Genomic DNA, 135,715 nt, shown 5'->3' with positions numbered 1-135,715 from the left:
TTGTGAAGCTGACGGGAACCATTAGCTTTTTCTGGATCATTGCGGTTTCAGTTTTGGCGTTTTCCTGGAATGCATTTACATATTTCTCTTTCTTCGGCTATTTCTGTCTTCTCTTGCTCTCTCCATTCCCTCCCAGCTCTCCCTTTAAAGAAAAGTAAGTCTCCACTTAGGGCTGAGTGCAGCTGTCAAGCCCAGGCTGGAAGGGGCATCTCAGGTGGACTGGGGGAGGGGCCTTTGTGCAGCTGCTTGCTCGGCACTGGCTGGAAGGGACGTGTGTGGGACGTGGTGGCCTCTTCTCCGTGTGCAGATGCCGGTCTGTAAACCAGCTCCCCTCGCCCCGCCACAGGAACCTCCACATCTTCGCACTGCATTCTCATGGATAGGCGCCACCGAGGCCTCGCTCTGTCTCTGCCACGTCTCTCTCCTGACTCTTTCCCACTAGGTCTGCTTTCTGCATCCCTGCATGACTAACACCGGGCCTGTGCCCAGTGATGCTGCCAGAGCCGTGGTCCTCCTCCATAGGGAGAAGAAGGGAGTAGAACAGCTTCACTCCCCTGTCTTGACTTCGTGGTAAGCGGCAGTCCTAGCCTTGGGCTCCTCGGGGAAGTTCAGAGGTGGCATTGCCAGAGCTGCAACACTGGGCAGCACACTTTGGTGGCCTTACAGGGGAGTTGGCCTGTGGGCACAGCCCTATTTCCTGGACCGGCCCGTCCCTTGCAGCCCCTGCCTTCTTTCTGATGTGTCCCCCAGGTGGGGGGTGAGAGCCGCAGAGTTCCCCATGGCGCCCTTGATGAAGTGCCACTGCACACAGAGCTGTTAAGTGAGATCAAAGGTTTTGAAAGCCCGTGTCCCAGCTTCCCTAAGGTCAGCCTTTTCTTTTCCCTAAGCACCCACTTTTTTAAGTGGCCCCTGGTCTCCCCCCAGGTGCATGGGTATGAAAGGAGCACACGTTTAAATGTCACATTTACTGAGCTCAGCTGGTGCCGTACGCTGTCAGAGCCATTTGATCCTGACGCTGAGTATCACGTACCCTCTCCTGCAAGGGGCTCATGAGGGAGTGTGTGTGCATGTAGGCACACTTAGTGGACACTTGGAGTATTTCTGGAGGAACATATTTGTGCCTCCAAACACGTTGCTGTTTTTTAACTGCATCTTTAATACCTGACAAAATCCACTTCCTGGCAGAGGACCATGGGCTCTCACATTCAAGGCACAGGGCTTTCTTTCCATCTGTTCCATAGCCTGGGTTGGCTTCTCTGTGAGGACTTGAAAGCATCAGGAAATGGCATCCTTTTCACTGTTTATATGCAGAATTTGTTAATTATGGGACCTTTGTCGGAAGGGCTAGTGTTTACCATGACTTTGGGCATGACCTGAGCAAGTTCTTCCCAGCTCTGGGCAGCTGCCTCTGCAGACAGAGCTCCCCTCCTCCACTCCCCCCGACCCCCACCCCTCAATCCTGTGCCCCAATTCTGGAGCTCTGCAGATTGGTTAGATCATGGCCCTTGGTTAGTTCCATTCCCAGTGACCTCGCTTGGTTCATTTGGGGTTCACTGATCTTCAGTGCAGACCCCGCCCTAGCCCTCACTCGAGGACCTGCCATTATCCCCTCGGTTCCCCTAGATCTTACCTCTGCAGGCTGATTTCTCTGCAAGAAGCAAGTGTAGAGTTAGGAGAGAACTGATTCCCAGTCTTCGTTCTGGTGGCTTTGGCATAACCTCAGTTTCCCCGCTTTGGGTCGTTGCTTCTGTTTCCATTCCCCATGGGTCTCCCTTACTCTGCGTCCCGCATGCCTCTCGCCCACCAGTGATTCCCCATCACCACTAACCAGAGCTCCCACAGCTGGCCCCCCAACCCTTCTCCTCTTCCCCACATGGTGCCCTCCCTTTCTAGAGACGTTTGGTTCCAGAAGCTGCTCTGTGCCAGGCACAGAAAGGTGGTGCTCTGGGTTCAGGAACTGATTTGCTCCACCAGTGTAAAAAGATGTGGAATCGCATCTGGAAAGCACTGGGCCCTCTTATGTATCAGAGGTGAAGCTTGTGGCTCACGTGACTTGCCCAAATCACACAGAATGGAGGAGGGGCCAGTCCTGTTCCCAGTTAGAGTGACTGGGCATTGCTGGTCACAACTGAGCTCCCTGCCGGTATGCTCTTACTGTTTACCATTACTGTATTATGTTAAGCCTGGAAAGATGAAACTGATATCCTTGGGCTACATGTGAAGATCAAATTACTGTTAAGAGCCCACCAAATATACGCCTCCCCCCAAATCCTTTATCTTAGGCCTAGAATATCCAGCACAGTGGCCATTAGCCACAGGTGGTTATTAAGTATTTGAAATGTAGCTGCTGCCACTGAGGAGTGTGTGTGTGTGTGTGTGTGCGTGTGTGTGTGTGCGCGCGTGTGTGTGCCTTTTTGTGTTGTAAAACACACATAACATAAAATGTACCATTTTCAAGTGTATACAGTTCAGTGGCACTAAGTACGTTCATATTATTATACAACCATCATTAATATCCACCTCCAGGACTTTTTCGTCATCCCAAATTGAAACTCTGTATGCATTAAACAACAACTCCCCATACCCCCGTCCTCCCTGCCTCTGGTAACCACCATTCTACTTGCTGTCTCTATAAATTTGCCTATCCTAGGTGCCTCATATAAGTGAAAGCATGTATTTACCCTTTTGTGTCTGGTTTATTTCACTTAGCATGATGAACAAGGTTCACGTTATAGCATGTGTCAGAATTTCCTTCCTTTTAAGACTGAATAATATTCCATTCGGATACACCACATTTTGTTTATCCTTTCATCCGTCAGTGGACATTTGGGCTGTTTTTGCCTTTTGGCTATTGTGAATAATGCAGCTGTGAACAAAATTGTGCAAATCATCTGTTCGAGTCCCTGCTTTCAATTCTTTTGAAAGTGGAATTGCTGGATCATATGATAATTCTATGTCTAGTTTTTTGAGGAATCATAATACTGGCTGCACCATTTTACATTCCTACCAGTAATGCACATGGGTTCTGATTTCTCTACATCCTTGCCAAAAGTTGTTTTCTGGGTGTGTGTGTGTGTTTTAATAATAGCCATCCTAATGGATGTGAAGTGGTATCTCATTGTGGTTTTGATTTGCATTTCCTTAATGATTAATGATGAGCATATTTTCATGTGCTTTTTAGCCATATGTATATCTCCTTTGGAGAAATGTGTATTCAAGTCCTTTGTCCATTTTTGAAATGGATTGTGTGGTTCTTTTGTTGTTGTTATTGGTCCCATGTAGGAGTTCTTTATGCGTTCTGGATATCAATCCCTTATCAGATATATGATATGCAAATATTTCCTTCCATTCTGTGGGTTGTCTTTTCACTTCCTTGATAGTGTCTTTTGACGCACAAAAGTTTTTAATTTTGATGAACTCTGATATTTCTATTTTTTTCTTTTGTCTCCCGTGCTTTGGGTGTGATTTCTAACAAATCATTGCTAAATCCAATGTTGGAAGTTTTTCTCCTATGTTTTCTTCTAAGAGTTTTATAGTTTTAGGTCTTACATTTAGGGCTGTGATCCAGTTTGAGTTAAGTATAAGGTAAGGGTTCAGCTTCATTGTTTTGCATGTGGATATCCAGTTTCCCCAACACCAATTGTAGAAAAGACTGTCTTTTCTTCATTGAACAGTCTTGGCACGCTAGTCAAAAATCATCAAGCTCAGTTCCCAAAGATTTTCTTCTGTTTTTTTCCTAAAGTTTTACATTTAAATATATCCGTTTTGAATTAATTTTTATATAAGATGTGAGACTCAAGTCAGGGTTCATATTTTGACCTGTCAATGTCCAATAGCTCCAGACCATTTGTTGAAGACTGTCTTTCCTCCACTGCATTGCTTTTATATTTTTGTCAAAAATCAGTTGGCTGTACTTACAGAGGTCTATTTTGGGGTTCTCTGTTCTATTCCATTGATCTATATCTATCCCTCCACCAACACCATACAATCTTAATTACTTGTATCTATATAGTAAGCCTTGAAATCAAGTAGACTGATTTCTCCCACTACCTTTCTTTTTCAGAATTGTTTTAGCTATTGGAGTTCCTTTGCCTTTCCACATAAATTTTAGAATACTCTTATCTATATATGAATTTTTCCTGGGATTTTAATATCCTTTCAAATGATTCAGAAAAAAATATATATGTGCAAACACACACATAGATAAGGCTAAAGAGACAAAATGTAAATAACTGGTGAATCTAGGTAAAGGGCATATGTGACTTTTTACATGGGAAATTACATCAAAATAAAAAGTGCTTCTCCCCAAACCCCCACACCCCCCCAAAAATTACACATGCCCTAAAAAGAGCATGCCCTAAATATATAAACTAAGTGACCCAATTTAGCAAGGTGGGCCTGACTTTTAACTCTCTAGGCAACCCTGCTTCCTGTCTGGCCAGGACCCAGAGTTCCTCTGTGCCCACACAGAGGGGTGCAGAAATGGGCTGATAATCTAGGTAATGTGCTTACCAGAAGCTGTCACCTCAGTGAGATCACAGGCTGACCTCGGGGGTCCACAGCACCAGCGGGAATGAGGTGGTGCCCCAGCCAGGTCTAGAGAAGGAAGGAAGTGCATGAGCTCAGGCTTTAGGAACAGACAGCAACAGAATACCCCAGAAGCAGGAGGACCCTGTGACCCTCAGCAGCCACCACGCCAGGTGCAGCCTTGAGCAGCAGGGGGCGCTAGGATCTGCAGGGCCTGGTGTGAATCTAGGTCCCTCTCTCTTGTCAGTTTCACTTTGTCCACACCTCGTGGAGAAGAGGGGCTTTGAAAGACTGGACCTTTACCTAGGGAGCCATCCTAGAGTTACCTAAAGAGAACTTTCAGTTTATTGGATCAGACTGAGGTAACCACTTCTACTAAATCAATTAATAGGAAAATACACACACACACTTTTCTCTGTGTAAATAGGCAGAGTGTAAATATACATCTTCTACATTCCTGATAAAATGTGATGGCCAGTCCTGAACATAAGAGTCCAGGTGAGACCTGGCCAGCACAAGGGGGAGAGGACCATGAATCACTCATTCCAGATCTTATAGGCTATATCTCCATTAATGTAGTCTAAGATTACAGGCTCACTGTCAGCAAAAACCATCAAAACTTTTTCACGCTGCTCACAGAAAAGACCAATCCTTGATAATTAATTTTCATTGAATATTTTTCTTTACTTATTTTCAAGGTAATATATGTTATAAGAAACTTTGAAAAATGCAGAAAAGCAAAAGAAATTTTAAATCATTCTTAGCCCTGCTCCTCATCAGTTACTATTGATTAGCGTATCATCTTCCAATTTTTAAAAATCACACACAAGTAAAATCTCTTAGTATTTTATAACTTAAAAAATTTACAAAATGTATAAACACTCTCCCGTATCATTTCCTGTCATTATCCTTTCTCCACATAATTTTTAAGACCATACAGCAGAGTTTCTCAACTATTTCTGGGCCCTGTTGACATTTTGGAACAGATAATTCTTTGTTGTGGGGAACTTTTCTACACACTATAGAATTTTTGGCAGTATCTCTGGTCTCTACCCGCTAAATGCCAGCAGCATCTCCCCTTCCCCACAGGTTGTGACAACCAAAAATATCTCCAGACTTTGCCAAATGTCCCATGGGAGCAAAATTATCCCCAGCTGAGAATCACTGCTTTATAGTACTTTATCCTATGTAAATACTATCCTTTACTTATAAATTCATACCATTAGATATATATGTTATATATAGTTATTCTCTATCATAAATAATGCTGGGATGGCCAGCTCTGGTTTTGTTATTTTATGCATCTTACACATTTTCAAAAGTGGCTTTCTGGGTCAAAGAATATACTTGTTTTTAAGGCCTGTTTTTTTAAGGCCAATGATATATATTGTCAATTTTCCTTCATCAGTGTACCTATTTATACTCTTACCAAGAGTTTATGAAGTAACCTGTTTTCCTAACCCTTGCTAGCTCTGGGATGTATATTTTTGTAAAGATCTTGGCACATTTTATTTTTGATATACAGTTGACCCTTTGACAACACGGATTTGAACTTTGCACGTCCACTTATATCTGGATTTTTTTCAGTAGTAAATACTATAATACTACACAATTGATCCACGGTTCCTTGAATCCATGGCTACAGAACCATGGATACAGAGGATTGGAGAATGTGGGGGGCCAATTCTACGTTACACGCTCTTTTCAACCATGCAAAAGATCGGTGCCCCTAACCCCCAAGTAATTATAAAACAGTTATTCTAGTTACCTTTTATCTTGAAAATTCTTTGTTTTAGCCTGCCAGGATGTTTTAGATTGGGTTTCTGTCTCTGACAAGTTTTCCGTCTTTAACTTCATGTCCCTTGCAAATTTAATGAGAATTAAAACATTGCAAAAGATAAGAGTGTAACCTAGCCTCCTGTATCAGGCCAATAGAAATTTCCTGTCAGTCTACTAGTTCAGCTTCCCTAGGCACAGTCATTCCACAAGTTCCTCACTTGTCCCAGCATCTAACTCATATTTTCCAGCCTTTCCTAAAAGATACAGTGGAAGATATTGTCAGATGTTTTGTTGAGGTCTGGATATACTGTGTCTACCACATTCCTCTGATGAACCAATCTAATAACCCTGTGAAAAAATAATAATCCTTTACCTGTGCACAGCCCCTTACAGTTGGGAATCATTTCTAGGACCCTTTCATACAATGCTCACACAACTCCATGATGTTGCGATGAGGAGGCCAAGGCTCTGGGAGTTTAGGTAACTCATGAAAGTTGACAGAGGTGGTAAGTAGCGGAGCTCAGATGCAATGCAGTTTTCCTTCCTTACTTCCAAGACCAACAAAACTTTCTGTTGGGGCTTCCCTGGTGGCGCAGTGGTTGAGAATCCGCCTGCCAATGCAGGGGACACGGGTTCGAGCCCTGGTCTGGGAAGATCCCACATGCCGCGGAGCAACTAAGCCCGTGTGCCACAACTACTGAGCCTGTGCGTCTGGAGCCTGTGCTCCGCAACGGGAGAGGCTGCGACAATGAGAGGCCCGCAAACCGTGATGAAGAGTGGCCCCCGCTCGCCGCAACTAGAGAAAGCCCTCGCACAGAAACGAAGACCCAACACAGCCAAATAAATAAATAAATAAAATAAATGTATAAAAAAAAAACACAAAAAACATCAGTTAATGATTTGGAAACCAATAAAAATTAAAAAAAAAAAAAAAAAACAAAAAAACTTTCTGTTGGTGATGCTTGCTTCTAGTAATTATTGCTTCCTTTCCAAGCCCCACTAGTCAGTATTGAGCTACCCAGCATAATGCCAGCTCAGTAAGTCTTCCCTTTCCTGGCCTATGACTTAGACATGTCTCACATTCTTTCAGGACCCTGAGGGGAGATTTGTCTGGGTCAAAAAAATCTGAAATTATTGAGAGCATGCAAGTGCTTTTCTTCAAACTGTTAACCAGTGTTGATTTTTTACAGTTTTTAAAATTCTATGTATCTTCTCTATAAAACTAAATAAACTAATACCTAAATACATATTAAATATATATTATATATTTCTATTATATATAAAATATGTATTTAGTTATTAACTTAGTGTATATATATCTACATCTACATGTGTATCTTTCTCTATATATATATAGAGAGAGAATATAAATGGAGAGAGAGGAGAGAGAAACTGTCTCACCTTATTGCCCTCCAGTTTCATGCCCCAGAAATAACTTCTGTTAAGTGTCGTGTGTATCCTGCCAAGCATTTTGTCTGGGGCTTTTTTTTTTTTTTTTGGTTCATAAACAAACATGTAGTGTGCTTTTTTTTTTAATATATATTTATTTGGCTGTGCCGGGTCTTTGTTGCGGCACGTGGGATTTTTGGTGCCGAATACAGGATTTTTAGTTGCGGCATGCAGGACCTTTAGTTGCAGCATGAAGGATCTAGTTCCCTGACCAAGGATGGAATCCGGGTCCCCTGCCTTGGGAGCGTGGAGTCTTAACCACTGGGCCACTGGGAAAGTCCCTGTAGTGTGCTTTTTATGTGTGTGTATGTATGTGTGTACATGTATATTTGTATGTGTATATAGATATATAGATTCAGAAAATTCTTTTCTACTCCAAGATCATATATATATATATATATATTTACTGGTGCTTTTCTGGTATCTAAAAATATACCTCTAATTTATTTTGTTATAAGGAGTGAGGTAGGAATCCAGCGTTTTGTTTTTCAAAATAGCTAACCACTTGCCCCATCATCATTTTGATTAATTTACCTTTTCCCCACTGAAATGCCACTTTTATCATATGGTAAATTTCAAAATGTGTTCAGATGCCTTACTTTTCTGCCCTGTTCCACTAATCTATCTATTCCTATTTTATTTTATTTTTAAACCCCATTTTAATTACTTACTTTTTAAATAGAATTTTCTTAGCTGTTTTGGCTTTTTTTTTTCTTTTCAGTTAAAATTTCTATCTTGGATCTCAGTTCTTTCTAACCAAAGAGCATCCTATTTTATTCAGTGATCATGTTCTTTGACAGAGTAAACAGAAATAAAAAGTTGTGGAGTTTTACTTTCTTCTCTCATCCATCAAAATTATGCAGTTGGCTCCAAACAGTGAGCCCAGATGTCCCTCCCTGAACCTCTTACTCTAGACTTAATTAAAACAGCCCTTTCTGTTGTCATAGCTTTTTTTTTTTTTAACATCTTTATTGGAGTATAATTGCTTTACAATGGTGTGTTAGTTTCTGCTTTATAACAAAGTGAATCAGCTGTACATACACGTATATCCCCATATCTCCTCCATGTTGCGTCTCCCTCCCTCCCACCCTCCCTATCCCACCCCTCTAGGTGGTCACAAAGCACGGAGCTGATCTCCCTGTGCCATGCGGCTGCTTCCCACTAGCTATCTAACTTACGTTTGGTAGTGTATATACGTCCATGCCTCTCTCTCGCTTTGTCATAGCTTTTTGTTGCGAGCCTCAGTAGCTAGGCTTTCCAGGAACTCTCCTCAAGGCCTCTTACTGGTGCCCTCCTTGCTCCCTACGCTTTGTGATCTGTGCTCCTCCGCCACTGGATTCTTTTATGTAGATCCTCCTTTTCACTGAACCACTTCCAGCAATAAAGTCGCAGTCCCTGTGAGAATGTCCTCATCCTCTTGGCCCACATCTCTGACTCTGAGTATTTAGCTGAGAGGGAGGGCATCCTTTCTATGACAGTTAGCTTCACAGCCTGAGCTGAGAGTGGTGCCCCACAGACCCCAGATACCCTCCTATGTCAAGCCCTAAGTACCTCATGATGAGGAAGAGGAAGGAACAGGTGACATCAGCATGTTGTCACTGGAAACTGGTAACCCCAGGGGCTGAGTTCCCTGCAGTCACCAGTATTGTCTGCTACTTTGCTCCTTGGGAGCAGGAGAGATCACATTCCTTCCCCTCTTTTTCCAGGTGCAACGGTTCTCAATCCTGGCTCCGTGATTAACCACCTGGGGAACTTGACAAGCTATCAGAGCCAGCGGCCCGCCCCCAAAACAACTGAACCTGAGTGTCTGGGGATGGGGTCCTGGCACTGATATGTTTCAAAAGATCTCCAGGTTGTTCTGAACTGCAGCCGGAGTTCAGAAACGGTGGGCTGAGTACGGCAGGCTTCACCAGAGTGCGGTGCTTACTTGTATATATGGAACCAAGGCTGGGAAAATGGAAAAATGAAGGGAAAGACGTTTTTCCAACAACATTATCCTCCGAAAGGTTGGTAATTTTGCATTATGATTAAGTAATTAAGTTGCTTTTCATCTATTGCTACCTTTAACTCTCCTGAAAATTGTTTCTAAAAATCATTCGCTAGGGAGCTGTATATGTAAATCCATCCACATTATCGTTGCAATACAGGATCTATGCAGCTGAAATAATCTTGGCTCTAATACTCAAAAGGCAGCAAAGTAAGTGACAGTAATAATACCCCCCTCTACTTTTCCAGACCACAGAATAAGCAGCACGTGTGGAATATGGCGTTTCAAACGCTGCCACATCACTGAGTGTTCTGCGTGGCATCCGGGGTGGGAGCGTGCCGAGTAAATGTCTCCTCTTACAGGACGTTAGAACCTCAGCAGACACAGACTTTAATTCCTTCATCATCTGACTGCTTTAAAACCTTCCACTTTCTGCAGCGTGGAAACAAATTGGTCTGGGTTTCAAAATTCTTCTGTCAAGAAATAAACGAACCCGTGAAGGCATAGAGGGGCTTATCTGAGTGCAAGCAGACCCTGGGTTTTCAGAAGACTTTGACATGTTAAAAAAAAAAAAAAAAAAGAGGTGTCTGAAGAAGGTAAATTGCTGATAGCAATAGCTCAGAGAATGAACTGGAGTAAACCAAGCTCCATCAGCCAGGGTGATACATGAGGTGGCGGTAGAATCTGGGCACATAACTTTTGCTATATGTGTATTCAACCCATCCTCTTGTTTCCAGCATCACTTTCAGATGTACTTGGGGCTCCAAATCCTTTTTGCCACGCCCCTGCAGCTAGTGGGATCTTTGTTCCCTAACCAGGGATCGAACCCGGGCCATGGCAGTGAAAGTGCCATGTCCTAACCACTGGACTTCCAGGGAATTCCTGACCCAAATCTTAAACCTGCCCAGAATTATGTAACGTGAATCTGCTTCTGGGCTTTTCCACTGTCAGATTGGGCTTCTGATCTGCTGAACCAGTGACCACCCATCAGTATGGTGGAGTCTAAGGACTGACACTCAACATCATTCTCCCTTTAAGAGTTATGTCTGCCAGCCCCCATCGCAGAGAGCACTGTCAGCCACAGATTTGCGATTTGTGAGCACTGATGCCTATTCTATTTAGGGGCCCTCTTTAAGAAAAAGAATACAAAATTTGGGATAAAGGCAGACATTTATTTAGAATGGAAAGGAGAGGGACTTCCCTGGCGTTCCAGTGGTTGAGACTTCGCCTTCCAATGCAGGGGGTGCATGTTCGATCCTTGGTTGGGGAGCTAAGATCCCACATGCCTCATGGGCAAAAAACCAAAACACAAAGCAGAAGCAATATTATAACACATTCAATAAAGACTTTAAAAATGGTCCACGTCAAAAAATCTTTTTAAAAAAAAGGAGAAATTTCAAGTTAAACACTTAAGCGGAAATCCACTACAAACAACACAAAATCCAGAAAAAATATATTGTATTTTTAATATTTTTAAAATTTGTTTCTTTAGATGTCTGCTCAGTTATCATCTCCTTGGGCGCCCCTCCTTCTCTCACCAGCCCATACAAAGGAGCCAACACCCTTTACATTGTTCTCCATCCCCTCGCTCTGCTTTCTTTTTCTCTAGCACCTGTCCCTCAGGATGTCATATCTCTTCTTATTTGTTTGCTTATTGTCTTTCTTCCTCACTAGAAAGTAAGCTGTATGAAAGTGAAGGCATTTTCCGTCTCCTTCTCTATATTTCCCAACACCCAGAACTTACTAAGTGCTCGATAAATGTTTGTTGAAAATTTTTACACAAAATTCAATATTTTATAAAATATATGTAGAGTATGATCCAGCTTTTGTAACAATATGCATAGGAATAAAGACCAGAAATAAACAGATCAAAATGTTAAAAGTGATTATCTCTGGGTGATTTTCATTTTCTTCATCTTGCTTTTATAGATATTCCAATTTCTTTTCAATGAGGTATTACACATCTTAGATAAATTAGAGGTGAAATGCTTGTGATGAAATATGAAGTGAGAAAAGTTAGATACAAAATGTATCTAATAAGATCCTGATTTAAGTTTTTATTTTTGCGGTACACGGGCCTCTCACTGTTGTGGCCTCTCCCGTTGCGGAGCACAGGCTCCGAACACGCAGGCCCAGCGGCCGTGGCTCACCGGCCCAGCTGCTCCGCGGCATGTGGGATCTTCCCGGACCAGGGCACGAACCCGTGTCCCCTGCATCGGCAGGAGGACTCTCAACCACTGCGCCACCAGGGAAGCCCTGTTTTGTTTTTTTTTAATGAAAAGAAGACAAAAGACATACCAGAATGAGTTAATAGTAGTTACCTCTTGGAATAACTGGTGGTTTTCAATTCTTCCTACAGTTTCTGTTTTTGCAGTCTTTGTAATGGGCATGAATTACTGTGATACTCTATGAAAATTAGGACAACAAATATTAATATAAAAAAGAATAGGAGTTATGAAAAATGAGATAACTAGAGACACAGCTAGATATTTGGTGGTGTTCAAAGAAAGGGCAGGGCAAGACAAAAGGAGGGGCACCCAGAAGGAGGGAATAAAGTGGGAATACGGACCTGGATTAGATAAAGTTAAAAGAGTAATAGGGAAAGAAAGAAGGAACCAACCACAGGGAGGGATGAAAATAACAATGGAGGAGGAGAAGTGGAACAGAAAAATGCCCTCGTTTTGATTCAAATAAGTGCCCACCCTCAGAGCTTCCTAAATTTCTAAAAAATCCAAAGTTAAGTGGTAAGTAAATGGATATCATTTTGTAAAAATTTTTTTTTAATTTCTTTTTGGCTGCATTGGGTCTTTGTTGCTGCCCACAGGCTTTCTCTAGTTGCTATGAGTGGGGGCTTCTCGTTGCTGTGGCTTCTCGTTGCGGAGCACAGGTTCTAGGCACGCAGGCTTCAGTAGTTGTGGCACAAGGGCTCAGTAGTTGTGGCTCGCAGGCTCTAGAGCACAGGCTCAGCAGTTGTGGCACGAGGGCTCAGTAGTTGTGGCTCTCAGGCTCTAGAGCGCAGGCTCAGTTGTGGCACACGGGTTTAGTTGCTCTGCCGCATGTGGGATCTTTCTGGACCAGGGCTCGAACCCGCGTCCCCTGCATTGGCAGGCGGATTCTTAACCACTGTGCCACGATGGAAGCCCCATTTTGTAAACTTTTGATAGGCTCTTTTAAAAAGCAGTGAAGAAAAAATGTGTTCTGAAATTGCCAAAATGCCTTCTTAACTTCGTTTTTTCAAGATAGACATCTGAATCCGGATATTCATGACTTGACTTAATTGTGCATTAATTTCAGGTGGCAATGATTGACCGTAACTGCAAGTAACTGGACAAATTCTTGTGGTCTCCAAGGACTACCTGAGTAATGGAATCATAATGATAATTAGGATGTGGTGAATCCACCTTCTCGCTAAGAAATAGAATGCCAAATAGAAGTAGTTAGTATACATTGAAAGCAGTGTGTGAATAATCAGATAAAAGTACTTAGTGAAGGCACAAAAACACTTAGTGAAAATCCTTTAACATTTATTCTGTAGCACAATACACAATAAAATAAAATGTGGGTTAATTTTTAAATTCATAGCTCATCTAAAGGAACTCCTTGGGACTTATTGGCTATATTTAAAATTACTTTAAAGAGAGAAATAGAGGCCATATTACAAAATGGAAAGAATCCAAAGCTCCTTTTTACTAGAATACACATTGATATGTAAAAGTGCTTTTAATTGGAGATAATTAAAATAATAAGCTATATTTAAAATAATACATACTAAAAGATGTCTACAAAATGATGGGAACTTGGCTATAAAATTTTAACATGAGCAATATCAAGATATATTAATACCTTATCTAAATGAATATTTTTTTTTACTAATTTATCTTTTCACCCCACTTGCCCTTCTGCTTAGGGGAAAAAAAAAGTCTCACTAATATATAACCCTGATTCAACAAGTACAGAAGAAATTTACTAGAATTATATCTCTTTGGCAAAGTTATAAACATAAATTTACCATTGAAATAAAACTTGAAAGTAGTGCATCCCCTGAAATATATATTCGTATTCATATATCTATAAATATAGATAGCTACATATTTAATATATTACAGGCTTAACTGTGTTCCTCGCATTAAAAATTAACTTAAAAGGAAATGAAACCAGAACATCCCATCTATGTGGGCTGTTTAAGGAGTAATAAAATGAAATGCAAATTAAAACAAGAAGCTTTTTTAAAAGCTTAAATTAACAAAGTATTTTAAAAATGATAGTACCCAAAGCATCATCATCAATCATCATCAATAGCATTTCAGAGTGATTCAAATCTTTTGGAAAGTAATCAAGCAATATAATATTGAGAGACATAAAAAAAATTATAACTTTCAATTTAGCAATTCCAGTTCTAGGAATGTATCTTAAGGAAATAATCCCAAGCATGGAAACAGTTATAAGCAATAAAACATTAATCTATGCATTACTCATAATAGGAAAAAAGAAAAAAAGGAAGAGGGAGAGGTTCCAGAAAAAATGCCAAATATCTAATAAAAGAATAGTTATGTAAATTATAGTACATTCATTTGATATATTCTACAGCTGGTAAAAATGATAGTTATGAAAACTAGGGAGAAACATGGAAGAAATCTTACGGTGTGTTAAATTTTAACAGCAGAATGCAAATTTGTATATACTGTATGATTGCAATTCTTCAAAGATATGCTTTAAAAAAAAAGTCCCAGAAGAAAATACATTAAAATGACAATGATGGGGCTGTTATGGTGATGAGATTATGGGTATTTTTGTTTTCTCTTCTTTCTACATTTTTGTAATGTAATTATATTACTTTAAAAATGAATGTTATTAAATTTTTGGATTGGAGATTTGATTTGCTAGTTTGGGATTTTTTTTTTTTGCAATGTTTTCCAGCATCTTCTCCAATCCCACTATATCTCTGAAGCCTTGATAAAACGAAATAGCATAACCTTAAAGTAAAATTGGGGGGAAATTTTTTAGGTAAATTACAGGTGAAAATGCATATGATGAAATATGAGGCGAAAAAATCTAGATACAAAATGTTTCATCTAATATGATTCTGGTTTGTTTAAAAATATTTTTATTAAAAATAAGGCATGACCTTCTTATATATGCATCAAAAGCACAAGCAACCAAAGAAAAAAAATTAATTGGACTTAATGGAAATTTAAAACTTCTGTTCTTCAAAGGATACCATTATGAAAGTGAAAAAACAACCACAGAATGGGAGAAAAATATTTACAAATCAGATATCTGATAAGAGATTTGTATCCAGAATATTCGAGGAACTCTTATAACTCAACAATAAAAGAAAGAATCCAATTTTAAAAATAGACAAGGGATTTAAATAGACTTCTTCTCCAAAGAAGATATGAAAAGGTGCTCAACCTTACTAATTATTAGGGAAATGCAAATCAAAACCACAGTGAGCTACAACGTCACTCTCAGTAGGTTGGCTATAATCAAAAGACAGACAACAACTAGCATTGGAGAGGATGTGGAGCGATTAGAACTCTCATTCATTGTGGTGGGAGTGTAAAATGGTGCACCTGCTTTGAAACATAGTTTGGAAGTTCCTCAAAAGATTAAACATAGAGTTACCTTATAAGCCAAAAATTCCATTCCTAGGAGAAATGAAAATGTATGCCCACACAAAACACCTATACATGGATGTTCAAAGCAGCATTGCTAATAATAGCCAAAAAGTACAAACAACCCAAATGTCCACAACAGATGACTAGAGAAACAAAATGTGGTATATGCATACCGTGGAATATTATCCAATGAAATGAGGTTCTGATACATGCTATCCAATGAAATGAGGCTCTGATACATGTTCAGAAACATCATGCTAAGTGAAAGAAGCCAGTCACAAAGGACCACATATTGTGTGATTCCATTTATATAAAATGTCCAGAATAGGCAAATCAATAGGGACAGAAAGTAGATTAGTGGTTGCCAGAGCTGGGAGGTAGGAGGGTGGGGGAATGGATGCCGAGCATTTTTTGGAGACAAAAATAATCTAAAATTAGATGGTGGTAATGATTGTACAACTCTGTGCAGGTACTAAACCCACTGAATCTATAGGCTTTAAATGGGTGAATTATGTGGTATGTGAATTATATTTCAACAAAGCAGTTAAACAGAAAAAAGAATGACACCTTTATTTTGACCCAAAGCTGTTTTAAAAATGGTTGAAGGAAATAGAGCAATAAATTAGTAGCCATTACCTCTTGATAGTAGGATGACAGGTTGATTTTCATTTGCTTCCTATTTTTTGGTGTTAACCAGTATTCATAATGAGCATTGTCTTATAAAGTATATCAGTAATAACTGTTATGTAATATGAGAGGTCCAGCGAGGCAGTGCTGTTAAGAGCTTAAGGAAGCTCTGGAGCAGACAGACCTGGGTCACAGTCCTTGCTCCAGGCTGCTGATGACTAGTTACGCAACCTTGGGCAAGTCACCTGGACCTCTCTGTGCCTTAGTTTCTTCTTCTGCACAAAGGACATCATGATGATTTCTCCATACTGGGTTGTGCTGAGCATTAACATAGAAGAGTTTGTGTAAGTGCAGAACAGAGCGCGTGGCATGTGGCAATCTCAATAAATGCAAGTTAGGGATAGGAGTCGTAATAGTAGTGGTATTAGTACTAGTGGTGGTAGTACTAAGGGATCCACAATGCCGAAAAGGGTTAAGAACCACCACCCTCAGTGGCAAGGCCCTCTGTCTGCCAGTTGGTCATTCGTTGTTAAGTGAGGAGGACAAGGAGGGTACCTCCCTGACTCACAGAGCTTTTGCAGATTATGTTGAGAAAAGCATTCTTTTGGTGTCCTGGACATTTTGAATTCCTAATAATGGTTATTTTTTTCTGTGAGCTTTGTGGAATCCAAAGGGAGGCCAGGCAATGGTATTTTTTTCAGTTTTGCTGCTATGCACAATTAATTTGCTCCTTTTCTTTCTTTTTAAAATTCACATCCAAATAAATGGTTGAATTTTGAATTTTTTCAACTAAATAAAATTACCTTGTTGGGTTCAAGACTACACTTCAAGAGATACAGAGTAATGAACCTTAATGAAATACAGGTTTATTTACTTCTATCAGATCTGTCTCAACAGGAGCACCATAAATTCTACCATTTTACTGAGCTTCTGCACAACTAGGGGAAAATTGGGCTGGATTTTTGCTCTTTTTATTCTGAGACTTGCTGTCCAGATCAACCTGAAAAATTGGGATTAGTGTTTTTAATGACTAGCATTTTGTGTCTATAAATAAGTGGTCACATATTGTGTATTGTCACAAGCATCAGAAAGTAGCAATTTCTGGTTCCTTCAATAATTTTCCTGATACCAATTGTCTGGTAGAGGCAACACAGGGCGTTCCTCATTCTGTTTGTTCTTGGATGCTGGGGAGCAGGGGGTTCTGCATTTCCCAGCTTTCCTTATAATTATGCTGTGGGGTCTATGACTGGCTTCTCTGCAGTGAAATGCAGGGGGTGCAGTGGAAACAACCTTCAGTCTGACTCTTAAAACATCCTGTAATGATCCTCCAGCTCTCTCTTCCCTTGGATGCCATGTGTTCTAGATGAAGGAACCAAGATCCCTGGGTCCCCCTTTGGAGAAGAGCTGCTAAGGGAGCAGCCCAAGACACTGGACCATGACATGAGTGATACGTAAAACTTTATTGTGTTGAGCCTACCCTGTCTTATCTAAAACAAACCTGCATTTTAACACAGAAACTCCCGAATTCTCCCATTAGACGGTTGGTGTCATATCACAGTAACTGTGAATAATTTTGGTTTATATATTCTGCTTTAGTAATGTAACTAGGATCAGATGTTCACACAGTCTGCATCCTTACATGTTATGTGTAGCATCACTTGGATATTTGCCTTTACATTCTTTTCACTCCAAAACAAAAGAGGGGCTCCTGTTTACCCATGCCAGGGCTGTAACATCTTTCACCAGGCTCACTGTTCTCCCTATGGCTTCTCTCTAACCTGTGTGCCTTAGTTCTTCACTTGTAGCCAAATGTGACAGTTCAAAAGAGATGAATGCATGAAGAATGGTATAAACTATGAGATATCTTCCACTGAACGCATTATGATAGCCTTTCCCCCTTTTTGGAAAAAAAGTTTTGGTAACCAAATTACTAATGCATTAGGGTAACTCATTAAGTGAAAGATTACTGTACTATTTCTTTTCTTTTCTTTTTTTTTTTTTTTGCGGTACGCGGGCCTCTCACTGTTGTGGCCTCTCCCGTAGCGGAGCACAGGCTCCGGACGCGCAGGCTCAGCGGCCATGGCTCACGGGCCCAGCCGCTCCGCAGCATGTGGGATCTTCCCGGACCGGGGCACGAACCCGTGTCCCCTGCATCAGCAGGCGGACTCTCAACCACTGCGCCACCAGGGAAGCCCTACTGTACTATTTCTTTGGCTAAGAATCCAGAAGTTCTTAGCACCTTACAAGCTATCACATTTATATTACAAAATCATTTTTCCTCTAATTTATAAGCACCTTAAGATCAAGGGACGGTCCAGGTTGTTTTGTTTTTTTGTATTTTGAATTTTTTTGTAATCTCAAGTGCTGAGAGCTGGATTAATCTTATTCTTCAATTCATAGCAAATTATTGTCAGTCCATATAAGGTCCCTTTCTAGTTTTATATAATTTTATTTTTACCTATTCATCTCTACTCTCCCCCAGATAGTCATCCACCAATGCACCTGATATATGTTTTTTAAATATGCATGTATCCTTATGAAGTATGTGTTGTATTGTGTTGTGTGTGTGTGTGTGTGTGTGTGTGTGTGTGTGTGTGTGTGTAAAATCTTTGTTTCTTCTCCATGGGTATTAAATGACATTGTACAAAGTCTGATGCAAAAGTCTAGGCTAGTTTCTAGAATGTCAAATAGGCCACTTTCTCCACAGACTCTCAGATAATATGCTGATAATTAGACTGGGCAACTTTATTACATTTATATGCTTTTCATTGCCCTTTGAAATGTGATTAGTTCTTTTAAGGATCAGGGACCCATATGACATTTAGCTTATAAATAATTAAATCCAATTAATATTCCAGACTGAACCAAACCTAATTTATTTCAAGTTCTGGTTCTTAGCTAAGGAGACCTTGGTTCACTACTTTTGAAATAATTTCATCTTCCCTTCAATTCATATGAGTAGAAAAATACAGGTGACAAGAAAGGGGAAGTTATGCATGTACAATTTATATTAAAATATGGTATTTTCTAATATGTCTTAAAATAATGGTACATTTCCTTGGATTAAAAAAAGTGTGGGGCTTCCCTGGTGGGGCAGTGGTTGTGAGTCCACCTGCCGATGCAGGGGACATGGGTTCTTGCCCTGGCTGGGAAGATCCCACATGCCATGGAGTGGCTGGGCCCGTGAGCCATGGCCACTGAGCCTGTGCGTCCGGAGCCTGTGCTCCGCAACGGGAGAGGCCACAACAGTGAGAAGCCTGCGTACTGCAAAAAATAATAATAATAATAATAATTAAAAAAAAGAAAACAGAGGGACATTTTACAAAGTAACTTTCTGTTATTTTTCAAAAGTATCAAGGTCATGAAAAACAAGAAAAGATTGAGGAAATGTCACAGATGGAGGAGACTGAGATATGGTTACTAAATGTAATGTGGGATGCTAGGTTGAATCCCAAGACAAAAAGACATTTTTGGGAAAACTTGTAAAATTCTCCGTAAGTCTATAGTTTTTTAGTTATTGCATCAATGTTAAATTCTGTGTTTTGATAATTATACTGTAGTGATGTAATTTGTTACCAGTAGAGGAAGCTGAGTGAGGGTTATGCAGGAACTCTCTGTACTATTTTTACAACTTTTCTGTAGTCCATGATTATTTCAAAATAAAAAGTTAAAAAAGTCTAGGCCCCATGCCTTGTGGGGGGTCAATTTTTGATTATTGACACAATTTTTGAAATTAGTTATTGGTCTATCTAGGATTTATATTCCTTCTCTAGACAATCTTGGTATTTTTTTCTGAAAAATTTTCCATTTCAAGGGTGTTTTCAGGATTATTGATAGGATATTAATTTGTTTTATTCCCCAATGTGTTTTGAAATCTCTATTGGGTTTATATTTATGTCACCCTTTCCATTAATTCATTATGACAATATTCATTTGTGATTTTTCTTATCCTGTTTTCCTCTTTGAACAGGATGGCAAGAGTTCTGTCTTTTATTCACCTTTCAAAGAATCTGTTTTGGTTTTGTCGATCATTCTATTGTATGTTTACTATTTTCATTAATTTCTGGTTTTATCTTAATTTTTTTCTTCCTTCCATTTTTTTGGTGTTCATTCTATTACCCTTTTTCTCACTTCTTGAATTGAACGCTTTGCTCATTAACTTACCACCCCTCTTTTTTTCCCAGCATAAACCATCAGACAGTATAGTATTTCTTCTAGTTCTATTTGACTGCCTCACTCAAGTTTTCATAAGGAGTGTTTTCATTGTTGTACAATTTTAATGGTCATAACTGAGGTTATAATTTTTCCTTTAACCTATGGATTATTTATAAGTTGCCTTTTAGCTTGAAATATATGAAATAATAATTATTACTAATACTAAGTTTATCTTATTAAAACATAGGCATTCTTGTAGTCTAATATCACTGTCATTTGCCACAAGGCTCACAATTTTAATAAATACTGTCCATCTGCTGTTCGTCTTCCCTTCAAAACATTAATTGGTTGATTGAAATTAGGAAATAATGTTTCAAAATAACAAAACCAATAATGTTTCAAAATAGAGTATATATAACTGACTGACCTAAAAGTTCCAATGGGCTCACCCTCCCCACACCTTTCCGACAATTTTGTATACTCACAAAGAGCAAAACACACCTTTAGCTTGATTTGTGATTCAGTTCATCATCCTCAAACAAATGATAGCCAATAAAAGTTTTCAAATTAGCATCTCCTCTCTGGCACTTGCAGGTATCAATGACATTTGTGTGTGGTTAGAGGTGATGGAGATTTGTGATGGTGCCAAAGAATATACGTCCAGAATCAGTACTTCTTACTGCTGGTGTTAAAGTATGACAAGCAATATCCTGGTGAATTTATATATTCCCACTGTTAGAAACACTGAGCTAAGCTGGAATCTGAAGGCAAGGTCAGTAAGTCACTCTCTAATATGGAACCTAATGAGGTTTAATATATAAGAGAAGGGAGTTTTTGTAACATATCCTATTTTGTGGTTTCGAGTGCTCTTTTCTATGAGCCCAAGATGTTAGAAGTAATGCCCCTAACTCATACAGACTAAAAAGGGAATCTAGCAGTGGTATCCATCACTGCCTGTGTTACTCAGGGTTGTCCAGAGATACAGAACCAATAGGAGAGATAGATGGGTGGATGGATGGATAGATAGATATATAGATAGATAAAGATAAGTCTGTAGGGTGGGCTGGCAGGCTGGAGACCCAAGAAAGAGCCAATTCTGTATGTAGTTCAAGTCTGAAGGCTGTCTGCTGGCAGAATTCCTTTTTGCTCAGAGAAGGTCAGTCTTTGTTCTATTTAAACCTTCCAGTAACTTGATGAGGCCCACCCACATCATGGAGGACAACCTGCTTTTCTCAGAGCCCATAGATTTCAAAGTAAATCTCATGCAAAAAACACCATCACAGAATAATGTTTGACCAACCACCAAACACTGTGGCCTAGCTAAGTTGACACATAACATTAGCCATCATACTGCCCCAAGAGGACAGGGCTGTCATGGGTGGCTGCTAGTATTTTGGTCCCTGGGAGATAGGGTGCCCAAAAGGAAAATTGCCTTGACGGAGACTTAATTGCAAGAAATAACTTATCCTCATTGGGAACCTTAAAATGAGTTACCTGCCCCATCTCTCTGAGGAGATATAGTCTTGTTCACTTCTCTTGGGCTTCCTTTGCTATGTTCTAAATGTCTGCTCCCCTGTGGCACTTCATAGACTCTCTGGCCCACCCTCTAAAAGACCTTGCAGCTAGCTCGATGCACGTGGCATCTGACCAACCCATTCTTTGTGTTTATTAGGTCAACTTCAGAGAGTCTGATTGATTGCTAGGTAGCCCCTTTGGCCACATGGTCCAATCAGCTGTGGCTAAGTGGGAATGAATCATGTAATTGACAGACTAATCCTTCCAGGAATATGAGTCCAAAACTTAAGCTGAAAGGGAAAGTTGAGAGTAACTACAACTTAGTCTCTAGTATGGTTTCCTAGCTGGGTCAATCAACGCACCTCAAATTGCTGTGCCTGCCTTCTGTTTCTGTATCCTCAGCTCAGTTTGCCTTCAACTCACAGCAGGCCTCCAGACTTGCACAGGCTGCCTTCTGCCCAAGTGAGAGAAGCCAAGGCTCCCATAGGCCTTTCTGCCCCTGGCTGCCATTTGTCTGGCCACTGGAAAAGCTTATCCACTACATTATGTGTCTCCCGATAGACTGCTATGATCTCTGGCATGGACTGGACATCTCTTGTCCTGCTTTTGTATCCCTGTCTCCAGTCTCAGTGGCTTCCCTGGTCATTGCCTCCTCTTCCCTCTACAGACCTGCAGATTTTGAGTGTATTCACACTCCCCTTGCGTGATCTTAGATTTCTTCCCTCGGGATGCTCGTGGCTCAGTGGTTTACTCCACTCCAGGGTGAACCGACACATAGATAACATTGGCTTTCTGAACTTGCAGAGCTGAGAGGCAAACCCTGACATGGCTGGATCCCTAAGACATGTGAAGTGTCCTAAGATGACAGGCCTAGCACAGCTCGTCTGTCTTCCCTGTTACAGAACTACCAGCTGCAAGTGGCAGCAAAGCATCACAGTGAAAAGAACCAGCATGGGAGTCAGCAAGCCTGGATTTGAATCCTGGCTCTTACATTCACTAACTGTGGGACCTTGGCCAAGTTTTCTGAGACTTACTCCTGTAAAATAATAATAATTATAATATTCAACGCACAGGTTTGCTAGAAAAACTAAATGAGATGGGTGCAAAGTAATTAGCACACAATAAAGGAATGGTGATAGTTATTTTTAATCATATTATCAGTGTTAATAGAACATTTCCTAGTCCCCAGGAGATGGTTAAAGGGGAGGGATTACTATAGCGCACAGGCAACTCCTCATTTCTGAAATAGGTTTTTCCCTCCACTCCGTCTATCCTACAAGGTCACTGCCCTACGGGGGCGGTGAAGAAATGACAGATGTATTTATAGCAGTTAGGGAAACGGTATTTTGGATTTTGAGAACTTCCCCCACCTAAAACCCTCTCCTGTAATAAAAGTTCAAAGTCCTTTCCTTGCAGCTTATTTTTTTTCTTAAACCTCAGCAGCAATGTCACATTGAGGTCTCTCTCTCTGAGCAATTACCGCTGTACTAAAACATATTTCGTACTGAATTTTGGCTGGAGTGAAAATTATTTCTAATTTCTATTATTTCATTTTCCCCTTTAGCCAAGAAGTATACATTAATTAAAACACTATACATAAACAAGAACAAGAAATAATTTATAACTTATGTGCAATCGTTTCATTCTCTCATGAACTTACATATTTATATATTTGAATAAAACCTATGAATACTAACTGCCTCTTTATTCCTGCAAACGAGACTGATGGGGAGTGAACTGAAGAAGGAAAATGTGGGGCATGTAATTGAAAAATAAGATGGAATGATGAACTTGAGATGCATGTCTGCCACTGAATCATTTTGTGACTCTAAATACTACACTTCGTGCTCTGAGTCTCCACCTGGAAGATTATGGTAATATACCTATCTGGAAAGTATGAGGTAAGAGTCTATTTTTTATAAACATAGAACATCAAAAAGATTTTTGGACTTTTGGATCCAAACAGGCAAACATTCAAAACAAGAGTCTGGGAAATTAGAATCCTTGTTTAACCTGAAACATTTTATCCTTGGTTAACAGAGTTTGTAATATTTGAAGATGCTGCTTTAAATCTAGGGTTTCAACAGATTAATAGTACTCACACTTTGTTCAGCCAAAGAAACAGATGAATGGGCAACTTACAAAAGACGAAACACATTTGGCCAAGAAACACATAAAACAATTACCATCTCCACTAATAATATAAAAACTGCGAGCTAAACAACGATGTAGCTTTTTTTCACTTTCAAATAGGAAAAAAATTAAACAGTCTGATGATACAAATCCAGCTTTGGTGAGTATTGGGGAAATGCACACAGTACTGGTGAGAGTATAAGTTAGTATAGGATTTTTGACAGCAATCTGGTAGTAATTTTAAATCCACATGTCCTTTGACCAGGAAATTCCACTTCAAGGAATCTGTCCTACCTAAATACATATGACAGTCTTTACGATATCAATGTTTGTAATGGCCTGAAAAGGGAACCTAAACATCCATTAGTAGAAAGTGATTCAATCATTTACAGTAATCCATATTACCATCTGCCACTGTGAAAAAGAATGAAGTAAGTCCACAGATACTGACCCGGGTAGAAAGAGGGACTGTGCATGAAATATTGTCATAAAAACAAGTTATAGAACAATATGTAGAATATCTCATTTTTTGAAAAAGCTTTGTATGGAAGACACTAAAACAGTAAGAAGAAGACTGTAAAAGAAGTTAAAAGTAAAGGATGACTTCTTTTTTTACTTTATATACACTATAATTTTTTAAACAAGTATAAATTACATTTTTTGTTAAAATAGTTTAAAATAGCATGTAATTTTACATGGATAGGCTCTTACAGCTATTTCTTCCTCCATCTCCCGCATTGCACTGGGCCAATCTCTTTACTGGATTTTCTCTTCTTGTTTTGGGAGGCATTTTTTTAAAAATAAATTAATTTATTTATTTTTTGCTGCATTGGGTCTTCGCTGCTGCACATGGGCTTTCTCTAGTTGCAGCGAGCAGGTTTCTCATTGCGGTGGCTTCTCTTCTTGTGGAGCATGGGCTCTAGGCGCACGGGCTTCAGTAGTTGTGGCACGCGGGCTTCAGTAGTTGCGGCTCATTGGCTCTAGAGTGCAGCCTCAGTAGTTGTAGTGCATGGGCTTTCTTGCTCCGCGGCATGTGGGATCTTCCCAGACCAGGGCTCGAACTCGTGTCCCCTGCATTGGCAGGTCGATTCTTAACCACTGCGCTACCAGGGAAGCCCTGGAAGGCATTTTTAATATACACAAGTTTTCCCTCTAATTATAATAAAAGAATGTCTATTTATTGGAGAAAATTTGCAAAATTCAGAAGTCTGTCAAATAAAATAAAACAACACTAATCTCACTGTCTAGAAATAAACTGTGCCTATTTTTCTGTATTGTCTTCCAGTCTTTTTAAAATAAATCCTTAATAATTAGAATTATAGATACGATATCATACAGTGATTTCTTTCTTTCTTTCTTTCTTTTTTTTGCGTTACGCGGGCCTCTCACTGTTGTGGCCTCTCCTGTTGCAGAGCACAGGCTCCTGACGCGCAGGCTCAGCGGCCACGGCTCACGGGCCCAGCCGCTCCGCAGCATGTGAGATCTTCCCGGACCGGGGCACGAACCCGTGTCCCCTGCATTGGCAGGCAGACTCTCAACCACTGCACCACCAAGGAAGCCCTTATTAACCACTTTTGACATAAGTTTAATAGTTACATAATATACCATGTTGTAGATATACCATCAGTTATTTCATAGTGAACATTTGATAGTTTCTAATTTTTTACCATGCTAAATAATATGTATATATATGTATATAAAGTATATATTCCATTATATCTCTTGATTGTTTCTTCAAGATAAATTTCTTAAAAAAGGAGGAGGAGTGCAATATTGGCATGAGTATTTTAAAGACTCAATACATATTGCCAAATTCACTCCCAGAAAGGCTGAATTAATTTGCTCTTTTACCAGAAGGGGATCAAAGTGAATGAAACTTCAACCATCCTACTCTGACCAGTGGCTTAATTTCTAATTTAAATAAAATATAAAAAGAAACCAAAATAATAAGAAGAAATCTATTTAACAGGTAAAAATGTTTTTCCTTTTTAAAATTTGTATTTACTTATTGGTGTAGCTGAAAAAATTTAAGTATACTTTTTACTTCAGTTTGTAGTTTAAAAAAGAACTTCCCTCCATAGTAAAAAATTATCATAATAATTTCTTAATATTATACGAATATTTATTTGATAGTTAAATTGCACCAGTTGTCTCAAAAATGTCTTTGCTGGTTTGTTTAAAACAAAATCCAACCCAAGACCATGCATTCAACTTGATTATTATGTCTCTTAAGATTCTTTTAATCTACAGTTCCTTTATTTCTCTTTCTTTTTCCCTCACATTTCTTCCTTCCTCCCTTCCTTCCTTCCTTCCTTCCTTCCTTCCTTGCATCCTTCTTTCTTTTCTCCTCTCTCTCTCTTTTCATGTAGTGACTCTTGAAGAGATTGGGTCAGTTGTCTGTAGAATGTTTTATTTTTCCTGATTTGTCTTGTTTCCCTGCAGTGCAGTTCACTTTGATCCTCTATTCCCTGTATTTTCCGTAAATGAGGAGCTAGCTCTAAAGGCATGAGATTCAAGCTAAACATTTTTGGAAAGAATACATCACAGGTGTTGTGTATTTCTTATTGCATCATATCAGGGGTCTAACCTGTAACATCTTGTGGTCAGTCATTAGGAATGTTAAGGTTGACCCCTGATGACAGTGGTGACAACCTTCTCCCTCCATTGCACAAGTGGGTTTTCCCCTTTGCAACTGCTCAGTAATCTGTGTGGTGCACTTTTGCACCGGAAGAATGTCCTTTGTGTATCCACCATTCACCTACAGACTTTACCACCAATTGTTAATTTCTGCTTAAATCATTGTTTTCATCTGGGTGGAAAGTGATGATTTTATAATTCTATCATTCCTTCTGTTACATTTACTTCCTATTATTCTATTAAATAGAGCTTTCTCTCATCAACTGGGACCACTTGTTTACTCTGAAATACAACTCCTACTAGAAAGGTAAGATATTTATTTTTTTCTCTTTAATTACCACTTAAATATTTGTTGGCCACTTATAGCTCTTCTGTGAATTATCTTTTTAGTCCCTTGCCTATTTGCAGTGAAAATGTTCCTAATTCTCTTGGCATATACTTCCCTCAATTTGTTGTCTGGTTCTTAATTTTTCATGTACACATTTTATATTTTTATTTTATTTATTTTTTTTGCGGTACGCGGGCCTCTCACTGCCGTGGCCTCTCCGGCCGCGGAGCACAGGCTCCGGACGCGCAGGCTCAGCGGCCATGGCCCACGGGCCCAGCCGCTCCGCGGCATACGGGATCCTCCCAGACCGGGGCACGAACCCGCATCCCCTGCACCGGCAGGCGGACTCCCAACCACTGCGCCACCAGGGAAGCCCTATATTTTTATTTAATCTCGTTCCCTAATCTTTTTCTTTGTGGTTTCTTCATTGCTTTCATGCTTAGAAATCCTTCTTTATCCAAAGCCATATCCAACTTTATCTTCCTATAGCTGTTTTAATGGTTGAATTTTTTTTAAACTATAGAATATGCTTATTTTTTAAAGCACCATTTTTTTTTTTTTTTACAATTATAGAATACACTTATTTACCATTCCTCTGCTTAAAATCCTTTGAAGTTTGCAGGATAAAAGTCAAACTTGGCAGCTTGGCATATCAGCTCTTTGGAGTCTGGCCTTTCTTTTGGCTTCATCTCCCATCTACACTCTAGCAACCAGAGGCCACTTGCAGTTCCCTGAATTGTTAATGCTGTTCCATGTGTCTATGTCTTTACAAATATGGAGTCCCTTCTCCATGACTCACCACAGCTTGCCTGATTGACTTTCCTTCTTCCTCTTTATCACCTCTTTTTGTAAAAAGTTTTCTGTTTCTCTGCAGCTTAGTTACCCCTTTGTGATCCCCCTAGAGCCTTCTGGTCATATTTTTATTGACATTTATCTTATTGGATTATCATTGTCTTTATACATGTTTCTCTCCGCATCTCTCCATTTAATGCCTTAAAGGGGAGGACCATATCATGTTTACCATTGCCACTGCCAGCACACATAGAGCACACAATTTGTTGAATTTGTGAAAGGTTAATGAAAATATAGTTTTGGACAAAAAACCAAGATAACAATTTGCAAAAGCCTTTGCAGAGTGGTGGAAATGTCATTTCAGAATTTTCAAGATACAAATAAGAAGCTTTTCCCCTCCATTTCTAAGGTATATGGCTGTCAAAAACAGCGCTAACCTGAAAGAAAAATAACATCATGTAAATATGACACCTATGTGTTAAGGATGGCTTTTTTTTTTTTTTGTGGTACACTGGCCTCTCACTGTTGTGGCCTCTCCCATTGCGGAGCACAGGCTCCAGATGCACAGGCTCAGTGGCCATGGCTGACAGGCTCAGCCACTCCACAGCATGCGGGATCCTCCCAGACCGGGGCACGAACCCACGTCCCCTGCACCGGCAGGCGGACTCTCAACCACTGCGCCACCAGGGAAGCCCAAAACACTCATGATTCTTGATCACGAGTATCATGATGCCTTGTATCCCTAGTAGGAAAAATACATGAGTCTCGGTACCAAGGGGTAGAAGCAGATTGGTATCTCTTATTATGACTCTTAAAGACTAATAGAGGGACTTCATATTTCTTGTCTCCACAACCCTGGGCTCTGAGGGGTTTGAATTCCTGGTCACCAAAAGTGCCACACATTTGGCAGGTGATACAAGAATCCCATTGGATTATGAGCTATGGCTGCTGCCTGAGCACTTTGGGCTCCTGTGTCCAGGGACCAGGCAAGAAGAGTGTCACTGTCTTGCCAGGGGTTATGGAGCATCAGGAAGAGGTTGGGCTGCTTTTACACAATTGGGGCAGGGAGGAACACGTATGGAATGCAGATGACCCACTTGGGAGCCTCAATCCCCTGCCCAATTGTGACTGTAAAAAATCAGGAACAGTAACCATAGCTGGAGCAGGGCATGTTGACCAGGGGATGGGAGTCTGGGTCATGCCACTGATTAGGCACTGAGGCCAGCAGTGCTGGAAATTGAAGATGAGGGCAACTAGAACGGATAGGAAGGAGGGGGATGATGATTACATCAATGGTAGCCTTGAGACCAATGGCATCAGCTGTAGCTCATCTCCCTCCCTTCCTTCCTCTAAGTTTTCCCTCCGGAAGAGGTCCACCATATTCCTGGAGAAGTGGGTCTAAGCAACACAGGCATTGGCTGTGGCAGACATGGAGCTAAGCTGCCTAGACCTCCCCTCCCCTCCCCCACCCTGCCAGTGAAGAAATTGCTGCCCAGCTTCAATGCGTGAAGACCCTTCAGGGTCCGTATCAGCTGCAGAGTACTGCCTCATCTGGGGTCACACCCTTCCCAGGGCAGCCTGCATCTGGTCACTGAATGAGGTGGGACTATAAAAGACTGGTCATTTTGTCCCACATAGGACACAATACTCACTCCAGAGCGCCCACTGGATCAGGGAAAGCTTTGTCAGGTCTGAATTGCAGTTTGAACTCTTCTCAATCCTGTTTCCACCCCATTTCCCTTCATAGGTGTTAATCACTAATACGCATTTTGCACTCCGAACTCTGCCTCCAGAGAACTCAATCTGTGACAGTGTCCTTTTCAGTGCATCACATTAGGAAACACATAAAGTCAGTTTGTTCTATTTATTTATTTGTTTGTTTATTTTTGGCTGCGTTGGGTCTTCCGTTGCTTCGCGTGGACTTTCTCTAGTTGCGGCGAGCGGGGGCTACTGTTTGTTGCAGTGCACAGGCTTCTCCTTGCGGTTGTTTTTCTCGTGGAGCTTGGGCTTCAGTAGTTGTGGCTCGCAGGTTTTAGAGCGTGGGCTCAGTAGTTGTGGCGCACGGGCTTAGTTGTTCCACGGCATGTGGGATCTTCCTGGACCAGGGCTCAAACCCGTGTCCCCTGCACTGGCAGGCGGATTCTTAACCACTGCACCACCAGGGAAGTCCTAGTCAGTTTGTTCTAAAATAGCGACATTAACCCTGGTGACTTGGTGGTGTCTGCCAGGCTTCTCCACTGTAAAGTTCCTGATTTTCCCTTTGTTTAGTAGGCAATTTGGGGAGATGTTTTGAGAATATATAAATACCCTGTCCCTTATTATACTTTTGTCTAGTTATGTTGGCATTGGCATCCATTAATAATTTTCTAAGTCCATCATTCTTCCTGTATTTATTACTTGGCATTCTACGTTAAGGAAAAGCTTTTCCTCCTCATCTATCTATTTATATTTATCTATCTACCTATTTATCTATCTATCTTTTAAATTTATATCAGTATGGACTCATGAATTATTTGTTTCACTCATTTTTATTCCATTCAAGGGGGGTTATAAAAAATTACAATTATTGTTTAGTTTGATACTGTGATAATGTCACAGGTTGGATCAGTGGGAATTCCTTCAAGCTAGCTCTTATGTTCTTTGGCATGTCTTTGCTTTCTGGCATAAGATGGCCCAGGCTCCTATTGTTCTTTCTGTACCCCAGGCCTGAGGTCAACCTTTTTTCCAAAGATTTCTGGTCCCTTTTCTTGGAAGTGGCATTTTGCTCTCTTATTTTCAGATAACTCCTTATTTTTTTTTTTTTTTTTTTTTTTTTTTTGATAACTCCTTATTTTTAACTCTCTTCCCTGAATTGAGAAACCTGTCTTCCATCATTCTCAGTGTATGGGCTTCTTTGCTCAAACCTAGAAAACAGAGAAATAGTTTCAGAATTGCTAATTAGTCTTTAATATTTGCATGACACTTTTTTCTCTTGAGGTAAAATTTACATACAATGAAATATAAAAATCTTAAGTGTACCATTGAAAGAGTTCTGAAAAATTGACACACCTGTGAAACCCAAACCCCTATCAAGATGATACAACATTATCACCACCCTAAAAATGTCCCTCATGCCCCTTTCTAGTCAACCCAACCACTAGAGGCAACCATTTTTATGATTTTCTTTTTCACTACAGATTAGTTTTACTTGTTTAGACTTTCATTTAAATGGAAAAATACAGAATGTACTTTTTAGTGTCTGGTTTCTTTTACTCCACGTAATATTTTTAAAATTATTTTCATGGCCCAGGATATGGTGTAGCTTAGTGAATATCACATGTGCACTTGAAAGGAAGGTATATCTTGCTGTTGTTTGCCTTTATTTCACCTTCATACTTCAAAAGAATTTTTGCGGGATATAAAGTTCTAGATTGACAGAGCTTTTTCCTTCAGGTTTTACTTCATTGAATTCTGGCTTACTTTCTTTCTGATGTGGAGTCAGTAGTACTTCTTGTCTTTGTTCTCTGTATACAACGTGGCTTTTTCTCTGGTTGTTTCTAATATTTTCTCTAATTATTGGTTTTCAGCAGTTTTGGGGTAATGTGCCTTGGTGAGGATTCTTTGTGTTTATCCTGTTTGGGGTTGGTTTGATTTCTTGTTATCTGTAGATTTATATTTTTCCTTAAATTTAGAAAAGCTTTGGCTATTATGCCTTCAAATATTTAAAAATCATCACTCCGCTCTTTCAGGGTCTCTGTTTGTTTATACAGGTGATATGTAACTTAGTATTGTCCTTCAGGTCACTAAGGCTCTGTTCATTTTCTTTCTTTTTTTTTTTTTTTTTTTTTGCCACACTGCATGCTTGTTGGATCTTAGTTCCCCGACCAGGGATCAAATCCATGCTCCCTGCAGTGGAAGCACAGAACCCTAACCACTGGACTGCCAGGGAATTCCTCTTCATTTTCTTTTCAACTTTTCTGCTACTTGTGCTTTGGTGTAGATAATTCTTTTGTACTGTTTCCTCATTCTCAGATCTTTTCTTCTGTAGTGTCTAAGCTGCTTTTATGCCCATCCAATGAAGTTTTCATTTCAGATATTGTATTTTTCTGCTCTAGAAGTTCTGCTTGGTTGTTTTTATAGTTTTCATTTCTTTCACGTTTTCTTTTAGATTCTTGACCACACTTTTAACAGCTGCTTTAAGTCCTCTGATAATTTCATCATCACTGTCATTTCTGGGTCCATTGACTAATTTTTCTCCTGTTCATGGTTCACATTTTCCTGCTTCTTCACATATATAATAATTTTTATTGGATAATGGACATTGTGGGTGTTACATTGTTTAGTGCCTGGATTTTCTCTTTAAAAACTGTTAAGTTTCCGGCTTCCCTGGTGGTGCAGTGGTTGGGAGTCCGCCTGCTGATGCAGGGGATACAGGTTTGTGCCCTGGCCCAGGAGGATCCCACATGCCGCAGAGCGGCTGGGCCCGTGAGCCATGGCCGCTGAGCCTGCGCGTCCGGAGCCTGTGCTCCGCAACGGGAGAGGCCATGGCGGTGGGAGGCCCACGTACCGGAAAAAAAAAAAAAGATTGTTAAGTTTCATTCAAGGAAGCAGTTAATTTACTTGCAGATAAGCTTTTTTGGCTTTGTTTGAGTGAATCTAGAATAGCCTTTACTCTTGGGCTAGTTTAGCCTTATCTCTAAAGTGTGGCCTTTCTGAGGTCTTTTTACCAAATTCCCCAACTGTTTAATAGGGTTTTTCCATTCCAGTTGGTCAGAACTTGAATGTTTCCAAACTTTATTTAAGATCTAGTAGTTGTTCAGCTTACACTTCCCACAGTAGTTGTTATTTAACCAGCCTCCTGGAGTTTCATTAAACCTACACCAAAGATTCAAGGAGACTCATGCATAGTTCTGGAGCTCTTCATCTGGTTCTCTGCCCTGCAAATTTCAGTTGCCTCCATCTCTCATATTTCCAATTTCTCTCTCCTCAGTTAGTGAGAGTACTGTATTCTGCTTAGCTTTCCTCTATCCTGTGCTTTGGCAAATATCGCCAGAAAGAAATCTGGGGAAAACCTTGGGCTCATCTTAATTGTTTTTCTTCTTTCCTGGATCACAGTTCCACTGTGCCTATTGTCCAATGTCTGAAGACACTTGTTTCATAGATTTGGTTCAGTTTTCTATTGTTTGTGGTAGGAAGGTTAGTCTGGTACCAGTTATTTATTCATGGCTGGATCACCATAACATTTTTAAAATGTAAACTTTCTACTGAATAATAAAATGCATACTGAAAAATTGCATATATCTTAAATGTACAACTTGTTGAATTTTCTTTTCTTTTTTTTCCTTTTCTTTTTTTTTGTCTGCCCTGTGAGGCATGTGGGATCTTCGTTCCCTTACCAAAGGGATTGAACCTGTGCCTTCTGCAGTAGAAGCATGGAGTCTTAACCACTGGATAGCCAGGGAATTCCCAACTTGGTTAATTTTCATTAATTGAACACATGTGTAATCAACACCCAGATCAAACATTATTAGAGCTCCATAAGCCCCCTAGGTGCCCTTTCCAAACATTAATACTACCTAAGGATAACCAATAGTCTGATTTCTATTACCATATATTACTTTTGTATGTTTTTGAACATTATATAAGTGGAATCAAGTAATACACAATTTTTGTGTCTGGCTTATACCAGTCGATTTTACGATTGTGAGATTCATTCATGTTTTGCATGTAGTTGTTGATTGTTCATTCTCTTTCCTGAAAACTAGTCCACTATGTGGATAGTCTAAAATTTATTTATCCTATGAACATTCTTATATATGTCTTGTAGCAAACATACGAATACATTTCTGTTGCATATATACCTAGGAGTGGAATTGCTGGGTTAACCCACTCCAAAAAACACCAAATTTATATAGTTAGTCCAGACTTACATATCCATATCTGTTTGACACCTCCATTTATAAGCATCTCAAACTTAACATATACAAAACCATTTTCTCCTCCTTCTAGGTTGGCTTAATTCATCTAGTTACTAACGGACTCATCCTTAATGCCCGTATTTTCTTTATCCTTCTTGGCAAATCAATCCATTATTAAGTCCCTTGGATTCAACCTCTGATTTATATATGTCTCAAAATTATCCAAATCTTTCTGTCTCTACTGTCATTACCTTAGTTGAAGCCACCATCATCTCTGGCCTTGACTAATGTAACTGTCTCCAGACTGGACTTCCAGCAAGCCCTCCTGTCCTCTTCCAAACTATTCCCCACAAACAGCTTAAGTGAGCCTTTAAATATGTAAATCTGATCCTACTTAACACTCTATTAGCTACCCATTGACCTTAAGATACATTCCAAAATACAGTCCAAAATCTATAATGTGGCCAGTAAGAGCCTGCATAGTCTGGCCTCTCTGCCTCACCTCAGCTCAAGTTGCTCCCTACACCGCAACCACACTGACTTCCTTTCAGTTCCTAGAACACATCAATTTCTTTCATGCCCCAGCAACCTCAAACATAATGTTCCCTTGGCCTGCAACATTCTTTAAGGCTCTTTCATATGCCTGGAGCTTAAAAGGCACTTCTTCAAAGAGCTCTTCCCTGATAGTCCTGGTTAATCTATCATCGCATCCACTAATTTTCCTTCGTAGAACTGATTACGATTTATAATTATGTAATGATTTATGCTTTAACATCTCTTGCTCCTATCACACTTTAGATCCATCGAGTGTTATGTTCACTCCTGTAACCCATTGCCTAACACTGTGCTTGGCACATAGTATGCAGTCAGTAAGTCCTTGTTTAATAATGCGTGATCGATACAAAAGCTGGAAGCGGCTGCAGGAACAGCATCTGGCATTCCTTTGCCAAGGATAGATGCCTCCCAGTGTGTAGTGGTAGGTGGGGCCGGTCTTTTTGTTCACTCAGAGGGGGCTTTTCCCCCTGCTTGTTCGATAAGTGTTTGCTGTAGGGCCGCGTAAGAAACAAACTGCCTCCAGATACAGGCGGCAGGCGGGAGAGATCAGCCTTATGTGCGAAAGACAGCGTAATCTGTCACCCGAGGATTTTGCACTCTCTTGACGTACAAGAGGGAAAAGCTGCCAACTCCCTTGGAGGGGGCGAGTCGGTGTGTCTTTCCCCGAGAACCGGATTGGCCCGGACGAGCCGAGGGAACGGGGGCGGAGCTTGATCTCGCCGGGCGCCAGCCACGTCTCACGTCGGGCTGCCCGGCAGAACAGCCACTCCCCGGCCCCACAATGCACTGCGGGCCGCGTCACTCGTAGCGGCGGGTTCTGGCTAGACAGGTATGGCTCGGCCCCTCACAGTGCTCGTTCGTCCCTTCTCCGCGTCGTTCGAACCCCTGGCTGGCAGCTTCCCTCGCTCGCCACGGCCTCCGACTCTCGCCGTCGGGACCACAGACCTACCTACCCCGGGCGGGAACTAAGCTCGTGGCGTGGGGGCGGGAGCGGGGAGTCGTCGGAGTCGCGGAGCTTTGGAGGGGTGGGATTACGGGGACTTCGTCCCCAACGACTTGAGGGGTCTGTGGGCCGCGCGAACGGCGGTTGCCCTTCAGCTGACCTGCCCTGATATGGGGCAACTCGTAGGGCGGTTGTAGGGGGCCCGAGGAGGAGGATAGTCGCTCTGGGCTGCCAGCGGTGGGGCAGCATTTCCTGGCGCCCAGGTGTCAGAAACACGGTGATCGTCCTAGGCTGTTTAGGTGGCCCAGAGAGCTTGACGTGGCACTTCCTATTTTTTAGGTAGGGTTACTTAGCCTTTTGTGGGGTTGAATGAGCATTGAACCCAGAGTTTTGCCCCCGTTGGCTCACGGAAACCTCTTAAGGCCTTGTTAATGGCACTTTGGGAACGATGTGGTGTAAAGGAGACCTGAGCAATTAGCTCGACAGGTGGAAGAAGGTTTCGAAATAGGAGGCTGAGCCCCAGCTGGCTTAAATCTCTCTGAAAGTGAAAACAGCTTTGGCTTTTTCTCCTATTTAGTTTCCTGGATCATCCACCTGAGGCAGTGGGAGAGCTTGAGATCCAGTTCCTCCTATGCCTCTTCAGCCAAGGCAAAGCCCAGAGCTACAGTGGCAGCCACCAGGCGGGAGATGTTGGGATCTCAGCTAACAGGTGGAACAGCCACTTTTTGAAACTCTCTGAATCCCATTTTGGGTTACTGGCATTTGCTCACGTTCTAAGATAATAAGGAATTAAGCAATACCTTAAATAGTACCTACAGTTTCTGGTGTATGAAGGTTGTAGTTCAGTATTTGAATATGACATCTGTGACCATGCCCTAACTTAAGGGACATCTGGGCATTTCCTGTGTTGAGAACCATGATCAGTTTAGTGCTTGTGTGTATGAATGATTCTTAAAAATCTAAGTATATTTTATACTGGTGTGTGAACAGAGCCTAGGTCTTTTCAAAGGGGTGCCTGTGACCTTCCTGTCCAGGTAGTTGAGTAAGAAGCTTGAATATGTTGAGAGGCAATGTCTCATAGGGTGGTTAGAATTAGGCTTGACTTTAAATCTGTCACTTGATAGTTTAGGGATTGAATAAATTACTTTTCTGGGCTTGAATTTCCTCAAAGGTAAAATGGAACTGATAATACCTACCTCACAGGTTATTGGAAGGCTTAAATGAGGTAATGTGTATAAAGTGTCCGGTAAATAGAGGGCAGTCAATAAATAATAATAGCAAACGCTTAATATTGCACTTTCAGTCTGCAAGGCGATGTTTCGGGTTCCTTACATGTTCCTACAAGGTAGATACCATTAGCGTTTTAAAAATAACCCTATGAGATAGATACTGTTGGTAGCCACAATTGACAGATGAGGATATTGAGCATAAAAAGACAAAGCTTGCCCAAGTTTACCCAGTTACTACATGGTGGAGCCAGTTTTTGAACCAAGGCAATCTGGTTCCAGAGTTCATCCCGTTATCTGTAATACTATACTGCCTCTTAAAGAAAACATAAGCTGTTGTTTAAAATTGTTATTATCTCAAAATGAGTAGCTAGATAGTTTGTGTATCACTGGGTTCTTGCCCCTTGTTGGTTATAGGAGGAGCACAGTGATGTAGAGATACAAGAGACTTAGGTTTAAGCACTGTCATATATTAGCAGTGGGACATTGAGAAAGGGCGCCTCAGTTTCCTCATCTGTAAAATGGTTCACTCTTTGTGAACCATGAGGTGTTATGCAAATGATTGATGTATTTGTGTATGTGTTGGAGGCCCTCTTCGTAGATATAGGTATAATCTACTCTGGAACTCGAGGTCTTGTACGTACTGTGCAGTACAAGCACCTGTAATAGGAATATCAAAGGCTGCTGGTAAGGTGGGGAGCGCTGGCCAAGCTGCAAAATAAACTCTGGTTGTTCTTGGTACCCTTTCCCCCTCTTTTCAAGCTCTGTCTCCCTAGTGACTTCCTGCTAACCTGTGGCTCTATAAAATCCTTCCCTTTTCACTCAATCTTGCCCCAATGCTGTGCATCACAATTAGTGTAGCTTTCTCCACAAGTAACTCCCCAAGTCCCAGATCTCAGCTAGCACTTTTATAAAATAGTATGTACCAAGGTAGTGTTTCCCAAACTTTGGTAACATCAGATAGGTAATATAATTTGAATGATAAGCAGATGAACTTAAAAAAAATTCTCCAAAAATTTACACACACATTTGAATGAAACAAAAGTTCTTTATATGTTTTAATTTAAATTAGGAGAAGAACCTAACACCTCTAAACTGATTTCACAGATACTATTACTAAACATAGGGCAAAAAAATAAATCAATTGAAAGACCTGTATTAGGTAAAAAAATAGTACAGGTGAGATGCAGATATGGTAAGACTTCTGAAAGTGGTACTTGGGTGACTGAAGTTTGGGAAATAATGGACTAAAATAAAATATGAGTGATTAAGCTATTATGAAATGTTTTTTATCTTAAAAGAGGCATTTATGAAAGCATCTTGCTGGAAAGTAGATATAAAATGTACTTATATGTTGGGTTTTGTTTATTACTTTTTGAGTGATTACCTTCCTGGAACCTTGGGCCTACAGTCATCACCCCACAAGGTTCTGAAGAAGACAGGTCAGCATCTTGTTATCTTGGGTCTAAAAGGCTCGTAACCACTGCTGTAGGTGTTTGGTGTTGTGGAAGTTTATTTTCCTCAGCCTTTATGTAAATGTTTACCCAGACCTACCTAGATTCTGCTTTGGGCTTTTTCCTCTAGCAGTTGCTATTGGGCAAACAATATATTAACCAGCACTCAGATTTCCCTGTGAGTTTGCTGCTGCTGTCTAAAGGCATATGTTATATATTTTTTCTGTTAAAGGTGAGGGAAAATGGACCAGTGGCCTAAAAATGTATCTGTGGCCCCAATAAAACTACGACTGTTCTTGAATCTTCCCATGCAAGTGTTTTAACCTCTTCCTTTCCTCAATTCCTACTGGCTCTTCCTTGGTTTTTCCAGCCACCACCTTGCCTACTCTCTAAGGGTATCCTAACCCTAGCTTGGCCTTGATGTTGACAGATTCCTTTTTCTACTACCACAGTCCAGATAAGATTGGAGTGTGTGTTTGTTTTTTTAAGGAACTGTATTAAGAATTCGAGGTAAAAAGAAAAAAAGGGGGGTATATTTATTGAGTTGATAAAAGAGAGATTGCTTATCCTAAGGTGATTGAAGTAGTCAAGCCTCACATTGTTCATTGGACAGTCATCCCAGTTTCTTTTGTTAGTTCACTGGTTTGGATGCTAGGTTAAATGACTCGGGAAGGAAGAGATTTAATTTTTTCTCCTCAGAAAAATCCTGTCTACTGATAAATACAAGCAATTCTCTGAAAACCTTTCAAGAATTTAGGAAGGGAATATCACTGCTGTGTTGTGCTTTCCATGACAAGCCTAAAAGTGTGTATTAGGAATATCTGAAAGGCAAGTTTGTCTAACTATAGTTTTCCAGTTAAAGCGGTGGGCAACATAGCTTGTGTTGTATTTGCTCTTTACATCTGAATTTCTTTAATTCTGGACTGATGCTTCTCGGTGGTAGGAACTATCTATTCCTAATGTCTGAAATAGCCCCTGGCATACAGTATGTACTCAGTAAATATTTGTTAAATGAATTGAACTTAACCAGGTTGTTATTCTGTTTTCAGTATATGTTTTAGGAAGTATGAATCATATCTTTCTGTCTTTTTTTTTTTTTTTTTTTTTTTTTTTTTTTTTTTTTTTGTGGTACGCGGGCCTCTCACCGTTGTGGCCTCTCCCGTTGCGGAGCACAGGCTCCGGACGCGCAGGCCCAGCGGCCATGGCTCTCGGGCCCAGCTGCTCTGCAGCATGTGGGATCTTCCCGGACTGGGGCACGAACCCATGTCCCCTGCATCGGCAGGCGGACTCTCAACCACTGCGCCACCAGGGAAGCCCTTTCTGTCTTTTAAGTCATACAAAAGAGCAACTTTGAAGATTACATGAAAGTTGGCACCCTATAATAAAGATTATTCCTAATATTTCTGTTGGGATCCTAGAAAGATCAGGCATAAGGAATGCAGTCTGCTTTTAAATACTACTAAGAATATGGATGTTTGGAAACTACAAGACACAACCCTGCTCTCATGTTAATTCCCAGAGTGATCATTGTGTTGCAGTATACTTCTGGAAAGACAAAGTTTTATATTTAAATCATAAATTTGTAAGGGTATGAATTAAGACATTTTCCTAATTTGTTACACTTAGGCTAAATGTTCAGTTGTGGTTTAATAAATAAAGAAGTGTGATAACAATTTTTAAAAGAGATTTATAGTATAGACCTTATCCCTTGAGGGATCTCTGCTTTCTTTTGCTACTGCTTTTAGAAGAAAAAAGAAACTGGTTGAATAGGAAAAAAAATGATTTGGATATGTCATGTTGGAACTTTTGTTCGAAGGTTCCATTATGGTAAAGGCTAATTTAATTCCTGCTGGGTTTTTTTCCTTTTAAATAAATGGAGGAGAAAAATATTAAAGGGTAATGACATATTAATACCTAGCTTTTCCTCAGAGGAAAAGGGGGAAGTAAATTTAAAGCATTAGCTTTATTATTTGGATTGATTTTAATGTCAGTCAGTTACCATCATGAATGGGCACTCAGATTTTAACTTGACATAGCAACAAAAGCTAGGGACCACTGGTTTCCAAAATTGGTAGCAGTTGATTTTCTTTGTCATTTTTTTGATATATTACTAAGTTTTTCATTTTTGGAGTGAGATAATATTGACCTAGCTGAGCTGGGCAGGTAAGGATTAATTTAGTCTCTGAGATACAATATCTTGAAAAAAGCCTATGAAATTGTTACCAGATTTTTCAGTTTTTTACCAGTTGTGCCTCCTGTTAGTGAAGGAGAAGTATTTAGTGGCATTGTGCTCTTTCCTGCCTGGCAGGAAAGAGTTATCACTTAATTTCAGACTGTGAACATGTTTTAATTCAGTGTTTATCAAAGTATGATCCTTAGATAATAAGCATAGTAATTACTTAGGGAATTTGCTGAAAATGGAAAATTCTCAAGCCCCACCCCATAGTCAATGGATCAGAATTTTGGGGGGACGGTGGACCCAGAAATCTGCATTTCTAATCAAAATTCCAATGGTTTTTACACAGGGGACCACTGTGTGTGTGTCTGTGTGTGTATTTTATCAAAGTTTGACTATTTACCTGATTTCTTTCAGAACTGCATAGGCCTATGCAGTCCTTTTATCTATTTTTGTAAAGCATGATTAGAATATAATAAAAAAGGTAATTATGATTTGCTTCCTGATAAAAAGATTGAGAACAACATTAAAAGTAGTATTCCTTTAGGACTTCCCTAGTGGTCCAGTGGTTAAGACTCTGTGCTCCCAATGCAGGGGGCACGGTTTTTTTGTTTGTTTGTTTTTTTGCGGTATGCGGGCCTCTTACTGCTGTGCCCTCTCCCGCTGCGGAGCACAGGCTCTGGACGCGCAGGCTCAGCGGCCATGGCTCACGGGCCCAGCCGCTCTGCGGCATGTGGGATCCTCCCGGACCGGGGCACGAATCCGCATCCTCTACATTGGCAGGACTCTCAACCACTGCGCCACCAGGGAAGCCCCAGGGGGCACGGTTTTGATCCCTGGTGGGGGAAGATCCTGTGTGCCTCAAGGCATGGCCAAAAAAAAAAAAAAAAGTAGTATTCCTTTAGCTTTAAAATTTATTTTAAATAAAAACATTTGTTCTGATTATAAAAGTAATATGTGCTCATTGTGAAAAGTAATATGTGCTCACTGTGGAACATTACAGAAATTTAGGAAATTATAAAATGATAACAATAACCCATAATACTATTTTCTGGAGATAAGCATTCTAATTTTGTCATGTTTCCTTCCAATATCTATTTCTCTATTTATCCCTCCCTTCTTCCTCCTCTGTGTCTTTATGGAAAACAGCATATGCAGTTTTGATCCTGCTTTTTTCTACCTAACATATAAGCATTTTACCACATTACTAAATTATTTTTAACAAACATAACTTTTTGTTGCATCATATTCCATCATAGCGGTGTACCATAATTTGTTTCACCATCTCCCTATTGTTGAACGTTTAGGTTGTTTTCGGTTATTTCTATGAGAAGAATGTCTTTCTGTTTAAAATCTTGTCTAATTCTTATTATTTTCTTTAAGATAGGGTTATGTATATAAATTTATTGGGGTCAGGGCTTCCCTGGTGGCGCAGTGGTTGAGAATCCGCCTGCTGATGCAGGGGACGCGGGTTCGTGCCCCGGTCCGGGAAGATCCCACATGCCGCGGAGCGGCTGGGCCTGTGAGCCGTGGCCGCTGAGCCTGTACGTCCGGAGCCTGTGCTCCACAACGGGAGAGGCCACAACAGTGAGAGGCCCACATACTGCAAAAAAAAAAAAAAATTTATTGTGGTCAAAGGGCATAAATATTTTTAAACTCTTGTTGAATATCAACACATTGTTTTGAGAATGGTTTTTATTCCAATATGTACTTCCACATATACTTATGGAAATACCAGAAAGAAGTATTTTTTTAACAGCTAATTTGTGAAGGAAAGTATGATATATCATTGCTTTAATTAATATGTCTTTGATTATTAGTGAGTTGCACATTTTTGCACTGTGTTTATCAGCTTTGGCTTTTAATTTCTTACCTAACCCAAATTGTTCATTTTGTTTCAGGTCTTCTCTGTCACTTGAAATGTCTATGATTTTATCTGCCTCAGTCATTCGTGTCAGAGATGGACTGCCACTTTCTGCTTCTACTGACTATGAACAAGGCACAGGCATGCAGGAGTGCAGAAAGTATTTTAAAATGCTCTCGAGAAAACTGGCTCAGCTTCCTGATAGATGTACACTGAAAACTGGACGTTATAACATTAAGTAAGACATCGGTTTGCTCCATTAGAATCATTTGCTTAGTGGTTGTCATTTTAATGAAATTTAAGTGGTCTAAATAGAAATTAGTGTTTGATTAGGAGAACTTTTCAAGTCAAGAATCATGTGGTTCTGAACTTATACTAAATAGTATTCATCACGTAATCACCCTTCTTATAGTTTCTCTGTGTTTATGTCTGGCTTTAGAAAATTTTATAGTTTTGCAGATTACAGATATTGTATCTTATAATTGATCACTAGATATTTATTGGTGTTCTTACATGCCCAGGAAAACTGTCATGGGAAATATAAAAAATCATACCTGATATCTGCCCTCAATGAACTTAAGAAGTTTACATCCTAGTGAGAGGGGATAGTGCTCATCACTATTTATTGTATGTAAAGAAAGTAAAACCGGGCAATGGAATAGTGACTTCATGGTGGTCAAGGGCCTCTCTGAGAGGGTTACATTTGAACAGAGACCTAAAAGATGTGAAAGACGGCAGTCTTAAGAATGCAGTGGATGAAGATCAAGGCAGAGCTGATAGCCAGTGCAGAAAACCTTCACTACAGATCAAGGGATGGAAGGAAAACCAAGACAGTGAAGCAATACGGACACTTAATAGAGTGGTGGAAGGTGAGGTTAGAAAGGTAGGAATGGGACAGGTTACGTAGGGCCTTCTAGGCTATGATAAGGAGTTTGGATTGAGTTTAATGTAATAGGAAGCCATTGGAGAGTTTTAAGCTGGAGAGTTATATAAATCTAATTTTGGCTTTGGGTAGATCATCCTGACTGCTATATGAAGAATGGGCTCTAAGAGAGGAAGCAGAGAGGTCATTTGGGAGACTCTTAGAGAATTTCAGGTAGAGGTGATGCTTATAACTTGAATAAGAGTGATAAGGGGGCTTCCCTGGTGGCGCAGTGGTTGAGAGTGTGCCTACCGATACAGGGGACACGGGTTCATGCCCGGTCCGGGAAGATCCCCCATGCCGCGGAGCGGCTGGGCCCGTGAGCCACAGCCTCTGAGCCTGCGCGTCCGGAGCCTGTGCTCCGCAATGGGAGAGGCCACATGGTAAGAGGCCCGCGTACTGCAAAAAAAAAAAAAAGAGTGATAAGGATGAGAAGGGGTTGGATTTGGGCTGTATTTTGGGAGCAGTACCAACAAATCTTCCTAATGGATTGAAGTGGAATGTGAGGGAAAGAGAATAATCAGAGTTACCTCTAGATTTTTGGCCTAAACGATGTCCATAATTACTTGGATAATGGGACTGAAATGAGCAAGACTGGAGGATATGTGTTTCAGTGATAAAAATCAAGAGTTCTGTTTGGACTGTTGAGTCTGAGATGTCCTTTAAACATCCAAATGGGACTTCAGGTAGGCAGTTGGATGTATAAGTCTTAAGTTTAGTGAAGAGAAGGACAAGTGTGGAGATTTAGATTTGGAAGTTAGCTTACAGTTTATAATTAAAACCATGGGAATAGATGAGACCAAGTGGGAGAGCATACACATGAAACAATTAGAGAACAATTAACTCGAGCAATTTAATACTGATTGTGTATACAGTGGGAAATCAGATAAGAACAAAGTCCATATGTGATAAAATAAGGAGAGGGCTTTGTTACTGAGATGAGACATGAGCCATGTCCTGGAGAATTAGTAAGATTTGGCTAAGGCAGAGAGGAGGGCAATTCCAGGTGTAGAGAGGAGGCAGAAAAAGTAAAGACTGTGACTTAGCATGGTAGGTGCATTAACCTGCTTGGCCTGGTGTAGTGAATGGTGATTTAGGGATAATAATGGGAAATGTGAGATACTTAGCGTGGGGCCAGATCCTGGATTTCCCTGCAAGTTCAGGTTGAGGGATGTCACTTTGATGATGTAATAGGTTATAGGAAACTCCTACTGCAGGATTGAGGGAAATGACTTGATAAAAAACAATGCTGAGACAGTGAAACAGAGGGTGAAATGGAAAGTCTGAGGAGAGGAGAGGCATCAGCTTATAATTAGGGCCGGAACTAGTAACATACAAGTGCAAATGAAAAAGAAAATGCCAACCAGAAAGACACTTCAGAAGAAGAAACGGTTGAGCCTGATAAGATAGAATACCAGAGATGAAGAGAAGGAAGGGACAGAGATGACTTGGAATTGGAATTGGACAGAATGAGATCTTTGGAAAAGGTTGCTTATGGGGTGAGGGAGAAGAGGAAGACAGTGAAGCTCCATTTTGAGCATTTTAATTGAGGTTATGACAAGGTGTCCAGTTGAGGTGGGATAGAGATTTTGGAATCATTCACATAGAAATTGAAACTGTGAGGGTAGAAATGACCACTGAGTTTCAGAGAGGCCCAGAATAGAACCTTAGAGAAGGTCCATATTTACTTGGATTACCTGGGATAATGAGGTATTATCTTTAATTGGGTTTTCTGAGAGTTTTAACTAGAAAATGTGGTGGTGGTCATGGTAGTTAAAATACGTCTAAAACGATGTCTTAGTGTACTTCTATTTTTTGAAGAAAAAGCTTGAAGCATTCTAATATTTAATAGGCTCTTTTAATGCTCTGGGTGTAGTGTTCTGAGTTTCAGTTATTGTATAGAGTTGTAGACAGATACCAGCATTACAGAAGATTGGCTTGAATGTGTATTAATTCTGGCAGATATCCTGGACTTTAAAAAAAAAACAAAAAACTTCTTTGCAAATGTTTTTTGTTCCTCTACCTATTGTCTTAAAAGTAGAGTAGAATGTAGTAAAATGTTAACACCCCTCCAGTGCCCAATGCTGTTTAATTGTTGTGAATTCTAGATTTTGTATTATTTATTTGCACCCCATGTTATTCCACAAAGGATGTGAGGCAATTAAAAAAAAATTCAAGAGTACAGGTAAGAGAATCAGATGAGCGAAAAAATAAACATAGAATAATAAACTGAAATAACATTTTTTTCTGGAGATGCAAACTATGTAGTTTGTTCATTTTTTAGAAAAGGGCTACAAACATTGTTCTGAACTTCCTTGGGGCCAAAACAAAGGGGGATAATAGATCATTTATAGGATTCACAGTAACCATTGGATAAAAATGTTGCTTTTCATGTTACTGAAACCTGATATACATAAAGAGAGACAGAATTTGGGTAGCATTCTTCCAGGAACCATAACAATGAGCTTTTTATGATTTTTCTTATAATATTCCTTAGTGTAAACAAATAGCATGATGCAAAAAGCAATTTATTAGTGAGTTTAGGAGTGTGGTGAATCAGCAGAGGTCTAATCAGCCTGATTTAAGAATACAATTTAGAAATGTCTAAAGGATTAAATAGATTACATGGCCCCCAGAACCACACATAGAAAAGCCTCTGTGTATTTTTGTAGACAAGTGTTTTTTTTGTTTTTTTTTTTTTTGCGGTACACAGACCTCTCACTGCTGTGGCCTCTCCTGCCGTGGAGCACAGGCTCCGGATGCACAGGCCCAGCGGTCATGGCTCACGGGCCCAGCCGCTCCATGGCATGTGGGATCCTCCTGGACCAGGGCACGAACCCGCGTCCCCTGCATCGGCAGACGGACTCTCAACCACTGTGCCACCAGGGAAGCCCTGTAGACAAGTTTTAAAAAAGGATCAAATAACAGAATTTTCAGTTCTAGTTCCTGACAAGAACCTGGATTTCATATATTTTCTGTTATTGATTGGAAGGCTTGTTAATTGGTTTCTAGGTTATTGAGGTTTTTATGCTATATGACAATAAATTTAGCCTGAAATATATAAAATTGGGAATTTATGTGTTACCTGACTTATTTAAAATTCTCATAGGACACCTCTTTTTTTAACCACCATGAGTTTGCCAGATAAAACTCACAGATCTGCAGTAGTTGTTGTAGCACAGCATGAAGCTGGCACCAGTCTACTTTCTCAGCCATGTTTCTAAATGCTTCTCTTTCTTTCAAAGCCCAGCTTATAGCTTGTGTCTTTTGAATCACCTTCTGCCTCATTACTACTATTTATTGGGTTGGCCAAAAAGTGCCTTCAGTTTTTTAAGTAAAAATAAAAGACTCATTTTCACCAAGAACTTTATTGAACAACGTATTCACCCTTTTGTTCCACTACCTTCTGCCATTTTTCAGGCAACTTCATAATTCCATCTTCACAAAACTTTTTATCTTTTTGAGCAAAGAACTGTTCCAGGTGCCTTTTACAGCCTTCCAGGGAATTGACATTTTTTCCATTAAGGGAATTTTGTAAAGACCTAAATAAATGGAAATCCGAAGATGCAACGTCTGGTGACTACGGCGGATGAATCAGAACTTCCCAGCCAAGTTTTCCCAGGCAAACAGTTTTTGCCTGGTCATCAAAGAAACATGCAGCCTTGCATTATCCTGATGGAAGGTTATGCGTTTTCTGTTGACTAATTCTGGACGCTTTTTGTGGAGTGCTGCTTACCGTTGGTCTAACTGGGAGCAGTACTTGTTGGAATTAATAGTTTGGTTTTCCAGAAAGAGCTCGTGATAGAGGACTCCCTTCCAATCCCACCACATATATACAACATTACCTTCTTTGGATGAAGACTGGCCTTTGGTGTGGTTGGTGGCAGTTCATTTCACTTGCCCTACGATCTGTTCCATTCCACATTATTGTACAGTATCCACTTTTCATCACCCATCACAATTTGTTTTCAAAACAGAACGTTTTCATTATGTTTAAGAAGAGAATTGTATGCAGAAATACAGTCAAGAAGTTTTTTTCACTTAACTGTTGTGGAACCCAAACATCAAAGTGGTGAACATAACCAAGCTGGTGCAAATGCTTTTCAGCACTTGATTTGGATATTTTGAGTCTGTCGGCTACCTCCTGCATGGTATAACATTGATTGTTCTCAATTAGTGTGTCAATTTGATTGCTATCAACTTCAACTGGTCTACCTGACCGTGGAGCATCGTCCAGTGAGAAGTCTCCAGCACAAAACTTCACAAACTACTTTTGATGTGTTTGATCGGTCACAGCACCTTTTCCATACATTGCACAAATCTTCTTTTGCATTTCGGTTGCGTTATTACCCTTCTTGAAATAATAAAGCAAAATATGCTGAAAATGTTGCTTTTTTTATCTTCCATCTTCAATATTAAAATGGCTACACAAAAATTCACCAACTTTGGGCTTCCCTGTTTGGCGCAGTGGTTGAGAGTCCGCCTGCCGATGCAGGGGACACGGGTTCATGCCCCGGTCCGGGAAGATCCCACATGCCACGGAGCGGCTGGGCCCGTGAGCCATGGCCGCTGAGCCTGTGTGTCTGGAGCCTGTGCTCTGCAACGGGAGAGGCCACAACGGTGAGAGGCCTGCATATCGCAAAAAAAAAAAAAAAAAAATTCACCAACTTTGATAAGTCTTTTTTTAAATGTACGCTGATATGACAGCTGTCACATACAGCCTAACAAAATTGTTTCGAATGAAGTTAAAGACAACTAAGTGCTACTAGAGCCATCTTATGGAAAAAACCGAATCGACCTTTTGGCCAACCCAATGATTTCTTTAGTGATCTTACTCCCTTCACAGATTGCCTGTAGAACTTGTTGACTGACATTTTCATCATTTTTTTCTTAATAATATTTTTAAAAATTTCTATATCCACTCTCTACAACTAGGTTGTAACTCATTGAGATAGTTGATGTGCCCTGGCTTATATTATTTTTGATTCCTCATCTCTTAGCATTGTGGTTTTCAAATTTTTACAGAAATTTAAGTGCTCTTTGCAGAATACCTCTGAGAAGCAAAGCTAAGTGTCTAATTATGTGCTAAATCAGATGGTACCTCACATTAGATTCTAGTTGAATAGGTAAAGGAAGTCCAAAGTTTTAAGGAAAAGAAATAGGTAACATTTAAAATAGTGAAAATTCCTTTAATTTTCTACCCCTATGTATTGGGAAAAAGATGAATTTCATCAGATTGTAGTAGCTGAATAATTCAGTTCAGCTAATGGAGCACATTCTGTGGAGCCTGGCTTGTGCTGGCACAATGCCTTGCATATATCATAGTAGCTGTTACATGAGGGATGGTTGTTTGTGGGGTATGGCAGGATTCTGAGTGCAATGGAGTTAAAGTTAAGTCTTCATTTCCTCCAATATTCTTCAACTTGACTCATTGATTGGGGGTGGGGGTGGGGGTGGGTCGGTAATCCAGGTTTGTGATTTCTTTTCACATTACATAGTGATATTATAATTCTTTGTATAAAATTTTAAGGAATTCATCTGTTTTATTAGTTGAAGGATACTTAAATTGTAATAAATGTTTAATAGATAAACTTATGTTACTACTTAGGAAACAACAGTGACTGAAGCAATAATTATGAACCATATGAAAATTAAGTTGTGTCTTATGAGACCTTAAAACTTTGAGATTGGTTTTAGGTGCTTAAAAATCATAGTTGTACATTTTGATAAACGTTGAGACACTGATCTTATGAAAAGACAAACACTTTGGGAGGTCAGTCATACTCTGTTGAGAGTTTTAGTGCAAGAAGTGAAATTCCTTAGTTCTTTCACAGTAAATTCATTTGAAGTCTGATAATGGCTGTGAACTTCATAGGTTCTCTCCTTACCTGAGGAATTGCTTTCTTCATATTTGTCTCCAGACTGCTACCTGCAGCCAGGAATGCTGTTTTAGACTTACCTGCCTTTTGGTTTTTGTTTCTGGCTTTCCTTTCACTCTTTGGTGGTATTTTCTGATTACGGGAGTAACAGCTTCAACAAGGACCCAGTTATTAAGTACCTGCAATTGCCAGGCAATTTAGTTACTTTTCATTAAATTTTGCAACAGCTCTGTGAATGGCTTTTAAATAGAACTTTTCCCCATTGCCAAGGGCAAAAACACAACTCACACGAGCTTAAGCAAAAAAAGGGTATTGTGAAGGATAAGCAAGTTACCTAGTTGGCTGGAGCCAGGGAATCAGATGTTATCAGGAATCTTTGTCTCATTTCTCCAGTCTTTCCTTTTGCAGACAGATATTCTGCACATATTGGAAAACACTGCACAGGTAGCTCCAGGCTTACTTCATTCCAGCTGGCAACCCCACTGCCTCCATGTTTCAAGAAAAGGACTTCAATTGGCCTTGCTGTGTGATGGCCCATTTCTGGACTAACATTGTGGTTGGAGGGCTAAGGTACTCTTAGTTGGCCTGGCCTGGATTACATGCCCACCCGTTTGATGGGCAGCTTGGTCAAAGCCGTATAGAGTAGTGGTGGGGCTGGAAATAGTTCTCCAGAGGGAAGGGGAGAAGGGATGCTGGGCAGATAGCCATTATAGTACTACCAACCCTATTTTCAGAAGAGGGAACTGAGACTTAGGGATGTAAAGAAACTTGTTCAAAGTCACAAAGCTAATAAATGGTATATCTGACATGCAGTCTTTTTTTTTTTTAATAAATATATTTATTTATTTATTTATTTATTTATGGCTGAGTTGGGTCTTCATTGCTGTGTGCAGGCTTTCTCTAGTTGCGCTGAGCGGGGGCTACTCTCCGTTGCGGTGCGTGGGCTTCTCATTGCAGTGGCTTTTCTTGTTGCAGAGCACGGGTTCTAGGCATGTGGGCTTCAGTAGTTGTGGCACGCAGGCTCAGTAGTTGTGGCTGATGGGCTCTAGAGTGCAGGCTCAGTAGTGTGGCTCACGGGCTTAGTTGCTCTGCAGCATGTGGGATCTTCCCAGACCAGGGCTCCAACCCACGTCCCCTGTATTGGCAGGCGGATTCTTAACCACCGTGCCAGCAGGGAAGCCCCATACAGTCTTTTTGCTTCAGCAATCACATTATTCTCTGGTAAAAGATGGAGTTATCTCCTTTTACCCTTAACCTCTTTCTTGACAGGGTGCATTTCTAATTCTCCTAATCCTTTTCACTTTATGGACAGTGAAATTAACCAGGGAAGAGAATTAAGTGAAACTACTCCCCACGCCTTTTTGCTTGAGTAATGATGAGGAACAGAGTATATGTGAAGTCTGAAATTGATGAGATAGCATTGTCTCATTGAAGACAAGGTGTTCGGTGGGGAGGGGGTGTGACAGGGGAATGCAACCCACCAGTAGCTACCAGACCACTTGGGGGGAGAATGTAACCTGTGTTTTGTCTCATTATTAGCATCATAGCACTTTTCTACCGTTTAAAATTATGGTAAAATCCACAGCTTTTCAGCACCACATATGTTAAATAGGCTCTTATGAACTGGTCTAGGAATCTAATTACTCTTACAGTACAGTTTCTGTAGGTGCAGTAAACTTCTGGAATACAACTAACAGGCAAATGAGGGACTATCTACGATTGGTTATCTGAAAAAAGTCAGGATCTTTATTCTCTGGTGTGTGAAAGTGTGAAGGTACTAGGGTTAGTGGGAAAGGGTGAATCAGGAGATTAACTCTGCAGAAAAAGAAAAGGATGTCAAAGGCAAATTTTGTATCCAAGGTTTTGATGGTGTAATCACCTTTGGCTGCTTAAAATCATCTGATTCTCCTTTAGCTTACTGTTATAAGTTGCTATCACCTGGCATATTACATATTAATACATATTTTCTTATTTAATGAGGTTTAAATTAGTGACTAAAATGAGTCTTTTATTTATGGGATAATGTATTTAGCTCTTCACCATTGGAGGGTAATTGAAGGTTGGCTACCTAAGAGAGGAATAAGTGAGAAAATACGAAGTTCCTGGTAGAATGCTGCTCATGGCAGACAGTGTTACTGAGTTCTCTTTCTGGTTCTTATCACCGTACTGTCCTACTGATGACGAAGTCTTGTTTTCACCTTGTTTCTCATCAGATGTATTTGGTGATAATAAATTCATAATGTATACTGACTTTCATAACATCAAACCCTTTTTTATATTTAAAAGTGTAAACGCTTTATTTTAGGGAATGGAGTTCAGTATGGAAGGTTCTCTTTCGAAAATAAAATTTTTCTTATGCTTAGCAATTTTAAGAGTAGATTAGAGATTTCATGTCCTACTGCAGAACTTTTCTTCACCCAGGGAAGCTATTTACTGGGTAAATATGACTACAAAGGATAAGAAGATTTCCTGTGTGCAATGATACAATAGCAGTATGAAAACTATATGTAATACAAATATTATTGCTGTTTCAATTTATAAATAGTTTGCTATATACTTTGTCATTTGGCATGCTAAAAAAATTCAGTGTTGTTTCTTTAATCTTGTTTTGTATATCGTTTTAAGTGTATTCCCAGTACCTGATTGCAGGCGCCTGGCGGGCAGGGACTTGGTCTTTGACATCAAAGCCTATAGAGTAGAATGCTGGACATACGCTAGGTGCTCTATTATTTGCTGTGGGGAAAATCATCGTTTTCACTTATTATTTAGTTTGGTACAGCAAGTCCTAATAATGTCGGTGTTTAATTGGTGATGTCTAAATATTTTTTGACATTTCATAAATAAAATTAGATACCAGGAAAAGTTTAATGTCTAAAACCACTTATTCGTTTTGTTGGACTTTAGGAATCGCTTGAAGTATGGCCTGCTTGGATACATGATAAAATTAGCTTTTAAACAAAGTGATTGAAAGGGGTAAATCCTTCTACCTAGAGTTTGAACTTCCACCAGCCTTACCTGTTCAAGACACACTTGATCTTGGAAGGCCCCAAAGAAGTTCCTAGTGTGTGTGCTGTGGAGAGGAACCAAAGATGTAATGAGGTTGGATAAATTCCTTGGCCAGAAGAAAGGCAGTAGCTATAGAGATCAAATCCCATTGGTCCCAAAGCACAGAAGTGGAAAGAAATAAAAAAGAAAAAGGAAATTAGAGAAAAGTAGGAAGAAAACAGTGGCAATTTAAGAATTGTGCTCAAGGTGGAGAAAAGAAGACGTTGTGTTGTTGTGAGATTAGTTAATGACAGTGATAAAAGGAAAGCAGACATACTTGTTAGACCTTTATAACCATCTGGAGGTACTCACTGCAGAGGTGAGTGATTCTACATGGTCCCTGAGAACAGCCCTGTGTTTTAAGTAGGGGGATGTTGAAGACTCAGTGATCTGAACTGAAGCCTTCTGGTAACACTGGCCTGGAAGAGCAGGTGAAGTTCTGCTCCCTTCTGTCATTTGTCAAGTATTTATTGACCACCTTCTTTGTGTAGATACCACTGAGCTGTGCAATTATCTGTGCACAATATACTAAACAAATTAGGTATAATGATGCCATCTATGCACTCATTTATTTACTAATTTACTGAGCACTTATTGTGTACTAGACATAATATTCTAGATGCTAAGAATACAGTGGTGAACCATAAAGAAATCATCCCTGCTCTCATGCAGCATAGATATTAGTGAGAGACATTACAACAAACATACAAATATATAAGTACGAGCTGGGTTAGTTACATGAAGAAAATTAACAGGTGCTTTGTTTACAATAAAGTAAGAATGAAATTAGATAAAATATGTAATATATTTAGCAAAGGGCCTAGTTCACACTAAGTGGTCAGTAAACCGTAGCTGCTACTGCTACTACTATTACTACTACTTTTCTCCCTCCTCATCAAGGCAGAAGGATAACAGCCAGATTGTCTATAACAGGTGAGCTAAATGAACCTGATGGACGGGCTAAAGGCTGCACAAACTGGCATGCCTCTAGTGACGTTAGACTGTTTCATGTGAGTAGTCCTCAGTGCGATGGTAGGAGTCTTTCAGTTTGTACCAGTGATATGAAAAAGCAGAACTTTTGATAACAAAGGTAAATCAACAGAGCTGTATGTACTTTTGGAAAACTGGCTTTGCATTTCAAATAAAGACAGCATTGTAAAGGTAAATTCACTATGAAAAGTCATAATATTATAGAATATAGCGTTTTCAGAGAATATCATGCATTTATAGAAAATAAAGACTTTGGGATAAAGACTCTGAAAACGTTAACATACAATCTTAAAAACATAGGTTATTTTATTTTTTTAATTTCACAAAAAATTCTCCAGTTAGATTGAGCTCAAGCAAGAAAAACCATTTGGGATAAACTCACGTAGGTGTCTGTGGTTCACTTATTAATATGGAAGTACAGTAAAACCCTGTTATAGAACAAGAAATAGAGTCTAAAAGCTTCAGTCGTCTTATTGAAGGATAGTGAAATAACTCCTATCTAGCCACTTGCAAGTTCCAAGTGTGTAGAAGCCAATCACCAATTGTGTTTTATCCCAATTCAAGTTATTGTAAGATATATTTGAATGCTAATGACATGTCAAAGAATTTTGATAACGGCAGGGAAGATTATTTTGGAAAGGGAAAAGTACTTGGGAAAATCATACCTTGATTTTTGATTTAGTTGTCAATTTTGTAGGAAAATACAGTATGTTATGACTAAACTTTTTTGACTGTGACCCATAAGAAGAGATGCATTTTACTTTGTGACCATTACTTAACATACAAATAGGATAAACAAAAGTTTTATGAAACAACATTCGGGTATTTTCTGTTATATTCTACTTCCATTTTTAAGAAAATGCTGTGTGTAATTCACTGAACTAATTTTATGATCCGCTAGTGGGTCACAACTTGCAGTTTGAAAAACGTTGCATGAAATGACTATGTGTTAAGTGGAACTTCAGAAAGGAATTCCAGGTTATTCCAGAAGCATAAGATCAGCACAATTTCACTAGTAGTATATCCCACACCGTTAATAATAGACGATTAATAGGTGCGAACCCCACATCATTTGGCTGCCTTGGATGGTCTTTTAAGAAAGAAAGATATATGTACATTTGCTTGCATATGCATAAACTCTCACAGGAAGGATACATACGAAATTAATAACATGAGTTGCTAGAGGGACAGAGAACTGGCTATCTGAGCAGAGGTGGGAATAAGACTTCAAGTATAGTATTTCCTTTCATTTTTCATTCTTTAAAAATTTGAGTCGTGAATATATTTATTTTAAAAGTTAAATTAAAAATAATAAATAAATTCTGCTACTACAGTATTAGAGAAAAGAGGGGAGAGGGGGACTCCAACATGGATCAGGGTTTGGCAGTAAAAATTGCTTTGATAGATCAGCAGTGTCTGGCATGGGAGTGGGAGTTACAGCCTGTATGCTCTGTTTGCTCCCCTTGATCTAGACCAGAGCTATGTTGATAGTACCATGAAAGAATGTTTAAGTGACTCATTAAAAAGGGTTAATTTTTGTCCCATACTCTGCTTGTTACAGGGGAGTGTATACTTTATTTTAGAAAGTTTTTTTTTCAATAGAAGATGGTTAATTTAAACATTTTTGTTTTTAATTTTTAACTTGTTATTTAGAAATACTTTCAAACTTTCAGAAAAGTAGTACGAATAAGAAAATTACAAATAATACTTGTTCCCAGACTCACCTTTTGTTAACATTTTACCCCATTTGCTTTATTGTTTTATCTGTCTACCTATCTGTCTGATTTATTTTTGTCTGAACCATTTGAGAGAAACTTACAAATACCATGCCCCTTTATTCCTAACTACTTCAAAGTGTATTTTCTAAGATTAGGGATATTCTCTTACTTAACTATAGTACTGTTATCAGGTCTATTAAATTTAATATTGATACCATACTTCACTTAAACTACTGTACTGCCTGTTTTCCGTTTTTGTCAGTTGATCCAGGAATATCCTTTACAGCATTTTTCCCCCTCTCTGGCACAGGATCCTAGGGTTAGGCATTACATTTAGTTGTGTCTCTTTAGCCTCCTGTGATCAGAAACATTTCCAAAGCCTTTATTTCTTTGTTTACAACATTGAGGTTTTTAAAGAATACAGCACCCCCATCCCTCTTTAAAGAAAATAGAATGTTGATTATTCTCATGTTCCTTCATGATTAGATTCAGGTTATGCATTCTTAGCCAGAATACTACATAGCTGACATGTCTTAATGAGGCACAGGAAGCCCATCTTCCCCTCATTAGTGATTTTAGAGTACTTGGTCAAGGTATTGTCTAGTTTCTACTGTATAATAAATACAGTAGAATTCCCTTGCAGCCAATAAACAATCCATGGGAAGACATTTTAAAGCCATGCAAAATTTCCTGTTCCTCACCAAAATATCCACCTAGATTTAGCATCCATTGATTATACTTGCTTGATCCAGTTTTTGCTCTGTGGGTTGCAAAATGCTGATTTTTCCAGTTCTAACACTATCTCCACATTTACCAGGTGTCACTCAGCATTCTGCTGTGAACTAGTCTTCCTTTCTTCCCTTTTGTTTGTTGTTATGAACTCATAAATTCTCTTCTTTCCCCCTAATGATTCATAATTCATTATTATGTGAGTAGAGGATTTGATGCTGGGGTCAGTGGATGACTTTAGGAGGTCAGTAATCACCTGACCTTGAAATTGTGTGCCAGGTTCTGGGTTGTTTCTGGGGAGAGTGTCCATAACTTTCATCAGAACCTCTAAAAAGTTCTTGATTCAAACAGTGTTAGGTTCCACTAGGTTGAAGGGTTGAAATGTTAAGCTGTTACCCTTATCTGTTTGAATAGTCTTTCCTGATTTCTACCCCAAGTGATAAGTAACTGAAGTGTTAGAATCATAATATGTGTCCCTCTCTAGATACATTTCACTTTTTTTAAATTAATTTTTATTGGAATATAGTTGATTTACAATGTTGTGTTAGTTTCTGCTGTACAGCAAAGTGAATACATTCCACTTTGTTGTCTACTGTTTTTAAATTACAACTGAAACTAGTATCATATTTTGGTTCCTTTAATTTTTTTTTGCTGAAATATGTAATAAATGTTAATATTGTCATTGCCTCTGTAGCAGCAGTTTATGGTGTATAGAGCCAGTCTTCTGAAGTAACGAATTACCTTGATTTAATTTGAAATTTTAAATCCAATGTTTTTTACACTGTAGTTTTATTAGCTCTATGGGAGTGAGCTACATGATGTTGTGCACTGAAAATTACCCAAATGTTCTGGCCTTCTCTTTCCTGGATGAGCTTCAGAAGGAGTTCATTACTACTTATAACATGATGAAGACAAATACTGCTGTCAGACCATACTGTTTCATTGAATTTGGTAAGGGCCTGATTTTTTTTTTTCTTTTTCATTATCCTGTCTCCATTCAGTCGTAAATGATTTTTCATCTAATACTGAGGGGCAGAGGGAAAACTCAGAAAATTCTGCTAGCTTGCTTTTGACAGAATAATTTGACAAATGGTCTATAAATTATGGCAACTTCTTCATTTAGGTGCCTCTTAAAAAAATTCTGTTTGAGCTGTGTAGAGGATCCTGATTATTGGTTCAAAGAATTAATTCCAGAGGTTAATTTTTCAGTGAGAACTTTATAAGCTAGAGGTTCAGAGTTTTGTCTTTATGTGGTAGTATATTTAGGCTGCTTAATGTAGAACAGAGGTTGGCAAACATTTGTTGGAAAGGACCAGATAGTACAATTTTAGGCTTTAAGGATCATTTGGTCACTGTCACAGCTACTCAGCCCTTGCTATTATAGCTTGAAAACAGCCATAGGCAATACATAAATGAATGAATATAGTTATATTCTAATAACATTTTATTCACACACAAAAAAATCAGGCTAGATTTGGCCTATGGACATTAGTTTGCTTGACTCCTGATGTAGAAGAGGGAAAAAAAGTGAATTCAAGGTGTAAATAGTGAAAATAAAATTGGAAGAAATTTAGGAAATGTCTTTTATTGTTTTCATTAAATTTTTAAAACATCTGTTCTAATGGTGTAAGATAAATAAGAAAACAGATTTATATGAACATGCGATTTACAGTGTATGTTTTAATGTAATTACAACTGGTAAATACTGACAGACTTAATATTTTATGAGATCTAAATCCCTATAAAAATGAAGACTTTGGTTTAAGTTTAAAGGGAGCTGTTTTTGGTTTTCTTGTAGAAGCTCAAAGTAATTCCTTGAAGTGGATATAATAGTAGAAATATTCTCACAGTCATGTAATATTAAATCCTTAGTATATTTATAATTATTAATTTCTTGAGTATAATTTCTAGTGAGAAAAACTGATGATGCCATGATATATTAACCATAAACACAAATAATATTAGGACATTCATGACAGATTGAACAGTTTGGGATAGCAAATTAAACAGTTTATTGCAAAATTTACTGTCCATAAACATCACACTTTCAAATGGTTTAATTAACAAATGACTGCAAGGAAATTTATTTTTTATTTTACATAGATAACTTCATTCAGAGGACCAAGCAGCGATATAATAATCCCAGGTCTCTTTCAACAAAGATAAATCTGTCTGACATGCAGATGGAAATCAAGCTGAGGCCCCCTTATCAAATTTCCATGGGTGAACTGGGGTCAGCCAATGGAGTCACATCTGCATTTTCTGTTGACTATAAAGGTGCTGGTAAGATTTCTTCTGGTGAGTTCTGGATCTCAATTACTTCATTTAAAAAATATTTTCTAAGAACCGAGGAACTCTTAAAAATGAATTAATTTAGTCTAAAACTTTAAAGTAAGTACATGAGAGAATGTAGAAGTTCAAAGTAATCGTTTCTCCCAGTGTTTTATATAGTCATCTCTCAGATATGTGACTAATCAGCAATCTCAATTGCTTTTCAACAGCAATCTCAAAGGAACTCTTTGCTAGGGAGACACTCAAGAAGATTTCTTGGTACACATTCTTCTAGAAAAGAGTAATTTGTTTGTAATATATACCTATAGGCATGTAAAGTGCTTTGCATTATGTAAAAATGACTACATTCAAGGTTGGGGTTCTTGACTGTCACAGCACATGTGATCATCTACTCAGACATCCCCTCCCAAACAAGGAATACAGTTCTCAACAGTTGGGACATGTTGAAAACTTCTCCTTAAAAGTGGAAATCCTTGTTATTTTATAAGGTAGCATATGCCGTTGTTGAATTGCTTATTTTAAAAATTCTTTCGTGTATTTTGAGCTAAAATCTGTTCCCTATAATGCTAACATTTGTCTAAGTTCTGTGACTTATCCCTCCCTGACTTCAGCTGTACCAGAACTTTGATGTCAGCAACTCTGTGTCCTTTCTATCCTTTTAGTCTGATTGACTTCATATAAAATATCCCCAGTTTCCTTAGCCTTTGGTAATTTGAAACCCTCCTCATCCTGGAAGATTCCTCTTTATATGCTTTTGTTTGTTGGTATTCTTTAAAAGTGGCATTTAAGGCTGAACAGAACACTTCATATTTGGTTTGATTAATACAAATTATGGGAGAAAAGGGGAAGCAGATTTCACTAAAATGATCCAGCTAGTCAGGAAACAAGTAAACAAGCAAATAGCAGTAACAAGCCCTGGGGGAGAGGAGGTGGATCAGTACTTAGAGTTGTTAAAATATGTTATCTAAAATGTCCAGTTTTCAATTAAAAAAAATTACAAGACACGCAGAAGAAAAGGAAAGTATAATTCATACACTGGGGATGGGGTATGGTGGGGAAGGCAGGCATTAGAAACTGTCTGAGAGAGTGATCTGATGTCAGATTTAACAGACAAAGAGTTCAAAGTAGCCATTATAATTTTCTTCAAAGAAGTAAAGAAAACCATGATTAAAGAAGTAAGGAAGGTATGATGGTGATGTCATATTAAATAGGCAGTATTAATAAAAGATAGAAATTATAAAGAAAAAGAACCAGATTCTGGAATTGAAATTGAAATTCTGGAATTGAAAAATACAACTGAAATAAAAAATTAACTAGTTGGGCTCAACAGTAGATTTGAACCGGCAGAAGAAAGAGTTAGTAAACTTGAAGATAGATTGAGAGAGATTATCCAAGTCAAAGAGCAGAGAAAGATGAAGAAAAATGAATAGAACTGCAGAAAAATATGGGGCACTATTAAACACACTAACATATGCATGATGAGAGAAGCAGAAGGAAAGAAGAAGAGAGGGGAGCAGAAAAAGTATTTGAAGAAATAATGGCTAAAAAGTTTCCATTTACTCAAAAAATGTTAATCTATTCCAGGAAGCTCAAAGAATTCCAAATAGGATACATGCAAGAGATCCACAAATAGATGAATCATACTAAAAATCCTGAAAGACAAAGACAAGGAGAAAATCTTTAAAGCAGCAAGAGAAAAACAGCTTGTCATTTACAAGGTTTACCACAATTAACAACTGGCTTCTCAACAGAAACAATGGAGACAAGAAGGCGGTGGGATAACATGTTCAAAATACTCAAAGGAAGAAAAAAAACCTCAACCAAGAACCTTGTATTCAGCAAAGCTATCTTTCAAAAATGAAGGTAAAATAAAGATATTTGCAGATAAGCAGAAGATGAGAGAATTTGTTGCTGGCAGACTCATCTTAAAAAAATACTGACAGTAGTTCTTCATATTTGAAAGCCAGACCTAGATAATAATTTGAATCCATACCAAAAAAAAAAAAAGAAAAAGAGCAATGGTAAAGGTAATTATAAAAGACAGGAAGAATGCATTTTCTTCCTTCTGCTAAGTGATTTAAAAAGCAGTCATATAAAACAGTGTATATATATCATCTCAATAGATTCAGAAAAAGCTTTGGACAAAGTTCAACACTCACTTATGATAAAAACTCTCCAGAAAGTGGGCTTAGAGGGAACCTACCTCAACACAGTAAAGGCCACATTCAACAGACCTACAGCTAACATCATACTCAGTGGTGAAAAGCTGAAAGCATTTCCTCTAAGATCAGGAACAAGACAAGGATATCCACTCAACACTTTTATTCAACATAGTTTTGGAAGCCCTGGCCATGGCTATCAGAGAAGAAGATAAAAGGAATCAAAATCAGAAAAGAAGAAGTAAAACTGTCACTGTTTGCAGATGACATGATACTATACATAGAGAATCCTAATAGAAAACTGCTAGAGCTCATCAATGAATTTGGTAAAGTTGCAGGATACAAAATTAATAAACAGAAATCTCTTGCATTCCTATACACTAACAGTGAAAGATCAAAAGAGATTAAGGAAACAGTCCCATTTACCATCACATTGAAAAGAATAAAATACCTAGGAATACCTAAGGAGGCAAATACCTAAGCAGGCAAAAGACTTGTACTCAGAAAGCTATAAGATACTGATGAAAGAAATCAAAAATGACACAAACAGATGGAGAGATATACCATGTTCTTGGATTGGAAGAATCGATATTGTGAATATGACTGTACTACCCACAGCAATCTACAGATTCAATGCAATTTCTATCAAATTACCAATTGCATTTTTCACAGAATTAGAACAAAAAATTTTACAATTTGTATGGAAGCACAAAAGACCCTGAATAGCTAAAGCAATCGTGAGAAAGAAGAACAGAGCTGGAGGAATCAGGCTCCCTGACTTCAGACTATACTACAAAGCTATAGTAATCAAAACAGTATGGTACTGGCACAAAAACAGAAATATAGATCAATGGAACAGGATAGAAAGTCCAAAGATAAACCTATGCCTCTATGGCCACCAAATCTATGACATAGGAGGCAAGAATATACAATGGAGAAAAGACAGCCTCTTCAGTAATTGGTGCTGGGAAAACTGGAAAACTACAATGTAAAAGAATGAAATTAGAACACTCCCTAACACCATACACAAAAATAAACTCAAAAGGGATTAAAGACCTAAATGTAAGGCCAGATACTATAAAAAACTCTTAGAGGAAAATATAAGCAGAATGCTCTCTGACATAAGTCACAGCAAGATCTTTTTCGATCTACCTCCTAGAGTAATGAAAATAAAAACAAAAATAAACAAATGAGACCTAATTAAAGCTTTTGCACAGCAAAGGAAACCATAAACAAGACGAAAAGGCAGCCCTCAGAATGGGAGAAAATATTTGCAAACAAAGCAAGTGACAAGGGATTAATCTCCAAAATATACAAACAGCTCATGCACCTCAGTATAAAAGAAACCAACCCAACCAATCAAAAAATGGGCAGAATATCTAAATAGACATTTCTCCAAAGAAGACATACAGATGGTCAACAAACAAAAAGATGCTCAACATCACTAATTATTAGAGCAATGCAAATCAAAACTACAATGAGGTATCGTCTTGCACCAGTCAGAATGGCCATCATCAAAAATTCTACGAACAATAAATGCTGGAAAGGGTGTGGAGAAAAGGGAACCCTCCTACACTGTTGGTGGGATTGTAAATTGGTACAGCCACTATGGAGAACAGTATGGAGGTTCCTTAAAAAACTAAAAATAGGGCTATCATATGACCCAGCAATCCCACTCCTGGGCATATATCCAGAGAAAACCATAATTTGAAAGGATGCATGCACCCCGATGTTCATTGCAGCGCTGTTTACAATAGCCAGGACATGGAAGCAGCCTAAATGTCCATTGACAGAGGAATGGATAAAGAAGATGTGGTAACATATATACAGTGGAATATTATTCAGCCACAAAAAGGAACAAAATAATGGCATTTGCAGAGACATGGATGGACCTAGAGATTGTCATACAGAGTGAAGTAAGTCTGAAAGAGAAAAATATCATATAATATCGCTTATGTGTGGAATGTAGAAAAATGGTAGCAACGGACTTATTTGCAAAACAGAAATAGAGTCACAGATGTAGAGAACAAACTTACAGTTACCAAAGGGGGAAGGGGGGTGGGATGAATTGGGAGATTGGGACTGACATATATACACTACTATGTATAAAATAGATAACTAATGAGAACCTACTGTTTAGCATAGGGAACTCTACTGAATGCTCTGTGGTGACCTAAATGGGAAGGAAGTCTTAAGAGTGGATATATGTATACATATGACTGATGCACTTTTCTGTACAGCAAGAAACTAACACAACGTTGTAAAGCAACTATATTCCAATGAAAATTAAAATAGCAATGTATATAGTGTATTTTGGTGCCTATGACGTATAGAAATGTAATACATTTTCTAACAACAGTACAAAGGAGGTGGATGGTAGCAAAGCTGCATTGGGTTAAAGAAATGACTCCATACAGTAATTTGATTCCACAGGAACAAATGAAGAAAGCCAGAAATGATAAGAATTCATATTAACAAAACCTACAAAAATATAATTGTCCTTTTTTCTCTTAGTTTCTTTAAAAGACATAAAATTATGTAAAGTAATAATTATAACAATGTATTTTAGGGTTTATAATATTTATAAATGTAATATATATATATATCACACATATATTCAGCAATGCCACAAATATGGGAGAAAGGAAATAGAGCTATATAAGAGTAATGTGTCTATAGCTCACTTGAGTTAAGTTAGTATAAATCTGAATCTGTTTCCGATAAATTAAGATGTATCGATAGATGGTAAGTCCTAGAGCAGCCACTAAGCAAATAACTCAAAAAATAGTGAAAAATCATTAAAGAAAAATACTTCAGTATGAAATATTCACTTATTGCAATTATAGCAGTAAAGGAGGAATAGAGCAAAAAGGCATGAGAGATATCAAAATAAGTAAGAATGTCAGATATAAATCTACTGTCTCAAAAATCACATCATATGTGAATGGATTTTAAAAATGTGAATGGATGAAACATTCTAGTCAAAAGTTAGAGATTTTTAAAGTGGATTAAGAAAAAACAAAGATACGGATAGATTGAAAGTAAAAGGAAGAAAAAAGTTATATAATGCAAACAGCAACCAAAAGAGAGCCTGAGTGGCTATTTTGATATCAGACAAAATGGACTTTAAGACAAAAATTCCTACTAGAGACAGTGGACATTTTATAATGATAAAAGAATCAATATATTAAGGTATAACAATTATAAGTATATATGCATTTATCAACAGAGCCCCAAAATACAGGAAGTAAAACCTGTCAGAAATAAGAGCACAATGGGCAATTAAGCAGTAATAGTTGAAGACTTAAATACCTAACTTTCAGTAATGGGTATAAATGGGTAGAAGATAAACAATGAAATAGAAGACTTAACACCATAAAACAGCTAGATTTAACAAACATCAATAGAACACTCCCTTCATTATTAGAAAATACATTTTTCTCAAGTACACATGGAGCATTCTCCTTACGCTAAGCCATTAAAACAAGACACTTCATAAATTTTTTTTTTTTTTTTTTTGCGGTACACGGGCCTCTCACTGTTGTGGCCTCTCCTGCTGCAGAGCACAGGCTCCGGACGCCCAGGCTCAGCGGCCATGGCTCATGGGCCCAGCTGCTGCACGGCACATGGGATCCTCCTGGACCGGGGCACAAACCTGTGTCCCCTGTATCGGCAGGTGGACTCCCAACCACTGCACCACCAGGGAAGCCCCACTTCATAAATGTAACAGGATAGAAATAACACAAAGTTCTTTATCCACAATGAAAAGAAATTAGAAATTAACAGGGAAAAAAATTGGGAAGCCTCATAAATATGTGGAAATTAAACAATACACTCCTAAATAAATATACATTCCTCTAATAATAATAATACACTTCTTTTTCTTCAAAGAAGAAATCAGGGGACATCCCTGGTGGCGCAGTGGTTAAGAATCCGCCTGCCAATGCAGGGGACATGGGTTCAATCCCTGGTCTGGGAAGATCCCACATGCCGTGGAGCAGCTAAGCCTGTGCAACACAACTACTGAGCTTGCACTCTAGAGCCCACGAGCCACAATGGCTGAGCCCGTGTGCCACAACTACTGAAGCCCACATGCCTAGAGCCCGTGCTCCGCAACAAGAGAAGCCACTGCAATGAGAAGCCCGCACACCACCATGAAGAGTAGCCCCTGCTCACCAAAATTAGAGAAAGCATGTGCACAGCAACAAAGACCCAACACAGTCAAAAATAAATAAATAATTTTAAAAATGAAATAAAATATTCATCACATTAAAAAAAAAAATCAGAAGGGGAATTTAGACTTTGAGATGAGTGAAGATGAAGACACATCATACGAAAACTTATGAGACGCAGCTCAAGCTGCACTTAGAAGAAAATTTTTAGCTATAAATATCAATATTAAAAAAGAAGATCTCAAATGAATAACAACCTTCCACCTAAAGACACTGGAAAAAGAAAAGCAAATTAAACCTAAAGCAATCAAAAAGAAGGGAATAGTAAAATTTGAAGCAGAAATAAATGAAAATGAAATAGGAAGCAAAAACAATAGAGAAAAATCAATGAAATCAAAAACTGGTTCTTTGAAAAGATTAACAAAATTGACAAACCTTTAGTTAGACTGACCAAGAAAAAGAGAAATTTACTAGATACAGACATGAAAGAGGGGCCATTTCTACTGACCTTACAGAATAAAGGATTTTAAAGGAAAACTATGAAAAACTGTATGCAAATGAGTTAGGCAACTTTGATGAAATGGACAAATTCTTAGAAATATGCAAACTACAGAAACTCACCCAAGAAGAAATAGATAATCTTAATAGATCTATAACAAGAATAGAGATTAAATTAGTAATAAAAAACTATTCACAAATTCCAGACCCAAGTGGTTCTACTGGTGAATTTTATCAGTTAAAGAGTTAACCAATTCTTTACAAAATGTTCCAAAAAATAGAAGAGAGAGAATACTTTTCACCTCATTTTATGAGGCCAGTATTATTCTAATACCAAAACCAGATTAACACATCACAAGAAAAGAAAACTACAGACCAATATCTTTTGTGAACACAGATACCAAAATCCTCAATATAGTACTAGCAAACCAAATACAGCAGCATATAAAAACCATTATACACCACGACCAAGTGGGATTTATTCCAGTGCTGCAAGATTGGTTTAACTTCTGAAAACCAATTATTGTAATACATGATATCAATAAAGTAAAAAATAAAAACCACATGATCATTTCAATAGATGAAGAAAAAGAATTTGGCAAATTCAGCAGCCTTTAACGATAAAAACACTCAACAAACTAGGAATAGAAAGGTGCTTTCTCAACTTGATGAAAAGTATCCACGAAAACCCACAGCTAACCTCATACTTAATGACAAAAGACCAGATGCTCTCCTATAAGATCAGGAACAAGACAAGGATGTCTGCTTTCACTACTTCTATTCAGCACTGTACTGAAGGTTCTAGACAGTGCAGTTAAGCAAGGAAAAGAAAAGTCATCTGGATTGCAAAAGGAGAAAGAAAATAGCTGTGTTCACATATGATATGGTCTTGTATATGGAAAATCCTAAAGAATCAACTAAAAAACTATTAAACTAATGCATCCAGTAAGGTTGTAGGATACAAGATCAAAATATAAAAATCAGTCATATTCTACTATCAGTGAACAATCTGAAAATGAAATTAAGAAAATCCTAGCAACTACTGGCCAAAACAAGACATTATGCTTTCTGTTGTTTGCAACTAAAAAGAAAGAAAATCTCATACGCTGAAAACTACAAAACATAGGAACAAATTAAAGACCTAAATTAATGGAAAGTAAAGTAGTCCTGTGTTCATGGATTAGAAGACAGTATTGTTATGATAGCTATACTCCTAAGTTGATACACAGATACAATGAAACTCTGAAAAGTCCAGCGCTATTTTTTTGTGCAGAAATTGACAAGTTGATCCTAAAATTCATATGGAAATGCAAGGAACCAAGAATAGTCAAAATAATCTTGAAAAAGAACAAAGTTGGAGGACTCACACTTCCAAACTTGTTACCAGGCTAGGTAATCAAGACTATGTAGTTCTGGTGTAAGGATAGACATATAGGTCAACAGAATAGAGCTGAGAATACAGAAAGAAAGACTTACATTATGGTCAATTCATTTTTAAGAAGAATGCCAAGACACTGAAAGAATAATCTTTTCAACAAATGATGCTGGGACAAGTGGATATCTACATGCAAAAGAATGAAGTTAGGCCCCTACTTTATAAAATGTGTTAAAACTAACTCAGAATGAATCAAAGATCTAAATTTAACAGCTAAAACTATAAGATTCTTAGGAGAAAACTTAGGTGTAAATCTTTGCGATTTTGTAGTAAGCATTTTTTTTTTTTAGATTTGACACCAAAAACACAATGAAAAAAAAAGTAGACAAGGTAGACCTCATCAAAATTAGAAATTTTGTTCTTCAAAAGACACTCAAGAATTTGAAAAGAGAATTCACAGACACGGAGAAAATATTTGCAAATCATATATCTTCTAAGGCACTTGTGTCCAGAATATACAAGTAACACAACTCAAGTAACAATGCAACAATTCAATATTAAAATGAGAAAAGAATTGGAATACACATTTCTACAAAGAAAATGTGTGACTGGCACATGAAAAGATGCTGAACATTATTGGTCATTAGTAAAATGCAAAGCAAAGTGATAAGGAGATACCACTTCACACCCGCTGGGATGACTATAATAAAAAAGACAGACAATAACAAGTGTTGACAAGGATGTGGAGAAATTGGAACCTTCTTACGTTGGTGATGGGGTTGTAAAGTGGTGCAGCTGCTTTGGAAAACAGTTTGGAAGTTCTCAAAAGGGTAAACATAGTGTTACCATATGACCCAGCAATTCTGCTTCTGGGTGCATACCCCAGAAATTGAAAATGTATGTCTAAACAAAAATGGGTACACGAATATTCATAGCAGCTAAAAAGTAGAAGTAACCCAAATGTACATCAACTGATGAATGAATAAACAAAATATGACATATTCAAGCAATGGAATATTACTAAGCAATAAAAAAGGAATGAAGTATTGATACATGGTACAACATGGGTGAAATTAAAAACATGAAAGAAGTGAAAGAAGCCAGATACAAAAGGTCACATATTTATAATTCATTTATACAAAATGTCCAGAATAGGCAAATCCATAGAGACAGAAAGTATATTAGCAGTTGATGGGAGCTGGAGGGAAATAGGCAGTGATAACTGTTAATGGTTATGAGGTTTCTTTTTAAGGTAATAAAAATGTTACGGAATTAGATGACGATTGTACAAGTCTGTGAATATACTAAAAACTTCTGAATTGTACACTTTAAAAGGGTGAATTTTATTGTATTTGGATTATATTTCAGTTTTTAAAATCAGTAATAAATGAAGGGGTTATTACTTTGAAGACTTCCAATAATGATGGAATAGGTAATTCAGACCAACAGTCCCGCTAAATACATGTAGGAAAGCTAAATGGAATGTATATATTATATAGAATATATAGGTCTAATATAATATAGAATTAATCTAAAATATAATCTTCCTGAAGTCTTTGGAGATACAACAAGATTACTAAGAATTACTAGGATACAGGGGAGAATGGAGGCTCAGGGAGATGAGCCCAATGTTTGGAGCTACTTTTCTTTTTGGAGCCTTTACCAGTTCTGAAGGGAACTGCTGATGGCCTCTCAAGCCTTGGGAGACAGGGATTAGAGCAGAGCCCACCAAAGTGGTGAACCTCATGAGCAACCCTTCAGCTTTGGGTTACGATTTTGCATGTTTGCACTCTAGGAGTATGGGTAGACAGGAATATGAAGTAGGCTTTTATCAGGACTACAACTTAGTTTTGAATCATATTGGTCTCTAAAATCGGATTGAGCTGATTACACAGTGCTTTGTTCCAGAGATCCTGGCAGAAGCAAACAAATAAATTTCCTGTAAGAAATAGTCTCACAAGCTTCAAATTATGTCTATAACAAGATTTTGAAAATAGAATGGCAAACAATCATAAATAACCAGGCTCCTGAAGAGACTAGACTGTGAATGCAAACTATTAGGAACACATATGCATGCGTGTGCACACACACATGGTCTCAGGAACCATGGAAGCCAGAAGACAATGATGTCTTCTAAAGGATAAAAGAAAATAACTGCAAATGTAGAATTCTGTGCCTAACAAAAATATCCTGAAAGAATGAAGTAGCAAGAATGGATATTCTTGCATTGTTCCTGATTTTGATGTTACCAGGGAAAGCTCAGTCTTAAAGAGTTAAATATAATATGATGTTAACTTAGGGTTTATACTGATGCCTTTTTACCAGGTTGAGAAAATTCCCTTATATTCCCAGTTTGATGAATTCGGTTTTTATCAGGAACCGAAGTTAAATTCTGTCAAATGCTTTGTCAGCATGTTTTTTGTCTGCATTTATTGAGATGATTGTATGCTTTTTCTTTTTAAAGTCTATGTGGTAAATTACATTGTTAGCTTTTCAAATGTTAAATAAACCTTGCAGTTCTGTGATAAACCCCAGTGGGTCATGATGTATTATCCTGTTTATATATCATCAGATCCAATTTGCTGAAATTTTGTTAAGATATTGTATCTGTATTCATGAGGGAATTGGTTTGTAGCTTTCCTCTTTTGTGTTTTTTGTCTGGTTTTGCTATCAGGAAAAAACTGGACTCATAGAATAAATTGGGAGGTATTCCCTCTACTTCAAAATTTGAGAAACGTTTCTGTAGATTTTTTATTTCTTCTTCTTTAGGTGTTTAGTAAGTGAAGCCTTTTGAGCTTTTGGTTTTCTTTGTGATAAGGATTTTAACCACAAATCAGTTTCTTTGGTGAATGTAGGGTTATTCAAGTTATCTGTTTCTTCTTGATTTTTAGTAGTTTGTTTCTTTTAAGGATTCTGTCTGTTTCACCTAAGTTATTGAATTTTTTGGCATAAAGTTTGGCATCAGTCTTACTAGAGTTTATAATTTTTATTGATTTTCTTAAAGAACCAGCTTTTGCTTTCTTTGACATTTTATTGTTTTTGTTTTCTGTTTCATGATTTATGTTCTGATGTTTATTATTTCCTGTCTTTTGCTTCCTTAGGGTTTAGTTTGCTTTTCTTTTTCTAGGTTATGAAGGTAGAAGTTGAGGTCATTAATTTCAGAACTTTCTTTTCTAATACAGGCATTTAGTAGTATGTATTTCCCTCTAAATATTGTTTTAGCTAAATTTCATACATTTAAATGCATTGTATTTTCACTTTCAGAATGCTTTTTTTTTTTTTTTTTTTTTTTAACATCTTTATTGGGGTATAATTGCTTTACAATGGTGTGTTAGTTTCTGATTTATAACAAAGTGAATCAGCTATACATATACATGTGCTCCCATGTGTCTTCCCTCCTGCATCTCCCTCCCTCCCACTCTCCCCCTCCCACCCCTCCAGGCTGTCCCAAAGCCCCGAGCTAATATCCCTGTGCCTTGCGGCTGCTTCCCCCCCAGCTATCCACCCCACCACGTTTGTTAGTGTGTATATGTCCATGACTCTCTCTCGCCCTGTCAAAACTCACCCTTCCCCCTCCCCATATCCCCAAGTCCGCTCTCCAGTAGGTCTGCGCCTCCATTCCTGTCTTATCCCTAGGTTCTTCATGACATTTTTTCCCCTCAAATTCCATATATATGTGTTAGCATACGGTATCTGTCTTTGTCTTTCTGACTTACTTCACTCTGTATGACAGACTCTAGATCTATCCATCTCATTACAAATATCTCAATTTCATTTCTTTTTAAGGCTGAGTAATATTCCATTGTGTATATGTGCCACATCTTCTTTATCCATTCGTCCGATGATGGGCGCTTAGGTTCTTTCCATCTCCGGGCTATTGTAAATAGAGCTGCAATGAACATTTTGGTACATGACTCCTTTTGAATTTTGGTTTTCTCAGGGTATATGCCCAGTAGTGGGATTGCTGGGTCATATGGTAATTCTATTTGTAGTTTTTTAAGGAACCTCCATACTGTTCTCCATAGTGGCTGAACCAATTCACATTCCCACCAGCAGTGCAAGAGTGTCCCCTTTTCTCCACACCCTCTCCAGCATTTATTGTTTCTAGATTTTTTGATGATGGCCATTCTGACTGGTGTGAGATGATATCTCATTGTAGTTTTGATTTGCATTTCTCTAATGATTAATGAGGTTGAGCATTCTTTCATGTGTTTGTTGGCATTCTGTATATCTTCTTTGGAGAAATGTCTGTTTAGGTCTTCTGCCCATTTTTGGATGGGGTTGTTTGTTTTTTTGTTATTGAGCTGCATGAGCTGCTTGTAAATTTTGGAGATTAATCCTTTGTCAGTTGCTTCATTTGCAAATGTTTTCTCCCATTCTGAGGGTTGTCTTTTGGTCTTGATTATGGTTTCCTTTGCTGTGCAAAAGCTTTGAAGTTTCATTAGGTCCCATTTGTTTATTTTTGTTTTTATTTCCATTACTCTAGGAGGTGGGTCAGAAAGGATCTTGCTGTGATTTATGTCATAGAGTGTTCTTCCTATGTTTTCCTCTAAGAGTTTGATAGTTTCTGGCCTTACATTTAGGTCTTTAATCCATTTTGAGCTTATTTTTGTGTATGGTGTTAGGGAGTGATCGAATCTCATACTTTTACATGTACCTGTCCAGTTTTCCCAGCACCATTTATTGAAGAGGCTGTCCTTTCTCCACTGTACATTCCTGCCTCCTTTATCAAAGATAAGGTGTCCATATGTGCATGGGTTTATCTCTGGGCTTTCTATCCTGTTCCACTGATCTATCTTTCTGTTTTTGTGCCAGTACCATACTGTCTTGATTACTGTTGCTTTGTAGTATAGTCTGAAGTCAGGGAGCCTGATTCCTCCAGCTCCTTTTTTCGTTCTCAAAATTGCTTTGGCTATTCGGGGTCTTTTGTGTTTCCATACAAATTGCGAAATTTTTTGTTCTAGTTCTGTGAAAAATGCCAGTGGTAGTTTAATAGGGATTGCATTGAATCTGTAGATTGCTTTGGGTAGTAGAGTCATTTTCACAATGTTGATTCTTCCCATCCAAGAACATGGTATATCTCTCCATCTATTTGTATCATCTTTAATTTCTTTCATCAGTGTCTTATAATTTTCTGCATACAGGTCTTTCGTATCCTTAGGTAGGTTTATTCCTAGATATTTTATTCGTTTTGTTGCAATGGTAAATGGGAGTGTTTTCTTGATTTCACTTTCAGATTTTTCATCATTAGTATATAGGAATGCCAGAGATTTCTGTGCATTAATTTTGTATCCTGCTACTTTACCAAATTCATTGATTAGCTCTAGTAGTTTTCTGGTAGCATCTTTAGGATTCTCTATGTATAGTATCATGTCATCTGCAAACAGTGACAGCTTTACTTCTTCTTTTCCGATGTGGATTCCTTTTATTTCCTTTTCTTCTCTGATTGCTGTGGCTAAAACTTCCAAAACTATGTTGAATAAGAGTGGTGAGAGTGGGCAACCTTGTCTTGTTCCTGATCTTAGTGGAAATGCTTTCAGTTTTTCACCATTGAGGATGATGTTTGCTGTGGGCTTGTCATATATGGCCTTTATTATGTTGAGGAAAGTTCCCTCTATGCCCACTTTCTGGAGGGTTTTTATCATAAATGGGTGTTGAATTTTGTCAAAAGCTTTCTCTGCATCTATTGAGCAGAATGCTTTTTAATTTCCCTTTTGATTTCTTTTGCTATCCATGGATTTATTAGGAATGTGTTGCACAGCTTTAAATATTTAGAGATTTTCCAGATGTCTTTCTGTTAGCTGATTTCAAATTTAGTTTCATTGTGGCCAGATACCAAATTTTGTATGATTTTAATCCTTTTACATTTATTGAGGCTTGGTTTATTCTCTCAGAGTATAGTCTATCTGAGTCATTTTTCTGCGTTCATTTGAAAAGAATGTATATTCTACTGTTATTGGGTAGCTGATCACCCAATATAATATCAGTGATTAATATCATTTAGACCAGGTTGGTTGATGATGTTCAAGTCTTTTATATCTTTCTGATTTTTCTGTCTACTTCATTAATTATTGAGAAAGGGGTGTTGAAATTTCTGACTATATTTGTGAATTTATATTTTTCTCCTTTTAGGTCTATTGTTTTTATTTTGTATATTTTAAATCTTGTTAAATATTTAGTATTGTTTTGTTCTCTTGGTGCATGCACACCTTTGTCACTTTGAAATTACTTTCTTCATACCTAGTAGTATTCTTAGCTCTGCAGTCTACTTTATTAATATAGCCATGGTATCTTCTTTTATTAAATTAATGTTGGAATGGTATGTCTTTACCATCTTCTTTCTTTTAACATTTTTGTGCTTTATATATATATATATTAAATTTATTCTATTGAAGTATAGTTGATTTACAATGTTGTGTTAATTTCTACTGTACAGCAAAGTGATTTTTTTATACACACACACACACACACACACACACATTGTTTTTCAGATTCTTTTCCATTAAGGTTTATCACAGGATGTTGAATATACTTCCCTGTGCTATACAGTAGGGCCTTGTTGTTTATCCATTCTATGTATAATAGTTTGCATCTACTAATCCCAAACTCCCAGTCCATCCCTCCCCCACCCTCCTTCCACCTTGGCTACCACAAGTCTGTTCTCTATGTCTGTGGGTCTGTTTCTGTTTCGTAGATATGTTCATTTGTGTCATATTTTAGAATCAACATATAAGTGACATCAAACGGTATTTGTCTTTCTCTTTCTGACTTACTTCACTTAGTATGGTAATTGCTGTAAATGGCATTATTTCATTCATTTTATAACTGAGTATTCCATTGTGTATATTATGTACCACATCTTCTTTATCCATTCATCTGTCAGTGGATATTTAAGTTGCTTCCATGTCTTGCCTATTGTAAATAGCGCTGCAGTGAATGTTGGGGTGCATGTATCTTTTTGAATTATAGTTTTGTCCGGATATATGCCCAGGAGTGGGATTGCTGGATCATATGGCAACTCTATTTTTAGTTTTCTGAGGAACCTCCATACTGTTCTCCAATTTACATTGGTGCATACTGCACCAATTTACATTCCCACCAACAGTGTAGGAGGGTTCCCTTTACTCCATACCCTTTCCAGCATTTGTTACTTGTAGACTTTTTAATGATGGCCATCCTGACCCATGTGAGGTGGTACGTCATTGTAGTTTTGATTTGCATTTCTCTAATAATTAGCGATGTTGAGCATCTTTTCACGTGCCTGTTGACCATCTGTATGTCTCTTTGGAGAAATGTCTATTTAGGTCTTCTGTCCATTTTTTGATTGGGTTGTTTGTTTTTTGTTATTCAGTTGTATGAGCTGTTTGTATATTTTGGAAATTAAGCCTTTGTTGGTCGCGTCATTTGCAAATACTTTCTCCCAGTCCATAGGTTGTCTATTTTTTCATTTATGGTTTCCTTTGCTGTACAAAAGCTTGTAAGTTTGGTTAGGTCCCATTTGTTTACTTTTGCTTTTACTTCTGTTGCCTTGGGAGACTGTTGTGTCTTTATATTTAAAGAGGTTTCTTTTAGGTATCAGATAGTTGGGTCTTTTGAAAAAAAAATCCAATTTGACAATATCTGCCTTTTTATTTAGGTGTTTAGATCATTTATATTTAATGTGATTATTGATATGGTTGGGTTGAAACCCACCATCTTGGCTATTTGTTTTCTTTTTGTCCTTCCTGGTTTTGATCACTTTTCTCTTTTCCTGCCTCTTTTTTTTTTTTTGCGGTACGTGGGCCTCTCACTGTTGTGGCCTCTCCCGTTGCGGAGCACAGGCTCCGGACGCGCAGGCTCAGCGGCCATAGCTCACGGGCCCTGCCGCTCCGCGCCACGTGGGATCTTCCCAGACTGGGGCACGAACCCGTGTCCCCTACATCGGCAGGAGGACTCTCAACCACTGCGCCACCAGGGAAACCCCTTCCTGCCTCTTTTTGTATTGGTTACTTTTGATCTGTTTTCTGTTCTTTGTTGGCTTACTTTACCTCCTTATTTCATTTGTTTGTTTTTGTGGTTGCTTTGGGTTTTATCGTATATATCTAATATTTTGTGGTAGGGCCACTAGGTTCTGCCATGGCTAACAAGCAAGCCAAGAATTAGTTCTCAAAATGAAAACAGGTTTTGCCTAAAGGCCGTGTCATTGCTTCAGAATACCTGGAGCCTCTTTTATGATTCTTCTTTCCAGGTTTGCAGCAGGCTCAAAACATCATCCCTGTTTTCCACAGATATTTTGAGCACCATTGGATCCATGGGTCATAAGCGCTGAGTGGCAGAACATCCTCTATTGAAGCCTGGATCCCTCTGTTGCTCTGGGCCCTCCTCAACCATTGTCATTTAGTAAATAAGTTGGAGCATCATACTGAAATCTAGAAAGGCATATGTTTCTAGAAGTATGTTTTCTTAGTGGTATGGGTTGAAAGGTGCAACTTGATCTTTACTTTCAGTGTACTCTAGACCTTTAACTACCTGAAACTTGACTGAGGTTGTAGACTTTTCTAATTTTGTGATTTTTTTTTTTTTTTTTTTTTGTGGTACGCGGGCCTCTCGCTGTTGTGGCCTCTCCCGTTGCGGAGCACAGGCTCCGGACGCGCAGGCTCAGCAGCCATGGCTCACGGGCCTAGCTGCTCCATGGCATGTTGGATTTTCCCGGACCGGGGCACGAACCCGTGTCCCCTGCATCGGCAGGAGGACTCTCAACCACTGCGCCACCAGGGAAGCCCTGGATTATTTTTTACCCTCTGGCATATACATGTCATCCCAAGGTATCTAATCTAAGGCATATACTGTCTGTTCTTCAGGTACTATCAGCATGAGGTCATCAGTAAAGTAGATTAATATAATGTCCTATGAGGTGTTAAGATGTTAGGTCCTTTGTAAGCCAAGAGTTAGCAAACTTTTTTGTAAAAGGCCAGGTAGTAAAGGTTTTACAGGCCATATGGTCTGTCTTTCAACTACTCAACTCTGCTGGTGTAGTATGAAAACAACCATATACAGTATGGAAAAGAATAGGTGGAGCTGTGTTGCAGTAAAACTTTATTTACAGAAATTTGTGCTAGGCAGGATCTGGCCTATGGGTCGTGTCTGGCAACCCCTGCTATCGACTAATCAGTGGCACATAGTTGATATAACCTGGTGGCAATATCATAAATGTACTGATATCTCTACTAAGTAAAAGTAAAATGCTTCTGATTTTCTCTGTTTGTTAGGATAGAGAAAAAAAAAAGTGTTCAAAAATTAGTACCTATGTGCCAGGGAATTAATTGATTTGTTCCACATGGAGACCACATCTGGTAAAGCATGTGCAATTGGAACCTACAGTAATCTGTTGTCATCCTCTAAGATGCACCCATTTTGGAGACAAACTAGAGAGTTAAAAGTTTTTGAGTATAATAGGAATCACCATACATGTGTCTTTTTAAACAAGCCTTGGATGGTGGCACTGATCTCTGCAGTTACCCTAGGGATTAATGTTTTTATGATATTTGGGTTGGGGGAGCTCCAAGACTTCCATTGGCCTTTCTTTCTCAAATATTTTTAATTCCATAGGCTTGGCAGTTGCTAAGAATGTATGTCCATTAACATACACACTCAGGATCCAGGAGAATTACCTTAATTTGGGGTAGGGGTCCAACTTGACCTACTAGGAGGCAGACTCTACTAGAAACTCCTTGTATTACTTGACATCCGTAAGTCTCCACTCTGACCTGTAGACTGCAGTGGTATCTTGGATAACCAAATAGAAGATACTTGAAAAATGGGGAGAATCTGGGATTTGTTATGATTTTAAGAAAGAGAAAGAAAAGTCTAAAGAAAGAAGTTTTTAAAGTAATTCACAATAGAAATTATTTTAATATTAACTTTAAAATTTGTTTTTAATTCAGACCAGGCCTCCATAATATTTTCTGTAGTCTTCCAGTTTAAATATACTTTCCTGTTTTACAATTTTCTTTCCTAAATAAATTTACTTTATTTTGGAATCTGGTTAATAGGTATTTGATAAACCTTATTTTGCAGACCTTTTTCTCTGTTACAATATCTTACTTTTGATTTCTTTTTCTTGTATTTCTTGACTTTTTTTCTTTCCTCTTCCTAACCTTGTGACCTGTCTCTCCACAGTCAGGCATAAATTTTTTTTTTTTTTTTGCCATATTATTATTTTCTGAAGTCTACAGATGTTCTCCTGGGGTCAATATGTTGAATAGTATGTCCTCTTTTACTTGTTCTCTTTTTAAAACATTTTATTATAGAAAAATTTAAACATATATCAAGTAAATAGAATATTATAACTAACACATCACCCAACTATAATAACTATATCAACATTTTGACATTCTTGTTTTATCTATACCTCCATTCACTCCCCACTTATCCACTTGATAATTTCTACAGTTCTTTCTCTTTTTCTTTTTTAATTAATTTTTTATACAATTTATAAAGGTTACTTTCCATTTGCAGTTATTACAAAATATTGGCTATATTCCCCATGTTGTATAATACATCATTGAGCCTGTCTTACACCCAATAGTTTGTACCTCCCACAGTTCTTTTTTAAGGGAAATTTGCACATATTGAAATGTATAAATATTTGCTATATGGTTTCAATAAATGGATACAGTTGTATAAACCACACTGTTTCAAAATGTAGATTTTATTCAAGTATGGCAAGGCCAACAGATTAGGAGGCAACAGCTGTTGAAAAGATAGTTCTCATGGATCCCAAGAGAAGGGAGCACAGCACCAGCAGCCACATGGGGAAGTGCCAGTGAGGGTCAGGAGGCAAAGGAGCAGGAGGGAAATGTGGGCAAGAGCCTTTAGTGTGATTTCCCCAGGAAGGAACTGGAGAGGCAGAGTAAGCAAGTTTAGGATTGGCTAGTTTGAATACTTTTATTGAGCTGTGGGACATAGGGCTCTTTGTCTGATACCTGACCCTGCCGTGATTTGGGCAGGGGAATAGTGGCCCTGAGTGTGAGAACCCCATAGAGCAGATAGTTAGGAATGTCGGCTCCAGATTAGGGGTTTGCTTATGAAAGGCACTCTTGCAGGCGAGTTGTTTGCTATCTCTAGGAATTAGATAGTCCTGGGACGGGCAGTCTTCTGATGTCAGCAAGGCCCCAAGATGTCAAAGTACCAAAAATACAGAGTAAAAAACCATGATTAGTACATTCCCCTATCACAATGTAGACCATTTCCATCTCCCCAAAAGTTCCTTTGTGTCCCTTCCCAGTCAGTCTCTGCCTGACTCCAGACAACCAGTGTTCAGATTTTTTACTTTAAATTAGTTTTATTTGTTCTAGAACCTGACATAAACAGGATTATATCATGTAATTCTTGTGTTCCCCTTCTTTTGCTCAACACGTCATATGTATGTGTTGCTTGTCTCTTTAATTTGTTGCTCTTTATTGCTGAGTAGTAGTCACTGTGTGAACATACCACAGTTTGTTTATCCAGAGTGGATAAACATTGGACATTAGCTTGTTTCCAGTTTTTGGTTATTGTAAATAAACCTGTTATAAACATTCATCTTTTGTTGACATATGTTTTCATTTCTCTTGAGTAAGTATTAGGAGTGGAATTGCTAGGTCAAGGGTTAGGTGCATGTTTAACTTTTTATGAAACTGCCAGTTTTTTGAAATAGTTGTGCCATTTTACATTCCCACAAGCAATGTATGAGAGTTTTGATTGCCCTGTATCCTCACCAACAATTTAATGTTGTTATTCTTTTAAATTTAATATCCTTTAAAATTAAAAAAAAACACTTCCTGAAACCCTAAACTTAATACCCTTTTCTCAGTTTCTTTGACACCTCTATTTTTAAGATAAATACTTGGTTAATCAGCCTTTTTTTCAATCTATACAATTTTCTAGACAGTTTGTCAATTGCCTGAAAATGCTGCTGTATTTGGCTGGTACCCCACAAGGCAAGTAGATTTCTCAATCTCTTTCTCTTACACATACACACACACACCCCTCACAATCTAACAAGTATTTATTGCTTTATTTTCTCCAAAGTATTATGCTAAATATTGTAGGGCTTTTCATAAAGATAATAAGCACATTATCTGCTTTCAAGATGGGAAAAGCAAATAAAAGTCAATAAGTAAAATACAAGGTAGAATGCAATACATGCTCTAAAAGAGAGAAAAAGGAAGTAACACTTTTAGACCTTGGAGCCTTGAAGGACATGCAGGTTTTGACAGGTGGTGATGATAAGAAAGGGCCTCATAGTGAAAAGAATAGTATGTTTTTGAACCATACAATTAGTCTCATTTAGTCATAATTTAGTAATAAATTATGCTCATTTAGATAGAACTGACTTGAAATCTCTCTCTAATGTTCGAAAACCTTTTTCTCCAGATATTTTGGGCATCACTGAATAACTGCACCTTCTGAACTTTATCTTTGACTCAGAACATAGACACGTATTAGGATGAGGTTTGAGGGTTAGAATGGTACCATCTTTTTGAATCCTCATTATGACTGTTCTGGTACTCTGTTTCACCAATTATTTTTCCTTTCTCTTGATTATTGTACTTCATCTTCACTGAATTTTGTTGTTACACCTATAAATGTATTAAAATCTCCCTCCTCCACCCCATTACAGGGGAAAATAACTCTTTTTCAATCCTATTGTATCTGTCAAGCTATCATCCTGTTTTCCTCTCCTGTAACTGCAGAAGTGTTCACTTACTGCTTCTATCTCTTACCTTCACCAGTTATTTAACCTTTTGCTGTCTGAATTTTGCCTTCAGCCTCTCTTCTGAAACTATTTTATGAAGGGTCGAAACCATCTCTTAGTCAATAAATCTAATCTTTTTTTTTTCTTTTTCAGTTCAGATTGTCTTTGGCCTGTCTGCAGGCTTTGTAAGTCATATCTTTCTTCTTGATGGTCTCCCCTTCCTAGGCTTCTGTGGCTCTTTCCTTTTCTGGTTGTTCTACATCTGTCTTCCCCCCTTTAAAGGTAGTGTTTACCAAGGATTTGCCCTTGGCCCACTTCTTTCATTGGTAATCTCATCTGAACCCGTCCCATCATATGCAGACCTCATCTGTTTCTCCAGCTCACTGCTTTTACATTCTTCAGTTGCTTATTAAACATGCCTCACCATCACTTCAAGTTTGATATGTTTAAAATATCTCCATACTCGATCAAACCTGAGTTTCTTCCACTGGGTCTGTTAATAGCACCCTTATCTTTCCAATCACCCACACTTCAAACCTTAGCATTTTCCTTGATTTTTTTCTCTTTTGTTTCCCACATCTAGTTAGTTGCCGAGCCTAATAGTTTTAGCCTCTGTGATCTCTCTCCCCTCTTTCTTCTTCTCTACTTCTACTGTCACTATCCTAATTTAGGTCCTCATTTCAGTAAGTCTTTTGCAATGACTCCCTCATGAACTTCCTAATACAGAATTGTAGAAAGAGCATGGGCTTTTCAAACCCAAGTGCTAATTGTGAAGATGGCACTTACTAGCTGTCTGGCTTAGAGCAAATTATTTAACCTCAATTTATAGATGAGAAGATTCAGACACAGAGAAGTTAGTCATTCTTAACCTCATGAAGTACGCTGTTTCGAAGGATAAATGGGACAGTGTATACCTAGTGAGAAGGCACTAAAAAAATATTACTTATCTCTCCCTACTTTTAATCTCTTTACAGCCCATTAACAGATTAATATTCTTTTTTTTTTGTTTGTTTGTTTTTTTTGTGGTACGTGGGCCTCTAACTGTTGTGGCCTCTCCCGTTGTGGAGCACAGGCTCCAGACACGCAGGCTCAGCGGTCATGGCTCACGGGCCCAGCCGCTCCGCGGCATGTGGGGTCCTCCCGGACCGGGGCACGAACCCGTGTCCCCTGCATCGGCAGGCAGACTCTCAACCACTGCGCCACCAGGGAAGCCCCAGATTAATATTCTTTAAGCACAGCTTTAATCGTCAATCTCTTGCTCTTCCGTGTTTCCCCATTGTCTAATTTGCCCATAATTTTTAGCCTAGTGTTTCACTCTTAATTTGCTTCAGCCTCCCTTTCTGCCTTATTTCTTCCTACTCTTATAAACATCTTTTTGAGCAAAACAAAACCAGTAGCAATGCCCCATAGCAAAGTGGTTAAGAGCATGAGTTCTAGAGTCAGGCTACCAAGATTTAAATCCCAGTTCCTTTACCCAATTTGGGCAAATTTCTCAATCTCCCTAAACCTTAGTCTCCTGTCTGAAAAAACTAGGATAACTATACTGCCTACTGCATTGGGTTCTTGGAAGGATAAAATGAGATGATGTATATAAAGCAGTTGGTGCCTGGCACATTGAAAGCAGCCACTTTTAGAAGGATTAGTAGAAGGAGTAGCAGTAATAGTTTTTGTTGATGCTGTTATTATTTGCTTCTCCCATTTCCATCTCCAGGCTCTTCATATTCTTTTCTCTGCATGGAATGCAGTTCTTCCCATTTGTACCTGTCTAAATTTTAACCATCTTTAAAGATCTCCCTTGGTTCTTGTGTCACCACCTTTCCCCTAGTTATCTTTCCTTTTCAGAATTCTCTAACTCTTTTAGTTTAGAATACTTATTACTTTCATGTGCTTATCAGTCCATTTCCCTTTAAAAGACTAGAAGTGCCTTGAGGGCAGATTGTGTAATTCATTTCTTTTATCCTCTAAAACACACCATCTTACACAGAATCATGACAAAAAGTATTTGCTTAATAAATATATTAATTCACTATAACCAATAGCCCTTTTGTTCCAAAGGATTTACTCTTATTTCTTTAGGAATTTTTGTAAACTCTCCATTAATCGTTGGTACATGAAAATTTTAATTTTGTCATGCAAATGAAATTATTGGCCTCAAGGAGACTAATTAAAGAAAAAGCATTGTAGCAGAAGACAATAATAGCAAAACAAAACAAAAACTGACCAGGTGACACTGTTTTGAATTCAACAAAATTATTTTTTTCTACATCGCCTCTTATTTCTTCATTTCTTACTGTTCCAAATCTGCTCTGTACCTAATAGTACCTATCGTGGTGCCAGATTGAGGTGTGAAGTAAGCATTTGTGGATAACAACTGATATAAAATCTGTTTTATGAAATAAAGAATATCATATAACATAATACATTAAAATGTGATTAAATATCTCTTTCAATTTGTTAAAATGAGAAAGTGTCACCCTCACATTCTGTGCAGATGGAGTTTTCTCTTAGTAAGCATTCCCACAGTTCTTAGGAAGGGGGTAGGGTGGGAGTGGGGGAATCTCCACTTGAGAATTTCCTTTCTCACGGTGATTTGGCACTTCTCCAGCCTATCCTTCAGCATAATGTGTGCCTTGTCCTTGTTAAAGGAGGCTTGTCATTTGCTTTCATGTCTTTAAAAATATTTCTGGTCATTTGAAATAATTTATAAATGGTATACTATCATTATAAAGAGAGTGCTCCAAGGGCAAGAGGCAAGTGTTAGCAACTGAGTAAATATTTAATTTGTATAGACATTTATTTCTTAAATAGGTATTGATCAACACATTAAAATGGTAATATTTTTCTGTTCAAGAATGGCTGTTCCTTACTTGACCACAAAAGGCTATGGTTCTTCAAATGTAAAATGGATAGCTAGTGGGAAGCAGCCGCATAGCACAGGGAGATCAGCTCGGTGCTTTGTGACCACCTAGAGAGGTGGGATAGGGAGGGTGGGAGGGAGGGAGATGCAAGAGGGAAGAGATATGGGGACATATGTATATGTATAACTGATTCACTTTGTTATAGAGCAGAAACTGACACACCATTGTAAAGCAATTATACTCTAATAAAGATGTTAAAAAACAAAAAACAAAACAAAAATTATAATTATGTGACATGATAGAGGTGTTAGCTAACACTATGATGGTCATATTGTAATATACAAATGTATCAAATCAACACATCGTACACCTTAAACTACAGTGTTATATGTTATTCATATCTCAGTTTTTGGTATGAAAAAATTTTTGATTGAAACTTTATTGCAGCTTTATTGTAATAGTGTTTTACATCTTGATGTATATCTGTTCAGTTTTTTGTCTGTTTCTATGTATGCATGTATGTGTGTTTATATACATATAAAAGTGACATTATACCATACACACAAATATATATACTATAAATAAGTATGTTTTTTAAAAAAAACTCATGATAACTGCATTAATTGTAATGAAAATGTAAATTAAAACTATGGTTAACTTCCAAGTTATATTAAAAAGAACGATAAGGATGGAGTGCTATCTGAATTCTCATTAAAAAAATTTTTTTTAAAAAGCTATGGTTCTTAATTACAGTACAGAATATTGTTTGGCTTTTTTGTAAGGTAAACTTGCTTTGTATACTTTAGAAATATTATTTCTATAATCTATTTAGTTATCAGGTGTCTTTATGCTTGAGGCCCTTGTTAAGGATCTCTTTTTTACTTAGAGCCCAGTTCCCCCTTACTACTCAGAGGGAGTGGGGAAGCATGGAGGGAGGGATGTAAAACATGACTAATTGATAGACCAACTGGATAGATTTTCAAATTGCGAGATTTTTTTCTGTAGTGATAGAAAATTTGGTATCGGTACTTTACAAAGGCATTTAGTTTTTTGTTTTCATATTAAAATCTCAAGGAAATTGATTAGGAGACCAAGCAGTCAGCTCCGGCACAGAAGAAATTTAAGAAAACTCATCCTGTATTAGGTGGATTTTCTGCTGAACCTGGGGAATAAATACTTTTTTGCGACATGTGGGTTTTCGTGTTTTTATGAATTGTTTAGGGAAGCTTTTCTGCTGTAATGGCTGAATATAAGTTGCAGAGATTTAAGCCCTTCCTTATATTAATGTCCCACCTCATTAACTTCATTGTTAGGGCTTTTACACTTCAGTGATTTAAATAAAATGATCTAAATGTAGTTCTGTTGTCCTCTCTTTCTCCCTTTTGAGGTCTAGATGATTATGTATTTAGTTTTGTGTTTTCATTTAGACTCTATAGTTAATTCTGTTAACTGCAAGATGATGAAGGGAAGCTATTGTATTTCTAAGTATCTTATGCTGCAACTTCTTCAACTGTTGTTTTAGCTTTTTTACTTTCAAATGGTCTTCAGAGACCAGGAACCTCATAAGAATCCATTCTACTGTAGAGTCCAGATCGGTGATTATAGATGAGCTTTCACATATATCCTGTGGTATTTATAGAGCTGGAACCCAGATAAGGAAAAGCTTTGCTTAAAAGCAAGCTATGCAATCTTGAGAACGAAAAAAGGAGCTGGAGGAATAAGGCTCCCTGACTTCAGACTATATTACAAAGCAACAGTAATCAAGACAGTATGGTACTGGCACAAAAACAGAAAGATAGATCAGTGGAACAGGATAGAAAGCCCAGAGATAAACCCACGCACATATGGACACCTTATCTTTGATAAAGGAGGCAGGAATGTACAGTGGAGAAAGGACAGCCTCTTCAATAAATGGTGCTGGGAAAACTGGACAGGTACATGTAAAAGTATGAGATTAGATCACTCCCTAACACCATATACAAAAATAAGCTCAAAATGGATTAAAGACCTAAATGTAAGGCCAGAAACTATCAAACTCTTAGAAGAAAACATAGGAAGAACACTCTATGACATAAATCACAGCAAGATCCTTTCTGACCCACCTCCTAGAGTAATGGAAATAAAAACAAAAATAAACAAATGGGACCTAATGAAACTTCAAAGCTTTTGCACAGCAAAGGAAACCATAGCCAAGACCAAAAGACAACCCTCAGAATGGGAGAAAACATTTGCAAATGAAGCAACTGACAAAGGATTAATCTCCAAAATTTACAAGCAGCTCATGCAGCTCAATAACAAAAAAACAAACAACCCCATCCAAAAATGGGCAGAAGACCTAAATAGACATTTCTCCAAAGAAGATATACAGAATGCCAACAAACACATGAAAGAATGCTCAACATCATTAATCATTAGAGAAATACAAATCAAAACTACAATGAGATATCATCTCACACCAGTCAGAATGGCCATCATCAAAAAATCTAGAAACAATAAATGCTGGAGAGGGTGTGGAGAAAAGGGGACACTCTTGCACTGCTGGTGGGAATGTGAATTGGTTCAGCCACTGTGGAGAACAGTATGGAGGTTCGTTAAAAAACTACAAATAGAATTACCATATGACCCAGCAATCCCACTACTTGGCATATACCCTGAGAAAACCAAAATCCAAAGAGAGTCATGTACCAAAATGTTCATTGCAGCTCTATTTACAATAGCCAGGACATGGAAACAACCTAAGCGCCCATCATCGGATGAATGGATAAAGAAGATGTGGCACATATACACAATGGAATATTACTCAGCCTTAAAAAGAAATGAAATTGAGATATTTGTAATGAGATGGATAGACCTAGAATCTGTCATACAGAGTGAAGTAAGTCAGAAAGAAAAAGACAAATACCGTATGCTAACACATATATATGGAATTTAAGGGAAAAAAATGTCATGAAGAACCTAGGGGTAAGATAGGAATAAAGACGCAGACCTACTGGAGAACGGACTTAAGGATATGGGGAGGGGGAAGGGTGAGTTTTGACAGGGCGAGAGAGAGTCATGGACATATACACACTAACAAACGTAGTAAGGTAGATAGCTGGGGGGAAGCAGCCGCAAGGCACAGGGATATTAGCTCGGTGCTTTGTGACAGCCTGGAAGGGTGGGATGGGGAGAGTGGGAGGGAGGGAGACGCAAGAGGGAAGACATATGGGAACATATGTATATGTATAGCTGATTCACTTTGTTGTAAAGCAGAAACTAACACACCATTGTAAAGCAATTATACCCCAATAAAGATGTTTAAAAAAAAAAAAAAAAAAAAAAAAAAGCAAGCTATGTTTGTCCTTAAAACTGTTTTCTAAGCATTTTCAGAAAAAGTTGGAATTATGTAGTGAATTTCTGAGCAGACTCACCTTTGCAAATATTTGCAGCTACTTGTAAATGGTAGACATATTTAGGCATAAGGGTTTTTCCTGTATGATTTACTGCCAGATATGAGGACACCTTAGCACTGTATACCCCAAATGCAAATTAGGTGTCTTTGTTAAAAGTGTAGAGAAAAAGAAGTTAATTTGAGTTCAGGGGAATTAAGCTGTCATGTCAGATATTTTGCATTTTAAAAAATATTTAATTTCTAAGGTGCATTATTAAATAATTTCATGAAGATTCATCCGTATTTGACCCCTTTAAATTGAGCATTGAATTTCATTTTACATACCTGTAGGTATTGACGTGAGATATTGATGTTTATTCCTAATCACTTCTTTTATTTTCCAGCTCACCAGCGACTGGAACCAGCAACTCTGTCAGGGATTGTGGCATTTATCCTTAGTCTTTTATGCGCAGCTCTGAATTTAATTCGAGGCTTTCATGCCATAGAAAGTCTCCTGCAGGTACTGTGCTATTTTTGCAATTTCAGGTGACTATGCCTTTTGATTTTACTTGTTACACAATTGATTTAAATTGATTTGGGTATTAGTACAACTTAAAATGCATGCTCAAGATTTTGTATTCTTTATACCTACTCTAGTTTCCCCTTCCTCTAAAAACACTGATTTCTAGTTGACTTCTTTGACCTAATTAACACATATTTATTTATTATCTACTCTCCCAGGAGGTACTGTTTAGAGGTATTCTGGGGACACCAAGATACGTGTGACGAGGGCCCTGCAGTCTCAGACCCTAGAGTTGAATTGGGGAGGCAAAGAAGTCCACAAACAAATGCCAAGTACAGAAAGTTTGGAAGAGGAGTGGTCAGTGTGAGTCAGGATAGGAGAAGGAAGCTCTGTGGTGAGGGAAACTCTGGGAGGGGTGAGCGGGACCTAGAAGGATCTGAGTGGACAGAGAGGAGTAGAAGAGGGCATTCATGGCCAGGTTTTTGTCCTACCGCTGGGTATTCCTACCTAGTTATCTGCTCCTTTTCCTTTTTTACTGGTGGCTGCCTGTGAAATCACTAATTTCTTGAGATATTGCCAACTATTTTGTTATCCAGAGGAGTTTCTTCCAGAGAGTAAAGCTATCAGAGTATACTTTTTCTCTTATTCTTTTTGTAAACTTTTGAAACTCCCTTTCTTAAAGTTAAGCACATCTCAGCCTTCCTTTCCGTGTTTCTAATCACTTTCCCTGAAGATTTTTTTGACACTCCCATGTTGTAAATTAGTTCTCTTTTTTTGGCCAGTATTAAGCCAAGAATATCATTTGTAAAAACCCAATCAAGACACCTTCTATTCTGTTTTTAAATAGCTGTTAGTTTGGGGGAATACTCAAGAGAGTGCCATTTTGAGTACCCTCTGAACATCCTCAGCCATATGAAGCCAATAGCTGAGGACATCACAGGTTCCAGGCAGCTGAGCTTTGCCTGCAGGGGGGTTGGGGGTCTTTTCATGACTTCCAAATTCCTCTCCCGAACATCCTGGGCATGCAGGTAAAGCCCCTCTTCCCTTTCAGGCACAGGACAGCTGGCTATTGTCTCTTGTCATTCCTGCCCCTGTTCCTTAGCCAGTTAGCTTTATTCCAGCAGGATTTCAATTTCGAGCTCGTTAAACCACCTGCCAAAAAGAAACAAAGGCAATTTGGAGACTGCTGACTCAAAATACTAATAAATAAGATCCTCTCTTGCCTTTTTTTTTTTAACTTGATGTAGTGGAAAGAACAGTAGCATAGGAGTGTGAAGAGTTGATTTTTGTTTGTGGAAGAAAGAGAGCGAGAGAGAGGGTTGGCTCCAGCTGAGCTACTGATTAGCTCGGTGACCTTGAGTAGCTCACCTTACTTTCTGGTCCTCAGTTTTATTGCTTATAAAATGAAGGAGAAAGGTGGATTTGATGAGTATTTCTCTAAGTAAAGGACACATTTACACCTGGTTACACAATAGATGACTTTAGGTGGTAGAGAGAGAAACATTTTTAATTTTAAGAGTTATGTATTTAATGTATATTAATGTATAGTGTCTGTGTTTGGTAAGGGATACTAGTTTCTGTTAATGGTAGAGATATGAAAATTTCCTTTTAAAAGAAATTAATTTTAATAAAAGTCACCTTTATGACATATCTTAATAAATAATGGTATAATTAGTATTTAGAGTTGTCAAAAATTATGAAGGTGGTTCTGTGAGGTTAAAATTTCATTGTTAAAATAATTCTCTGGTTGTTTGAAATTGGCAAACTAATAAAGGGAAGGAGCAGGCCTGGGTAGAGGAAAGGAGAGCTTTACCATCCCTGACTTAGAAGACAGTACATAAGTTGCAGAACCTGGCGTTTAGTCTGCATGATTTTTAAGTTAAAATTCAGGCAAGGCTGTCATATCTCACAATTTTTTCAGGCACTCACATCCTATCCTTCCTCTTCCTGGACTGATTCTTTCCTCTGATTCACAACTTCAAAACTAAGCAAGTAGTATAGAACGGATGAACAACAAGGTCCTACTGTATAGCACAGGGAACTATATTCAATATCCTGTGATAAACCATAGTGGGAAATAATATTTTTTAAATGTATGTATATGTATATCTGAATCACTTAGCTGTACAGCAGAAATTAATGCAACATTGTAAATCAACTATACTTCAGTAAAATAAATTTTTTAAAAAACTAAGCAAGTAGTATAAACTACAGCTTTTCATGGCTTTTGAGCTGTTATCCCCGACTAATGCCTGCCTTGATTCCTAAGTGTTTCATGTTCTCCCTCTGATCAGTAATGTCTTTGCCTCATCACAGTTGAGGTTTTCAGAAGAATAGTAATATGATTAAACTACTGCTTATGTGTAACTGACTGATAGCTCTGAGACTTCTCAGCCTACTTATATTTTAAAAAGACAACATTACAAACCGGTATCTCTCATGAACATAGAAGCAAAAGCCCTCAACAAAATATTAGCACATTGAATCCAACAGTGTATTAAAAGTATTATACACTACAACCAAGTGGGTTTTATTCCAGTTTTGCAAGGCTGACTCAACATTTGAAAATCAAATACAAATACAATCTATCACATCAACAGCTAAAGAAGAAAAATCATATGGTCATATCATGCTTTTTTGTCAGAAAAAGCATTTGGGGGCTTCCCTGGTGGCACAGTGGTTAAGTATCTGCCTGCCAATGCAGGGGACACGGGTTTGGGCCTTGGTCTGGGAGGATTCCCACATGCCGCAGAGCAACTAAGTCCGTGCACCACAACTACTGAGCCTGTGCTCTGGAGTCCGCATGCTACAGCTACTGAGGCCCGCGCTCCTGGAGCCCGTGCTCCGCAGCAAGAGAGGCTGCCACAGTGAGAGGGCTGTGCACCACAGCGAGGAGTGGCCCCCGCTCGCTGCAACTGGAGAAGGCCCGCGTGCAGCAACGAAGACCCAATGCAGCCCAAAATAAATAAATTAAATTAAATTAATTAACAAAAAGAAAAAGCATTTGACAAAATCATGATAAAACTCACAGCAAACTAGGAATAAAGGGGAACTTCCTTAACTTGATAAGGAATATCTACAGAAACCCTACAGCTAACATCATGAATGATGAGAAAGTACATGTTGTCTTCCTAAGATCGGGAACAAGACAAGGATGTCCCCTATCACCACTCCTATTCAACATTGGAAGACCTAGTGAATGCAATAAGACAAAGAAAACGAAAAGTATACAGTTTGGGAAGGAGGAAATACAGCTGCCTTTATTCATAGATGGCATGATTATTTATATAGAAAATCCCAAAGAATCAACAAACTCCTAGAACTAATAAGTGATTGTAGCAAGGCCACAGGATCCAAAGTTAATGCATAAATGTCAATTGCTTTCTTATATATCAGCAAGGAACAATTGAAATTTGAAATTAAAATTACAATTCCATTTATATTGCCCCCCCCAAATGAGACACTTAAGAATAAATCTAGCAAAATACATAGAAGATCTATATGGGGAAACCATAAAACTCTGATAAAAGAAGGGCTACCATGTTCATGGATTGGAAGACTGAAAATTGTTAGGATGTTGGTTCTTCTCAACTTGATCTGTAGATTCAACACAATCCCAATCAAAATCCCAGCAATTTATTTTGTAGATATTGGCAAAGTGATTTTAAAGTTTATATGGAAAGGCAGAAGACCCAGAATAACCAACACAATACTGAAGAAAACAAAGAGAACTGATGCTATCCAATCTCAAGACTTACTGTTAAGCTATAATTAAGACAGTGTGCTACTGGCAAAAGAACAGACAAATAATTTAGTCAATGGAACAGAATAGAGAGCCTAGAAATAGACCCACACAAATATAATCAACTGATCTTTGACAAAGCAACTAAAGCAATTCAGTGGAGAAAATTTTCTTTTCAATGAATGGTGCTGGACAGCTGCACATCCACATGCAAAAAAAAAAAAAAAAAGCTTGACACGGATCTTACACCTTGGACAAAAAAGTTAACTCAAAATGGATCACAGACCTAAATATAAAACAAAACTATAAAACTTATAAAAGGTAACAGGAGAAAACCTAGGTGACCATGGGTGTGGTGATGAATTTTTAGATCAATAACAAAAGCTTGATCCATGAGAGAAAAAATTGGTAAGTTGGACTCAATTTTAAAACTGCAAAGGACATTTTTAAGGGAATGAAAAAGATAAGCCATAAGCTAGAAGAAAGTATTAAAATATTTGCAAAACACATCTGGCAAGGACTTGTATCTAAAATATACAAAGAACTCTAAAACTGAAGAAAGCAAACAACCCAATTAAAAAATGGGCTAAAGAACTGAACAGACACCTTAACAAAGTAGATATACAAGAGGCAAATAAGCATATACAGAGATGCTCAACATCATATGTCATTAAGAAAATGAACATTGAAACAGCAGTAACATACCACTAAACATCTATTAGAATGGCAAAATCCAAAAAACTGACAATACCAAATGCTGATGAGGAAATGGGACAATAGGAACTCTCACTCATTGCTGATGGGAAGTCAAAATGGTACAGTTACTTTGGAAGACAGTTTGGCTATTTCACACAAAGCTGAACATAGACTTATTGTATGATCTAGCAGTCATGCTTCTAGGTATTATATACCCAAATGAGTAGAAAACTTACATCCACACAAAAACTTGTGCATGAATGTTTGTATCAGCTTTATTTGTAATTTCAAAAAGCTGGATGCAGTTAAGATGCCTTTCAAAAGGTGAATGGATAGGGACTTCCCTGATGGTACAGTGGTTAAGACTGTGCTTCCAATGTAGGGGGCATGGGTTCAATCCCTGGTCGGGGAACTAAGGTCCCACATGCTGTGTGGCGTGGCCAAAAGAAAAAAAAAAACCAGAATACACCCAAATAAATCCATCATTAAAAAAAAAAGTGAATGGATAAACAAACTTCAGCAATCCATACAATGGAATATTATTCAGTAATATATAAAAAGAAGTGAGCTATCAAGCCAGAAAAAGACATGGCTAAACCTTAAGTTCATATTGCTTAATGAAAGAAGCCAGTTTGAAAAAACTATATACTATATGATTCCAACTGTATGACATTTTGAAAAAGGCAAAACTCTAAAGACAGTAAATGAAAAGATTTGGAGGGAGAGAGGAAGGGATAAATAGTAGGAGCGTGAGATTTTTAGGGCAGTGAATCTGTTCTGTACCTTACTGTAATAGTGGTTATGTCATTATACATTTGTCAAAACCGATAGAATGTACAACACAAACAGTGGGCCCTAATGTAAACCATGGACTTTAATAATAGTATGTCACTATTGGCTCATCAGTTGTACCCCCTTAATGCAAGATGTTAATGATAGAGGAAACTGGGTAGGGGAAAAATGGTTATATGGGAACTCTACTATCTGCTTCATTTTCTGTAAACCTAAAACTGCCCTAAAGATAGCAGTCTATTCACACATACATACACACACACACACACACACACACACACACACATACACATACACACATATATACACATGCTTCTTGCCTCTGTCTTAGAGTCTACAATTTCTGTAGAAGCTTCAAGGGTTTTTTTGTTTGTTTTAAATAGTTCCTTAAAACTGTGGTGGTAGGGTGTGAAAGCAGCATGGGGTACATTTTTGATGGAGAAAAGGTTAGAGTGGTCTTTTTCATAGTAAAAGTAGTAGATCATTTATAATTTGGGCACTCTCTGGATGCTTGTATCTTTGAAGATGTGTCTTTCTGATGGTTGATACGGAATTCTTTCTTTTTCACTGTCGTCCTAGACTAAATTCACTCCAACAGCACTGCTTTCTCACTTGACCCAGGGAACTGTAAATTGGTCCATATGGGATTTTTAGCTATCTGGGAACTAGGGACACCTGCTTATTCTGTTCTCTTAGCATTGTTTCAAATCTTTGTTCTGCCATAACCCACATACATTCATCAACAGTTGAGGTTCCTAAAACAGTGATGCTTTAAGAGAGCAGTGAGGAAACAAGAGTGCAAAGTTGGGGGAATGTAGTCCACAGGTACTTTGTCACTCATAGGTAATTTTAAGGTATTTTCCAGCAAGTTCTGATCCTCACCTAAATGAGAAATACTGCTTTTGGAAATTCACTGGACCAAAAGTAGGGACCCCATTGTTCCAGTTATTGGGGATTTTATATCTGCATAGAGATAATGTTCTGGTAAGTGACTGGTGCTTGGAGATATGCTTCCTTGTCTTGTTATGAGAATAATGAGGGAGTACTATGTAGTGTTGGATTCCGTGTCCTAAAAGATGGAATGGACCATAGGCAAACAAATGGAGATGAATGCAGAGGGCACTGTGATAAACTTAGACCTCTTAGCAGGATAGGATTAGGGGTGCAAGCTAGATTAATTTCAGTGAGTACATCCTTTATAGCTTGAATTAACCTGAAAAAAAATATACACGAAATTAGGGGCCTGAGTTCTCTCCCTTTTAATTTTCCCGCATTAGCACCTATTTTATCATTGTTCATGACTTGTACTGGTTAAAAGGTCCTTTTTATTCTCACTGAAGACATTGAACTTAAGACATACTCTTAGCCTTCTCTCTGGTTCATCATTGTACTTTGTGTTAGGAATAATCTCTAGAGTCGCTGGTTAATTTTTGGTCAGTAAAGTAGATCTTTTTGAGGTAGTCTGCTGTGTAGACTTGAATGCAAAATCCAGGACATGGGGCTTAAACTTTTATCTGTTCTGAAGTTACCTGTATTGGTGTTAACTCAGATAGATCATGGTGGTGATAGAGGAGGTGGAACGACAGTACCTAAATTAAGTGGCCTCAACATTTCTTTAATACTTGATTTAAGAGCAAAGGATTTATTTGGGGATCATATTTTTAGATCTAAATGAAAGTGTGTAGTGTATTTCCTGAGTGTGAGCAATATATCAATATTAATTTAAAGTTTGCTTTCTTGGGGCTTCCCTGGTGGAGCAGTGGTTGAGAGTCCACCTGCCAATGCAGGGGACACGGGTTCGTGCCCCAGTCCGGGAAGATCCCACATGCCGCGAAGCGGCTGGGCCCGTGAGCCATGGCTGCTGAGCCTGCGCGTCCAGAGGCTGTGCTCCGCAACGGGAGAGGCCACAACAGTGAGAGGCCCGCATACCGCAAAAAAAAAAAAATATTAAAGTTTGCTTTCTTAAGGCTGTGAATTCTAAATACTCTTCTTGAATGCTAAAAATGATTGCCACGTTTATCTTCTAGTATGTAGCCTGGTGCCTGAGGCATGTTTAAATTTCAGAACCCACATGAACCAACATACCTGTATAATGCTGTTTGAAGCTTCAGCACAGTTTGTTTCTTCTAGATTAATAACTGCCTCTTAGGGTGACAAGGAGGGATTTATTAAAATGTGTAGTACTGAAGTTTTTCTTTGGTATCTTGAGTTCAGACTGAGGAGGTTTAGGGTGAATACAGTTTCTTTTTATTAAGTTGGTGAATTTGATTTGGTGTTCACAGTAATGTGTAAATTAGATTATTTTCACTCATTTCCATACTTTGTTCTGAGTTTAGAGATGTTAATTAGTTTATTGTGAATTGACACCTCACAAATGTATGAGCTTTTATCACACTGGGTTTCTTTTTCCTGTGTTCCTTTAAGGATCAACCTTGAAGCAATGATCTTAATTAAGCTGATGCCAACCTAGAAGTAATTCGCACATGGTACATTAGGAAAAAATATGAGTATTCTGATATAGCAGTAGAAATGCTGACCTGGAAGTCAGAATACCTGGCTGGATCCCCTCTGCCAGTTAACTAACTTTGTGACCTTGGGTTGGTTATTTTACCTTCTTGGAGCTCATTTTCCTATTCTGCAAGAGGAAAGTTTTAGACTACATAGGCTCAAGGACCACTTCAGTACTAAGGTGCTAACTCTCTGATTCTAAAATTGTTTGTAATGGATACTACAACTAAAAGTAATCAACTTGCTTTTATTCCTTCAGTTCTTTATTTCCAGTAGATTTGTTACTACCTTTTAAAGAAATTACATACCTATTAAAGCTCACTGAAAGTTTGGATTTATTTAGTAGCGTAATATCTATGCTAAGATGCATTGCTTGCTTTCTTCTAAAAAAATAAATGTATTTTTCCTGAGTTCTATGCTCATTGTTAAAGAATTGGGGGAAAATGTATAAAGAAGAAGAGAAAAATCCCAAATTTTCTTATTTTATTAATATATACCATATATATACATATCATATCCATTATGTAACTTTGTGTCCTTTTTTTCACCTAAGATTAAAAAGTGAATTTTTCCCAATTATTACAAACATTTAAATAGTATCATTCTAATACATTTGTATGGCTATTATATGAAGTTTCTGCTTACCTCTTTATCATCACCTTAAAAAAAAATTCTTTCCCTTTATTTGTTATTTTTCAAGCAATGTTGGTAATCTAGCATCCTCTGAAGGTGAATGTGATTTTTAAAAATTTGAACTCCTTACCTTAGCCCTTCCTTCCCCACCCCACCTTTATCCCTTCTCGTGTCGACCCTGCACCCCCCCCACTCCCACTTCTGTCCATTCTCTAAATCTCTGCCCCATGTTTCCCCAACCTCTAGCTATTCATCTGTTTTTCATCTGCTTCCTCTCTACTGGCTCTGTTCTCTCAGCTCATAAATATGTTATAGCCTGCTGATCTTTAAAAAATGAACAAAAAACCCTAAAAAAAACCTCCTGATGCATGTTCCCTTCTAATATTTTGAAAGCATAGACTATGCCTGTTGCCCCCATTCCCTTACCTCTGTTCTCTTAGTTTACTGTGATCTCTTTCCGCCCTCATAATTCTTTCAAACATCGACCATTAAGTTCACCAGTGTCTTTCTGGTTGCCAAATATTGCAGCCACTCTTGAGGCCTTGTTTGATGTTTCCTCTCTGTCTCATCTCACACACTGTTCAGTTCTTCCTTTTGAAAATAACTCATTGTTTAAATTCAAAAATAATGTTTATTTTAGAAAACTTAGAAGCAAGTGAAACAGCTCACTATTAATAGTTTGATGTGTTACTTTATTCTTCTTGACATTATCTCATTCCTTCCGTTCTGTGAAACAATTTTCTCCTGTTGTACTTTTTTCCTATCTCTTCTTGTTCCTCAGTTTATTTGGTAAACTTTCTTCCTCCACCTCTCCTTTAAAGAGTAGCGTTTGTGTCATGTCCTGAGCTTTATATTCTTCTAACTCTATACCTTCTCTTTGGATATTTTCATAACTTAAAGAGTTAATACATGTATATCCACAAATATCCACAGTCACGCATACACACAGTAAAATGTGTAGATGGTAAATTTCAAAGCCTTTAATTTTCACAGTAAGTAATTCTCTTCCCATTTCTCCTCCCCAGAGTCAACCACTGGTGTATCCTTCTAGAGCGATTATGTGCATATGCTAATACATATGTATTTCTATATTTACTTATATAATTATTCTTTTAAAATTATTCCTTTATAAATGGCAGTATACTGTTCATAGTGATTTGCATCTTTTTCCACCTGACAATGTGTAGATCATTTCATAGCAGTATATAGAGATTCTTTTTAGTGACTGCATAGCATTTTTATTTTCATTTGTATCCCTGTTTTCCCCCACCACACAACATTTTATTTTGAAAGAATTTAAACCTACAGAAAGTTTTTAAAAGAACAATACAATTAACATCTACCTGTATACATACCTACCTTTCTTTCTTCTTTTATCTCTTTATTTTCTTTTTTTTCTGAATCATTGGAAAGTAAAATTGTAGGTATTATGACATTATATCCCAAAATTATTCACTATGTCTGTCTTAAGGACTAGGACATTCTCCTGCATAATCACAATACCATTCTTACACCAAAGACATTGAAGATCAGTGCAGTATTAGCTAATGTAAAATCTATATTCAAATTTCACAATCAAAATTGACCCCGAATATCCTTTATATATACTTTTTTCTCTCTCCAGTCTATCAGCCAATCAAGAATTAAGCTTTGCATTCGGTTGTCATAGTCCTTTATTTCATTTAACTACTATTTAAATATATGACAACTAAACTAGAGCTCTAGGTTAAACTGTTCCCTGAAGCTGACTTAAATGTCTACTAAACATAATTATTTGGATGTGTCACTAGCAACTCCAAAATACCTTGTCCAAAATGAACTCAAGTTTTTTCTGCTCTCAGACCTACTTTTCCTCCTGTATCCCCAACTTGGTGAATGGTATCATTTAAATGTTGCCTGAATAGGAGACCTTGGAGTCATCCTAGCCTCTTCCTTCTTGAAACTGCACAAGCTACTCCCTTTGCCTGGAATTCTCTTCCTACCTTGTCTACTAGTCCATCCTTCAAAATGCAAATTAAGCTTTATTTTCTGTGCCAAACCTTCCCTGATCCTTTTTTTCTCCAGGTAGAATTAAATGTGTCTCCAGTAGGCTCCTGTAGTACCCTGTACACACTCCTATCCCATCAGTTACCACTTCAGGCGGGAATTGTTGCTCTTTGTATCTGCCTTCCTGTTTAGAGTTGAGCTTCTTGAGTTGCTGTTGACTTGTTTTCTGTCCTTGGTCTAGTAACACAGTACTTGGCCCATAAGTGTTTAATGAATGACTATTTATTGAATGGAAGAATATGTTTATAGATATTCTCTTTAGCAAGGGGAAATAAAGATTTTTCAAAGCTGAACTCAATTTGGCATGCATTTGTTGAATTCCTACTATGTGCACAGTTTCATGCAAGTAGTAAGATTTAGTTTCTGCCCTGAAGGAAGGTTAGGATCTCATTGAGAAGACAAGGCCAGTACATTAGAGATTTAAACAATATTGAAAGGTAATCCTAATTATCTGATGAATGATGCAGACAGTAACCTCTGGGAAAGAGAAGTTAGAGAATGTTTTTGAATACTTACTGTGTGTCAGTTACTGTTCTATATTTTTGCCACTGTTATTTCATTGAATCTCTACAACTTTTCAAAAAAGGGAATTGAAGTTAAATAAATAGTCCATGATCATACAGCTAATAAGATTTGAACCCAGATCTGATCGTCCAGAAACATGCTTTTAAGTGTTCCAAAGGCAATTAAGAGAGTTATAAAGTGATAGTGTAAATTTAGGGAAAATACAGTATTCAATTGTAAGACAGTAATTAAATTATTATATAGTCCCACAATTAAAGGTTATATAATTATTACAAATTAAGTAGTTGAGAAATATTTAGTATCTTGAGAACATGTTTATGATATAGTGTGAAGTACTAGAAAGCAGTATGTAAAAGTATGATTCCATTTTTTTAACGTACATATATTTTTGTACAGAAAGGATTGGAAGGAAGTACCTAAATGGTTAATAGTAATTCTCCCAAAGTTGTAATATTATGGACCATACGAGTTTCTTCTTTGTAACATTCTGTTTCAGATTCTCTACAATGAACATGAACTTTTATAATCAAAAAAGATCATTTAATGGACTGAAGAAAAAACAATCAAGCAGAACTTATTTAAAAGTCTTAGAATTATTAAAGTAGAAGGGTTTTGTGTTGACCTTCCCTGCCTCTGGGATTGAACTGGCCTAACCATCCCAGACAGATCAATGGTTTCTATTTTAAGATCCTCTCACTAGGATAAGCCCCTTTCCCTCTGCCTTACAGGCACTTCTGTTGTCCAATAGCAAATGGAAAAGCAATTTTCTCTTTATATTATTTCCTGAAGACATGGTCGTGAGAGACACTCCCATGTCTTCTGGAAATTTTTATTGTATAAAGAGATTTTTTTTCTAAAGGGCCAAATTTAATGTTTCTACCTAGAAGAAAGAAATTTGATGCTCCTGCCTGGGCTTTATGTTCTACTTCATAAAAACATTGAAAGAAATGATAAATATAGATATTTAAGAGGAATCAGAAAGGAATAGAAAAAAAGGGTTTGTTACATGTCTCTATTAGTTTTCTTTTAAAAGAAATATTCTATGAATAATCTATCTCTGTTTTTTCTCTGGGTGCTTTTTTTTCTAGCATATCATGTACGACTGAATTTCCTCATTGGGATATAGCACACTCTAGTGGACAGTAGCTTTTCAGTTTGGGTTGTCTTTTTTTTTGTTTTTTTTAAATCATGCCAGAGACTTTATTGGACAGTTCAGTAATGTGCTTACTAGATGGTAAAGTTTGTCAATATTTATTTGAGCCAAATAGTAATCCTATCAAGCAGGCTTAACTTTATAGGCCACTGGGGTGTTGTACTTTTTTTTTTTTTAATTAATTAATTAATTTATTTTTGTCTGTGTTGGGTCTCCGTTGCTGCATGCAGGCTTTCTCTAGCTGTGGCGAGCGGGGACTACTCTTCATTGTGGTGCATGGGCTTCTCATTGCAGTGGCTTCTCTTGTTGCGGAGCACGGGCTATAGGCACGCGGGCTTCAGTAGTTGTGGCACGTGGGCTCAATAGTTGTGGCTCACAGGCTCTTAGAGCGCAGGCTCAGTAGTTGTGGCACATGGGCTTAGTTGCTCCTCAGCATGTGGGATCTTCCCGGACCAGGGATCAAACCCATGTCCCCTGCACTGGCAGGAGGATTCTTAAACCACTGTGCCACCAGGGAAGTCCCTGGGGTGTTGTACATTTTTATTTGGTTTCTTTAGTAGCAAGAAGAGAGGCTTTCTACGTTACATGGAAATTTGTTTCCATTGGCTTTCATCTTCTCTTGGATAAGATATAGTTGATGGGGAGGCCCAGACATAGAGGAAGACTGGTAGCCTTCCTCTACCTCACACTCCCTGGTTCTTATAATGTATTTTATGTTTCTATTTCAGGACTCTTGAGAATTTTTATATGCCACTTTTGAAAATTTTGACCATTTGTGCGTAAATGTTGTCATATCCTATCCCAATGGATTGTTTTTGGAAATGGGCTTGCACCAGAAAAAAAAAAGTAATTTTTATTTTGCTTTTGCAGAGTGATGGCGAGGATTTTAATTACATTGTTGCATTTTTCCTTGGAACAGCAGCCTGCCTTTACCAGGTAGGTTCTCTCTGATTTTAAGAAACACTTTCCCATTATTGCTTGTTTCAGGTATCAATTCTAAAAATTTCTTGTGCACTTTAAATAAATAAAAATAATGTCTGAGTTTTTGCCCCTTTTTTAAATTTGAGCCTCTGTTAGCTTTGTGACCCTTCTGAATGGACATAGATCCCAGTGAACTCAGTGTTAGCCCTCTCCTGTACTGGGGCTTCATTGGCGGCAGGTCCTCAGCCTATGGCAGTAAAGACTATACTTCTAGATATTCTGGTGACTTATTATTCAGCTTCAAAGCTCTGCTTTTATTCCAGGTTGAGGATTTTGTACTTTGGGGAAAGTCTTTGAAGAGGGAACAGTAAAAGCAGGATTTTAGGATATTTAATTTAGCACTGATGAGTAGGATGGATTGTCAGAACAGAGAGACTAGAAGCAAGGAAATGAGTTGAGAGGCAGAATGTAATGAAAGCCTAAGTTAATGGTAATGGCAGTAGGGATAGGAAAAGGAAGGACGCTGAGAAGGAAGACTCACTAGGACTCAAAGACAGAATAGATCTGAGACTTTAGGAGGGAGGAGGTTTTGTACCTGAGAGATAGGGAGATACGTACTCCCATTTCTAAGAACAGAGGAAGCACAGATGTGTTAGGGAAGGGAGAGGTAACCATGCCAATTACCCAGATTCAAGAATGTCTTTGCTGGGCTTCCCTGGTGGCGCAGTGGTTGAGAGTCCGCCTGCCGATGCAGGGTACACGAGTTCGTGCCCTGGTCCGGGAAGATCCCACATGCCGTGGAGCGGCTGTGCCCGTGAGTCATGGCCACTGAGCCTGCGCATCCGGAGGCTGTTGCTCCGCAACGAGAGAGGCCACAACAGTGAGAGGCCTGCGTACTGCAAAAAAAAAAAAAAGAATGTCTTTGCTAAAACACGTTAGAGCAAGCAAGGCATTTTGACCTAACTTTTCTAAGTGGCACATTTCTCTGTCTTGCATAGAAAAACATTAGAAAGGTTCAGGACTGCAAATAAAAGACTACCTAAAACTCGGTAGAAGCCTTTAGGGAAATAAATATGCATATATATATATATATATATATATATATATATAAATATATATATATATATAAATATATAAAGTACATGTACACTTTTTTTTGACCGCGCTGTGCGGCATGCAGGATCTTACTTTCCCGACCAGGGATTGAACCCGTGGCCCCTGCATTGGGAGCACAGAGTCTTAACCACAAGGGAAGTCCCAGGAAATATTTTAAATATATGCATTTGACTTTTATGTAAAAACATATTAGAAATTTCAGTTTCAGTGGCCGCATTTAAAAATGTATTTATTGGGCTTCCCTGGTGGCGCAGTGGTTGAGAGTCCGCCTGCCGATGCAGGGGACACGGGTTCGTGCCCCGGTCTGGGAAGATCCCACATGCCGCGGAGCGGCTGGGCCCGTGAGCCATGGCCGCTGAGCCTGCGCGTCCGGAGCCTGTCCTCCGCAACGGGAGAGGCCACAACAGTGAGAGGCCCGCGTAACGCATAAAAAAAAAAAAAAAAAAATGTATTTATTTATTTGGCTGCTCCAGGTCTTAGTTGTGGCACGCAGGATCTTTAAAGTTGCAGCATGCTGTCTCTTAGTTGTGGCATGTGGGATCTAGTTCCCTGACCAAGGATCGAACCTGGGCCCCCTGCATTGGGAGCGCAGAGTCTTAACCACTGGGCCGCCGGAGAAGTCCCAGCACCATTTTTTTTTCAATCCCCTAATTTTTCTTAATCATTTATATTAGCTTCAGAAATTTTTCCTGTAAAATTTGGCAGATTGAATTTAATTAATGACATTTCATGCAGGAAATGTAAAAGCTTGTATTCGTTGATGTCACAAGTACTTTAATTTTATGAAATATTCTTATGTAGATTTTCTACTTTAATCTCTACAGTCCTATCACACAGGGTATATATCCTCATTTTTGAAAAGGAAAAATCTGAGACAGTTTCAGTACTGTCCTGAGGTCACATAGCCAGTAAGTGGTAGAGTCAGAACTCTGAGTCTTCTGATTTTCAGTGTCATATTCATTCCACTATATCATGCTGTCTCTAAGCAAAATTCTATATTTACATGATTTTTATAATGCTATAAAGTTACAATTTAATAACTTTTATAGGCATTATTTCATATGATTCTAAAACAGTGTGAGGTAAATATTAACTTTAAAATAATTTCCTGAATGATTGTTCTTATAAAATATACTTTTAGCTGTTTTGTCTTAGTGAAATAATTTTAAATTCTAATAATAATGCAAAAATATGTTGAGCTCTTGCTTTGTGCTAAGCTCTTTGCTTTCCTTGTACCACTAAATCCTCAAAGGAAGCCCCACACTAATCCTATTATTATCACCATTTTTCACTGAGGCCCAGACAGTTCTTACAGCCAGTCAGTGACTTGAACCCAGGCGACTCCAGAACCAGTGCTCTTGCCTATAGATAGACACACCTGTTACCTTTCTCAGAACACCTAAAAGTAGTTTTTAGAGTTGCCTCATGGTGGAGCAGTGTCACCCAGGTGATCTTTTAACTTGAGAAAAATAAACAAATTCATGCTTTAAAAAAGAAAATCAAAAAACCAATTTCCTTCATATTGACAGGCATGAAACTGCATGCTTTCCAAATTTGCTGAGCAGAGTGATAATAATGTTTTTCCCACAGTAAAAACTAAGTGATTACATTTTACCATATAACATGCTCTATCTCCAATTGTCAGGATATTTTTTCATCTCCGTCAGATCAGACCTCAAAGGCCACTACTACATGGTTTGTTGCCTTTTCCTCCAGGCCATGGGTACTTAGGGAATCACAGCGTTCAGCCAGATAGAGATAATCTTGATATGGAGCATTTAAAATAGGAAATCAGGGAATTCCCTGGTGGTCCAGTGGTTAGGACTCCACGCTTCCACTGCAGGGGGCACAGATTTGATCCCTGGTCGGGAAACTAGCATCCTGCAAGTCACGTGGCATGACCTAAAAAAAAAGATAAAATAGGAAATCAGAGGAAGTCTGAAGAAACTAGAGACTATTTTCCTTCAGTGTTTTGTTTTGAAAACCTTCAGACTTACAGAAAAGTTGAGAAACTGGTACACCTAGAATCACCAATTGTTAGCATTTTGCAGCACTTGCTTTATCTCATTCTCTCTTTGTATGTTTGTGCGTATAGTGTGTATATTTGTTGTTTATAATGTAAGTTGCAGATAAAATGAATGTATAAAGTTGTTTTTCTTATTAAACTTTTTATTTTGAGATAATTAGATTCATGTGGAGTCATAAGAGAGCACCTGTATAATGTTTACCTGCTTCCCCGCAATGTTCCATCTTGCAAAGCTATAATACAGTATCCCAACAGGATATGGATATTGATGCAGTTAAGATATATAACAGTCCTATCACCATAAAGACTCCTCATGTTGCCTTTTATAGTTCCCTCCTGCCCTAACCCCTCCTTAATCTCTGGCAACAACTAGTGTGTTCTCCATTAATATAATTTTCTCATTTTGAGTATGTTATATGAATGGAATCATATAGTATGTAACCTTTTGTGATTGGCATTTTTTACTCAGCATAATTCTCTGGAGATTTACCCAAGTTGTTGGATGTATCAATTGTTTGTTCCTTTTTATTGCTGAATTATATTCCATGGTATGGCTGTACCACAGTTTGATCAGTCACTCATTTGAAGGACATCTGAGTTGTTTCTAGTTTTTGGCTGTTATAAATAAAGCTGCTATAAACCTTCATGTACAGGCTTTTGTGTGAACAAAAAAGTCTTCATTTCTCTGAGGTAAATGCCCAGGAGTGCAATTGCTGGGTCATGTGGTAGTACATAGTAGTTGCATGCTTATTAAGAGACAAACTGTTTTCCAGAATAGTGTACCATTTTACATTCCCACCAGCATTGTGTGAGTGATCCAGTTTTTCTGCATCCTTATTGGCATTTGGTGTCGTCTCTATTGTTTTATTAATACTTTATCCATTCTGATAGATGTGTAATGATATCTCATTGTGGTTTTTTTTTTTTTTTTTTTTTTTTTTTTTTGCGGTACGCGGGCCTCTCACTGCTGTGGCCTCTCCCGCTGCGGAGCACAGGCTCCGGACGCCCAGGCTCAGCGGCCATGGCTCACGGTTCCAGCCGCTCTGTGGCACGCGGGATCCTCCCGGACTGGGGCACGAACCCGTGTCCCCTGCATCGGCAGGCGGACTCTCAACCACTGCGCCACAAGGGAAGCCCCTCATTGTGGTTTTAATTTGCAGTTTCCTAGTGGCTAATGATGTTGGAAATAATTTTATGTGCTTATTTGTCATCTTTGTATCATCTTGGGTGAAATGTCTATTCATGTCTTTTGCCTATTTTCTAATGAGATTGTTTGTCTTAAACTGTTGAGTTGGAGAGTTCTTTATATATTCCAGATATTAGTCCTTTGTCAGATACGTAGTTTGCAAATATCTTCTCCCAGTCTTAGCTTGTCTTTTCATCCTCTTAACAGAGTCTTCTGCAGATCAAGCATTTAAAATTTTTATGAAGTTTAATTTTTCACTTTTCCCTTTTTTTTTTTTTCTGTACTGAATTGCTTTTGCATTAAAAAAAATCGGTTGGGCATGTTTATGTGGATCTTTTTCTGGGCTGTGTATCTGTTCCATTGATCTATGTGTCTGTCCCTCTGCCAGTACCATATAGTTTTGATTACTTCAGCTATTTAATAAGTCTTAAATTCAATTTTCTTAATAGTTATAGAGATATTCAAATAATGTTTTATACTGGGTGAATTATGGTGGTTTGTGTTTTATGAAGAAGTGGTCCATTTCACTTAGGTTATCAAATTTGTGTGTCGAATGGTTATAGTATTCCCTTACTATCCTTTTGATGTCTGTAGGCTGTGCAGTGATATTTCCTGTTTCAGTCATCATATTGATCATTTGTATCTTCTCTTTTTCTTTATCAGTCTTTCTTGTTAATTTCAGTGATCTTTTCACAGAGCCTGCTCTTCGTTTTGTTGTTTTTTTCCTATTTTCTATTTTATTTTATTATTTCTTTCCTCATGCTTGCTTTGTCTATTTGGCTCTTTATCTAGGTTCTTGAGATGGGAGCTTTGATGATTTGATTTGAGATTTTTCTCTTTTGTAATGTATACATTTAGTGTTACAGATTTCCCTCTTAGCATTTCATTAGCTGTGTTCCATAAATTTTGAGCTGTTGTATTTTCATTTTCATTTAATTCAGTGTATTTAAAAAAATTTTCCCTGGGATTTCCTCTTTGGCCTATGGATTATTTAGAATTGTGTTGCTTAGTTTCCAAGTGTTTGGATATTTTCTGGTTTTCTTTCCATTATTGATTTCTAGTTTGATTCCATTGTAGTTTGAGAACATATTCTGTGTGATTTCAGTTATTTTACATTTGTTGAGGTTTGTTCTGTGGCGCAGAATATGGTCTGTCTTGGTATATGTTCCTTGGGCACTTGAACAGAATGTGTGTATTCTGCTGTTTTTGAGTGGGTGTTCTATAAATTTTGATTAGGTTCTGTTGGTTGATGGCTTTGTTCAGTTTTTATGTATCCTTGCTGATTTTCTGGCTAGTTCTATCAATTGTTGAGAGAGGAATATTTAATTTTTCAACTGTAATTGTGTATTTCTCATTTGAGTTCTATCAGTTTTTGCAGTTCTGTTGTTTGGTTCATACACATTTAGGATTGCTGTATCTTCTTGGTTGATTGATCCATTTATCATTTTTTTAACATCTTTATTGCAGTATAATTGCTTTACAATGGTGTGTTAGTTTCTGTTTTATAACAAAGTGACTCAGCTATATATATACATATATCCCCAGATCTCCTCCCTCTTGCGTCTCCCTCCCTTCCTCCCTATCCCACCCCTCTAGGTGGTCACAGAGCACCAAGCTGATCTCCCTGTACTATGCAGCTGCTTCCTACTAGCTATCTGTTTTACATTTGGTAGTGTATATATGTCCATGACACTCTCTCACTTAGTCCCAGCTTACCCTTCCCCCGCCCCGTGTCCTCAAGTCCATTCTTTGTGTCTGCATCTTTATTCCTGTCCTGCCCCTAGGTTCTTCATAACCATTTTTTTGGATTCCATATATATGTGTTAGCATACAGTATTTATTTTTCTCCTTCTGACTTACTTCACTCTGTATGACAGACTCTAGGTCCATCCACCTCACTAAAAATAACGCAATTTCGTTTCTTTTTAAGGCTGAGTAATATTCCATTGTATATATGTGCTACATCTTCTTTATCCATTCATCTCTTGATAGACATTTAGGTTGCTTTCATGTCCTGGCTATTGTAAGTAGTGCTGCGATGAACAATGTGGTACATATATATCTTTTTGAATTATGGCTTTCTCAGGGTATATGCCCAGTAGTGGGATTGCTGGGTCATACGATAGTTCTATTTTTAGTTTTCTAAGGAACCTCCATACTGTTCTCCATAGTGGCTGTATCAATTTAATTCCCACCAGCAGTGCAAGAGGGTTCCCTTTTCTCCACACCCTTTCCAGAATTTATTATTTCTAGATTTTTTGATGCTGCCCATTATCACTGGTGTGAGGTGATACCTCGTTGTGGTTTTGATTTGCATTTCTCTAATGATTAGTGATGTTGAGCATCTTTTCATGTATTTGTTGGCCATCTGTATGTCTTCTTTGAAGAAATGCTTATTTAGGTCTTCTGCCCATTTTTGTATTGGGTTGTTTGTTTTTTTGACATCGAGCTGCATGAGCTGCTTGTAAATTTTGGAGATTAATCCTTTGTCAGTTGCTTCATTTGCAAATATTTTCTCCCATTCTGAGGGCTGTCTTTTCTTCTTGTTTATGGTTTCCTTTGCTGTGCAAAAGCTTTTAAGTTTCATTAGGTCCCATTTGTTTATTTTTGTTTTTATTTCCATTTCTCTGGGAGGTGGGTCAAAAAGGATCTTGCTGTGATTTATGTCATAGAGTGTTCTGCCTATGTTTTCCTCTAAGAGTTTTATAGTGTCTGGCCTTACATTTAGGTCTTTAATCCATTTTGAGTTTATTTTTGTGTATGGTGTTAGGGAGTGTTCTAATTTCATTCTTTTACATGTAGCTGTCCAGTTTTCCCAGCACCACTTTTTGAAGAGGCTGTCTTTTCTCCATTGTATATTCTTGCTTCCTTTATCAAAAATAAGGTGTCCATATGTGCGTAGGTTTATCTCTGTGCTTTCTGTCCTGTTCCATTGATCTATCTTTCTGTTTTTGTGCCAGTACCATACTGTCTTGATTACTGTAGCTTTGTACTATAGTCTGAAGTCCAGGAGCCTGATTCCTACAGCTCCGTTTTTCGTTCTCAAGATTGCTTTGGCTATTCGGGGTCTTTTGTGTTTCCATACAAATTGTGAAATTTTTTGTTCTAGTTCTGTGAAAAATGCCATTGGTAGTTTGATAGGGATTGCATTGAATCTGTAGATTGCTTTGGGTAATATAGTCATTTTGCAATGTTGATTCTTCCAATCCAAGAACATGGTATATCTCTCCATCTGTTTGTATCATCTTTAATTTCTTTCATCAGTGTCTTACAGTTTTCTGCATACAAGTCTTTTGTCTCCTTAGGTAGGTTTATCCCTAGGTATTTTATTCTTTTTTTTGCAGTGGTAAATGGGAGTGTTGTCTTAATTCCTCTTTCAGATTTTTCATCATTAGTGTATAGGAATGCAAGAGATATCTGTGCATTAATTTTGTATCCTGCTACTTTACCAAATTCATTGATTAGCTCTAGTAGTTTTCTGGGAGCATCTTTAGGATTCTCTATGTATAGTATCATGTCATCTGCAAACAGTGACAGTTTTGCTTCTTCTTTTCTGATTTGGATTCCTTTTATTTCTTTTTCTTCTCTGATTGTTGTGGCTAAAACTTTTTGTTTTGTTTTGTTTTGTGGTACGCAGGCCTCTCACTGTTGTGGCCTCTCCCGTTGTGGAGCACAGGCTCCAGATGCGCAGGCTCAGTGGCCATGGCTCATAGGATCTTCCTGCACCGGGGCACGAACCCATGTCCCCTGCATCGGCAGGTGGACTCTAAACCACTGCGCCACCAGGGAAGCCCTTTTTTTTTTACATCTTTATTGGAGTATAACTAAAACTATGTTGAATAATAGTGGTGAGAGTGCACAACCTTGTCTTGTTCCTGATCTTAGAGGAAATGGTTTCATGTTTTCACCATTGGGAACGATGTTGGCTGTAGCTTTGTCATATATGGACTTTATTATGTTGAGGTAAGTTCCCTCTATGCTTACTTTCTGGAGGGTTTTTTAAATCATAAACGGGTCTTGAACTTTGTTGAAAGCTTTTTCTGCATCTATTGAGATGATCGTATGGTTTTTATCCTTCAATTTGTTAATAGTATATCACATTGATTGATTTGCATATATTGAAGAATCCTTGCATTCCTGAAATAAACCCCACTTGATCATGGTGTATGATTCTTTTAATGTACTGTTGGATTCTGTTTGCTAGTATTTTGTTTAGGATTTTTGCATCTGTGTTCATCAGTGATATTGGCCTGTAGTTTTCTTTCTTTGTGACATCTTTGTCTGGTTTTGGTATCAGGGTGATGGTGGCCTCGTAGAATGAGTTTGAGAGTGTTCCTCCCTCTGCTATATTTTGGAAGAGTTTGAGAAGGATAGGTGTTAGCTCTTCTCTAAGTGTTTGATAGAATTTACCTGTGAAGCCTCTGGTCCTGGGCTTTTGTTTGTTTGAAGATTTTTAATCACAGTCTCAATTTCAGTGCTTGTGATTGGTCTGTTTATATTTTCTATTTCTTCCTCATTCAGTCTCGGAAGGTTGTGCTTTTCTAAGAATGTGTCCATTTCTTCCAGGTTGTCCATTTTATTGGCATATAGTTGCTTGTAGTAATCTCTCATGATCCTTTGTATTTCTGCAGTGTCAGTTGCTACTTCTACTTTTTCATTTCTAATTCTAATGATTTGAGTCTTCTCCCGTTTTTGTTTTTCTTTTTGCTTTTTTGCGGTATGCGGGCATCTCACTGTTGTGGCCTCTCCCGTTGCAGAGCACAGGCTCCAGACGCGCAGGCTCAGTGGCCATGGCTCACGGGCCTAGCCGCTCCACAGCATGTGGGATCTTCCCGGACCGGGGCATGAACCCGCATCCCCTGCATTGGCAGGCAGACTCTCAACCACTGCACCACCAGGGAAGCCCCCTCCCTTTTTTTCTTGATGAGTCTGGCTAATGGTTTATCAATTAATGTTTATCTTCTCAAGGAACTAGCTTTTAGTTTTATTGATCTTTGCTATTGTTTACTTCATTTCTTTTTCATTTATTTCTGATTGAGTTAATCTTTATGATTTCTTTCCTTCTGCTAACTTTGGGGGTTTTTTTGTTCTTCTTTCTCTGATTGCTTTAGGTGTAAGGTTAGGTTGTTTATTTGAGATGTTTCTTGTTTTTTGAGGTAGGATTGTATTGCTATAAACTTCCCTGTTAGAACTGCTTTTGCTGCATCCCGTAGGTTTTGGGTCATCGTGTTTTCATTGTCATTTGTTGCTAGGTATTTTTGATTTCCTCTTTGATTTCTTCAGTGATCTCTTGGTTATTTAGTAGTGTATTGTTTAGCCTCCTTGTATTTGTATTTTTTACAGATTTTTTCCTGTAATTGATATCTAGTCTCATAACATTGTGGTCAGAAAAGATACGATACTATTTCAATTTTCTTAAATTTACCAAGCCTTGATTTTTGACCCAAGATATGATCTATCCTGGAGAATGTTCCATGAGCACTTGAGAAGAAAGTGTATTCTGTTGTTTTTGGATGAAATGTCCTATAAATATCAGTTACGTCTATCTTGTTTAATGTATCATTTAAAGCTTGTGTTTCCTTATTTATTTTCGTTTTGGATGATCTGTCTGTTGGTGAAAGTGGGGTGTTAAAGTCCCCTACTATGATTGTGTTACTGTCGATTTCCCCTTTTATGGCTGTTAGCTTTTGCCTTATGTATTGAGGTGCCCCTATGTTGGGTGCATAAATATTTACAATTGTTATATCTTCTTCTTAGATTGATCTCTTGACCATTATGTAGTATCCTTCTTTGTCTCTTGTAATAGTCTTTATTTTAAAGTCTATTTTGTCTGATATGAGAATTGCTACTCCAGCTTTCTTTTGATTTCCATTTGCATGGAATACCTTTTTCCATCCCCTCACTTTCAGTCTGTATGTGTCCCTAGGTCTGAAGTGGGTCTCTTGTAGACAGCATATGTACGGGTTTTGTTTTTGTATCCATTCAACCAGTCTATGTGTTTTGGTGGGAGCATTTAATCCATTTACATTTAAGGTAGTTATCGATATATATGTTCCTATTACCATTTTCTTAATTGTTTGGGGTTTGTTATTATAGGTCTTTTCCTTCTCTTGTGTTTCCTGCCTAGAAAAGTTCCTTTAGCATTTGTTGTAAAGTTGGTTTGGTGGTGCTGAATTCTCTTAGCTTTTGCTTGTCTGTAAAGGTTTTAATTTGTCTGTTGAATCTGAATGAGATCCTGGCTGGATAGAGTAATCTTGGTTGTAGGTTTTTCCCTTTCATCACTGTAAATATGTCCTGCCACTCCCTTCTGGCTTGCAGAGTTTCTGCTGAAAGGTCAGCTCTTAACCTTATGGGGATTCCCTTGTATGTTATTTGTTGTTTATCCCTTGCTGCTTTTAATATTTTTCTTTGTATTTAATTTTTGGTAGTTTGATTAATATATGTCTTGGCATGTTTCTCCTTGGATTTATCCTGTATGGGACTCTCTGTGCTTCTTGGACTTGATGGACTATTTCCTTTCCCATGTTGGGGAAGTTTCCAACTATAATCTCTTCAAATATTTTCTCAGTCCTTTTGTTTTCCTCCTCTTCTCCTTGGACCCCTATAATTCAAATATTGGTGTGTTTAATGTTGTCCCAGAGGTCTCTGAAACCGTCCTCAATTCTTTTCATTCTTTTTTCTTTATTCTGCTCTGTGGTCGTTATTTCCACTATTTTATCTTCTAGGTCACTTATCCGTTCTTCTGCTTCAGTTATTCTGCTACTGAATCCTTCTAGAGAATTTTTAATTTCAGTTATTGTGCTGTTCATCCTTGTTTGTTTGCTCTTTAGTTCTTTCTTCTAGGTCCTTGTTAAATGTTTCTTGTATTTTCTCCATTCTATTTCCAAGATTTTGGATCATCTTTACTATCATTATTCTGAATCCTTTCTCACGTAGACTGCCTATTTCCTCTTCATTTGTTTGGTCTGGTGGGTTTTTGCGTTGCTCCTTCATCTGCTGTGTGTTTCTCTGTCTTCTCATTTTGCTTAACTTACTGTGTTTGGGGTCTCCTTTTCGCAGGCTGCAGGTACATAGTTCCCGTTGTTTTTGGTGTCTGCGCCCAGTGGGTAAGGTTGGTTCAGTGGGTTGTGTAGGCTTCCTGGTGGAGGTGACTGGTGCCTGTCTTCTGGTGAATGAGGCTTGATCTTGTCTTTCTGCTGGGCAGGACCATGTCCAGTGGTGTGTTTGGGGTGTCTGTGACCTTATTATGATTTTAGGCAGCCTCTCTGCTAATGGGGGTGGAATTGTGTTCCTGTCTTGCTAGTTGTTTGGCATAGGGTGTCCAGCCCTGTAGCTTGCTGGTCGCTGAGTGGAGCTGGGTCTTAGTGTTGAGATGGAGATCTCTGGGAGAGCTTTCGCCATTTGATATTACGTGGAGCCAGGAGGTCTTTGGTGGACCAGGGTCCTGAACTCGGCTCTCCCACCTCAAGAGACACAGGCCTGACACCTGGCCAAAGCACAAAGACCCTGTCAGCCACATGGTTCAGAAGAAAAGGGAGAAAAAAGAAAGAAAGAAAAAATTAAGTTATTAAAATTAAAAAATTATTGAAAATTTAAAAAATTAAAATAATGCAAAGAGAAAGAAGAGAGCAACCAAACCAAAATACAAATCCGCCAATGATAACAAAGCACTAAAAACTATATTAAAATTTAAAAAAATGACAGACAGAACCCTAGGACAAATGGTAAAAGCAAAGCTATACAGACAGAATCACACAAAGAAGCATATACATACACACAAAAAGAGAAAAAGGTAAAAAGTATATATATCTATATATAAAAAAAAGGAAGAGAGCAACCAAATCAATAAACAAATCTACCAATTATCATAAACTCTAGATACTAAACTAAGATAAACATAAGACCAGAAACAAATTAGATGCAAAAAGCAAACCCCAAGTCTATAGTTGCTCCCAAATTCCACTGCCTTGATTTTGTGATGACTCGTTGTCTATTCATGTATTCCACAGATGCAGGGTACATCAAGTTGATTGTGGAGCTTTAATCTGCTGCTCCTGAGGCTGCTGGGAGAGATTTCCCTTTCTCTTCTTTGTTCTCACAGCTCCCAGGGGCTCAGCTTTGGATTTGGCCCCGCCTCTGCATGTAGGTCGCTGGAGGGCATCTGTTCTTTGCTCAGACAGGACGGGGTTAAAGGAGCAGCTGATTTGGGGGCTCTGGCTCACTCAGGCCCGGGAGAGGGAGGGGTATGGAATGCAGGGCCAGCCTGCCGCAGCAGAGGCCAGCATGACATTGCAACAGCCTGAGGCGCACCATGTGTTCTCCCGGGGAAGTTGTCCCTGGATCCTGGGACCCTGGCAGTGGTGGGCTGCACAGGCTCCCAGGAGGGGTGGTGTGGATAGTGACCTGTGCTTGCACACAGGCTTCTTGGTGGCTGTAGCAGCAGCCTTAGTGTCTCATGCCCATCTCTGGGGTCCATGCTGATAGCCGCATCTCGCATCCGTCTCTGGAGCTCGTTTAGGCAGTGCTCTGACTCCCCTCTCCTCGCATACCCCAAAACAGTGGTCTCTTGACTCTTATGCAGTTCCAGACATTTTCCCGGACTCCCTCCTGGCTAGCTGTGGTGCACTAGCCCCCTTCAGGCTGTGTTCACGCAGCCAACCCCAGTCCTCTCCCTGGGCTCTGACTTCCGAAGCCCAAGCCTCAGCTCCCAGCCCCCACCTGTCCCGGTGGGTGAGCAGACAAGCCTCTCAGGCTGGTGAGTGCTGGTCAGCACCGATCCTCTGTACGGGAATCTCTCTGCTTTGCCCTCTGCACCCCTATTGCTGCACTCTTCTCCGTGGCTCTGAAGCTTCCCCCCCACCACCCCCCATCTCCGGGGGGTGAAGGGGCTTGCTAGTGTGTGGAAACTTTTCCTCCTTCACAGCTCCCTCCCGTATGTGCAGGTCCTGTCCCTGTTCTTTTGTCTCTGTTTTTTCTTTTTTCTTTTGCCCTACCCAGGTACGTGGGGAGTTTCTTGCCTTTTGGGAGGTCTGAGGTCTTCTGCCAGCATTCAGTAGGTGTTCTGCAGGAGTTGTTCCACATGTAGAAGTATTTTTGATGTATTTGTGGCGGGGGGGAGGGTGATCTCCCCATCTTACTCCTCCACCATCTTGAAGGTCTCTCTCCGATCCATTTATCATTATATCCCTCTCTGTCCCTGGTTATTTTTACTTTCTTTGAAATATTTTTATTTATTTATTTATTTTAAGTTTTTATTTTTTGGTGGCGCCATGCAGCACATGGGATCTTAGTTCCCTGACCAGGGATAGAACCCGTGCCCCCTGCAGTGGAAACCTGGAGTCTTAACCACTGGACCACCAGGGAAGTCCCGAAATATTTTTATATTTATCTAATAGTAAGATAGCCACTCCTGCTTGCCTTTGATTAATGTTTGCATGCTATATCTTTTTCCATCCTTTTACTTTTAACTTGCCTATGTCATTTGGATTGATTTTCTGGTAGACAACATGGAGTTCATTTATGTTTTTTAATATACCCTGCCAATCTCTATCTTTTAATTGCTATATTTAAGCCATTTATATTCAGTATAATTATTGATATGTTCCAGCTTAAGTCTGCCATCTTATTTTTTGTTTTCAGTTTTTCATTTTTCTGTTTTCTTTTTCTTGTCTTCCTGTGGATTACTTGAACATTCTTTTAGAACTCCATTTTGGCTTATCTATAATGTTTTTGAGTATGTCTCTTTGTATAGCTTGAAATATTGCTCTAGGTATTGCATTTCACCTTCTTATCTCAGTTTTCTGGTGTTATCCTTTTACCAGTTCAGGTGAAGCATAGGAACTGTACCTCCCTTTATGTCCCTTTGTCCTCGTCTATTTATAATATAATTGCTTAAATATTTCCTCTACATATATTTAGAACCACATCAGGCAGTGTTAACAATTTTTACTTCAACCATCAAACATTTTAGAAAGTTCTTAAAAAGGCAAGCCTATTACATTAACCTGTATTTTTGCTGAGTTCCTTTTCTATTCATTATTCCAAGGTTCCTTCTTCTGTTGTTTCCTTTCTATCTAGAGAGCTTCCTTTAGCCATTCTTTTAGAGTACATTTGTTGGTGATAAATTCTCTTAGTCTTCTCTCATGTCTTTATTTTCCCTTCATTCCTAAAGGATATTTTTGTTGAGTATAGGATTCTGGATTGACAGCTCTTTTCTTTCAGCACTTGAAAAATGTTGTTCCACTCTTACCTGAACTTTATGGTTTCTGATGAGAAATCCATTGCCTTGCTAATGCCAAGTGGAGGTGAATGTCCAGAGTCCCACTTGGTCTCCACTGACACCACAGGGTGGGAGTCAAAGTTCTGGCTTCCCACTTGCCTTCTCTGAAGCCCTGAAATGTTAGAACATCTCCTTAGAGCATTATAGGCTCCCCACATAGGCTTTGATGGGGTGGGTGTGGGTGGTCACAGTTTTTTTGTGGGTTGCTTTGCTTTGTTTTGTTTTTGGTGGCTGGAGTAGAATAGTTATTATGTAAAAGTTCTCTGTCTCGGAAAGGTACCCCTCTCATGGTCTTTTGGCTAGAGAGAACAAGATTTTACTGAGTGTTTTTTTGTTTGTTTTGTTGGTGTGCATCCATTGGTGTTTCTAGTTGCCAGCTTCTTCAGCTCCAAGTTTGGGATATATGAGGCAAAAAAAAAAAAAAAGGTAGTTTACCACTGTGTCATTCCCTGGGTCTCAAGGTCCTTAGCCTATCTGCCTTCTTCTCTTCATCATCCAGAGTCATCTTTTGCTCAATATATAATGTCCAGGGTTTTTAGTTGTACTTAGTGGGAAGAATAGAGGAAAGTGCATCAACTCCATGATCCCAGAAGCAGAAGTTCCTGCACAGTTGTTTTTAAAATAAGTTACAAACATCAAGATATTTCACCTCTGAAAACTTGAACACCTGTCTTTTGAGAACAAAGACATCGTTCTACATAGCCATGATACCTTTATCACACCCAAGAAATTTAACATTGATACAGTATTATCTAATAGAGGATTCATATTCAGATTATGTTGTCTCCAAAATGTTCTCTATAGCTCTTTTCCTCTGATTCCAGATTATGCAAACCTATTTCTTAAACCTATTTCCCTTTTAAATAGGGAGTATATTAAAGATACATTGAGTGTATTAAAGATATTACACTGTCTTATCCGTAGTTGAAAAATCCCCTTTTCCACTCTCATATTTTACCCTGTGACCTGTTACAGCTTTATAGTAGAAGCATCTATTTCTTTTCCTGTAACCCTAATCATCTTTCATTTTTACATTTTCAACAGTGTTATTTATTTGTCTACTACACCGGCTGGCGGAATGTCAAATCTTTTTTGACTTTTGGCTTAATCTGTCTATGCAACATGTATCTCTATGAACTGCGCAACCTCTGGCAGCTTTTCTTTCACGTGACTGTGGGAGCATTTGTTACACTCCAGATCTGGCTGAGGCAAGCCCAGGGCAAGGCTCCTGATTATGATGTCTGACACCATCCTTCAGACTTGTTGCCTTGGCTTCAGGGGAAAAAGGAGGGAGCATATCTTAACTACCACTGTGATGAAGAAACTGTTCGCCACCAATGAGAAGCTCTGCTGTCTTTCTCTCCAGCTGTCCTTTTTGTTTTAAGTCAGCATGGCATGCCAATGAGCATGCCATACCTGCCACGCAAACTCCTCTCAGCAGAATGCTGGCCATGAGATTATCAATCAGAAGAAGATGAGGAGACCTCTCTGCAGGGCCATGGCAGTGGAAGAACAGTCAGATGCCATTGGAAGACTTGGCCAGCAGCCCTGGATCTTGGCTGGAGAATTCAGTCAAAAATTATGTGTGGTACTTGCTCTGAGAACTAAGCAGGAGCTCTACAACCTGGGTTTGCCTTTGTGAGGCATTAGTGTAGACCAAATAAAAAGATGCTGCAGTGAATTGGAAAGTTTATGTGTAAAACAAATTACTTGCTAAATATTAGATTTTGCACATTTATGGTACCATGAGTTTGTGAAGTCCAGATTGGTGTGCAATGGGTTCTTTTTCCTTTTATATTTTTGCTTGAATCTTAACCCTGGAAATCACCCGATGTAGGAGAAGGCTCTGGTGAGCTCATCCCTGGAGCATCACAAGTATTGAAAACACAGTGACACATGTTTCTTTCCTAGGCCATGTTTATACTTTCTTTTGAAATCACTTTTTAAAAATATTTGTTAGGCTATAGCCATTGTTTGCCAAACTTCACTCAGTTGAGTATTACATATGCTATTATTTACTTAATATTTATCTTTTAAATTTTAAAATATTTAAAAAAGAAACTAACCTCTATTCCAAGTAGAAAACCAGCATCAGTTTGCCATAAAAAATGATAACTACAAAATAAATAAAAATAAAACAGATGTTATTAAATTCTAGCTGGATACTAATTCCTGGCAAGGCTCTGAATCCAAAAAGCCTGTTCTTTCTTTGTTGCAGTGAGAGAGATGTTACCCAGCACTAAAATGGAGCTCTGTCTGTGGAATTATCAGAAGTTTAAAAGAAAATTATAAAGGGAATGCCATTCTCACTGTGATTCAGCATTATTTAATTCTGTGTTGTGTATCACCTAAAATCATCTTGTATGCCACCAAGTGGCATGGGTCCTGCACTATGGAGACACGGAGCTGTTCTAAAAGAATCAGAAGGTGACTCTTCTCTCAGCACTTCTTATTATTCCTCTTATTATTTTATGGCTTTGAGGAGTTAAGCACCTACTATCTTAGAGAACTTACTTCCTTTTTGATAACTTTATAAAGATTGTTTAAGCAGCTTTGAATTAATAATAGAGGAAGCATAGTTTGTTTCCATTAGCAAAAATTTACAGCTCTTCTGGTTTCGAAGTCATCTTCATGAGTGATTTTCTTGAGAAAAGATTCCAATTAAGGAATTCATAAGGTACTGAAATTCGATATCCAGAAAAACAGTGGACCCATTACATATAATTCATGTTCTGGGTATATTAATTTTCCAGAAGAAATTGTCCAGAGAGGTAAAGTCACTGAACTGCACTGTTTCCAGAACCAGTATACATAGGTATGTCTACAATGAGAAATCTTGCTTAATTAGAACCTTTTTGCTACACTCTTCTTTCAGGAGAATGAGACAAAAGAAGACAGTAAGCTTAACGATTTCGGGGATTTATTTAATGCAAGAAACTCCAGTTCCCTCCAATTTTCTGCCTCTAACAAAACTGCACAGAAATTATGAATATTCTGAGAGATATCCCAAGGTACCACATGATCCTAAATCATCAAAATAAAATTGATTTATGTTTGGCGTTTTGTAGTTACTGAGCAAGGAAAGTAAAGTGGTTCAATTTAGAAAGTTTTTTTTCTAAACTAATGGTTAAAGCAAGAGGTGTTTTCTTGTAAATAGTTGATTAACCAGGAGATTGGAGTATTCTGGTTCATTGTGATTTTGCTGTATATTGATATTTTATAGCTCTTTTACCAGTTTGGTTCTCCTAATTACTGAATTATAATATTTGGTATTTGGGTACATTGAGCAAGGACACTTGAAAACTCACCAGCTATCTTTAAAGGCTTAATTTGTTTTTTGTTTTTGTTTTGCTTTTTCACCAGCTATTTTGGATAAGGGGATGTTTACATTTTAATGTAAAAAAATGAAAACAGGTATAAATAATGTTTTATGTATAGAAATGCTTTCTTTCATTATTTGGTGCCTGCATCTCTCAGTGTTCATACATACAACCTCCCTGCCTCTATCATGATGTTGCCAAAGAAACTTAATTTGGAAAGATAAATTTTTGCCATGAATGTAAAGAAGTTTATAAGCTCTTGAGAGAGAATCACTTAGGCTTCTAATGTGTATGATGATAATACGTTGTGTTTATATTGCAATTTTACTTCTAAGAGCAAGTCCGCATTTACCTACCTAATCATAATGGGTTTTGTAGTGTCAGGGAATAGTATTTGCTCTCCTATTAGGAAGGAGGACACTAAGGTAATCAGATGGTAATGACTTACCTAGGGTCAAGAGCAAAACACACACAGTTTCTAATCTCTTAGCCCAGGGTTTTTCCACTAGAGTGGAAAGTAATGAAGATAACTAAGATTATATTCAGGGAATATGTCCTTGATAAAATTGAGGTACTGGGGACTTCTTAAAATAATGAGATTTAGCCAGCTACTGTCAAATCTAGGTGTATATTTTCTTCCTTAAGGTAATTCTGAAATACTGCTTTTGATTGAGGTATGCTATGAGGGCAGAGATACTCCTTTTATATCCTAAAAGTAATTTGCAATAGTTGCTTGCTTTTTTTGGTCTGTATTCGAAGTGTATTTATACCTGGGCTCTTTCCCCAAAGAATTCGAAGCAGCATACCCAGAAAAAACATACCAAATAATGTTAACAAAATATGAACTTTAAGGGGGGAAAAGCAAGACCAATGAAACTGGAAGGAAGGGTGAACAAATTGCTGTTAGTATAAAATTTGATTCTTGAACTTCTTGGAAGTCAAGGCTAGAAGAAGGAAAACAAGTTTTGCCTTGATCTATATTCCATAAGTCAAAGCGTGTTTCTCAGAGGAGACATCTTCCTGATGAATTCAGGTAAAAATGTTTGCTCTTGGGGGTCCTGTGAAATGCTAAAATGAACAAAATCCTCAATTGTTTTACACACATTTCTGTGTTACGATTGTGCCTTGGATCCTCAACTTTGTACCAGCTTTCAAAGGCTTTCATTTCAAGGTTTTTTTTGTGTGGTTAATAGAGGATTTTGTTCCCATGAGAATTCTGCTCCTAAGCTAAAGACAAGTATCTGTGTTAAAGCTTGAAAATCCATTCAAGACAAATGCCTTGAGACATGGAAAACCTTTACCCAATTTTATAATTTTATAACTTATGTAAAATGAATCTGCTGTCCCTGGGTTAGCACATTTATTTGGTATTAAATATGGTCTTTTTCATAGTGGAATGCAGTCTGGAGAAACACATAGCTCCGTTTCTGTTGGGCTATGTCTGGAATCTCATTAGATTGCTGATTTGTCAAGGCTTCACAGCGACCAGCTTTGTCAGGTGAGTCTTTAACCCCCATATCACAAAAGGGCTTCCTCCTGGGGTTAGCTACCTACCAAAAAGGCAGTCGCTTGGCCTTTATTCCAGAAGGTTTACTGAGTAACCCAAGGACCCACTCCAGGCTGTTGGATTTCCAAGAGACACAGCAAAGTGTGTGTGTGTGTGTGTGTGTGTGTGTGTGTGTGTGTCTTCACTTTTTGTTATTTGAACAGACTTTCTGTTCACTTTAAAAGTTAGAGCTATAATAGTGTATGTGGTAAAAGAACAAATAAATTATTTCAAAATCAGCCACCACTCAGGCCAAATTGAACACTTAGCTTTACCACACATTATGGGTCACTCTTCAGGGCTGCATTCTTTGTCTGTGGTCAATTTGTATTTTTCTGCTTTATTATCTCTAAGGAAATGGAGTCTTTCTACCTAAAAATACTGTGGTAAAATCAAACCTGATTTTTGGTTTAAATTGGCTTTAGGAATAGCCAAGCCTAAAGTTAATGGAAGAAACCCCTCCAACTCCAAGGGTTATGAATGAATTGTGTATAGAAGCCATGTCAGCTGAGGATTTTACTCTTCTAGTCTTACTGATTAGTAGAGGTGTCTGCTCATCTTCATCAGTGTTCTAAGACTGCTGTTGAATGCTGGCAGCCTTCTGTTTGAGCATTGAGCTTTTCAAAGAGAAGTGGTATCTGTGGCTGCCACTCTTGTAACATCCCTTCCTTGGGTGGCCAATCTTTCTAGGTTTCTTTATTCAGCAGATGAAATCACAGTGTTGCAGCACTGCATGGTTGGAAGCCACATGGCTTGTATCCTCCTTGCTTGTTTACAGTGAGTGGCATTGACACGTGTGCACACGTTTTCTTCTGTATTGGTGGTGCTGGTGTGTAATGAATAGTCTAAGCACAGTGGAGTCCGTAGGAAACTCAAGGAGAGAACAGGCTTCATTCTCAGAGTTCTTGAAATCAGTACCGTAGCCTTATGAATTCTTCCTGATGTTTTCTTGGCAACAAACGGTATTTTCAGCCCAACCCCACCCACGGTTCACATTTGCCCTTTTCTCCTACATCCCACAGTACAGCAGCGCAGCATCGCCTGCAGAAGCACATTCAGGCTCCATCTAACAGTAGGAAAATAGGGCTCGTATGTTTTGTTTCCTGTCGGGTCCCAGCAGCCCCTTCCCAGCTCTGCCTCGGTCACCTGCCTCCTCTGGGCCAATGCTTTTCTTTAAGGCTGGGTTGTCAAGGGGACCTTGCCTGAAGGTGAACAAAGAAAATTTTGCCCTTGCACTTTGAATTCCTCCGTACCTAGGACTAATGTTGTAAGAAAGCTTGTTAGCACCTTTTGCGCTAGTGAGGACCTCCTACATAGTAGTTAATCCTTATGGCAGCCTACGGTGGCAGGGATGGGCACTATCTCATGTTCACTTGGGGAAACAGGCTCAGGTTCAAACCTGGGATTCAGGATTAAACGACTCGAAAATTGGTGCTCATTTTTCCATGCCAACAGAGCCTTTCAGAGAGAAAGTTCTTCGTGTGCTGACAACACTGGGCTCTTACTGTTACAGCAGCAGAGAACAGATGAAGCCATCAGGGAGGGGAAGATAGCACTGTGTATGCTAAGCATCCTCACAGGAAGCTTTATGAAGGCTCCTGCTTTATAGATGAAGCGCCTGAGCCCTACAGAAGTTAAGTGACCTGAACACAGTCACAATCTAACCTATGTGGTGGCACCAGGATTTCAAGCCAGATCAGTCTTACTCAGAACTCACACTCCTTAACCACCCTGTAAATATTAAGCTAGGAGATATGTTGAGATATATAAGGAATATATATATACACAACACACATTGCTCTTAAAAGAGATCAGGTCACTGCTAATTCCTGCAGTATAGATGTCCTAGACTGAATAAAATTGTTTCCTAAAACTCCTACATCTGTAACAGTCACATAGGACAGATGGCTGCCATAGGTATAGTGAACCTTAAGTGTGCCTTAGATTTTAGGGCAAGGAGGTATAAAGTTTAGTCTTTCTCATAAAACTAACACGAGTTAGTGATTCTTTTTTTTTTTTTTTTTTTTTGCGGTACGCAGGCCACTCACTGTTGTGGCCTCTCCCGTTGCGGAGCACAGGCTCCGGACGCACAGGCTCAGCGGCCATGGCTCACGGGCCCAGCCGCTCCGCAGCATGTGGGATCTTCCCGGACCAGGGCACGAACCCACGTCCCCTGCATGGGCAGGTGGACTCGCAATCACTGCGCCACCAGGGAAGCCCAAGTTAGTGATTCTTGATATAGAATGTTAAAGCTTCATTGGTAATTCATGTGTTACAAATATTTACTTTTTCTAGATGAAAGCCAGCATAGATTGGTTCTTTAATATGAAGTAATTTCATGGGAATTCTGCTTTAAGTAGTCCCTATATCTGAAAACATTAAACAAAAGATAGAAGGTAACTATTTGCTTTATCGAATAGTGATTATGAGTTTAGAGCCAGACCCCTGGCTCTCCCTGCCACTGGCATTGTGACCTCGACAAGTCATGTAACCTCTCTGCCTCAGTCTCCTCATCTTTGAAGTAGAGATAATAGTGCTTTGGGCAAAGTGTTGTGAGGATTGAATGAGTCAATAAATGTAAATCACCTAGAGCCTGGCGCAGCAAGTGCTAGGACAGCATTTGCTGCCTCGCTGTGGTCTCTCTGGTTGGTGTTACTATTACTTCCAAGATAATAGGAGTCTTTTAAATCACAAGTGCCCCCAAATATATCATTGCACATAGCTTTTTGGAAATTGTGAATTAAGAGAGGATCCTATTGAAATATTTAGTAGGCGGGTGCCCTGCCCTGGCAAGCTCTTGTGTGAAGATTTCTGGGCAGTGCACTGGGGATGCATTCAAAGACAGAGAAGGGAATTGAGGGATTGACATTTGCCAAATGCCTGCTGTACATCAGGTGTTTTACATACAGGCTTTATGTGAGCTTAACAAATTCCATTTGAGGTAAGTAAGCAGGATTAAGTTGTCACTTAATCCAGTGTCACTCAGCCTGGAAGAAGTAGACTGCTCTCCAGGACCCTGAAGTCTCCTAGGTACTGGAGCACTGCTGTCAAGTGGGGAAGGTACCTCTGGGAACCTCACCTTATACAGTGTGGCACCGGCACTATGGCCCCATCATCCTTTGCTTTGAACATCCAATTTCGGTCTATCGGGTATTCCTGGATGGCCGCCACCTAATATCCACTACTCTATAGGGCCCCCGTGGGTGTGTAGGTGCATGTGGTCTGTGTATGGATGAGAGAAAGGGGTGGGGAAGACAGCCAGCAGCCCTCAAGCGCAGTATGGAAATATACAGACGCTCAGGACGTGAGAGCTCAAGGCACTCTTAAAAAGCGCAAATGCAGTGTGGCTCTTGAGAGTAATCGGAAGAGAATGCACCCCTCGCCCCTCCAAAAAAAAAAAAAAAAATCCCATGTGAGCCAGGGAAATGCCACTTTAGCTAACAAAGTCAAAGCAGAGAAGCAAATTTTGCAAAATTGGAAAATAGTCTAAGTTAGAATAACCAGAGATGCTGACAAACTAGAGATTACAGGCGGGTCTAAATTGGAAATTGGCTGGGAGGAAAAAGTGAGGAGGCTCCCGATAGATTCTAGTGAAGTTTATTTTTTTGAATTTTATTTTTTTATACAGCAGGTTATTATCTATTTTATACATATTAATTATTTTATACATATTAGTGTATATATATCAATCTCAGTCTCCCAATTCATCCCACCACCACCACCACCCCCTGCTTTCCCCCCTTGGTGTCCATACGTTCTCTACATCTGTGCCAGTGAGACTTCTTTAAATTCACAGGCCTAATAGACCAGCAATATGAAAAGGGCGTTGGGGATGAATATGCACTCACCAAGGGAGAGGGTAGCTCAGCTCTGCTCACTAGAAACAGACGGTGAGGTTTGAGGCAGGCAAGCCAGTGGGGACAGGATGCCTACTTACCCCTCAGCCCCAAAGAATCCTTTTCCTTCTCTTTGTCTTCTCACCATCATCCTGCCTTTCTGGACCTCTGATTGCTCTGTGAACCTAGGTTGACCTCCATCACCTCTCCCCACTCCGTGGATCAGGGCTTTTGATAGAAAAGGGCATCCATCATGCATCACTGGTGCCGCTGCTGGGTTGGCAGGAGGAGGATAGAACAAAGGCTGCTTCCAACTTTGGTTTGAAGGTGATCTTCCCACAGAGCCCCCTTGGCAACATGTTTTCATCCCATTTTTGTCTCTGCTGTTGACTCTAGCATCTTAAAATCCTAATTGGACTGTGTTTTATGTTTTCACCATCCATGTAGTCTGGCACATGAAGATAGGATAAAGAGTTGCACAAATATTTAGAGTTAGGGAATGCCAGAGGAGGAAGAAACCTTGGAGGTCAACCACTTTAATGGCCTCACTTGGCTTTGTTCTTGTGTCTGTCTTGTGAAGCAGTGACTTTGCCGGTAGGAAGGAAAGATAGGCTAGAGGAAGAGAGCAAATATATTTTTCCTCCCAAGACAGAGAGGAAAAAACCCACCATAGGGCCTTTTTGAAAGTTTGGAAAGATAAGAAAAGCTATATGGTACCACACAGTAATGGGATCTCATTTCACCTACTGTCAACCTTGAAGAGTGGCGAGCCCTCTGTTCCTGCCAAGATCATCGGTACTTAGCCAGGTGGGCCCAATGAACAGAAGTGCCCCTGGGCTAATGCCACAGCTTTTGTCCCCAAGTGTCCAAGCCACTGCAGGAGCTGCACCAATTTCTCCCACTGCCTCCTAGGCCTAGGGGGAAGCACAGTGAGAAACTGTACGTGAAAGCTCTTTATTCACTGTGAAGTTCATCCAAATGAGGGGACATGGTATTCTCTGGTCGTCTGTCCCCTCACCCCCCAGCCCCACAGATAACACCAGCGCTTCCAACTCTCCTCCTGACACCTGTGTTCCATGCTGCTTGCCACAGCCAACATGGCCCAGCCGTGTCACTCCTCCCTTCTGGACATGATGATCTGTACAGTATTCTCTTCATTGTGGAGTTGTTTCGATCTAGAAAAATTCAAAAGCTGTGGATTTTCATAGTGTGCTTGTCCCTACCTGTGCAGTTCTCTTGTTCAGGTGGCAGTGAGTCTGCTCAGCACTACTTTTGGGTGTGTACATCTTGTGCCTAAGAATGCTTTCTTGCCCTATGACAACATGAACTCAACGTCTCTTGCAGGCTCTGGGAAGCTCATTTTCTATCGATTAGCAACTCATGGCCAGATTGCATATGGAAACACCCATGTTTTATCTTGTAAAGACTACAGTTCTGAGCATGATTTATCTATGTGCCACTCAGGTGAAATTTGCTTTAGGAAAAGTTCTGTAAATGTATTGAAAGTCTTAACGTAACATGGCTACCTGGTGAATATTTACCTTCAGCTTTCTCAGTACACCAAGGTTCACTGTGCCTTCCTGCTAACATTGCTACCTCCCTACCACCATCAAGTCATCCCCCTGTTGGGTGAAGTCAGATCATGGTTTTAGCAGTGTTTCCTTCTTTGCTGTCAGTGGGCATTAAAGTGGTGTTCAAAACTCACTCTACATAATAATGGTGCCCTTGCCAATTAACATTCTAGGTATGGATGTGCTTTTGAAAAAAACCTCTATGGGAGAAACGAACATGTTCTCTGAGATTAGCTCAATGGAGATGGGGATGGGAAGGTCTGAGATGTGTCCTTTGTTGTCGTGGTGTGCCCTGGGTGTGCACATGCCTGCGTGCATGGTTTCATGGGCCTGCCTGAGGCTTGGTCTCCACTACCCACAGCAGGGCGGGAGTGTTAACTGAACCAGGTTAATTTTGCTGGATGTGCAGCAAGACAAAATGCTGTGATGCTGAGGTTTGCAGCAAAGACAGGGTTTATTCGCAAAGCAAACAAGGAAACTACAGAACAAATCTCAAATCCGCCTCCCCCAAAGCAAGGGACTTGGGGTATTTATGGGATAAATAAAGAAGCAGGGCGGACTGTGGCATGGGGAGTGTGGGGAAAGATGATTGGAAAAAGGTGTGGTAATTGACGTTTTGTGCAGGCATAACTAGTCTATAGTCCTCTGCGTTTTCTGAAGATGGAGTTTTCAGCCCTCTGATGTCAAAAGGTCACTGAGAGGAGGCTTGCACATGCCCAGTTGAAGGATTGGTGGTCCTACCTAGTCTTAACCAGCTCAGCTTGAACTGGACACAGCTAACTCTTGGCTAAGCTGAACTAGACACAGCTGCAAACATCTTGTTTTTTAGGCTCTGTGCCCCTTGGAAGGCATGCAAGTCTTAAAACTACCTTGATTAGTGAAAGCAGGTGAAATGGATTTAACCCATGGTTTCAGTTCCCCCTAGCTTTTGATCATTCCTCAGTCATGGGGGAAGAGGGGCTGTTACTGAACAGAACTTAGGTCTGCTAGCCACAGCACAGCAAAGCCAATATACTGACACCTGGCTGTGGTGGATAGTACAGTGTTTATTGAAGGGTGCCCCGTAAGGAGAACAGGCATCTTGTGCTCAAATGACCCAAACTCCCTGGTGGCTTTCAGGGGAAGGTTTTGAAAGGCAACATTTGGGGTAAGGGTTGCAAGGGGCATGACCTTCTTCTGATTGGTTGGTGGTGAGGTAACAGGGTAGTGTTTCAGGAATTTTAATCATCAACCTTCTGGTTCCAACCAGTCTGGGTTCTACTGCTTGTGGTCAGCATGTAGTCACTATCCTCAACCTAGGTGGGGATCTTAGTTTCTACAGAACTCAGAGATATGCATCAGATCGTTATATATATATGTCCCTTGAGGAGGAACTAGGACTGTTTTGTTTAAGCTATCATTACTTGCTTGACTGCTTTTCTTTGGTTTCTGCATTCTCTCACTTCCCTAATTAGTAACTGCTTGAGTCTGCTCTTTGGAACTCAGGGAAGGCCTAGGAGACTAAAACCTTTTTTCTACAAACAGGAAACAGGGAACACAAAGGGTCTTTTGTACCTGGAATGGCCCTGCAAGGTCCTGCTCAGTTTCAGCCCCCCCTTTTCTTTGGTACTCCTCAATCCTGAAGGGAACAGGGGAGGGATAAGAAAGGGAATACAGTTTGGGATAGAGAGGTTAATCATAATCTTGGCAAAGGAACTTGGTTTTAGGGGAGCCCTGTTTCAGGGCAGTGACCATTCTGGCTACATCCTGCTGATAAGGGATGTAGACTAGACCTCATGAGGGCTTAAGGAATGAGTCTGTTTAGCACTCATTTGAAAATATTCTCTTGTTCCCTGCTTCAAGTTAACATTTTGACCCTGTTAACTGAGGAAAAGCACACCACCTAAAAGTTGTGAGTTAAGTTTAATTTGGGGACCTTACTGAGAACTATAGCCTAGAAGACAGTCTCTCAGGTATCTCTGATGAGCTGCTCTGAAGAGGTAAGGGAGGAGCCAGTATATATAGGATTTTTTGCTGGAAAAAAAAGTGTAGTTAACCATCAAAACATTACTCCTATTCACAAAAAAACCCAGACATCTCAAGTTAATGATTTTAGTCTTTTTCTGTGTATGGGAAGATGCAAGAGTCTGGGCTCATTGAAATTATTCCTTTGATATGCATCTTAATTATATAGGGCCAGTATTCAAAATACAGAATGCTTCCTGTATTGCTCCCTAATGGATTCCCCTCAGGGTGCACCAGCAGGGGGAGCAGTGGCTGTTGGCTTGATCCTTGTAGAACTGGAATGGCAGGCAACATTCCCTTTCCACAGGGCCCCCTCTTGGTCATAAATTTGACCAAGGTTTGGAAGGCATTTCATGACTTATTTATCCCATGGTGCCAAGAATTTTCATTCCTAGGACAGATGAGGATTTGGTTGATAGTCCATGCAATGTGTTATTTTTGTTTTGCTTTTTCAACTTTTTTTAAATTTATTTTTAAATTTTTTATGTAAAGGTTACATTTCTATTTACAGTTATTACAAAATATTAGCTATATTCCCTGGGTTATACATCCTTGTAGCCTATCTTACAATAGTTTATACCTTCCACTGCCCCACCCCTACAGTGCCCCTCCTCCCCCCCCAACTGGTAACCACTAGTTTGTTCTCTATATCTGTGAGTCTGCTCCTTTTTTGTGATATTCACTAGTTTGTTGTATTGTTTAGGTTCCACATATAAGTGAAACCATACAGTATTTATCTTTCTCTGTCTGACTTATTTCACTTAGCATAATGTCCTCCAGGTCCATCCACATTGCTGCAAATGGCAAAATTTTGTTCTTTTTTATGGCTGAGTAGTATTCCATTGTGTAGATATACCACATCTTCTTTATCCATTCATCCGTTGATGGACACTTAGGTTGCTTCCATATCTTGGCTATTGTAAATAATGCTGCTGTAAACATTGTATCTTTTCAAATTAGTGTTTTTGGTTTTTTTGGATACATACCCAGGAGTGGAATTTTGGGGTCATATGGTAGTTCTGTTTTTGTTATTTGAGGAACCTCACTCCTGTTTTCCACAGCGGCTGCACCAATTTAGATTCCCACCAACAGTATACCAGGGTTCCCTTTTCTCCACATCCTTGCCAACATTTGTTATTTGTGTTCTTTTTGAGGATAGCTGTTCTGACAGGTGTGAGGTGATATCTCATTGTGGTTTTGACTTGCACTTCCCTGATGATTAGCAATGTTGAGCATCTTTTCATGTGCCTGTTGACCATCTGCATTTCCTCTTTGGAAAAATGTCTAATCAGTTCTTCTGCTCATTTTTTTTTTTTTTTTTTTTTGGCAGTACGTGGGCCTCTCACTGTTGTGGCCTCTCCCATTGCAGAGCACAGGCTCTGGATGCGCAGGCTCAGCAGCCATAGCTCACAGGCCCAGCCGCTCCGTGGCATGTGGGATCTTCCCGGACCAGGGCACGAACCCGTGTCCCCTGCATCAGCAGGCAGACGCTCAACCACTGCACCACCAGGGAAGCCCTCTGCTCATTTTTTAATCAGGTTTTTCTTTTTTTGATATTGCATTGTATGAGCTGTTTATATGTGTTAGAAATTAGTCCCTTATCGGATTATCATTTGCAAATATTTTTTTCCATTCAGTAGGTTATCTTCTCATTTTCTCAAAGGTTTCCTTTGCTGTGCAAAAGGTTTTTAAGTTTAATTAGCTCCTCTTTGTTATTTTGCTTTTATTTCCTTTACTTTAGGAGACAGATCCAAAAAACAACATTACTGCAATTTGTAAAGAGTGTTCTGCCTATGTTCTCCTCTAGGAGTTTTATAGTGTCCGGCCTTACATTTAGGTCTTTAACACATTTTGATTTTATTTTTGTATATGATGTTAGAGAATGTTCTAATTTCATTGTTTTACATGTAGCTGTCCAGTTTTCCCAGCACCACTTATTGAAGAGGCTGTCTTTTCTCCTTGTATACTCTTGTCTCCTTTCTCATTGATTAATTGACCATAAGTGCATGATTTACTTTTAGGCTTTCTGTTCTGTTCCATTGATCCATGTGTCTGTTTTTGTGCCAGTACCAAACTTTTTGATTACTGTAGCTTTGTAGTGTAGTCTAAAGTCAGGGAGCCTGATTCCTCCAGCTCAATTCTTCTTTCTCAAGATTGTTTTGGCTATTCAGGGTCTTTTGTGTTTCCATACAAATTTTTAAAATTTTTGTTCTAGTACTGTGAAAAATGCCATTGGTATTTTGATAGGGATTGCATTGAACCTGTAGATTGCCTTGGGTAGTCTAGTGTGGTCATTTTAACAATACTGATTCTTCCAATCCAAGAACACAGTGTATCTTTCTGTTTGTGTCATCTTCCATTTCTTTCATCAATCTCTTACAGTTTTTGGAGCACAGGTCTTTTGCTTCCTTAGGTAGGTTTATTCCTAGGTATTTTATTCTTTTTGATGTGATGGTAAATGGGATTGTTTCCTTAATTTATCCTTCTGATAGTTCATTGTTAGTGTATAGAAATGCAACAGATTTCTGTGTATTAATTTTGTATCCTGCAACTTTACCACATTCATTGATGAGCTCTAGTAGTTTTCTGGTGTTATCTTTAGGATTTTATATGTTTAGTATCGTGTCATCTGCAAACAATGACAGTTTTACTTCTTTTCCAACTTAGATTCCTTTTATTTCTTTTTCTTCTGTAATTGCCATGGCTAGAACTTCCAAAACTATGTTGAATAAAAGTGGTGAGAGTGGACATCCTTGTCTTGTTCCTGATCATAGAGGAAACGCTTTCAGCTTTTCACTGTTGAATATGATGTTAGCTGTGGATTTGTCATATATGGTCTTTATTATGTTGAGGTATGTTCCCTCTATGCCTGCTTTCTGGAGAGTTTTTATCAGAAAAGGACGTTGAATTTTAGTGAAAGTTTTTTCTGCATCTATTGAGATGATCATATGGTTTTGATTTTTCAGTTTGTTAATATGGTGTATCACATTGATGGATTTGCGGATACTGCGTCTTTGGGATAAACCCCACTTGATCATGGTGTATGATCCTTTTAATGTATTGTTAGATTCAGTTTGCTAGTATTTTGTTGAGGATTTTTGCAACTATGTTCATCAGTGATATTGGCCTGTAATTTTCTTGATTTTTGATATCTTTGTCAGGGTGATGGTGGCCATATAGAATGAGTTGGGAAGTGTTCCCAATTCTTTGGAATAGTTTGAGAAGGATAGGTTTTAACTCTTCTCTAAATGTTTTGTATCATACACCTGTGAAGCAATCTGGTCATGAACTTTTGTGTATTGGGAGTTTTTAAATTACTGATTAAATTTCATTACTGGTAATTAGTCTCTTCATATTTTCTGTTTCTTCCTAGTTCAGTTTTAGAAGATTGTACCTTTCTGTGAATTTTTCTATTTCTTCTAAGTTGTCCATTTTATTGGCATGTAGTTGTTCATAGTAGTCTGTTATGATCTTTTCTATTTCTGTAGTGTTGGTTGTAACTTTTTCATTTCTGATTTTATTGATTTGAGCCCTCTCCCTTTATCAATTTTGTTTATCTTTTCAAAGAACCAGCTTTTAGTTTAATTGATCTTTTCTATTGTATTTTTAGTCTCTATTTTATTTATTTCTGCTCTGATCTTTATGATCTTTTTCCTTCTACTAACTTTGGGTTGTGTTTGTTCTTCTTTCTCTAGTTGCTTTTAGGTGTAAAGTTAGGTTGTTGACTGGAGATTTTTCTTGTTTCCTGAGGTAAGATTGTATCACTATAAGCTTCCCTCTTAAAACTGTTTTTGCTGCCTCCCATAGGTTTTGGATCATCATGTTTTCATTTTCATTTATCTCTAGGTACTTTTTAATTTCCTCTTTGATTTCTTCAGTGATTCATTAGTTGTTTAGTAGCATATTTGTTTAGGCTCCATGTGTTTGTGTTTTCTTACAATTTTTTTCTTGTAGTTGATTTCTAGTCTCATAGCATTGTGTTTGAAAAAGATGCTTGATATGATTTCAGTTTTCTTAAATTTACTGAGTCTTGTTTTGTGGCCTAGCATGTGATCTATCCTGGAGAACGTTCCATGTGCCCTTGAAAAGAATGTGTATTCTGTTGCTTTCAGATGGACTGCTCTATAAATATCAATTAAGTCCATTTGGTCTAATGTGTTATTTATGGCCTGTGTTTCTTTATTGATTTTCTGTCTGGATGATCTGTCCATTGATGTAAGTGGGATGTTAAGAGTCCCCCACTATTATTGTGTTACTGTCAATTTCTCCTTTTATGTCTGTTAATATTTGCCTTATATATTGTGGTGTTCCTATGTTGGGTGCATATATATTTATAGCTTCTTGGATTTGTTACAGCTTCTTCTTGGATTGATCACTTGATCATCTTGTAGTGTGCTTTGATTCTTATAACAGTCTTTATTTTAGAGTCTATTTTGTCTGATATAAGTATTCCTACTCTAGCTTTGATTTCCATTTGCATGGAAAACATTTTGCTATCCCCTCACTTTCAGTCTGTATGTGTCTCTAGGTCTGAAGTGAGTCTCTTGTAGGCAGCATATATACAGGTCTTGTTTTTGTATCCATTCAGCCACTCTTTGTCTTTTGAGTTGGAGCATTTAGTCCGTTTACATCTAAGGTAATTATCATTATGTATGTTACTATTGCCATTTTAATCGTTTTGGATTTGTTTTTCTAGGTCTTTTCTCCCCCTTTTTCTTTTCTCTTATGATTTGATGACTATCTTTAGTGTTATGTTTGGATTGCTTTTTCTTTGTTGTGTGTATATATATTATAGATTTTTGGTAGGAAGTATCTGTATAGCTGTCTATATATATGTGTGTGTGTGTGTGTGTGTGTGTGTGTATGTGATTGTTTTAAGTTGCTGATCTCTTAATTTCAAATGCATTTAAAAATCCCTTTGATATATTTTACATCTAATTGTGTTGTGTATCCCTTCTTATTGAGGAGATAGATGATTTTTACTATTTTTGTCTTTTAACCTCCCTATTAGCTTTGTATATTGATGATTTCCTAACTTTATGTTTGCCTTTACTGGTGAGCTTTTTCATTTCATAATTTTCTTCTTTCTAGTTGTGGCATTTTCTTTTTCACCTAGAGAAGTTCCTTTAACATTTGTTGTAAAGCTGGTTTGGTGGTGAACTCTTAGCTTTTGCTTGTCTGTAAAGATTTTGATCTCTCCTTCAAATCTGAACAAGAGCTTTGCTGGGTAGAATATTCTTGGATGTAGGTTTTTCCCTTTCATCATGTTAAATAATCATGCCACTCCCTTCTGGCCTGCTGAGTTTCTGCTAAAAAAAATCAGCTGATAGCATTATGGGCATTTCCTGTATGTTATTTGTTGCTTTTCCCTTGCTGCTTTTAATATTCTCTTAATCTTTAATTTTTGTCATTTAAATTACATGTTGTGGTGTGTTCCTCTTTGGGTTCATCCTGTATGGGACTCTCTGCTTCATGAGCTTGGGTGACTGTTTCCTTTCCCAGGTTAGGGATGTTTTCAGCTATTATGTCTTCAAATATTTTCTTAGGTCTTTTCTCTCATATCCTTTTGGAACAGCTATAATGCAAATATTAGTGCGCTTGATGTCCCAGAGATCTCTTAAACTGTCCACATTTCTTTTCATTCTTTTTTCTGTTTGATGACAGCGATTTCCAGTACTGTTTTCCAGCTCACTGATCTGTTCCTTTGTATCATTTATCTATTATTGATTCCTTCTAGTGTATTTTTCATTTCAGTTATTGTATTCATCTCTGGCTGGTTGCTCTTTATATTTTCTAACTCTTTATTGATAATTTCTAACTTACTGCTCTGTGCATTCATTATTTCCCAAGTTCTTTGATCATCTTTATGATCATTACTCTGAACTCCTTCTTGGGTAGATTGTCTGTCTCCCCTTCACTTTGTTTTTCTGGGGTTTTAGCTTGTTCTTTTGTCTGGAACATGTTCCTCTGCCACCTCATTTTGCCTAAGTTGCTATTTGTATTTTTATGTATGTGTAGGTTAGTTATGTGCCTCAACCTTGGAGAAGTGGCATTCTGTAGGAGACGTCCTATGAGCCCCAGCAGTGCACACCCCTCTCGTCACCCAAGGTATATGCTCTAGGGGTTCCCCGTAAGAGGGCTGTGTGGGTCCTTCTGTTTTGGCAGGTGACTAGGTGGGCATTCTGGTAGGCTTGGTTGGCCCTTAGCCTGGTTGGTTGCCAGTCCCTTCTTTGGGTGGATGCTGCTGCTTAGCAGGACCTGGTCACAAGGCAGCTGGCTGCAGAACCCTAGGGGGCCCTGGGGCTAGTGCTGGCTCAGTGGTGGGCAGAGTCAGGGTCTGGAAGACTCGGGCTGTTTTCCACCCACTGGCAGGTGAAGCCAGATCCTGGGGTTAGTGCTGGACTGCTGGCAGGTAGAGCTGGTTCTTGGAATCTGGCTGCAGGGCCCAGGGATCCCAGAGCTCATTTCAGATTGTTGGGGTGGTGGATACTGTTAGGGCAATTTCTAACACAGTTGAGTGTGGGGTCTGGGGTGTCCTGAAGCTTGCATTGGTCTGCTAGTGGACAGGGCCCAGATGGTCACAGAGTAGGGTCTGGCCTGCTGTGGGTAGCTGGGTCTACAGGCTGCTGGATTGTAATTTTCCTGTGTCTGGTGTCTGACCCCTGGTGGGTGAGGCTCATTTAGAGGCTAGTGAAGGCTTCCTCGAGAGTAGGGCTGGTGCCTGCCCAATAGTGGGTGGAGCTGGGTCTTGGCCCTCTGGTGGGCAGGGCTGTGTCTATGGATGTGTCTAGAGGTGGCTATGGGCTCAGGAAGCCTTTAGGCAGCCTTACTGCTGATGGGTGGGACTGTGTCCCTGCCCAATTGGTTGTTTGGCCTGAGGCATCACAACACTGGTGCTTACAAGTTGTTGGGTGGGGTTGTTTTCTCCACATTCTTGCTAGCATTTGTTGTTTGTGTTCTTTTTGAGGAGAGCCATTCTGACAGGTGTGAGGTGATATCTCACTGTGTTTTTGATTTGCATTTTCCTGGTGGTTAGTGATGTTGAGCATCTTTTCATATGCCTGTGGGCCATCTGTATATCTTTTTTGGAACAATGTCTATTCAGGTCTTCTGCCTATTTTTTAATTGGGTTTTTTGATCTTGAGTTGTATAAACTATTCATATCTTTTAGATATTAACCCCTTATTGGACATATCATTTGCAGGTATTTTTCTTGCATTCAGTAGGATCTTCTTTTCATTAATGGTTTCCTTTGCTGTGCAAAAGCTTTAATTAGGTCCCATTAATTTTTGCTCTTGTGTCTTTTGCCTTATAAGACAAATTGTAGCAAAATTTTTTCCGGATCTATGTTAGAGTGTTCTACCTATGTTCTCTTTTAGAAGTTCTATGGTTTCAGGTCTTACATTTAGGTATTAATCTATTTTGAGTTTTTGTAGATGGTTTGAGAAAATGCTTTCATTTCTCTTACATGTAGCTGTCCAGTTTTCCCAGTACCACTTGTTGAAGAGGCAAGCAACTGTATGCTTGCTTCTTTTGTTGTAGATTAATTGACCATAAGTACGTGGGTTTATTTCTGGGCTGTCTATTCTGTTCCATTTATCTGTGTGTCTGTTTTTGTGCTAGTACCATACTGTTTTGATTGCTGTAGCTTTGTTGTATAGTCTGAAGTCAGGAAGTGTGATTTGAGTTCTTTAAAAATTGTTTTGGATGGATTGGTTCAAGATGGTGGAGTAGAAGGACATGCTCTTACTCCCTCTTGTGAGAGCACCAGAATCACAATGAACTGCTGAACAATCATCGACAGGAAGACACTACCTCACTAAAAAAGATACCCCACATCCAAAGACAAAGGAGAAGCCACAATGAGATGGTAGGAGGGGTGCAATCACAAAACTACTGGGTGGTGACTCACAAAATGTAGAACACTTTTATACCACAGAAGTCCACCCACTGGAGTGAAGGTTCTGAGCCCCACGTCAGGCTGCCCAACCTGGGGATCTGGCAACAGGAGGAGGAAATCCTAGAGAGTCAGACTTTGAAGGCAATCAGGATTTCATTGCAGGACATCAACAGGACTGGGGGAAACAGAGACTCCACTCGTGGAGGGCACACACACAGTAATGTGCGCATCAGGACCCAGGGGAAGGAGCAGTGACCCCATAAGAGACTGAACCAGACCTACCTGCTAGTGTTGGATGGTCTCCTGCAGAGCGGGGGGTGGCTATGTCTCATCGTGAGGACAAGGACACTGGCAGCAGGAGTTCTGGGAAGTACCCCTTGGCATGAGCCCTCCCAGAGTCTGCCATTAGCCCCAACAAAGAGCCCATGTAGGCTCCAGTGTTGGGTCACCTCAGACGAAACAACCAGCATGGAGGGAACCCAGCCCCACCCATCAGCAGACAAGCAGATTACAGTTTTACTGAGCTCTGCCCACCAGAGCAACAGCCAGCTCTACCCACCACCAGTCCCTCCCATCAGGAGACTTGCACAGGCCTCTTAGATAGCCCATCCACCAGAGGGCAGACAGCAGAAGCAAGAAGAACTACAATCCTGCAGCCTATGGAACAAAAACCACATTCACAGAAAGATAGACAAGATAAAAAGGGAGAGGGCTATGTACCAGATGAAGGAAGAAGATAAAACCCCAGAAAAACAACTAAATGAAGTGGAGAGAGGTAACCTTCCAGAAAAAGAATTCAGAATAATGATAGTGAAGATGATCCAGGACCTCAGAAAAAGAATGGAAGCAAAGATCAAGAAGATGCAAGAAATGTTTAACAAAGACCTAGAAGACTTAAAGAACAGAGATGAACAATACAATAACTTAAATGAAAAATACACTAGAAGGATTCAACAGCAGATTAACTGAAGTACGGATAAGTGACCTGGAAAACAGAATGGTGGAATTCACTGCTGCAGGTCAGAATAAAGAAAAAAGAATGAAAAGAAATGAAGACAGCCTAACAGACCTCTGGGACAACATTAAACACAACAACATTTGCATTATAGGGGTCCCAGAAGGAGAAGAGAGAAAGGACCTGAGAAAATATTTGAAGAGATTATACTCAGAAACTTCCCTAACATGGGAAAGGAAATAGCCACCCATGTCCAGGAAGCACAGAGAGTCCCATACAGAATAAACCCAAGGAGAAAAATGCCAAGAAACATAGTAATCAAATTGGCAAAACTTAAAGACAAAGAAAAATCATTGAAAGCAGCAAGGGAAAAACGAAAAACATACAAGGAAACTCCCGTAAGGTTAACAGCTGATTTCTCAGCAGAAACTCTACAAGCCAGAAGGGAGTGACATGACATATTTAAAGTGAGGAAAGGGAAGAAGCTACAACTAAGATTACTCTACCCAGCAAGGATCTCATTCAGATTCGATGGAGAAATCAAAAGTTTTAAAAGCTAAGAGAATTCAGCACCACCAAAACAGCTCTACAACAAATGCTAAAGGAACTTCTCTAAGTGGGAAACACAAGAGAAGAAAAGGACCTACAAAAACCCAAAACAATTAAGAGAATGGTCATAGGAACATATATATTGATAATTACCTTAAGTGTGAATGGATTAAAGGCTCCAACCAAAAGACACAGGCTCACTGAATGGATACAAAACAAGACCCATATACTGTCTACAAGAGACCCATTTCAGACCTAGGGATACATACAGAATGAAAGTGACAGGATGGAAAAAGATATTCCATGCAAATGGAACTCACAAGAAAGCTGGAGTAACAATACTCATATCAGATAAAACAGGCTTTAAAATAAAGAATGTTACAAGAGACAAGGAAGGACACTACATAATGATCAAGGGATCAATCCAAGAAGATATAACAATTAATATATATGTACCTAACATAGGAGCACCTCAATACATAAGGCAACTGCTAACAGCTATAAAAGAGGAAATCGACAGTAACACAATAATAGTGGGGGACTTTAACACCTCACTTACACAATGGACAGATCATCCAAACAGAAAATTAATAAGGAAACACAAACTTTAAAGGACACAGTAGACCAGATGATTTAATTGATATTTATAAGACATTCCATCCCCAAACAGCAGATTATACTTTCTTCTCAAGTGCACATGGAACATTCTCCAGGATAGATCACATCTTGGGTCACAAATCAAGCCTCAATAAATTTAAGAAAATTGAAATCATATCAAGCATCTTTTCTGACCACAACACTATGAGATTAGAAATCAGTTACAAGGGAAAAAACGTAAAAAACACAAACACATGGAGGTTAACAATACGTTACTACATAACCAAGAGATCAGTGAAGAAATCAGAGGACATAAAATACCTAGAGACAAATAACAATGAAAACACGACGATACAAAACCTATGGGATGCACCAAAAGCAGTTCTAAGAGGGAAGTTTATAGCAATACAATCCTACCTCAAGAAACAACAAATATCTCAAACAGTCTAACCTTAGACCTAAAGGAACTAGAGAAAGAAGAACAAACAAAACCCAAAGTTAGTAGAAGGAAAGAAATCATAAGTGGAGGGGAAGATGGCAGAAGAGTAAGATGCGGAGATCACCTTCCTCCCCACAGATACACCAGAAATACATCTACACGTGGAGCAACTCCTACAGAACACCTACTGAATGCTGGCAGAATACCTCAGACCTCCCAAAAGGCAAGAAACTCCCCATGTACCTGGGTAGGGCAAAAGAAAAAAAGAAAAAACAGAGACAAAAGAATAGGGATGGGACCTGCACCAGTGGGAGGGAGCTGTGAAGGAGGAAAGGTTTCCACACACTAGGAAGCCCCTTTGCAGGCAGAGACTGTGGGTGGCGGAGGGGGGAGCTTTGGAGCCGCAGTGGAGAGCACAGCAACAGGGGTGCGGAGGGCAAAGTGGGGAGATTCCTGCACAGAGGA

At 38.7% G+C, this 135,715-nt stretch overlaps 1 protein-coding gene across 1 annotated transcript; it reads left to right on the top strand.

Annotated features, from left to right (window-relative positions):
• Positions 1-41,706: 41,706 nt before the first annotated feature.
• Positions 41,707-114,683, top strand: SEC22A (SEC22 homolog A, vesicle trafficking protein). The gene is made up of 6 exons (XM_065876739.1): positions 41,707-41,900; positions 55,733-55,896; positions 57,049-57,243; positions 84,792-84,907; positions 97,876-97,941; positions 113,578-114,683. The coding sequence occupies exons 1-6, from the start codon at positions 41,719-41,721 to the stop codon at positions 113,776-113,778; spliced, it is 924 nt and encodes a 307-aa protein (XP_065732811.1). The 5' UTR covers positions 41,707-41,718; the 3' UTR covers positions 113,779-114,683.
• Positions 114,684-135,715: the final 21,032 nt, after the last annotated feature.

This window comes from Phocoena phocoena, chromosome 4 (genome assembly GCF_963924675.1).
Source record: "Phocoena phocoena chromosome 4, mPhoPho1.1, whole genome shotgun sequence".
Classification (NCBI taxonomy): domain Eukaryota; kingdom Metazoa; phylum Chordata; class Mammalia; order Artiodactyla; family Phocoenidae; genus Phocoena; species Phocoena phocoena.
Note: the sequence above shows the minus strand (reverse complement) of the source record. Positions and strands in the feature narration are given on the sequence as shown.

Coding starts and splice junctions, on each gene's coding strand:
- SEC22A (XM_065876739.1), top strand. CDS start 41,719: ATGTCTATGATTTTATCTGCCTCAGTCATTCGTGTCAGAGATGGACTG. Junction 57,244..84,791: donor TGCTGGTAAGATTTCTTCTG/GTGAGTTCTGGA, acceptor TTTATTTTCCAG/CTCACCAGCGACTGGAACCA. Junction 97,942..113,577: donor CAGCAGCCTGCCTTTACCAG/GTAGGTTCTCTC, acceptor CATTTTCAACAG/TGTTATTTATTTGTCTACTA.